The 105,078-nt window shown below is 58.3% G+C and overlaps 10 protein-coding genes across 10 annotated transcripts; 6 read left to right on the top strand and 4 right to left on the bottom strand.

Moving 5' to 3' along the window:
* Positions 1 to 454: 454 nt before the first annotated feature.
* RTN4RL2 (reticulon 4 receptor like 2) lies at positions 455 to 4,175 on the bottom strand. Its single transcript, XM_032188735.1, has 3 exons — positions 3,958 to 4,175; positions 1,674 to 2,158; positions 455 to 1,195 (listed from the first exon to the last, which is right to left on the bottom strand). Exons 1-3 carry the CDS (start codon positions 3,989 to 3,991, stop codon positions 455 to 457), a joined length of 1,260 nt encoding a protein of 419 aa, XP_032044626.1. The 5' UTR covers positions 3,992 to 4,175.
* A 1,635-nt stretch (positions 4,176 to 5,810) lies between these two features.
* On the top strand, positions 5,811 to 11,858 carry SLC43A3 (solute carrier family 43 member 3). Its single transcript, XM_032188736.1, has 13 exons — positions 5,811 to 5,855; positions 7,844 to 8,073; positions 8,410 to 8,539; positions 8,998 to 9,044; positions 9,136 to 9,212; positions 9,289 to 9,381; positions 9,501 to 9,640; positions 9,801 to 9,907; positions 10,255 to 10,410; positions 10,498 to 10,611; positions 10,770 to 10,956; positions 11,091 to 11,214; positions 11,642 to 11,858. Exons 2-13 carry the CDS (start codon positions 7,872 to 7,874, stop codon positions 11,795 to 11,797), a joined length of 1,533 nt encoding a protein of 510 aa, XP_032044627.1. The 5' UTR covers positions 5,811 to 5,855; positions 7,844 to 7,871; the 3' UTR covers positions 11,798 to 11,858.
* A 6,693-nt stretch (positions 11,859 to 18,551) lies between these two features.
* Positions 18,552 to 21,635, bottom strand: P2RX3 (purinergic receptor P2X 3). The gene is made up of 12 exons (XM_032188406.1): positions 21,442 to 21,635; positions 21,068 to 21,203; positions 20,823 to 20,894; positions 20,663 to 20,729; positions 20,487 to 20,580; positions 20,312 to 20,389; positions 20,066 to 20,207; positions 19,641 to 19,777; positions 19,462 to 19,555; positions 19,312 to 19,377; positions 19,140 to 19,217; positions 18,552 to 18,981 (listed from the first exon to the last, which is right to left on the bottom strand). Exons 1-12 carry the CDS (start codon positions 21,579 to 21,581, stop codon positions 18,859 to 18,861), a joined length of 1,227 nt encoding a protein of 408 aa, XP_032044297.1. The 5' UTR covers positions 21,582 to 21,635; the 3' UTR covers positions 18,552 to 18,858.
* Positions 21,636 to 23,219: 1,584 nt separating this feature from the next.
* On the top strand, positions 23,220 to 28,771 carry SSRP1 (structure specific recognition protein 1). The gene is made up of 16 exons (XM_032189033.1): positions 23,220 to 23,330; positions 23,573 to 23,758; positions 23,954 to 24,059; positions 24,556 to 24,746; positions 24,833 to 25,063; positions 25,158 to 25,261; positions 25,355 to 25,483; positions 25,575 to 25,796; positions 25,874 to 25,946; positions 26,423 to 26,561; positions 26,713 to 26,758; positions 27,177 to 27,300; positions 27,513 to 27,683; positions 27,888 to 27,979; positions 28,110 to 28,293; positions 28,381 to 28,771. Exons 1-16 carry the CDS (start codon positions 23,277 to 23,279, stop codon positions 28,447 to 28,449), a joined length of 2,121 nt encoding a protein of 706 aa, XP_032044924.1. The 5' UTR covers positions 23,220 to 23,276; the 3' UTR covers positions 28,450 to 28,771.
* Positions 28,772 to 29,801: 1,030 nt separating this feature from the next.
* Positions 29,802 to 39,280, top strand: TNKS1BP1 (tankyrase 1 binding protein 1). Its single transcript, XM_032188068.1, is given in 13 exon segments — positions 29,802 to 29,920; positions 30,531 to 30,658; positions 30,844 to 31,148; positions 31,150 to 31,490; positions 32,240 to 32,312; positions 33,078 to 34,343; positions 34,776 to 36,592; positions 37,004 to 37,340; positions 37,543 to 37,675; positions 37,767 to 37,906; positions 38,076 to 38,242; positions 38,699 to 38,773; positions 38,926 to 39,280. Coding segments are annotated over 11 exon segments (4,725 nt in total). The 5' UTR covers positions 29,802 to 29,920; positions 30,531 to 30,573; the 3' UTR covers positions 38,760 to 38,773; positions 38,926 to 39,280.
* Positions 39,281 to 42,321: 3,041 nt separating this feature from the next.
* Positions 42,322 to 43,483, top strand: APLNR (apelin receptor). Its single transcript, XM_032188065.1, has one exon. The coding sequence runs from the start codon at positions 42,371 to 42,373 to the stop codon at positions 43,481 to 43,483; it is 1,113 nt and encodes a 370-aa protein (XP_032043956.1). The 5' UTR covers positions 42,322 to 42,370.
* Positions 43,484 to 47,920: 4,437 nt separating this feature from the next.
* On the bottom strand, positions 47,921 to 50,285 carry LRRC55 (leucine rich repeat containing 55). Its single transcript, XM_032188639.1, has 3 exons — positions 49,542 to 50,285; positions 49,220 to 49,455; positions 47,921 to 48,705 (listed from the first exon to the last, which is right to left on the bottom strand). Exons 1-2 carry the CDS (start codon positions 50,188 to 50,190, stop codon positions 49,220 to 49,222), a joined length of 885 nt encoding a protein of 294 aa, XP_032044530.1. The 5' UTR covers positions 50,191 to 50,285; the 3' UTR covers positions 47,921 to 48,705.
* Positions 50,286 to 57,154: 6,869 nt separating this feature from the next.
* Positions 57,155 to 75,862, bottom strand: LOC116489608 (inner centromere protein-like). Its single transcript, XM_032188064.1, has 19 exons — positions 75,780 to 75,862; positions 75,175 to 75,312; positions 74,974 to 75,084; positions 71,966 to 72,690; positions 70,772 to 70,823; positions 70,010 to 70,043; positions 68,738 to 68,834; positions 68,212 to 68,302; positions 67,014 to 67,143; positions 66,804 to 66,938; positions 66,241 to 66,252; positions 65,534 to 65,643; positions 65,038 to 65,149; positions 63,673 to 63,783; positions 63,199 to 63,329; positions 62,903 to 62,981; positions 61,529 to 61,636; positions 57,936 to 58,092; positions 57,155 to 57,381 (listed from the first exon to the last, which is right to left on the bottom strand). The coding sequence occupies exons 1-19, from the start codon at positions 75,860 to 75,862 to the stop codon at positions 57,176 to 57,178; spliced, it is 2,622 nt and encodes an 873-aa protein (XP_032043955.1). The 3' UTR covers positions 57,155 to 57,175.
* On the top strand, positions 75,861 to 95,759 carry INCENP (inner centromere protein). The gene is made up of 16 exons (XM_032188063.1): positions 75,861 to 75,988; positions 76,072 to 76,176; positions 77,321 to 78,117; positions 80,282 to 80,333; positions 80,522 to 80,555; positions 82,706 to 82,784; positions 83,345 to 83,396; positions 83,726 to 83,843; positions 83,930 to 84,064; positions 87,444 to 87,553; positions 88,388 to 88,508; positions 89,237 to 89,359; positions 89,774 to 89,946; positions 90,226 to 90,316; positions 94,420 to 94,579; positions 95,342 to 95,759. The coding sequence occupies exons 1-16, from the start codon at positions 75,861 to 75,863 to the stop codon at positions 95,554 to 95,556; spliced, it is 2,493 nt and encodes an 830-aa protein (XP_032043954.1). The 3' UTR covers positions 95,557 to 95,759.
* A 2,092-nt stretch (positions 95,760 to 97,851) lies between these two features.
* Positions 97,852 to 103,461, top strand: LOC116489605 (outer dense fiber protein 3-like). Its single transcript, XM_032188062.1, has 5 exons — positions 97,852 to 97,918; positions 102,254 to 102,355; positions 102,534 to 102,664; positions 103,064 to 103,204; positions 103,378 to 103,461. The coding sequence occupies exons 1-5, from the start codon at positions 97,852 to 97,854 to the stop codon at positions 103,459 to 103,461; spliced, it is 525 nt and encodes a 174-aa protein (XP_032043953.1).
* The last annotated feature ends 1,617 nt before the right edge of the window (positions 103,462 to 105,078 follow it).

Here is a 105,078-nt window from a genome sequence, read left to right as displayed (position 1 = left end):
GACAAGAAACCGGGAGAGAAAACCCCCGGAGAAGAACCCTGGCCCTGAGAGACCCCAGAAGAGGGGCGGCCAGTCCCGACCCCGTCCGTCTGTCCGTCCGTGCCGTGCCGCAGCGAGCCGTGCGTGCGCCGTGGCGCCCTGCGGGCCGGCGGCGGTGCCGGGGCCATCAATATTTCACGAGCAGAGAGCGCGCCGTGACCTGGAAAGGCAGCGCCGCAGCCAGCCGGGCCCCAGGCTCCCAAAATAAGACCATTTTTAATAAATAATTCCCAACCGCTCGCTGCCTGCGGGGGGGGTTTTGTTCAGGGTGGGTGGAGGGCCGAGTCCTGGGGACCCCCCCCCTGCTCCAGGTGCCCCCAGCAGCTCGGGGAAACCCAGGGGGACCCCCCCGGGGACGAGGAGGGGTCCGGGTGCCCCCCAAATGGGGCCGAGCCCCCCCCCCCAGAGGGTGGGCTCAGAGGGTGGGCAGGAGCAGGGCCAGCAGGGGCAGGAGGGCAGGGGCCAGGCGCGGGGCCGCAGCCAAGGGGACGTCGTCCTCGGGGGGGCCGCGGGAGTCACGGGACGGGGGGGGCGGCCGGGGCTGGGACCCCCGCAGGTCGTGAGGGGGCAGCCCGTCGCGATAGAAGGCGGAGGGCGGCGCGGCGGGCAGGGTGCCGGGGCGGCCCAGCGCCCGCCCGGGGGTGCCCACTACGGCCACCGCACCGCCGCCACCACCACCGCCACCCTCGTCCTTCTCCTCCTCCTCCTCCTCCTCCTCCTCGTCCTCGTCCTCCTCGGGGCAGCCGTCGAAGTCTTGCGGCCGCAGGTGGCGCAGGTCGGTGCCGCGGCGCTGCGGGGGGCTGGCGCAGGGCACGGGCGAGCTGGAGACGCGGGTGCGGCGGAACCAGGCCCAGAGCGGGCGCGCGCGGCAGTCGCAGGCCCAGGGGTTGGCGTTGAGGCGCAGGAACTGCAGGGCGGGCAGGGCGGCCAGCGGGTCCCCGGGCAGCGCCGCCAGGCTGTTGTTGAACAGGTAGAGGATGGTGAGGCGCGACAGCCCGCGGAAGGCGCGGCGGTGCACGGCGGCCAGGCGGTTGGCGTGCAGCAGCAGGCGGTCCAGGCTGGGCAGCCCCCGAAAAACGCCCTCCGACAGCGCCCGCACACGGTTCCCGTGCAGGAAGAGGTGGCTCAGGTTGGCCAGGTCGGCGAAGAGGTCATCCTGCGGGGCGGGGAGAAAGGGCGTGGGTGCCGGGGGCGTTTTTGGGGACCTGTCCCGGCCCCACGGGCACCATGCATCGCCTTGACCCCCTCCCATCCATGCTCCATGGGCATCCCTCATCTCCCTGCCCCAGTTCCTGATCCATGGACATCAGACACCCCTCATCTCCATGTCCCTGCCCCGTGGGCATCCCTCATCTTTGTCCTACATCCCCATCCTTCAGCCCCCTCCCCATCCTCACTCCATGGGCACCACCAAGACTTCCACATCCCGTTGGTGCCCCACCTCACACCCCATCCCTGCACCCCCATCCCCACCCATCACCCTGCCCGGTGGGCATCCAGCAGAAGGCCCCGTGCCCCACCAGCTTCCCCAAACCCTGCTCCAACGCCCGCCCCACAGCCACCCCCTTCCCCCCAGCCCCACGGGGCCACCTCCGGCGGCGCTGCCCCGGGTCCCTGCCCGAGCGCAGGCGGACCTGGAGGTAGAGCAGCCCGTTCTCCTGCAGGTAGAGGTACTGGAGGCTGTGGAGGCCACGGAAGATGCCGCTGGGCAGGCTGGCCAGCTGGCACCGGTAGAGGTGCAGGGCCTGGAGGCGCCGGAGGCCGTGGAAGGTGTCGGGCGCCAGGACGCGGAGGTGAGGGTTGTCACCCAGGTCGAGCTCCTCGAGGGCGGGCAGGTGGCGGAAGGTGCCCGGCTGGATGGAGGAGATGTTGTTGGAGTAGAGCCAGAGGGTGACGGTGCTGGGCCCGAAGGTGCCCGCCCGCAGCGCCCTGATGACGTTGTTCTGCAGGAAGAGGCGGCGGGCGCTGGGCGGGAGCCCCGCGGGCACCGAGGAGAAGTTGTTGGCCTGGCAGCTGACGGTGGGCGGCGAGACGTAGCACGTGCAGAGCGCAGGGCAGGCGGGTGCCCCGCCGGGCACCCACGCCAGCACCACCAGCAGCAGGGCCGCCAGGCGCCCGCCTGCGGGCACAGTGGGGCATCAGCCCGGGGGCACGGCCCGGGGCAGCGCCCCGAAGCCCCCAGCCCAGCCCCGCACACCCGCTGCCCCGCACGGCGCCCGGAGCACCCCGCGGCACCCCGGGGAGAGCACCCCCAGGAGCACCCCAGGGCGCGGGCTGCCTCCGGGCTCTCTCTCTGGCCCCAGGAGCTCCATGGGGCTGTGCCCACCCCGCATGGCCGTGCTCATCCCAAATGGCCAAGCTCATCCCATATGGCTGTGCCCACCCCATATGGCCGTGCCCACCCTTGGGTCACGCACCCAAGGCGCTCTCCATGGCCATGCCCACACTCCCCTAGGAGCCCTGTGGGGCCGTGCCCATCCCATAGGGCCAAGATCCCCTAGGAGCCCCTGGGGCCGTGCCCACGACCATTTTATAGGCCCACACACCCCAAGAGCTCCACACCCACCCCGCACAACCCCGCTGCCCCAGGAGCTCCTCGGGCCATACCCAGGCTCACGATCCCATCAGAACCTCTGTGCGCACCCCACACCCCGGGGCACCCCAAGGAGCCCTCGGTGCGCCCCTCACCGTCCTCACACCCCCATTCCCGTGGGGTCCGGCCCCCCCTCGGGGGGGTGATGCCCCCCATGCGCGCCCCCGGCGGCAGGGCGGCGCCACGTGCACGCGTGCCGCGGCCACGTGCGGGGCAAGGCACGCGTGGGCGCGGGCTGACGCGCGCACCGGTGACACGCGTCGCCGCCGCTCCGGGTGCGTTTGCGCCCCCGTGTCCCCCCCCCCTCTCCGTTTCCTCGTCCCCCATATCGGTCCCCCCCCCTCGGGTGCAACCCGAGAGCCTCATCCATAATTCAGCCCCGCGGCCTGGCCCCGGGCCCGGAGAGGTGGAGATGGGGAGGGGGGGGGGGGGGGAGAGTTTTTCTTTTTTTCTTTTTTTTTTTTTTTTTTTTTTTAAGGGGAAGGGGGGAAGCGCGGAGCTGCCTCCACCGGGGGATGGGAGGCGGCTCTGTGTGTGTGTGTGTGTGTGCGTGTGCGTGTGCCCCCCCCCGGTACACGGAGAAGGGGGGGACGACGACGAGGAGGCGTCCGGCGCAGCTGCTCGGCGCCGCCCCCCTCCTCCGGCGCCCCGTGCCGGCGTGCGCCCCCCCGGCGCCCCCCTCCCGCGCCCCATCTGTCACTCCCCCTCGCCGCGGGCTGACTCAGTTTAGCGCTGAAGTCACCGGCTCCCGGGCACCGCTCCCCGTGCCAAACGCTCCCCCCCCACCCCCCAAACCCACCCCCCCGTCCCGCTTCCCTTCCCCGAGCGCTGCGCCCCCCCCCCGGGCACCCACCCGCGGGGTACCCGAGCCCCCGAGGTGCCGCGGGGGGGTTGTGGGGTCTCAGGACTCCGGCTGGCCCCGCGCCCTAAATGCGCCCCGCGCCCTTATCGGGGTGCCCCCGGCCCCCCCCGGCTCCCCCTGAGGGCTCCCCCCCGAGGGGGCGCACCCCGGGGTGCTCCTGGCACCCACAGCGCGCACCCCGGGGGTGGGGGGGGGGGCGCACGGCACCCGCAGCGCACCCCGGGCACCCTTGGGTGCCCCCGGGCTCCCCGCTCACCCCGGGCCCCCCCGCCCCGAGCCGTGCGCTCGGGGCTCACCCCGAGAACCTCGGGGTCCCCCAAAATCCTGAGCTGCGCCCCCTCGACGTCCCCGCGGCCACCGGGAGGAGGGGAGGGGGGGGGGCGGGGGTCCCGGGGCACCCCTGAGCCGGGCCGTGCGCCCCCCCCCGCGGCGGGTCCCTGCCCCCGGCCCGCCCCACGCCTACCTTGGGGCAGGTCCCGAGCCGTCGGGGGCAGCATGGTGGGGGCGGCCGGGACCGGGAGCGGGCGCTCAGGCACTGCCCGGTGCACGGGAGCTCATGGCCGGGACCGGGGGGGGGGCTGCGGGCCCCCCCTTACCCCCCGTTACGCCGCCGGCAGCGCCCACCGCCCCCAGCGCCGCCGCCGCCCCGGGGCATGGCACGGCTGGGCACGGGTGGGCACGGCTGGGCTCGGTTCTCCCCGCGGCTCCCGGAGGGGCTGAGCCGTGCCCGGTGCCGCGCCTTATCCCGGGGCGGCCCCGCTCCGCCCCCCTCGGTTTAACCCTTCCCCGGCCGGGCCGGGCCGTCCCGTTAAGCCTCGGGGGGGGGGGACACGCCACGGGGGGCGCGCACACCCACGCGGGACGCGCCCACCCGCGGGGGGCAAAAGGGGGACACGCGGGGACAAGGGGAGGCGCAGAGGGTGGGCGGTGCCCGCTGGGGGTGCGGGACACGGGGGGGCCCCACTCGGGACGCGGGGACTCGCGAGTGGGTGCGGCGAGAGTGGGCGCGGGGGGGGGCGCACGGCGGAGGAGCCTCCCCGGGGTTTGGGGACTCGCCGCGGGGGTCCTGGGGAGGTCGGAGGGGACGTCCCGAGCGCGGGACACCGGGGGACAGCCGGGAGGGGGGGCTCGGGAGGTGGCCTCGCTCCGTCCCCACGGCCACGCGGGACCGTGGCGCTGTCCGCGGTGCCGGAGCGGGCGCTGTCCGCGGTGCCAGCCTGGGCGTTGGGTGGCTCCTGCGCCACCGGGGTGTCCCGTGTGTGTGTGTGTCCCCCTCCCTCCCTCCCTCCTTCCCGGCGTGGGGTGCCAGCGGCCCCACGGGTGGGGAGGGGCACGCGTGGCCGTGCCAGGCTGCGGCGGCACAATCTGGCACCCGCCGTGTTTGCGGTGCCGTCTCCGGCGCGGCTCCCGGCGAGCGAAATATCACAAGCTGGAGAGACAGACGCTGGCGGGGAGCGGTGGGCGTCGCGGGCGGCACGGGGCTGACTCAGGGGCTGCCATCCGCTCGCTGTCCCCCCCCCCTAATTGGGTGTCCCCCCTCCCTAATTGTGTCCCCCTCCCCAAAGTCCCCAGCGCGGCCCCCACGGTCTCTCCCGTCCCGCAGGGAGCCGGGCACCCCGTTGTGCCAAGGGCTGTCCCCGTCCTATAGGCCTGTAGGGTGCCTGTAGGGTGCCTGTAGGGTGCTGGGGGTGTGTGGGGTGTGGTGGGGGCACCCACCCGCGGGGGCATGGCGTGGGGACACGGGGACAGGCCCCTGGTGACCCTATAAGGCCTAGGGACGGGGATAGGGTGGCAATGGGGTGGCGAGCGGGTAGGGATGGTCAATGAGGGATTGGGGTGGAGGCCGGACAGACGGACGGGTGGGGAGGGGAGGGCAGGCAGGAGGTGCTGGGGGGGTCGGGGAGGGCGCAGTGACATCGGGGGGTGGCTGAGCAGCGGGACAGATGTCGGGGTGAATGGGTGGCTGGACGGACAGACAGGGGGGGCCAGGTGGTGCTGGCCGGACAGACGGACGGCTGGGTGCTGAGCAGCTGAATGGAGCCGCGGGGGGGGGCGCGGGGGGGGTTTGAATGGCCGGGTGAGGGATGAATGGAGCTGGGGGGGGCGCACACACACACACACACACACACACATTTTGGGGGGGGGCACACCGCGGCAGGGCGCAGCCGGGGGGGGCGCGGGGGCGTCGGTCAGGGGCTGGCGGAGCCGGGGAGGGGGGGGGGGGGGCCGGGGACACACCCAGGGGGAGGTGACCCCCGGAGGTCGCCCCCCAGCCTCCGCCACGCCCGGGGGGAGGCTCCGGGCCTCGGCGGTCCGGCCCCCCCCGGCGCGGAGGACGGGCGAGCGCTGCCGGGGCCGGGGGTGAGTGCGGAGTCCCGGGAGCATCCGAGCCGGGCCCGAGCCCGAACCGAGCCGTGCCGGGCCGGGCAGAGCCGTGCCGAAGCGGGGCGGAGCCGCGGCGGTGCCATCCCCGGAGGGATGCGGGAGGGCGCCGCGGAGCCGAGCCGGGCAGGGCCGGGAGATGGGGCGCGGGGCCGGGCCGGGCCGGGGAGGGGCTCAGGAGGATCGGGGGGCGCAGGTTTTGGGGATGGGGAGCCGGGGAGGGGGGGAACTGGGGGGCTGCGGGGTGCTTGTGGCGCTGCCGGGGGGGCTGCGGGGCTGATCGGGCGTGGGGAGCCCCCCGCTGCCACCCCAGGGCTCTGTAGGGTGCTTGGGGATGGGGGGAGATCTGGGGGGCCGTGGGGCAGCGCCCCGCATCCCAGCCCCACAGCAGCCTCTGGAGAAGCCACGCCTGCCCCCTCGGGGACCCTTCTCCGCAGGGTGCCCCCCGCCCCCCGCCCTCTGCCCCCCGGGGGAGTAATTCGCCTTCATCCACATTAATCATTAAAAGGAGCTGTCCTGGAGGAGCTGCAGCCAGGCCAGACCCGGCCTCCCGCATCCCTTGCTGCTGGGGGGGGGCGTCCCCACCTGCCTCATGTCACAGCCAGAGGTGGCACGGGGTGACAGAGGGGACATCACCCCCCCACTGACAATGACCTGGTCACCCCATGTTTTTTTTGGGGTGTCCTGTGCTGACACGCCAGCACCAGGCAGCCAACGTCCCCTTCTGTGCCATGCTGGGACCGGTGGCCGCGGCCACCCTGTGCCACCCCTGCCCCAGCCCCAGCCCCACAAAGTCCCCGTGGGGTGGCTGGAGGCAGCGCAGCTCCGGGGACACATCTGTCGCCATCTGGCCACGGGGCCTGGGTTAATCTTTAGCCGCTCTGCCCATCTCCATCCAGCAGTAATGAAGCCTCATTAGCAGCCATTACGCGGGGCCGCAAGACAGCTGAGCCAGCGCTGGGGACAGCGTGGGGACGCGGTGACACCGAGGGGCAGGGTGGGTGCTGAGCGGAGGGGGGGCACGGAGCACCCAGGCCAGGGGATGGGAGCCTGGTGCTTGAGGCAGCCGGCTGGTGACACTGGTGACAGCGGTGGGACCGGGTTGTTGTGGGTATGGTGGGCCCCAAACAGGGGGACGGGGTCCCTAAGATGTAATGTTGTCCCCAGAGGACGTGCTGGGATCCCTCAGGGGGAGCTTTATGGGGTTCCTGGGGGTGTGCCAGCTTTCCAGGGCAGTGACAGGGGGTTCCCAGCAGGGTCCCGGTGTCCCCAGGGGCTGTGATTGGGGTTCCCCAGGCACCCAAGGGTGTGGCAGAGCCCCTACAAGTGGTGCCAGTGTCCCTAGAAGGGTGTGCCAGCATCCCTGAGGGGGTGCCAGCGCGCCTGTCACGGTGCCATTGTCCCCAGGGAGTGTGACAGCTTCCCAGGGGCTGTGCCAGTGTCCCCACAGTTCGTGCCAGGGTGCCTACCAGCGTGCCAGGCCCCCGGGGCAGGGTGTGCGTGTCATTGTCCCCAGGTGCTCAGCAGCATGCCAATGTCCCCGGGGGCTGTGCCAGGCCCCCAGGGGAGGTGGCAGCTCCCTGGGACTGGGTGCTGCGGGGAGATAAGGAGAGGGGGTGGCGGAGGGGGGGCGGTGCTGCGGAGAGGCAACCAGCGCCTATCGGTGCCGGCAGCCCCGGGGGGCCCACGGGTGCCCCCGTCAGATTACGGCGGGTGCGCGCGGGGCGGCCGTGCGTGCGCAGCGGGGTCCGGCCCCGGGTCCAAACTCCGCGGCGGTGGCACGAGGTCCGGCCGCAGGCAGGTGGGTGTGCGGGGGCACGCGTGCGCACGGGGGGTGCCGGTGCACGGGGAGGGTACCGGGGGACAAGGGGCAGTTTGGCCACGCGCCCTGCGGGGTGCTGCCCACCCCACGTCCCCGTCGGGGTGCCACCACGCCGGGCTGTGACCCCCCCGTTTGTCACCCGCAGGCGCAGCGGGAGCCCCGTGCCCGGCAGCATGGCGGGAGGGGGCGCGGGGCGGGCCAAGCGGCTGGGCACGCTGCTCTCGGGGCTGCTGGAGTGCGGGGCCTTCTGCGGCATCATCTTCGGCTGGGCCTCCCTTGTCTACGTCCTCAAGGACCTGGAGTACTTCGGGGAGCTGTGCCAGGCCTCGCCCAGCCCCAGCCCCAGCCCCAGCCCCAACAGGACGCTGCTGCACGGTATGGCCCCGGGGACACCGTCCCCATCCCTCCTGGTCCCCTGGCCCCATATCCGCTCCCTGCGCGTCCTCCTTGCTCGTTGTCCCTCTGCCTCGTGTCCCCAGTGTCTGGTGCCCCGTGTTCCTGCGGTCCCCATCCCTACATCCCCATTGTCACGGTGCCAGGGGACGCCAGCTTCCCCAGTGCCCCGTGTCCCCGCTCTCCTGGTGCACCACGTCCCTGCCCGCTGTCCCCCTGCCTGGTGCCCTGGGTGCTGCTTCTCCTGTCCCCATGCCCTTGTCCCCGCCGTGCCGGTGCCCACGTCCCCGCTGTCCCCGTGTCCCCGCTGCCTTGCAGACTGCAGCAGGCAGGACGAGCAGTTCTCCCTCGTCTTCACCATCGGCTCCTTCATGAACAACTTCATGACGCTGCCCATGGGCTACGTCTTTGACCGCTTCGGCACCGCCGTGGCCCGCCTCATTGCCATGTGAGTGGCTGCGTCGGGGGGCAGGGACACGGCACCCGTGGGTGCCCCGGGACCGGGGGCTCGTTAGCAGGGTGCTGGCGCCGGGGAGGCGTGAGGGGGGCGTTATCGGGACTGGGGCGGTTATCGGGGAGCCCAGGCAGGGTGGGGCTGGCAGGGCCCTGCCTGCACAGGGGAGGCGCGGGTGGCAGCCCCAGGACACCGGGACAGCCACCAAATGTCCCTGGAGTGCCCCATGTTGCCCACAGTCCCGGGACACCCCCAGACCCACAGATGTCCCCCTCGATGTCCCCAGAGCACGCCTGCTTTGTCCCCATGTCCCCCAGCCCTGCAGGTGTCCCGTGAGGCAGTGGTGGGGCGCCCAGGAGACATCGGGGTGCCAGGTGCCACGCGGGCACAGGGCTGCCAACTCTCCCCCGGTGCCCTGTGCCCACTTTGTCCCCGCTGTCCCCACGTTTCAGCTCCCTCTACACTGGCGGGACCCTGCTGGTTGCCTTCTCCACGCGAGGTGAGACCCCGCGGTGGCCGGGTGCCGCTGCCCCCGTGGGGGCTGGGGGGCCACCCGTGTCTCCAAGCCCCGCTGACACCGGTGTCCCCAGATCTGGCCGTGCTGCTCTTCCCGGCCATGTCCATGCTGTCGGTGGGTGGGATCCTCCTCATCCTCACCAACATGCAGGTGAGCTTTGGGACACCCGGGGCACCCCGCCTGGCGCTGGGGACGCCGGTGTCATGGGGGGGGGTCTCTCCGCCAGGTGGGCAACCTCTTCGGGAAGTACCGCTCCATCGTTATCACCCTCTACAACGGGGCCTTCGACTCCTCCTCTGCCATCTTCCTCATCATAAAGGTGGGCGCGGGGCGCTGCGGGAGAACGGTGCACGGCTGGGGCACAGCCACGGCCACGGGGACAGCTGGGACACAGCTGGGGACACGGCCGGGGCGGTGACAGCGTGTGCGTGTCCCCAGGTGCTGTACGAGCGCGGGCTGCCCCTGCAGGCCATGTTCTTCTTCATGGCAGCCTGCAGCGCCTGGCACCTGCTGCGCACCCTCTTCCTCATGCCCCGCACGCGCATCCCCTACCCGCTGCCCCCAGCCTACAACTACGGGTAAGGAGGTCCTGTGGCGTCCCGATGGGGGGGCGAATCCCGTCCCCGGGTGGGGCTGTGCCGTTCTGGTGGCACTGCCTGTCCTGGGGGTGCTTGGGGGTGCCCATCCCGTGGCGGAGGTGGCGCAGCGGGTGGGGTGACGGGGTGAGCGTTCCTGCAGGCTGCAGTGCCCGGGGCGGTCGCAGTCCTACCGCACCTACGAGGAGAAGCGCCCGCCGGGGGGTGAGGGCCCCGAGGAGGTGCCCCTGGAGCCCAGCGCCCCAAAAGGTGACGGGGGGACCGGGGGGGCAGGGGGCGTCTGCGGGGGTGGGCAGGGCCATGGTTGGGACTGAGCATGCTGGGGGTGGGTGTGCCCAAATGATATGCATATCATATGCAGATGAAGGGGGCGTGGCTTAGGGTTGGGCGTGGTCAGGCAGATGGTGGGGTGTGGCCACATCAGTAGGGGGTCCTCAATGGGGGGCATGGCCATTGGGCCACATGGGGGTGGGTGTGGCCATTTGGGAGGTGTGTCCCGATGGGTGGGCGTGTCCTCGGAGGGCGTGGTCTATAAATATGGGCTTTGTGACTATGATCATGGGATGTGTGTGATTATGGGGTTGGTGCCCGCGCAGGCGGCGCGGCGCCGGTGCCCTTCCGCCCCTGCGTGCTGTCGTGGCTCTTCTTCTGGCACGTGGTGTGGCTCTCGGTCATGCAGCTGCGCCACTACCTCTTCATCGGCACCCTCAACCCGCTGCTCGACCACCTGGCCCGCGGCGACGACAGCCTGGGTAGGGCCCGGCGGCCGCGCCGGGGGTCCCGGTGACCCCGGGGGAACTGGGTACCGCGGCCCCCTCGCTGACCCTGCCTCCCCACAGTGAGCACCTACACCAACGCCTTCGCCTTCACCCAGCTCTGCGGGGTGCTCTGCGCCCCCTGGAACGGCCTCATCCTCGACCGGCACAAGCGGGGCAAGGCGCACCACCCGGAGGGTAACCGCCCCCGTCCCCGCGAGCCCACCCTGGGGACTCTGCACGGCGCATGTCCCTGCTGTGCCCATGTGGCTGGGGGGGCCACCGTGCCAGTGCCCTGGCCCCTGTGCTCCTTGGGGACACATCCCCAGCGTGCCCTGACCTTGCCGTGCCCGCAGGAGCCCGGGGGGCGCTGGCCGACCTGCAGGCGTCGGTGCTGTCGCTGGTGGTGACGGTGACGCAGTGCGTGCTGTTCTCCGTCTGCGCGGCCGTGCCCGTGCTGCCCGTGCAGCTGGCCACCTTCGTGCTCCAGGTGATCAGCCGCTCCTTCCTCTACGGGGGCAACGCCGCCTTCCTGGCCATCGCGTGAGTCCTGCGCCCCGGGAGAGTGCCGGTGCCAGGGGACAGGGGTGGTGGCGAGGGACGCGGCACTGGGGGACAGGGTGGAGGGGGCAGAAAATGGTGTGGGGGTGGTAGTGACGTGCGGGGTGTCCCCGCAGGTTCCCCCCGCAGCACTTCGGGAAGCTGTACGGGCTGGCCATGGCGCTGTCGGCGCTGGTGGCCCTGCTGCAGTACCCCTGCATCGCCCTGGTGAACGGCGTGCTCAATGGGGACCCCTTCTACGTGAGTGCTCTCCGCAGCCCCTGGGGGTCCTACAGCCCGTGGGGGGCTGCCCCATGGGGGTATAGGGCTCCTGTTCTACAGAGGGGGGGTGGTAAGGGTCCGTGGATGGGTGGAGGTCCTGGTCTGGGGCTGGGGGGGGTTCCTGCCCCAAGAGGGGAAGGAGGGACTGGCCTATGGTGAGAGGGAGGTCCCAGCACGTTGTAGGGTGGGGCTCATGCCCTATGGTGGGATGGAGGGCTCGGAGTAAGTCTGGATGGGGGTGCTGCCCCATGAAGGGTTGGGAAGTCCTGCAGCATGGTAAAATGGGCTGTGGGGTGCTGCCTCTGGCACACGCAGCCTCGGGGAGGCCGAGGAGCTGGAGCAGAGGCTCCTCGCCCGGGTGGGGTCACCCCTGCCCCGTATGCCCAACGCCCCTCGCCCCGCACAGGTGAATGTGGGGCTCATTGCCGTGGTGCTGGTGGCCTACGTCAGCCCCGTGGTGGTGGCCCGAGAGTGCCGGCGGCGTGCCAAGGACCTGGAGGCTGTCAGCAGCCCCCTGGATGCCCCCCCCAGCGCCGAGACTCCTGCCCAGACACCGCACTGAGCCCCGCAGCCGGCACCCAGCGCCTGCCGCAGCCATTTTCTACTGGACTTTGGGGGAGGGATGGACCTGTGCCAGGGGGCACAGTGGGAGATGGGGTGTGTTTTGGGGGGGAATAAATATTAACAACCACTGTGTGCTGCTCCCTGTGGTGTCCCCAGCGGCTGCTGTGGGTTTGGGACCCCCTCTGCCTCACGGGGCTGGGGGAACAGCCCTTCCACATCCCAAAAACACATGGACACACAGCGCCAGGACTCTCATTTATTGGGACAGCGCCCTCAGTACTCGCAGATGAAGGGCAGCCTCACCCGGCACCTCGTGCTCCTCCAGCGCCCATCTGGGGACAGGAGCTGGGGTCAGACCGCGCACCCTGCAGCCCCCCAGCCCCCCCGTGCTCCCCCCCACGCACACCCGGGTTCAGCCCCACAGCCCCCTACCCTCTCCTGCCACAACACCCCCCGGCATCCTCCCGTCCCGCCAGCCCAGCGCTTCTCAGGGCCTCAGCACCCAACACAGCCCCCCGAGCCCCTCTGAGCCCCCCCGAGACCCCCCGGGCCCCCCTAAGCCCCCCGAGCCCCCCGGGCACTGACTTGCGGTGCAGAGGGTGGTGCAGAAGCGCCCCGTGAGCAGGGGGTAGCCGTGCAGCCAGAAGGCGAAGTTCCAGCCGCTGCGGTCAGACCAGTGGCAGAACACGCTGCCGCCCTGCGGGGTCACCGGCGTCACCCCCGGGGACACCCTGGGGACACCCCCGGGGACACCCCTGGGGACACCCACAGGGCTGAGGTGTCCAGGGGTACTGGGGTGGGGGGTTCCGGACTCGCAGGCAGGACTGGGACCCCGCGACGGGGACCCCACTGCGGACACGTGCCCGCGGCCCCTTACCACGGGCCGGGTGATGGCCCCGATCCAGATGCGCCGGTTGTTGACGCGGGCGCGAGCCCTGCACTGCAGCAGGACGTTGGTGCGGTAGCTGTGGATGGAGGCCAGGCGGCCGCGGTAGCAGCGGGAGCACACGCGCTGTGGGGGGACGGCGCCGGTTACGGGGCCGCGCCGGGGACGGGCGGCAGCGGGACCCCCGGCGCGGTCCCCCAGCCCTGCCCACCTGCGCGGTGTGGAAGTTCTGGCAGCGCCGCACGATGATGTAGCGGAAGGTGCGGGCGCTCTGCGGCTCCGTGATGTTCAGCGCCTCCGTCTCGGCCTCCAGCGGGCACTCCTCGGCCTCGGCCTCCAGCTCCGGCTCTGGCTCCAGCTCCAGGTCCGGCTCCTCCAGCTTGGCCACCTCGGAGGGGCCGGCGGCTGGGGACGGTGCTGGGCGTCACTGCGGTGTCCCCACGGCACCCTCGGGCGTCCCTGCGGCTCCCCGGGGGCACTCACCCAGGTGGCGGGCAGAGGCCGTGCCCAGCAGGGCCAGGGCGAGGAGCAGGCAGGGCCGCATGGTGCTGGGGGCTGCGGGGACACGGAGGGCCTGGGGGGACCCCCTTGGCCTGGGGCCGTCTGGCCCCAGGGGACGGCCCCAGAGACCGGGGACCCTCGGCCAGCCACGGTGCCACCCCACAAACCCAGTGCCCAGAGCCACCCCCACAACCCCAATCCCCAGTGCTACCCCCACAGCCCCAGTCCCCATCACCACCCCGTCCCTCGCCCCCAGCCCTTTGTCCCTCTGACACCCCCACAGCCCTGGCCCCACCACCCCTGGGGACACCCCATTCCCGTGTCCCCATGCCCCCGCTGCCACCCCTTACCCCTCAGCCACCATCCCCACCCCCCAGTTCCCTTGTGCCCTGCTGCCCCCCTGTCCCTGCTTCCCCACTGCCACCCCCGGCCCCGTGCTGCCCGTGCCCCCACGTCCCCCCGCCACTTCCATGGGGCACTGCAGAGCCCCCGTGCCTGCCCCAGGGCTGCAGCCCCCAGCCCCAGCCCGTTGCTCAGGGCTGCAGCCCCCCCTCGCCGTCCCCGTCCCCGTCCCTGTCCCCGTTCCTCACCTGGGGGCTGGGGGAGCTCTGCCCGCCGTGGCCCTTATAGGGGTGCCGGGGCCACGTGTCCCCTGCAGCCTTGCGCCACCCCGGCCCGGCCCCAAGCCACCAACCGCCAGCGGCTCTGCCCCGAGGGGACACTGGGGGGGACCAGGGGGGCCGCGGACACGTTGGCCACTTGCCCGAGGCCGCTTCCTCCCCCGGTGGCCGCGGGGCCCCACAGTGGCCGGTGCCAGCCGTTGGCCACAGGACCACCACCCTCCGGGGCACCCCGAGCCCCCTGCCCACGGGGTCCCCGCTCAGAGCCAGCGTGTTCCCAAGGGAAGGTCCTGCTGCACACACTCGGTCTCCTTTTGGGACACAGTCGCCCACCCAGCTGGTGCAGTGTTTCTGGATCCCGGCAAGCCTTTCCCTACGTTTCTCGCAGCATCCTGCTGGACAAAATGCCCCGCGGGCAGCTGGGCACAGCACAATGCAGGGTGGGCAGCTGCCTGGCGGGTGGGCTAAAGGGGCTCACATCTGGTGGCCGGTCACCAGTGGGGTTCCCCGGGGCTCCATTTTAGGGCCACTTCTCTTCAGTGTTTTCCTCAATGACTGGGGTTGCTCAGCCCCGAGCAGAGCAGGCTGAGGGGAGGCCTGATGGCGGCCTGCAGCTCCCTCACGAGGGGAGCGGAGGGGCAGGCGCTGAGCTCTGCTCTCTGGGGACAGCGACAGGACCCGAGGGGACGGCATGGAGCTGGGACAGGGGAGGGTCAGGCTGGGGGTTAGGGAAAGGGTCTGCACCCAGAGCATTAAAGAGAAGGCTGGGATATACACACTGCAGTCAGGCTCTGCCTGTTGCTGTCTGACCGGGAGGAACAAGCAGGCAGTGTTTTCTCCCTGGCCGTGCCATGATGGCCCTTCACCCTGTGACAGCGATGGTGGCAGGGGACAGGCTGCTGCTGGTGGTGTCTGGGTTGCAGGGGACGGGGCAGTGGTATCGGGGGATGGCGGCGGGCAATAGGTGGTGGTGTAACGCTCACAGGGCTGCCCGGAGGCTGATGGCCGTTGGGGTCAACAGCCCGCACCAGCAGCTTTGGGGCCCCGTGTCCGCAGGGAGGGGAAGTGGCCTTGGGCATGGGGCCAAACTGTCCCCTGCCACACTGGGGTCCCCCCATCAGCAGCACCCTGTCCCCCAGCATTGCCTAACACCGCCCAGGACAGCAGCAGCTGCCTTAGCAGCAAGGGCACGTGCTGGCTCACGGACATCTTGTGCCCACCAGGACGCCCAGGTTCTTCTGCAGAGCCCCTCTCCAGCTGGGTGAGCCCCAGCGCGTTGTGGTGCCTGGGGATGTTCCCCCCAGGGGCACGGCAGGACACTTAGAGCACCCTGAGCTGGAAGGGTGCCACAAGGAGCATTGAGACCAACCCCTGGTTCCTCAAAAGAGCACCCAAAAAAACAGACCCTGACTCTGAGAGCTTTGTTCAAATGCTTCTACAACTCTGCCAGGCTCAGTGCTGTGCCCACTGCCCTGGGCAGCCTGTCCCAGTGCTTGACCACCCTCTGGGTGCAGACCCTTTCCCTAACCCCCAGCCTGCCCCTCCCCTGTCCCAGCTCCATGCCGTCCCCTCGGGTCCTGTCGCTGTCCCCAGAGAGCAGAGCTCAGCGCCTGCCCCTCCGCTCCCCTCGTGAGGGAGCTGCAGGCCGCCATCAGGCCTCCCCTCAGCCTGCTCTGCTCGGGGCTGAGCAACCCCAGTCATTGAGGAAAACACTGAAGAGAAGTGGCCCTAAAATGGAGCCCCGGGGAACCCCACTGGTGACCGGCCACCAGATGTGAGCCCCTTTAGCCCACCCGCCAGGCAGCTGCCCACCCCGCATTGTGCTGTGCCCAGCTGCCCGCGGGGCATTTTGTCCAGCAGGATGCTTGAGAAACGTAGGGAAAGCCTTGCTGGGATCCAGACAGACTGCACCAGCTGGGTGGGTGACCGTGTCCCAAAAGGAGACCGAGTGTGTGCAGCAGGACCTTCCCTTGGGAACACGCTGGCTCTGAGCGGGGACCCCGTGGGCAGGGGGCTCGGGGTGCCCCGGAGGGTGGTGGTCCTGTGGCCAACGGCTGGCACCGGCCACTGCGGGGCCCCGCGGCCACCGGGGGAGGAAGCGGCCTCGGGCAAGTGGCCAACGTGTCCGCGGCCCCCCCGGTCCCCCCCAGTGTCCCCTCGGGGCAGAGCCGCTGGCGGTTGGTGGCTTGGGGCCGGGCCGGGGTGGCGCAAGGCTGCAGGGGACACGTGGCCCCGGCACCCCTATAAGGGCCACGGCGGGCAGAGCTCCCCCAGCCCCCAGGTGAGGAACGGGGACGGGGACGGGGACGGGGACGGCGAGGGGGGGCTGCAGCCCTGAGCAACGGGCTGGGGCTGGGGGCTGCAGCCCTGGGGCAGGCACGGGGGCTCTGCAGTGCCCCATGGAAGTGGCGGGGGGACGTGGGGGCACGGGCAGCACGGGGCCGGGGGTGGCAGTGGGGAAGCAGGGACAGGGGGGCAGCAGGGCACAAGGGAACTGGGGGGTGGGGATGGTGGCTGAGGGGTAAGGGGTGGCAGCGGGGGCATGGGGACACGGGAATGGGGTGTCCCCAGGGGTGGTGGGGCCAGGGCTGTGGGGGTGTCAGAGGGACAAAGGGCTGGGGGCAAGGGACAGGGGTGGTGATGGGGACTGGGGCTGTGGGGGTGGCACTGGGGATGGGAGCTGTGGGGGTGGCACTGGGACTGGGTTTGTGGGGTGGCACCGTGGCTGGCCGAGGGTCCCCGGTCTCTGGGGCCGTCCCCCGGGGCCAGACGGCCCCAGGCCAAGGGGGTCCCCCCAGGCCCTCCGTGTCCCCGCAGCCCCCAGCACCATGCGGCCCTGCCTGCTCCTCGCCCTGGCCCTGCTGGGCACGGCCTCTGCCCGCCACCTGGGTGAGTGCCCCCGGGGAGCCGCAGGGACGCCCGAGGGTGCCGTGGGGACACCGCAGTGACGCCCAGCACCGTCCCCAGCCGCCGGCCCCTCCGAGGTGGCCAAGCTGGAGGAGCCGGACCTGGAGCTGGAGCCAGAGCCGGAGCTGGAGGCCGAGGCCGAGGAGTGCCCGCTGGAGGCCGAGACGGAGGCGCTGAACATCACGGAGCCGCAGAGCGCCCGCACCTTCCGCTACATCATCGTGCGGCGCTGCCAGAACTTCCACACCGCGCAGGTGGGCAGGGCTGGGGGACCGCGCCGGGGGTCCCGCTGCCGCCCGGCCCCGGCGCGGCCCCGTAACCGGCGCCGTCCCCCCACAGCGCGTGTGCTCCCGCTGCTACCGCGGCCGCCTGGCCTCCATCCACAGCTACCGCACCAACGTCCTGCTGCAGTGCAGGGCTCGCGCCCGCGTCAACAACCGGCGCATCTGGATCGGGGCCATCACCCGGCCCGTGGTAAGGGGCCGCGGGCACGTGTCCGCAGTGGGGTCCCCGTCGCGGGGTCCCAGTCCTGCCTGCGAGTCCGGAACCCCCCACCCCAGTACCCGTGGACACCTCAGCCCTGTGGGTGTCCCCAGGGGTGTCCCCGGGGGTGTCCCCAGGGTGTCCCCGGGGTGTCCCCGGGGGTGACGCCGGTGACCCCGCAGGGCGGCAGCGTGTTCTGCCACTGGTCTGACCGCAGCGGCTGGAACTTCGCCTTCTGGCTGCACGGCTACCCCCTGCTCACGGGGCGCTTCTGCACCACCCTCTGCACCGCAAGTCAGTGCCCGGGGGGCTCGGGGGGCTTAGGGGGGCCCGGGGGGTCTCGGGGGGGCTCAGAGGGGCTCGGGGGGCTGTGTTGGGTGCTGAGGCCCTGAGAAGCGCTGGGCTGGCGGGACGGGAGGATGCCGGGGGGTGTTGTGGCAGGAGAGGGTAGGGGGCTGTGGGGCTGAACCCGGGTGTGCGTGGGGGGGAGCACAGGGGGGCTGGGGGGCTGCAGGGTGCGCGGCCTGAACCCAGCTCCTGTCCCCAGATGGGCGCTGGAGGAGCACGAGGTGCCGGGTGAGGCTGCCCTTCATCTGCGAGTACTGAGGGCGCTGCCCCAATAAACGAGAGTCCTGGAGCCGTCGCATGGACGCCCCCCGGCTCAGTGCCCCGCCGGGCACCCCCTGCCCGCCCCACAGCACGGGCTGCTTGCCCAGCACAGCTCCCAGTAAAGACTCAGCTGCTGGCACCACTGCTCACGCCTGGGCTCTGTTTTGGGGGGGGGACATGGCGTGGCTCTGGTGTAGGGCCATGGGTGGGGGGTCCCGGGCTGCGATGGGGACAGAGAGCAGAGCGGGGTGTTGAGAACGAGGTCCCTCTGTGACCTGCAGTGGGCACAGGTCCCCTCCCTGTGGGGGCACCCGGCCACGGCCACCCCAGTTCAGCAGCACTGCTCTGACAGCCCCGTCCTCTCACCCCATAGCCCCCACAGCCAACTCATGGCCCTCTCACTCTCCCCACACAGAGGGAACAGACAGGGGCTGTGTGACGGAGGTTTATTGGGGTCAGGGGGCTCTGCATCCCCTCGGCTGCTCCTGACCCAGTCCCCAGCGCCACTCCGTGTCCCTCGCCACCCCCAGCATCCCCAGCACCACCCCTGTCCCTCGTCCCCAGCCCTTGGCCCCCTCTGACACCCCCACGGCCCTGGCTCCCACCACCTGGGGACACCCCATTCCCCGTGTCCCCATGCCCCCGCTGCCACCCGTTACCCCTCAGCCCCCCCACGACCCCACAATTCCCTTGTGCCCTGCTGCCACCCCTGTGGCCACCCTGGCCCCATGTCCCCACACCCCCCCGCCACTTCCATGGGGCACTGCAGAGCCCCCGTGCCTGCCTCAGGGCTGCAGCCCCCCCTTGCAGTCCCTGTCCCCATCCCCACTCCTCACCTGGGGGCTGGGGTCCTGCCGTGCCCCTTATAGGATTGCCTGTGCCATGTGTGCCCCACAGCCCCTCCATGCCCCGTGTCCCCCTGCGTCCCCCCGTCCCTGTCCCGTTGGCAGCGTGGGGAAGGGGTTGGTGCCGTGGCGCGGGGCTGGGGGGCTCTGGAGGGGAGGGAGAGGGGGAATTGATTGCAAAGGGGGGGCTGCCCCACAGCACCCAGGGCTAGAGGCCGAGCGAGGAGGTGCCCGAGTCGGTGGACTGCTTCTCCCGGCCCTGGTCCCCCATGGCCCGGGGGGCACCCGCCGTGGGGCTGCTGGGGGCGGGGGGCACGCTGGCCTCTGGCACCTGGGGGGCAGGGCACAGGCACCTCGTCAGCCCCTGCCCCACAAAAGTGGCACCCGGGGGGCTCTGCGTGTAACGCCCAACCCCACGCCCCCACCCTTTTAGGGCCTGCCCCCCCAGCACGGCCCCAGCCCCCGAAATGTCCCGGCCTCGCCGCTCACCTCCTCGAACTTGCGGGCCTTGTAGTGCTCAGCGCCCTTCAGGAAGTTGAGCAGGATGATATCGCACAGCACCGTGCCCTACGGGGCGGCACCGTTGGGGCTGGGGGCTGCCCGGGGGGGTCCCCACAACGCTGTAGGGCACCGGTGTGCCCCCCGCCCCGGGCTGACTCACCACGCCGATGGAGGTGAAGGCGGCCACGGTGTTGATGAGCGTGGGGACGATGCCGAATTTCCCAGCCTGCGGGGAGCCGGCGTGGTGTGAGCGTGCGGGGTTGGCCCTACAGCCCCTATAGGTCCGCGGGGCGCCGCACCCCATACGTACGTTGCCGTACACCAGGACATCGAAGCGGATGCCGAAGGCCTTGGTGAGGGTGCGCAGCTCGGTGCCGTTGTGCCCGCGGTAGTAGCGGGCGTGCCTGCGGGGAACGCGGCCCCATGGCCCCATGGCACCCCGCTGTCCCCAGCCTGCTGTCCCCATGCCGGGCGGTGACCCGGCCCTACCTGAAGTTGTACCCGGGGGAGCTGGGGCTGTGCCGGGTGACGCCGTCCAGGCGGGTGAAGGAGTAGCGGGGCAGGCACAGCTCCCACGAGCGGTCCAGGTCGCACACCCAGCCGATCTTGATGCCCAGCACCCCCCCCTGCCCAGCCGGGAGGGCGAGATGCACCCCGTGCCCCCCGTCCCCGTGTCCCCACAGCCCCATTTTCCCATGTCCCACACCCCCCAGCCCTAAACCCACGTGTCCCACGCTGCCACGTCCCCACACCCCATGCCCCACGCTCCCGTGCCCCTATATTCCACACCCCCATGTCCCCACATCCAGCACCCATGCACTCCACTCCCCTCGCTGCTGTGTCCCCGTGTCCCCACGCCCCCCGCGCCCCCCGTGAGCGTGTCCCCGTGCCCCCCCCGTGTCCCCCTGGCTCACGGTGGTGGCCAGGGCGGCGAAGTCCTGCCCGGCGAAGCGTGCCACGTCGCCCAGCCGCAGGATGGGGCAGAGCGGCTGCCGCTCGGGGTGGAAGCGGCAGCGCCGCAGCTCCTCCGCGCTGGCCTGGGGGGGCAGATTGGCCCTGGGGGGGGGACAGGGGACAAAAGGGGACATGGCAGGGGACATACAGGGCCGTGAGGTGCCAGCAGGGGATACCCTGTCCCCTGTCCCTGCGGTGCCACTCACTTCTCGAAGCCGAAGAGCGGGAAGCGGACGCTGTTCTTGATGAAGAGGGTGAAGTTCTCGGCCTCCAGCATCACCGGGCTGCGGGGCGAGGAGCCGGGGGGGTGCCTGAAGGGGAGGGGGCCGCAGACCCGCTGCCCCCCTCCCCTGTTTTATTCCCCCCCCGCCCAGGACTCACACGCTGACGGTGTCCACCTCGGGCGGGCACCAGCCGCGGATCTCGCAGGTGCGCAGGGTGTCGTTGTAGGGCACGCAGCGCCCCGTCAGCACCCCTGGGAGCAGCGGTCAGCACCGGGGGGGGCTCATCCCATAGGATTTTTGGGGATACCCCCCCCAAATAACCCCCAAACTCACCGCTGCCTGTGGTGAGGCTCTTCCCCCGGCAGTCGCGGTCCGTGGCGCAGCGGTAGGTGGCTTCGCTCTGCAGGGAGGGGGGATAATTTGGGATTTTTGGGGGGGCACACACACATGCACACACACACTGGTGCCCCCCGTGTCCCCCCCGGCCCCTTACCTCGGGGCAGACGCCCTGCGCCTGGTTCTCCGTCAGGATCTGCCTGGTGACCACCACGAACACCGAGGTGCCCTGGGGCGAGGGGGACGGGGTGGGGGTCACCACCACCCCACAGCATTTTGGGAGGGCACGGGGGGTTATTTGGGGCAGGACCGCCCGCGGGGAGGATGTGCCCGGTGTCCCGTATGGGATCGCGGGCACGGCACGCAGGGACCGACCCCAAACCCCCCTGGGGGTGCCGTTACCTGCGGGGGGGTGACGTAGTCGGCGGTGTCCAGGACGCGGTCCCCATACCGCCCCACGCCCTTGACCTTGGTGACCACGGAGGACTCGAGGGTGGTGTCCCGCACCTGGTACGCCTTCTCGTGCAGGAACACCCAGCTGCCGGCACCCCAAACCCCACGGGGGTGAGCGGGGGGAGCGGCAGGGACCCCCCCACACGCCCCCACCACGGCCACTTGTGTGTGTGCCCCCCCTGCTCCTCCCCGTGCCACCCCTTAGGGTCACGGGCGCCCGCTGGCACCCGACTGTGGCACCTCGTGTCCCCGAGGACCTGGGGGAGGCGAGGGGGGTCCCGGGGGGGTGTGTGGGGGTGTGGGGGGGCCGGGGGGGGTCTCACCCGATGAAGTAGGAGAGGATGAGGAGCTGCACGGCGCGGTTGACGGCGCCCACCACCCAGCTCTTCACCACCACCGACTTGGGGGTCTCGTAGGCGAAGAAGTCGGAGAGGCAGGAGGGCTGGGGGCGCGGGGGGGGCATGGGGGGCCGGGGGGGGGCTGCTGGGGGGCTGCCGGGGATCTGCCGGGGATCTGGCGGGGATCTGGCGGGGATCTGGTGGGGATCTGGTGAGGGGCTGGCAGGGAGCTGGGCAGCTGGGGTGGTGCAGAGGCAGGGGGGGGGGCGGGGGAGGGAGGGGGAGGGCGTGGGCGTGGGGAGGGAGGGGGAGGGAAGGGGCAGGGGGTGGGGGGGAGATAGGGGGGGTGGGGGGGTGGGGTGGGGATATGGGGGGTGTGGGGGGAGGTGTGGGGGTGCAGGGGGCATGGAGAGGTTTTGGGGGCGCAGAGGGGACAGCAAGGGGCTGGGCAGAGGGCTGGGGGCTCGGGGGGGTGGGGCAGGGCTGGGGGGCCCCCTGTGTGGGGTGGCCTTTGTGTGGGGTGAGCCTTGTGTGGGGTGCCCCTAGTTTGGGGTGCCCCTAGTTTGGGGTGCCCCTTGTATAGGGTGCCCCTTGTATAGGGTGCCCCTTGTTTGGGGTCCCCTTTGTTTGGGGTGACCCTTATATAGGGTGCCCCTTGTTGGGGTGCTCCTTGCTTGGGGCACCCCTTGGTGCCTCTTCTTTGGGGTTCCCTGTTTGGGGTGTCCTCGTAGGGCTTTGGGGGTGCCCCTTATATGGGGTGCCCCTTGTTTGGGGTCCCCCTTTTTTGGGGTCCCCCATTTATGGGGCGCCCATGCAGGGCTTCGGGGCACCCCATACACCTTTCGGGGCCCCCCCCGGCCTTTAGGGGTCCCCCCCGTGCCCCCCATCCCTTTTTGGGGGCGCTGCGCCCCCCGCTGCCCTCAGGCTTCCCCCCCCCCGCATCTCTATGATCCCCGCGGGGCCCCCCCGGATTATTTTTGGGGGGGGGGGGGTGCCGCTCTAGTCCTCCACGGCGCGGCGCCCTCTCTATGGCGGAAGCGGGGGCGGGTTCCGGCGGGGGGGGGGGAAGAGGAGGAGGAGGAGGAGGAGGAGGAGGAGGAAGGCCGGGGGGGGAGGTGCGTGTTGCGCAGGCGGGAAAAGTGGCCGCGGTGCGGGGGGGGGGGGAGTGAATTTTGGGGGGGGGGGACCCCCAAGGGTGGGGGGTGAGGTTTAGTTTTGGGGGAGGGGGGGGAGGTTTTGGGGTGGGGGCGGGATTTTTTTTGGGGGGGGGGGCGTTTTTTGGGGTGGGGGGCGGGTTTATGGGGCCGGGGGGGGGTGGGGTAAGGGGGTGGTGGATGTGGGGAGGGCCCTGGGATGGGGGGGAGCTGGGGGGGGTTATGGGGCCGGGGGGGGGGATATGGGGTTGTAGGGGGACAGATGGGGCCGTATGGGGCCACGGGGGGGCCGTATGGGGCCACAGGGGACTGCATGGGGTCGTGGGGGGGCTGTATGGGGCCATGAGGGTGCTGTAGGGCCACGGGGGGGCTGTAGGGCCACGGGGTGCTGTATGGGGACACGAGGTGCTGTATGGGGACATGGTGGTGCTGTATGGGGCCATGGGGTGCTGTAGGGCCACGCGGTGCCGCCGGGGCGCCTCCTCCTTGCTGTGCTCACCCCTGTGGTTTCTCCCCCCCCCAGCAGCTCCTCAGTGCTCAGCGTCCCCGCGCCAGGGCATGCCGGCCCCCCCGGGGGGGATCTGAGCAGAGCCTGGCCCGGGCCCCCTCCTCCTCCCCCCAAAAAGCCCCCGGGGCCGCCGCCGGCTCCCCCCGGCCCCGTTGGCCATGGCCGACACGCTGGAGTTCAACGAGATCTACCAGGAGGTGAAGGGCTCTATGGTGAGCAGCGGGGGGGGCCCCATCCCACCCCAATCCCACCCCAATCCCACCCCAATCCCACCCTGTCCATCCCGCCTGGGGGTCTTTTGGGCCACCCAAACCCCAAACGAGGGTGGTCAGGGGCGTGTGGAGAACAAAACCTGCCGGGATTTGGGGAGGTCGCCCCGTGGGGGGGGCTCCGTGCCCAGCGGGGCAGCCCCCGGGGGTGTCGGGGGGGAGCCTGACGCCCGTTCCCCCCCCAGAACGACGGCCGGCTGCGGCTGAGCCGCCAGGGCGTGATCTTCAAGAACAGCAAGACGGGGAAGGTGGACAACATCCAGGCCTCGGAGCTGGCCGAGGGCGTGTGGCGCCGCGTGGCCCTCGGCCACGGCCTCAAGCTGCTCACCAAGAACGGCCACGTCTACAAATACGATGGGTTCCGGGAATCGGTGAGCCCCCGGCGCCGTTTGCTCCCGGCCTTCCTCCTCTGCGTGTCCGGGCATCGCCCTACAACACCCCCTTCCCCCCCAGCGAGAGCTGACCCCCGTCTTTCTCCCCGTTTGCCTCGTTTCTGGGGGCTCTGTCCCCTGTGGGGGCTCCGGACGGTGCCCGCGGGGCTCTCTGACAGCGTTCCCTGTTGGCAGGAGTTCGACAAGCTGTCGGATTTCTTCAAGGCCCACTATCGCCTGGAGCTGGCGGAGAAGGACCTGTGTGTGAAGGGCTGGAACTGGGGCACGGTGAGGTTCGGAGGTGAGTCGCGGTAATTGGGGCAGGGGCTGCCTCCAGGCGGTGGGGCCGGGGGGGTCCCATCCCACCCCGTGCTTGTTCCTGCAGCTCCCAGCTTCAGGGGGCTCCTCCGGACAGCTGTCCCCTTCCTAGCCCTGGTTTTGGGCATCTTCCATCCCAGGAGAGCAGGAGATGTCCACGCAAATCCCAAATTCTCTGGGGGAAGGTTTTATAGGCAGAGGATGAGCAGCGTGAAGGAGAAGCCTGCATGGGAGCTGTGTCTGGCAGAGGGGGCTGCTGGGTGCTCCTCCCTGCTCTGAGAGCGGGCAAAATGGGAAAAAAAACATCCCTCCTTTTTATCTCTGGTCAATGCCATCCTCCAGAGCCATAGCTGGGAGGAGAAAGCCTGGGGATGGTGGTGGAAAGCGTGGAAATGCGAAGGGGAGAGGCACTGCTGGGTCTGGGAGGAGAGCGGCCTCGCGGGGTGGGCCTCGGGTTCTCACCCCCCGGCCCCGTGCAGGGCAGCTCCTCTCCTTCGACATCGGGGAGCAGCCGGTGTTCGAGATCCCCCTCAGCAACGTCTCGCAGTGCACCACGGGCAAGAACGAGGTGACGCTGGAGTTCCACCAGAACGACGACGCCGAGGTCTCGCTCATGGAGGTGCGCTTCTACGTGCCCCCCACCCAGGAGGACGGCGTGGACCCCGTGGAGGTGAGCTGGGGGCTGGGGGACAGAGGGGGCACCCCGGGGGTCTCCGCGTGGCCGGATCCGTGCCCGAGGCTCCCTTTTCCTCGCAGGCCTTCGCGCAGAACGTCCTGTCCAAGGCGGACGTGATCCAGGCCACGGGCGATGCCATCTGCATCTTCCGGGAGCTGCAGTGCCTGACGCCCCGCGGGCGCTACGACATCCGCATCTACCCCACCTTCCTGCACCTGCACGGCAAGACCTTCGACTACAAGATCCCCTACACCACCGTGCTGCGCCTCTTCCTGCTGCCACACAAGGACCAGCGGCAGATGTTCTTCGTGGTGAGGAGGGAGGGGCAGGGCCGGCGGGTCCTCCCTCGGGGAAGGGTGATGGCTTTTGGGGTTTCGTGGTCCTCAGCTCCTCGTGTCCTTTCAGATCAGCCTGGATCCCCCCATAAAGCAGGGCCAGACCCGCTACCACTTCCTCATCCTGCTCTTCTCCAAGGACGAGGACATCTCGCTGACCCTCAACATGAACGAGTGAGCTCCCCTCCTGCTTATGGGGGCCGCGGGGGCAGGCGAGGAACCCCCCGGCCCCAAATCCTCAGCCTCCTCCTCCTTTTTTCCACGCAGGGAGGAGGTGGAGAAGCGCTTCGAGGGCCGGCTGACCAAGAACATGTCCGGCTCCCTCTACGAGATGGTCAGCCGCGTCATGAAGGCACTGGTCAACCGCAAGATCACCGTGCCTGGCAACTTCCAGGGGTGAGGGCACGCCGCGGCCTCGGGCGGGCGGGGAAATTTTGGGTGTTCGCCCCCCAAAGCGCTGCGACGTGGCCGCGTTTGCCCCCCCCAGGCACTCGGGAGCGCAGTGCATCACCTGCTCCTACAAGGCCAGCTCGGGGCTGCTGTACCCGCTGGAGCGCGGCTTCATCTACGTGCACAAGCCGCCCGTGCACATCCGCTTCGACGAGATCTCCTTCGTCAACTTCGCCCGCGGCACCACCACCACCCGCTCCTTCGACTTCGAGATCGAGACCAAGCAGGGCACGCAGTACACCTTCAGCAGCATCGAGAGGTGGGCACAGGGCCGGCTCAGCCCCTCCTCGGCCCCTCGCGCCGGGCGGTTTCCCAAGGGCTGTCTGTGTCCCGCAGGGAGGAGTACGGGAAGCTCTTCGACTTCGTCAACGCCAAGAAGCTGAACATCAAGAACCGGGGCCTGAAGGAGGTACCCACCCACCCACCCGCTCCTCTGCGCCCTGCTGGCCGGGCTGGGACAGGGCCGCGGCCTTTTTCTCCGAGATTCTGCTGCTTTTTTTTTTTTTTTCCTCCTCTTTTTCCCCTTTTTTTTCACCTCTCTTTTCTTTCCTTGCCCTTGTAGAGGAAAAAGGTCCGTGCGATTCCCCTTCCTCTCTCTCCTCTTCCTCCTCCTGGTGCAGGTTTCCTCTGCATGGCCGTGGTGCTCCCTGACTAAACCCAGTAACGCCAGCATGGGTTGCGAGAGGGGCCCCCTAACCCCGATAACACTCCTGGGGGACCTTGGCTGTCCCCATCCCTGGCTCCCTGACGGGGAGGGGACACGGGGGGTGTCCGTGCATGCGTGTGGGGCCTGCCCGGAGCACCCCAGCGGTTTTGGCTTCCAGAGGTGGCGTGTGTGCAGCCGTGGGGGGCGCGGGGAGCGCTCTGACTCCGTCCCTCCCGCAGGGAATGAAGCAGAGCTACGACGAGTACGCCGACTCCGACGAGGACCAGCACGATGCCTACCTGGAGAGGATGAAGGAGGAGGGCAAGATCCGCGAGGAGAACGCCAACGACAGCAGCGACGGCTCCGGGGAGGAGACGGGTGGGTGCAGGGGCCGGGGGTGTGCGAGGGGCCACCCTGGGGGGCTGTCCCCAGGCCTCTTCCCCCTCTGGTTACGTCCTGCCCCGCTCCTGGGCAGGGTCTGAGCCCTGAGAGGTCCCATCCTGACCTGCCCCCCGTGCTCTCCTTCCAGATGAGTCCTTCAACCCTGTCGAAGAGGACGATGACGTGGCTGAAGAGTGAGTAGGGGCAGGGCAGGGGTCTCCAGGGCTCGCTTTTGGAAGGGATTTGTGTCGGGGCAGTGGTGGGACGGGGCTGGGGGAGCGCCAGGTCCGGGTAGGATTGTTATAAATCCCCGGCCCTGAATTCTGGAGCCGTGGGCACACTTCTGGGCTGACCCCTGGGCTGACAGGCGCTCGGGGGCACCGCCTGCCCTGTTGGGAGGGGAGGGGTTGATCTGAGCGGCGTTGATGCCCAAAGTTTACGGGAACTCAGGAAAGCATCAGCCACGTTCGTGTAAAGGAAAACCCCCGGAGGGCTGCTGAGTGCCAGCACAACAGCTTCAGCTCGGCCTGCAGGCTGCTGGGGGCTGGGAGGATTCGGGGCATATCTTGCCGCGTGCTTGGGCTGTTCCCAAATCCGTGTTTTCTTGCACAGGTTTGACAGCAATGCCTCGGCCAGCTCCTCCAGCGGCGACGGCGACAGCGACCGGGATGAGAAGAAGCCGGCCAAGAAGGCCAAGATCGTCAAGGACCGCAAGCCCCGCAAGAAGCAGGTGGAGGTGAGAGGGGGTGGCTGGAGGGGTTGCAGGGCGGGACCCGCTTCCCCTGAGCGTGGATCGCTGATCCTTTGAGGGACCCAGCTCTGAGCTGCTTGTCCAAGCCCACGCTCTGCCTCCTTTGGGCTCGTACTCACCCTGCAGATGAGGCAAGGTCGAGTGCTTGGGGTCTTGGGAGGCTCTCACGCTGGTTCTCTCCACTCCCTGCCGCCCAGAGCAAGAAGGGGAAAGACCCCAACGCCCCCAAGAGGCCCATGTCCGCCTACATGCTCTGGCTGAACGCCAACCGCGAGAAGATCAAGTCCGACCACCCCGGCATCAGCATCACGGACCTGTCCAAGAAGGCTGGGGAGCTCTGGAAAGCCATGTCCAAGGAGAAGAAAGAGGTGGGTCGCTTGGAAAAAGAAGCAAGGGGTGAGAATGGCTGCTCGAGGAGGGGAAGAGTGGACTCCAGGAGCCCTGCTTGGCTCTTCCTTGGCCTCAGGACCCTTGATCTCAGCAGCGGGGAGGTGTAACAACAGTGGGGTGGGGACTGGTGGGGCTGAGCGTGGTCAGGAGAAGGCCCTGCTGACCTCGTGCGCTTGCTGCAGGAGTGGGATCGCAAGGCAGAAGATGCCAGGAGGGACTACGAGAAGGCCATGAAGGAGTACAGCGTGGGCAGCAGGTCCGAGAGCTCCAAGACGTGAGTGTGCTGAGCAGGCAGGAGGGCGGTGGCCGGGCTTCGTGCCTCTGGGATCCAGTTCTGCTGCCTTCACGGTGGCCGGGCCTCTCTCTCGGCAAGGTTAGGCTCATATCCCTTCTGCCCGTCACAGGGAGAGGTCTAAAAAGAAGAAGAAGAAGCAGGAGAAGCAGATGAAGGGGAAAGCGGAGAAGAAGGGCGCTGCCTCCAGGTCTTCGTCCTCCACCAAGTCCTCTGCCAAGAGCCTGAGCGAGAGCTTCAAGAGCAAGGAATTCGTCTCCAGCGACGAGAGCTCCTCCGCGGAGAGCAAGAAGGAGGTAGGGCCCCGCAGCGGGGTGGGGGAGAGCCCGGCACCCGCGGGGTGCTCCGCTCGCCCCCCTGACGCCCCCTTCTTGTTCCCGCAGGACTCGGAGGAGGAGGGAGGCGCCAGCCCCCCCGCCAGCTCGGAGGATTCCGCCTCGGGCTCGGATTAGCGCTGTCCCCGCTGGCTCCAGGCTGGTTCCCAGATCAGCGGGAGGACCGAGGGGCTGGGCTGCGGGGCTGCAGCGGGCGCCTGCCCCTCCCGGCCTCCGCTCAGGGGCAGGGGCAGGGCAGGGCAGGAGGGCGCCCACCCAGCCCCGTGCCCTCAGTGCCTGGCCGGGGCGGGAGGCGGGAGCGCGGAGCCTCAGCCCCGCTCCTCACCCAGTGATGATTTTTTTTTTAACCGCTCGGGTTTGGTTTGCTCTCTCTCTTTTTGTTGGTTCCGTTTTGTATCTTGGGTCCATTCGCCTTGAATAAAAAAAAAAAACAAACAGCGGCCGGGGCCCTGCGTCTGGCTGTGGCGGGGGGCGGGAGGCCGGGCGCTGCGGCCTGAGGCGCGGGGAGGCCTCCGCGGGCCCCGGCCTCGCTTCCTGGCCTCGCGCCTCCGTTTCTCGGCCTCGCCTCCCAGCCTCCACCCGAGGCTCCCCGGGGAGGGCCCGTTGCAGCCGTTATCAGCTACCGCCAAACGCCAATTTACGGGCACTGGGCGGCGCGCTGGAGGCCCTGAGGGAGGCTCGGAGGACCGCGCGGCCTCAACATGGCGCCGTCCCCCCCCACCCCCTTTCCCTCCCCCCTTAGTCTCTATGGTAGCGCGTCTCTATGGTCCCGCCCCTTTGGCCCCGCCCCCCGGCGCTCCCCGCCACGCGGCGCTGGGACCGCACCCCGCGGGGAGGAGTGGGCGTGGTCTCTGTGTGGGCGTGGCCGAGCTCATGAATATTCATCAGCGGGGGGCTCCGGGGAGGGTCGCTATGGCAACGGGGGGGGGCGCGTTGCTATGGCGACGGCCCGAGGCCTGCCCGCGTTGCCATGGCGACGGGAGCGGGGCCCGGGGGATGGGGGAAGGGGGAAGAAGGGGGGGGGGGGGGCGCCCCTTGCCCTCCTCTTCCTCCCCTCCTCTTCCTCCCCTCCCCTCCTCCTCCCCCCCCGGCCCTTCCTCTCCGCCCTCCGGCCTCGCCACCGGGAGCTGGGCCCGGGGCTGCCGCCGGGTGGGGAAGGGAAGGGGGCACGGGGGGGGGGAGGGAAGAAGGGGGGGGGGGAAGATGGCGGAGGGAGGAGGGCTGGGGAGGGGCTGGGGCTGGGGCTGGGGCTGGGGCTGGGGGGGGAGATGTCTTCCAGATGTGGGCTCCGCAGCGCCGGCTGGGCCCCAGGGGGAGGGCGGGGGGAGATGGGGGGCTAAAAGGGGCGGGGGGGGGGATGGGGGGGTGTGGGGTGAATGGGGGGGTGAGGAAGAGGAGGAGGAGGAGGAGGAGGAGGAGGAGGAGGAGGGATGGGGGGGGGGGAGGCAGGGCAGGGCCGGGAGGAGCGGAGGAGGAGGCAGGGAGCGAGTTTTTCCTGTCCCCACAGCGCACCCTGAGTCACGGCAGCGGCCCGAGCCCCAGGAGCCCCCGCGCCCCCCGGCCCGGACATGAGGCCGCAGAGGGGAAGGTGAGGGGGGCACCCCCTGCCCCATGGGCACCCCCTGCCCCATGGGCACCCCCGCCATGGGGCACCCCTTAACCCGCCTCCGTGCCAGCGGCGCCCGGCGGAGCCCACGGCACGGGGTCGGGGCGCTGGGGGGCTCGGCGCGGGTGCCGGGGGGCTGGCGGCAGGCCTGCGGTGTCGGGGAGGGGGCTGGGGGCCGGCACGCTGCCCCCACGCTGCTGCTTTGGGGCTGGGACGGGCGCCTCGCGGTGTGACGTACCCCACAGGGCCTGCCCAAAGGGTTTGGGGGCAGTGGGGGAGAAAACGGGGTGGCGCGAGCAGGTGGGGGTGTTGTAGGGCGAACAGGGGGACCTGTGGGGACCCGGTGGTGATTTGGGGCGTGGGGAGCGGCTGCCGGGGTGCCCCGGCTGTGCCAAGGGCGGGCACGGGGCCGGGCAGCGCGATAGCAGGCTGGCACGCGGCGTGGGCGCTGCTGCAGGTGCCCGGCGGGGCTGGCGTGGTGCCGGGGCAGGATCCGGGAGGTTTTAGGGGCCGTGAGCCCCGGCGGATAGCCCAGGCGCTGTTTTTTTTTCCCCCACCCCCTGTAACGCTTCTCCCTTTTCTCTTCCCCCAGGGGCTGACCGCGCGCTGAGATCTGCCCGGCCCCAGCCACCGCCATGGCCTCCCAGCCCCAGCCCCTGCACCCCCCCTTGCCCTGCGCCTCGGGGGGGGCAGGACTGGCGGCCGGCAGCCCCGAGAAAGGTGAGAGCCCCTCGGGCACCGGCCCGGCCCCTTACCCACACCCGCTCACACCTGGGTTGTGCTGCCCTCAGCCTGGAGCAGGGCATCTCTCGGGGCTGTAGGGTTTCTGTCAGCGCTTTAGGGCCTTTCTCGGGGCTGTAGGGTTTCTGTAACGTGCCGTCTCTCTCCGTGTCTCCCTCCCGCAGGCACCGCTCGCCCCAAACCTCCCATCCGGCCCAAGCCCCGCGTGCTGCCCAAGCCGTCCGTGCCCGCCAAGCCTCACCCGCCGCCGGCCCCGCGGCACCCTCGCCCCGAGCTGCCCTCGGCCGAGAAGATGAACCGCCTGGCGGGGCCCCAGCCCTACGGCGGGGGCAGCTCCGGGGGGGCCCTCAGGCGCCCCTCCTTCACCCTCAAGTCTCCCGAGACCCCCAACGGGAAGGGGCTCCCCTCCCCGCCGCCCTCGGCCCCCGAAGACCCGGGCGCGAGCCCTGCCAGCGAGGCGCCTGCGGCCCCCCCCGACGCCTTCCCGCAAGGGCCCGGCTCCCTTTAAGGTGACCCCGGTGCCCGTGGCGGCCAAGCCGGAGCGCTTCCCGGGCACCACGGTGGAGGAGATCCTGGCCAAAATGGACAGCAAGGAGGGCCCGGGAAGCCCCGAGCGGGCCCGGCTCTCTCCCTTCTGCCCCGACGCCGCCTCTCCAAGCCGCTTCGGCTCCAAGCCCTTCGCCGCCGTCTTCAGGAGGCGCCCCGGCGGGGAGGCGGAGGGAGCCCCCCCCGGTGAAGCCCTGCAGCCCCCTCAGCACGCCGGGGGGGAGCCGGGGACGGGGGGCGAGAGGAGTTCAGTGGCTGAAATGAGGTGAGGGGCGCGGGGCCGCTCCCTGGGGACGAGGGGCCGTGGGGCCGTGGGCTGGGGGCGGCGCCGCACGCGATGGGAAGGGAATAACGGGGCTGGGAGGGAGCTGAGGTCTGGGCTCCGGCACGAGGCCGGGGTTCCTCCTAACCAACAGTGCCTTGAGCTGCCTTCGTGGGAAGGCTGGGTCACCCGCGACAGCCCCGGTGGTTTGTGGAAACCGCAGGAACGGGCTGGCCCGGTTAAGGAACCGTGCTCGCAGCCCTCTGCCGGCTGGGAGAGCTGCCAGCCCGCCCTGCCGCTGCCCGAGCAGGGCATTTCGGGGGCTCGCTGCCCCTGGGAAACACTCCCTTTTTTCCCTTTTTCCCACCCTCGTTGTTTTTTTTTTCCTGCTGGTCCACGCCGGGGCAGAGGCGCCGGATCTGTGGGACTCCTGGCTGCGGGACGGGCTGGTGGCGAGCCAGCCCTTGGCCGTGCTCCCGCAAGCCGGGCACCTCTGGGAGCAGGGCAGGGGCTATTTTCATCCAGAGTGTGAGAAACTCGCTCTGTGAAGGATGAAAAACTTCCCAGCGAGGGCTTTGCAGCCCGTTCTCCCCCCTCCCTTCTGCAATCGACCCCCTGACTGAACCCAGCAGGGAGTGAGGGGTGGCTGCAGCTCGCCCCGCGGGGATGGGTTGGGGCCGGTGGGGCTGGTGGTGGGAGAGGAGAGCGGGGTGCCCGTGGCATTCACCCACCCTCCCGTCTCCCCGCAGCAGCGGCTCCTCCCCAGCCGGCCTGAGCTGTGCCGGGGACCCCCGCCGACTCTGGAGGCCGCCGTCCCCCCCTGACGTGAGTTCTCGCCGCCCCCTCCTGTGCCGCGGCTGCTCCGCTCCTGGGCTCTCTCCTTTGGGGCTCTCCTGTCTCCTCCGGGGCTCCCTCTCTGCGGGGTGCGTGTCTCTCCTTCCTCCTTTCTGGTGCTCAGCCCCCTCCCTCCCTCCCTCCCCGCATCCCTCGGGGGAAGGCGGGTTCCCCCCTGCTCCCCCCTGTGCTCGGGGTGCCAGGCTCCTGGGGCGGGCTCGGCAGGTGCCAGCCCCGCCGCGGTGCCGAGGTGGGGACGAGGAGCAGCCGTGAGTCACCAGCCAGGATTTTGGGTGGTGGCGGGGACACCGAGCGGCGTGCCGGGGCCGGGGGGGAGGAGAAGGAACCCCGCCGGCCGCGGGCAGGGCCGGGCCCTCGGTGCCAGGGCGCTGCTGGCGTGCCCCGGGGGGTGCGGGTTGGGGCTGGGGGCGTTTCTGTTTCCTCTCGCTTCGGGTCTTCCTCTCCGTGTCTCTCTGCACGCCTCTGGCGGGGGGCTGGGGCAGGGAAAGGGGCTCTGGGGGGGCTCTGGGTGCTGCCTGGCCCTGCCCACGGGGCACGGAGCGGGGCCGGGGCCCACGGGGAGCAGCCGAGGCTGAGTCAGGCAGGAAGCGGCCCCGGAGCTGGCAGGAAGCGTGGGCGCCTCCTGCCCCGGGATTTGGAGGGGACGGGGTTTTGGGAACGGGGCGAGATGCCCGGGGGGTTCCTCCTGAGTGACTGTGCCCCCTCCCCGTGCCCCCCACCCCGTTCTTTCCGCAGCTCTCCTCTCTCCAGCTGGGCACCCCCGGACCCCCCGGCTCCCCGAGACCCCCCTCCTGCCCGCCTCCAGCCCCGGGCGCCCCTTTCCAGCCCGCCGAGCCCTCCGCCTTGGCCCCCGGCTCTCCCGAAGCCCCCCCGGAGCTGCTGCCCCCCGGCTCCCCCACCCTGGCCCCCGGCTCCCCCAGTTCCCCCGCTCAGCCCCCAGCCCAGGATCTCCCCGCTGCCTCCATCCAGGCTCCGGGCGCCCCGGCCGAAGCCCAGCCCGCTGCCTCCCGCTCCCCCGGCTCCCCGCACACCCCCAGTGAAGGGTCCCCCGCCACCTCCAGCCCCCCAACACCGGGCACCCCCCAGCTGCCCCCCCGAGCCACCTACCCCCCCGGCTCCCCCGAGGCTGCCGCCGAGCCCCCGTCCCCCCCCAGCCCCTCCCCAGAGCCCCCTTCCAGAGCCTCTCGTCCCCCGGGCTCCCCGGAGGGACCCGATGACTCCCCTACATCCCTGCGGTCCCCCGAGGGTCCCGATTTCAGCCTCCCTCCCCCCAGCAGGGACTCGGGGCTCCGACGTTGCTCCGAGGGGGTCCTGCGGCCCCCCCCCAGCGAAGGGCAGGGCATGGGGGAGCTGGGGGCCTCGCTGAGCGCCCTGCCCCAGCCCGGGGAGCCGGCGGCACAGCGCTCGCTGGGCAGCGAGTCCAGCTGGAGCCTCTCGCACTCCTTCGAGTGGACGTTCCCCTCCCGGGGGGGCAGGGGGCTGCCGTCCCCCCCCAGCTCCCCCATCCGGGAGGCGGCCGACTCGGGGCTCTCCGAAGAGGACAACGGGTCGGACGGGGAGGCTGCGGGCTCCCGAGGGGACGGTGGATCCCACGGGGCTGGCGGCTGGCTGGAGGAGGGGGATCCGTGCCCGGGGGGGCCCGTAGCCAAGCTGGAGGCTGAAGGCTCGGCAGAGGAAGAGGAGGAGGAGGAGGAGGAGGAGGCAGAGTGGAACAGCACTGTGCTGCACGTCACAGAGCCCGAGCAGGACCCCGCTGAGCCCCAGCCCTCTGTGGAGGCCACCCGGGCGGATGCAGCCTCTCCGGAGGCCGAATCCTGCTGGGAGCCGGGGTCAGCGGGCGGCTCTGCCTCCAACCTGCAGGGCCCCGGCGGGCCGGGCCGGGAGGAAGGCTCCTCCAGGGCTCCCGACACCCACCCCGACCCGGGCTGGCTGACCGAGCTGCTGGCATCGCCGGGGGCTCAGGCAGCGGGACGCGGCTCAGCACAGGCCGACGGCTCGGAGGTGAGGACTCAAGGGAAGGAGGCGAGGCAGCAAGGGTTAAAACCCGGCTGCGTGCTTCTGCTTTTTTTTTTTTCTTCTTCTTTTTTTTTTTTTTTCCCTGCGTCGGAGCCGTCCAACGGGTTGGGTGGAGGCTGAGCAGGGAGAGCCGGGGTGGGGCCGGGCGCCGGGAGCCCCGCCGCGTGCGCCGGCACGGAGAGCCATGGCCGAGCCGGGCACCGCGGCCGTGCTGCGCAGGCTGCTGGCCAACCTGCGGCTGCGGGACGAGCTGGGGAGGGCTCGGAGCACACAGGGCTCAGAGGAGCCCTGGGTGGGTGCAGCGGCTGTGGGTGGTGGGCGCTGGGCTCGCTCCGGGAGGGGGGCTGAGGGTGGCCGCTCGCCCCCCGCGGTGTTTCTCTGACGCTCTCTCTGCTTTTCTGGCTCCCTTTCCCCCAGGACCTGCTGGGCTGGTCGCGGAAGGACCTGTGCAGCGAATTCGGCATCGGGAGGTCCCAGCGGGCTGCTGCTTTTGACTGGAGCCACGAGGCTGTGGCCAGGGACAGGGACTGGCCCGGCGAGGTGGGGACCAAATCCAGCTGGGACACCGGGCACAGCGTGGGGGACGTGGAGCGGCAGGACAGGGCCTTCGGCGCCGCCGAGAGGGACTGGAGCAGCAGTTACAAAGGGACAGAGCTGCTGGGGGACGCGGGGCTGGGCTGTGGCACCTGGCCCAAACCCCACGGCCTGGGGGAAAGCTGCCTGCAGGACCAAGATTTTGGCAAAGCCAGCTGGGGCGCCGGCTACGGCTTGGACGGCGCTGGCGGCAGAGAGGAGGCGAGCTCTGGGAAGACCGAGTGGAGCAGGAGCTACGGCGTGGGCCAGCAGGAGGACAAAGAGCTGAGCTCCAGGCAGCCCAGCTGGGCTGGCAGGTACGGCTCTGGGGACCTGGAGAGCCCGGCCGGGGAGCTCGCACCCGTGTGGGCCGGCGAGTACGGCACCGGCGACGCCGAGATGAAGGACAGGGAGCTGGGCGCAGACTGGGCCAGCAAATACAGCAGCAGGGACGCTGAGAGCAAGGACGAGGACTTGACGCTGGGCTGGGCTGGCAGATCCAGCACCGGGGACGCCGGCAGCCTGGAGAAGGAGTTTTGCCCCAGCAGGTCGGCCTGGGACAGCAAATACAGCAGCAGTGCCATGGAGAGCCAGGACAGGGAGTTCAGCCCCAGCAGGCCCGCCTGGTCTGGCGAATACAGCACCCAAGACATGGAGAGCCAGGACAGGGAGTTCAGCCCCAGCAGGCCGGCTGAAGGCAGCGACTACAGCACGAGGGCCATGGAGAGCCAGGACAGGGAGTTCAGCCCCAGCAGGCCCGCCTGGGACAGCGAGTACAGCAGCAGGGCCATGGAGAGCCAGGACAGGGAGTTCAGCCCCAGCAGGCCGGCTGAAGGCAGCGGCTACGGCGCCGCAGAGGAGGAGACCCAGGAGAGGGAGTTCAGCCCCAGCAGGCCGGCCTGGGACGATGAGTACAGCAGCAGGGCCATGGAGAGCCAGGACAGGGAGTTCGGCCCCGGCAGGCCAGTGTGGGCCAGCGAGTTCGGCTCCATGGCCACCAGGAAGGAAGAATTCGGCCCCAGCCGGCTGAGCTGGGCTGGAGAACGCGGCACAGCCCAGACAGAAGCGGGCAGTGCCTTTGGGGTCAGAACAGAAGAGCTGCCCGGCTCCTCTGCCCCCGGGCACCCGGCCCCGGAGCCGGGCTGGGGCAGCAGCGAGCAGCAGGAGAGCGGCGCCGTGGGCTGGATGGAGGAGCTGTGCCGCGGGGCAGCTGAGCACCGTAACCAGTTCGGTGCCATTGGGATGGAGCAGGGGCCCGACCCCGCCAGCACTACAGCGCCAGAAGGAGGCCCCATGTCCTGGAGCGCCGAAATGAGCCCTGGGGACCTGCAGGAGCGCGGGGAGCCCCCGGGAGGCTGGCACGGCGACCTCCCCTCGGCTCCTACCGCTGGTACCGGTGATGGTGGACCGGGACAGATGGCCTGGGATGAGGACGGGGCAGCCCCGGGCAGCTCCGCACAGCCCCAGGAGGATGAGGAGGAGGAGGAGGAAGCAGGCTGGAGGCAGCCCCAGGAGGCAGGCGGATGGAGCACGGAGCTGAGCGAGGCTGAGGCCAGGCGCCAGGAGTGGGCCAGCGCCTTCGACGCCCGCTGCGCCGCACGCAGCCGGGACTTCGGTGCCGGGGAGCCGAGCCCAGGAGACCACGGGGCTTCGGCACCAGGGTAAGGAGGGAGCTGGCGGGGGGGGATCTGGAGGATCTGGCAGAGTTTAGCTCCGTGCCCTCGTATGGCCAAGCTGAGGGAACCTCGCAGCCTCATCTCGGCCAGGCTGAAGGCGAGGATCGGGAGGATCCTCTGGGGATCACTGTCTCCTCTGCCCCTCTCCACCACATCCCTGGGCTGTTTTGCCAGGCAGGAGGGCTGTGAGCAGCCCCCATCCTCCTCCTCCTGCCCCTCGGTCACCTTTGCCTGGGACTGTGAGAGCGCAGGGGGGGTCTGACCCCTTTCTCTGCACCCCTGCCCCCATAAAACCCGGTGGGGAGCGGTGACCTGAGTCCCCTGCGAGTCGGGGACCCTCCTTGCCTTCCTCCTTGCAGCTGGGGGAACTGCAGGCTCTCCTCTCGTCTCCCCCAGCAGGACCCCCATGGACGCCCACCTCTTGGACCCCAGCCCACCCTTGGGTGCCGATGCTGAGCCCACGGGGCCGAGCTCCCAGCCCCCAGCCTCAGAGCCCCCCCGGGATGAGGATGAGGACGAGGATGAGGCTGAGCCCAGCCCCACAGAAGATGGAGACGTGGCTGCAGCCCCCCTGCTGCCAGAGGCTGGCGGTGGGACCCCCCCAGAAGCGGGGAGCCAGGAGGAGACCCCCTGGGAGCACCCGGATGGGAAGAGACTGCAGAGCAGCGAGGAAAAACCCGCTCAGCCCGAGGGACCCGCAGAGCTCTCCGGGCAGGAATTCACCTTTTTGGAGGTGAGTGGGTGGGGGGAAGCTGCTGACCCCCCCCTCGTGGCAGCCCCGATCCCAATGCGCTGCAGGCACCGGGCTGCCCTGCGCTGTAGGGTCACTGCTGCCCTGGGGGGGCCATAAAGCCCCGTGGGATGGACTGGGGGGGCTGTTGGGGCCCTGGGACCCCCTGTGCTGGGTGCTGACCTTCCCCCCGTGGGTTGTGCAGGACACGGAGGTCCTGGACAGCACGGTGTACCGCAGCAAAGCCAGCCTGGGCCGCAAGCGGAGGCACCGGGCGCCCGCCCTCCGCCCCGGGGCCACCTCCGAGGGGGACAGCTGGATCTTCCAGGACTCCACAGGTCAGATCCCTGCGGCTGGGGACGGCGGGGCAGGGACAGCGGGGTGCTGTGGCTTTGGCAGAGGTGCCTCACGGCCGTGCTGTCCCCACAGAGCCCCGTCCAGCCCGCGCGGCCGCGTCCTCCGACGAGGAGGCAGCAGAGGAGCCCAAGAGCCGGCGGGTGCGAGCGTCCCCGTCGGGAAAAGGCGTCAAGGTGCCGCTCTTCCCCGGCCTCAACACGTCTGCCCTCAAGGTACGGGCCCGGCAGGACCCCAGGGACGTGTCCCAGCCGGGAGGAGGGGACCCGATACCTCCACGGAGGCAGCGTGTGGATATTGGGGTGGCTGGGGAGGGAAAAGGGTGCGACGGGGGGCCCTGGGGGCGGCGGGGAGCACCCCTCTGACTGCACCCCTCACGCACAGGCCAAGCTGAGGGGCCGAAACCGCTCTGCCGAGGAGGGGGCGCTGCCAGCAGACAGCAAGGCAGCCCCCCCGAAGGACCCCCACGTGCAGCGCTCCAAGTCCTGCAAGATCCCCGGGCTGGGGGGGAAGCCCCTGGTGCTGCCCCCCAAGCCGGACAAGTCCTCAGGGTGAGTGCCGGGGGTCCTGGGGGGGAAAGGGGTGTGAAATCCCCCCCGTGGGCACAATGGGGACCTGTGGGGTGCGGGGTGGACGTGCCAAGGTGCCTGTGGGGCTGTGCTGGAGTCCCACGGCCCCGAGGAACCCGGTGCCCCGGGCTGGTGTTTCTGCTGCTGGCAGCCGGCCTCGGGGCTGGAGCTGGAGCGGGGAGGGAGGCTTGCTGGGACCGGCATTCCCAAGGCCCCGTTGCCTGGGAGAGTTGAGCTGCTCCACCCTAAACAGTGCTTGGGACGAAGCCCTTAAAGCCACAGCTTGGAGGCTGCCTCCGCAGCTGGCCGCAGCCCGGCTCCCTGCCTGCCCGGCCCCTCTGGGGAGTGGGACCGGGTCCCCCCAGGGCTTTGGGAGAAGCCCCCAGGGCTTTGGGTGCGTTTCGGGGGGATTTTGGTGATGCAGCTCCATCCTCCCAGGTCGGACGGCTCCCCGCCACACTGGCTGCAAGCGCTGAAGCTGAAGAAGAAGAAATCATGAGCTGATCCTGTGGGGTGAGTACTGGCATGGCACGGGGGTGACACTGCGGGGACGGCTGGGACGAGGGCCAGAGGGGACGTCCCTCCGGCTCCGGGTCCCCCCAGGGGCTGGGGCTCCCTGCCTGCCTCCTGACCGTGTCTCCCCCCTCCCCGTGTCTCTTTTTTAGGCTCGCTCTCCTGCCAGCGTGGCCCCCGGGAGGCTCCCGGCCAGCTCCCCCCGGAGCAGCTTGCCCCCTCCCCGAGGCAGGACACACACACACACATCTATGCACTTTGTATGATGCTCGCAGGGTCCCTCCCCACTCACCTCCCGCCCCCCTCCGAGGCCCGAGGGACTCCCCGGGGGTCTCTCTTCCTCTGCCCACCCCCTCAGCCCCCCACATTTCCCGGGGGCTGGGGGCGGCGGTGGAAACCCCAAGCCCCATTCCCTCCCCGTCACCCTCCTACCACCCTCCAGACCAAGAGCAGCAGGTCATTATTTTGGTGCCACTTTTCAGGACAATAAAACTTTGTTGGTTGGTTCTCGGGGTGTCCTTCCTTCTTCTGCGGGCTCCCTGGGGCTCGGGGAAGGGGGTGTCCCTGTCCCCATGCTGCGGGGACAGCCACCAGGAGGAGCTCTCTTCCCTCGCATGCCTGCAGCCGGCGTGGGGAGCTCAGCGCCGTGTGTGGGGGGTGCCTGGGGACACCTCCACTGTCCCCAAGTCCCTGCAGCCTGCCTGGAGGGACAGTCCTGGCCCCAAACCTTCCTGAGAAACCCAACAACCCAGCCTCCATCTGTGAGTCCAGCCACAATCCCAGCCGAGCTGCCCGTGCCTGTGTTCCTGCTGGGATTTCTTTCCTCGTGCAATCCCAGGGAAGACTGGAGGAGTTTGTGAGTCTCCCCGGGCACCTTCTCCTGCAAAATGCAATCCCTGCTCCCCTTCCAGAGCTGGCTGTGCCCCGGGCCCTGTCCCCTCCCCACCATGAGGAACCCCAAGCGGTTTCTTCCCGGCAGAGCCTAGCGGAAAGGGGGAGAGACAGATGGAGAGATGGAGCCAAGGAGCTGTTGCTTCCCTGGTAGGATATGAGTAACTCCAAGCAACTTCGGAGGAAGTCACCAAATCCCGTGCCGGGGTACAGTCCAGCTCTGCTCTTCCTGGCACGCCGTTTGGGTGTGTGGGGAGCTCGGCCCCATGGCACCGCTGAGTGCCCCCCTGGAGCTGCACAGGGCACTGCCAGCCTGGCTCCGGGGCCCTCTGCCACGCACATGCAAGGTTTTTGTGCGGGCTGGGACAAACATCACACGGGGACAGCACCCTGGTCCGAGCCAGAGGGAGGTTTTTGGGTACTGGGTGGCTATTAATGGGTTCTACGTCCCCACGGGTGCCCTGACCCACGGCATGCCTTGGGACAGCTTTCTGCCGTTAGCAGAGCTGAGGTCTCCTCGCCCCTGGTGCCGCTGAGCCCTCAGCTTTATCAGGGGCTTGGGGCCGGCAGATGCTCCGGCTCCTGCTGAATTGCAGAGGAATCTCAGCTGCTTATCTCTGATTGCGTCCAGTTGTCACTGCCCCCTCCGAGCCTCCCGGTGCTGCCACAGGGATGTGGGATTTGCTCCAGCACTTCAGCTCCGGCTACGGGGCCTCGCGAATTAGGGGGACTAAGAGCAAGGTTACCTGATGGGCTCGCAGATGGGGCTGCAGGCGTCTGAGCCCAGCACCCAGCAGGAGAAAACCGCTCCTCGCACAGCCCCTCACCGTGGGCTCAGCTCCTCCTGCTTCCCCTTCCCCCCGGGGCCCCTCTGCACATTCCTGCTGTCCCCCGGTGGGATGGAGCAGCGGGGGCACTGCTCAGCCCCCTCCCTCCCCATCCACTGCTTTTCGGCCAGGCATCGCCTTCGCCAGGCTGCAAAGGGTTACCTGTTCTCCTGCGCTACCCACAGAAGACAAAAATAGTGGGGATTGTTATTAATAGTGATCTTCATTACCCGGGCTGGAACATCTCCCTTTGTAGCAGTTTCTGGCAATACCAAGGGTCTAATTAGCATTTTTTTTATTTCCCTCTTTTATTCAATTCATTAGCTGTCTTAAGTAACGGCTTCATCAGTCTTGGGGTTTTGTGTGGTTCTGTCTCCTCTTCTTTTTTTTTTTTTAAAAAAAAAACACAAAAAAACTTGCAATATGAAGTTAGCAGCCCTCACATTTAGGCACTGAATTTTAACAGCTTTTTCTCTAATTCTTCCACGAAATGCTGACCTTTGCAGCTCCTTACAGGGTTAACGTTTGGCTCTCCCAGTTGACCCTGTCCCAGGTAATCAGAATATTTTATTATTCATCACCCCCCTCCCAAGCCTAGCGAAGCCCCCCATTTGTTCTCATGGGGCTGAGAGCTGCTTCAGATTTGGGGCTTCTCCTCCCCCAGCCTTATTTCGGAGCCCCCTTAGGGCTGCCCTGTATTTCAGCAACCCAATTACCTCGCCACCAGCTCTTTTTTTTTTGGTTTTAACACTGGTTTGAGGGGCCGGCCGTGCTGGCAGGGCGGTGGTGGTGTCACCGCTGTGCCTGGCTCGGCGTCCGCGCTGCTGCTGTCCCCAGCGTGCCTTCGCTTCGCTCTGAATCCCTCCGACTGGTGATTTATCGATTTTTAATGGCAAAAGGCACCTCTCGTCTCCGTGCTGTGGGCAGCCGAGCCCCGTGCTTGTCTCAGCCTCTGCAGAGGCTCGTGGCTTTATCAGGCTGCGTTTTGCAAACACTCAGCTTGTCAAAGGGCTCTGCCCAAAGCCGCAGCTGCGAGAGCTGAGCCTCGGTGGGACAGCGTCCTGCGCCTCAGCCCTGCTCCCTCCAGCGTTTCTGGGTTTGGAGGTGATTTCTCATCAAGGCAGGGCTGCTTTCTGCTCCTTCGCCTTACAAAAATAGTCAGCACAGGATCAACACACAGTGAGGTCCCTGGGGGCTCTGTGTTACACCGTACTGATGCAGAAGATGCCTTAAAATGTTCCTTCGCTAACCCAAGCGGCCACTTCCCCGCTCCAGATTTTGGCTAAATGCATAAATGGCTCCCGCAGCGCTCAGAAGAGGGCCCGGGCACTTTGGGATGCCAAATGTAAAACCCCAAGTGCCAAACGCCCGCTGTGAGGTCCCAGCTGCGAAGCCCCAAGCTGCAAAATGCCCAAACCCTGGGGTGCGACGCCCCAGCTGCCGAAGGCGCCCTCTGAGATGTGAAATCCAATTCCCACGTCCCTGGGGGGTGCCTGCCCGTGCCCCCCCCCAGGAGCTGGTTCTCCGTGTCCCTGCACCCAGCCTGGGCGCTGGGGTGGCCGCGGTGGGGGGCAGCGGGGTTATCTCGCGGGCTGACGCTTTGACACTTGGGTGAGAGCCTGGTAAAACCCCTCGGAGGGGGCCGGGGCAGCCAGATGGGAGGTGTGTGTGTGTGGGGAGGGGAGCTGTGAAATTTCCCACGGGGGCTCCCCATCCTGTCCCGTCCCACTGAGGAGGAGGAGGAGGAGGAGGAGGAGGGCGGAGGGCGGGTAGGAAGGGGAGGTAACGAGGTGGGATTCGTTGGGCTGGGCTCAGAGGGCCGGAGGAGGTCGGTGCTGAGCCCAGGGTGCCGGGGATGAGCTGAGCTGAGCCCGGCAGCATGGAGGAGCTGGCAGAGAGCTATGCCTACGGGGACAACGAGACAGAGTGCGAGTATGAGGAGTGGGGCCCCTCGCTGTCCCTGCTGCCCACCATCTACCTGCTGGTCTTCCTGCTGGGCACGGCGGGCAACGGGCTGGTCCTCTGGACCATCTTCAAGGGCGGCCGCGAGCGGCGGCGCTCCGCCGACACCTTCATCGCCAACCTGGCCGCCGCCGACCTCACCTTCGTGGCCACCCTGCCGCTGTGGGCCGCCTACGCCTGGCTGGGCTACCACTGGCCCTTCGGCACGGCCGCCTGCAAGGTGAGCAGCTACCTGGTCTTCGTCAACATGTACGCCAGCGTCTTCTGCCTGACGGGGCTGAGCTTCGACCGCTACCTGGCCATCGTGCGGCCCCTGGCCACGGCCAAGCTGCGCTCGCGGGTCAGCGGGCTGCTGGCCACCGTGGCCCTGTGGGTGCTGGCCGCCCTGCTGGCCCTGCCCGCCCTGGTGCTGCGGCGGGCGGCGGCGCTGGGGGGGGACGCCAAGGTGACCTGCTACATGGACTACGGGGACCTGGCCGCGCCGGGCACCGAGAGCGCCTGGGAGGTGGGGTTGGGGCTGTCGTCCACCGCCCTGGGCTTCGTGGCCCCCTTCGCCATCATGCTGACCTGCTACTTCTTCATCGCCCGCACCGTGGCCAGCCACTTTCGTCGGGAGCGGGCCGAGGGGCCCCGCAAGCGCAAGCGCCTGCTGACCATCATCGCCGTGCTGGTGGCCGCCTTCGGGGGCTGCTGGCTGCCCTTCCACCTGGTCAAGACCCTCTACGTCCTGATGGACCTGGAGGTGCTGCCCTGGTCCTGCGGCCTCCACGCCTTCCTCAACAACCTCCACCCCTACTGCACCGGCATCGCCTACATCAACAGCTGCCTCAACCCCTTCCTCTACGCCTTCTTCGACCCTCGCTTCCGACGGGCCTGTGCTGCCCTCCTCTGCTGCCGCCCCCCCGGCCCCGGGGCCGAGCGCTCGGGCAGCTTCTCCTCGGGGCACAGCCACCCCCCGGGGGGCAAAGCGGGGCCGCCCGGGGGGGGCAAGCTGGACCCCGCCACCCAGGAGACGCTCTTCCGCGCCTGAGCCCCCCCATCCCGACCCCAGCACCCCCCCTGAGCTGGTCTCCTCGGGGAGAGGCCCCTGTGTTTTTTTTGGGGGACCCCCCCCTCCTGTTTTCTCAGCGCCCCAGAGCCTGGCTTGCTTTGGGGAGCCTCTGCTTGTGGGATACTTTTGTGGGGGGGGGGGATACCAAAGCATGGGTGGGTGGGTTGGGCAGGGGCAGCGGCCGCGAGATTTGTGACAAATAAATGAATTTTGGTTACAAAAACAAAGGAGCGGAGTATGCGAGTCCCTCTGGGGTGATGGAGGGGGTGTGGGGGGGCTGCATGGGTTGGGGGGGGATTTGTTGTGTGTGTGTGTGCCCCCTCCCACGCCCCCCACATTTTGGGTGCACGCTGTGCATCCCCACACGCTTTGGGAAGTGCAAAAATTCCCACCCCTGAGCGCCGCTTTGCCGCACCGCAGCACGGTGAGACCGGAGTGAAAACCAGAAAAAGAACCTCCCCCCCCCAAAAAAAATAAAAATCCTCTGGTGCACGGGGTGGGAGCTCAGCCCGCCCCAGTGGGAGGCTCTGATTGCATCAGGCAGCTGTCCCCTTCTCCCAAATCCCCGTTTGAGGTTTTTATCCTCCTTATCTCAGGCCAGATACACCCTGAGTGGTTCCCCCCTGGGGCCGTGGATGCCATCAAGCAGCCAGGGACCGCTGCCCGCGCCCCAGGCCAGCACCGAGGGCACCCCCGTGGTGTGGGCTCGGGGCCAGTTTGGGGCTGGACGGCGTTTTGGGGACCCCATCCCCTTCCCCATCCTCCCGTGGCGCCAGCAGGACAATGGCCTGCGCTAGCCGGGGATTTTGATGACCCACCAAAACGCTCTTCTCCCGTTTCCATCTCCAGCCCCAGCCGCTTCCTGAGGCTTCGCTCTAAATAAATCTTCCCCCTATTTGCTATTTACATCCTTCATTTACTCGCGATTAACTATCCTGTCTCCTTGGCCTTTGTTCCCACTTGGAAAGGATGCGGGATCATTACTTGGTTCCTCGCGGAGCTTCCCGTTGTTTCGAGGGGGGGAGGAGGGCTGGGGCGACCTTGCTGCCTGCCCCGTCCTCGATTTGGGACCAGCTGAGCCTCGCTCATCACCCCTTAGGGACAGCCCTTTGTCTCGATGCAGTAAATCAGGAAGGTGGCCGGGGAGAAGACTTGGTTTGGGTAACAGCAAAGGGGGTGCAGCCGTGGAGGTGAGCCTACTGGGGCTCTTTGCACCCTGGCTGGGGCTTTTTTGGGGTTTCCCCATGGTTTCTGGCTTGGGCTAAGAGCCAGGGGGTTGGGATGCTGGAAATGCTGCATCCGAGACCATGGCCCAAAGGGAAATTTGGGGTGTGTAGAGTCAAGGTGCCCTGCTGGAAAACGCAAGGAAAAGAGCTCCTGGCTCCTGCTTATCCACTCGGCCCCCCTCTCCATCCTCCTGGCCACCACCCCTAAATAAGCTGGCCCCAAAGGGGGGCAGAGGGAGCCCTGATTTGTGTTTTTTTTTTAGGAGCCCAGGCATGGGCAGCTTCCTCCCAGGCACGGATATAGGCACGGGGCACCTCGCCAGCGGCGGCGGGAGCTGTGGACTTTCTATCCGGCTGCTGGAGATTTCCCTTTTCCCTCGGAGGAGGGAAATGCTGAGCCGAGGAGTCTCAGGGGGGAAATGCAGGGACACTTCAGAAAAACAAGGCCGGAGAGAGGGGGGGAAGGGGCAGCGGGTCCGGACCAACGGTCGGAAGGAGATAAGGAAGGTGTTGCCTTCCTGCGGCAGCGCGGGGGGAAAGGCGGCTGCGGAAAGATGAGGAGGGAAGATAGAGGGGATGGAGGGGGGTGGGGAGCCCTGCCGAATCCCTGCCACGGCCGGGAGCATCCTCGGAAAAAAAATAATGGGGAACTGGGGGTGAATTTGGGTGCGATGGGATCCTTGAGGAGCGACGCCGTGCCTTGCTGCGGGGCCTGGCTGGCTGCAGGGCTCCAGCGTGGCGTGGGTGGCCCCAGTGGGGACACGGGCACAGTGGGGACGTGGCACTGGGACAAGGGCAGTCTGCACAGGGAGATGGGGGCAGTGGAGAAGCCAGCACGGATGGGGATAGGACCCTCAGGAGCCTCCCAGCCCAGGATGGGAGGCTCAGCCCCCAGCTCCCAGCTCCCAGCTCCCAGCTCCCAGCTCCCAGCTCTGCGTCCCACCGGAGGTGCAAAAATAATGTCATGGCGTGCTGAGCCCGGCTGATGTCCCCAGGTGTCCCGTGAGGCCAGCTTGCCTTTGAAGTCACCTCCTTGTTTACACTTTCACGCTTTCCTCCCCAAAGCAAACGGTGGCAGGGAGGGGACCCCACGTCACCCTCAGTCCCTGCTGGAGGGGCTGCGGTGCCGTGGCGAGGTGGGGCACGGCCCCAATTCGTGCTGGGAACACCTGAATTTGTCCAAACTTGGCTTACTCATTGGGCAGAGGAGGTTTCGCCAGACCTCGCAGCTCAGAAATAACTGAGAAAATAATTATGGGGTGAGAAACGTCTGCTTTCCTCTGCTCAGCCCCCAGGGAGAGGGCAAGGGGGGAGATTTCAGTCCTTCGCTGCCCTGTTGTGTCCCCAGCACACGAGTCCCTGGGCCACCCATCCAAAATCTGTCCCCGTGGTGGGCAGTGAGCCCTGGGCCCTTCACCAGGTGGTGTGTGTTAGGAGGAGAGAGAGCTTCAGGAGTTGGTGGAAAGCTCCGTGGACCTTGGAAAGGCAGAGTTTAGGCGATAAATAATGAGGGGATGGGCTTAAAGGGGTTAAAATGGCTTGAAATGGAAGGAGACTTTTTTTTTTTTTTTTTCATGTTTCCAGCAGCCCATGTGCCTTCAGCCAGCTGAGGGGTGAAAGGCTTGGAGGGTCCGGCTGGCCCCACAGCTCCTGGGGAGGGCAGGAGATGGAGGGAGGGAGGACGGGGAGGGAAAGAGGGGTTGGAGACGGATGGGTGGAATGAAAACGGGGGTGCTGGGGCGAGGCTTGGGTGTCCCCAGGGCCACGCGTGCCGGCAGGACACGACACAGCTGCTGCCCGACCTCTGGGCCCCAGCCCGAAGGAGCAGCCCCCGGCCGCCCCGGGGAGCCGGGTGACACCGCAGTGACCCGGCCGCCAGCAGCTGGGCCCCGCCGCGCCGGGAGGTGCTGCTGGAGGAATAACAGGAAGCTCAGGAGGGGAAAACACGGCTGATGCCTTCTGCAGGTTGTTTTCCACCTCCTTCCCAGCCGGTCCCGCGTGTCCCCGCCGCCACCACTGCATGCCCGTGGCCCTGGGACCGCGCTCACGCGCCCCCCGCCCCAGCCCCGAGACAGGCTGCACTGGTGTTCTTTATTGTTGAGGTTCAGCTCTGAAAAAGTGCTCACTGTTACAAAAGTACACGTTTATAAAATGTGCTCCGTACAAAGACCGGGTTGTGGGGTCGAACTTGGCGCTTCCCACTTCGCCTTCCCCATCCAGCAGCGCTTGGTGTAGCGTGGGGAAGGGGGAAAGAAAGGGGGAAAGGAGGAAAGAGGGAGAGAGAAAGGAAGGAAGAGAAGGGAAGAGAAAAGAGAAGGGAAGAGAAGGGAAGAGAAGGGAAGAGAAGGGAAGAGAAGGGAAGAGAAGAGAAGAGAAGAGAAGAGAAGAGAAGAGAAGAGAAGAGAAGAGAAGAGAAGAGAAGAGAAGAGAAGAGAAGAGAAGAAGAAAGGAAAGGAAAGGAAAGGAAAGGAAAGGAAAGGAAAGGAAAGGAAAGGAAAGGAAAGGAAAGGAAAGGAAAGGAAAGGAAAGGAAAGGAAAGGAAAGGAAAGGAAAGGAAAGGAAAGGAAAGGAAAGGAAAGGAAAGGAAAAAGAAAAGAGGATGAGGGTATGGCTGAGGGAAGGAGAGGACAACAGGAGGGCAGGGCAGCTGCCTCCACGCCCGGGCGCTCCCCAGCTCGCTGCAGGACTGGCCGTGGCTGTGGTGTGGGGGCTGGCACCCTCAGGCAGGTCCCTGCCCTCCCCATGCAGGGCAGCGAAGCGTGAGGGAAGGCCCTTTTGCTTCAGAAAGGCAGAAAATTGCTCTGGATGAATTCAGGGATGCTGGGGAGCTTTGAATTCGCACTTTCTCCTCCGTCACCCAATAACAGGGTCAGAAACTGCTGGGGAAAACACATATTTGGTCCTTGGTATCCAGAGGCTGTTTTGGTGGGGCAGGGGCAGACACCGAAAAGAAAAAAGAGACCCCCCCAGTGCCTCTATCCCCGGAGGCAACATCGCTGGGCTCTGCTCTCCTGCGGGCCTGGGGGGCTCTGCCACGGGGCCCGCAGTGATTTGCACCCAGCCTTCTGCCCTCACGCTGCTACCAGCCCCGGGAGAGACTCGGTGCTGGGGGTGGAGTCATCAAGCCAGCACATTGCCTTATTTTTCCCCGTTTTTCTTTTTTTTTTTTTTTTTCTTTTTTTTCTTTTTTTTTTTTTTTGGTTGGTTGATTTGTTTCTAAACTGTGCATCTACACTCCAGCTACAGGCATGGAAACACGGTAAGAAAATAAAACAACTCACGGGAGGCCCCTCCTCGGGATGCATCCGGCAGGCAAGCAGCCCCAGGGAAGGGGCAAGGGGGGTGGGGGGGGCTTTCCCCAAGCAAAACCCACCCCGGGAGGCCGAGGATGGGAGCAAATGCTTCTTGGCAGCAAAGTGCTATGTGGCCACAGGGGTTTTACAGCTGGGGTGGAGGCGGTAGTCCTCGGCCCTGCATGCTGCAGGAACGGCCACAAAGACGGTGGAAAACGCACGTGGGAGCAGCGGCCACCCTGGCTGGGCAGAGGGGCTGTTGGCTTTATTTTTTTCTTCCTTTTTTTTTTTTTATTCCTTTGGAGTTCCTTCTGCCTCCTAATGACGAGATCAGGACGGGTTCCCCAAGCCATCTGGCACCTGGAATGGCCCCGAACCTGTGCAAAACTTCGGAGGAGGAGGGAAAGGAGCAAAAAGGTGGCTGGTGAACGCCGTGCCCGGGAGCTGCTCGTGGGGCTTCGACTCTTGTCCCAGCGCCAGGAACGACGGCCCTGGGGCTGTCTGTGAGTCCGAGCGGCGGCCAGGGTCACCAGCGAGGCGCAGGTCTGTCCCCCAGCGGGCGGTGGCACTGAGCCGGGTGGCAGTGCCATGTCCTGGGCTTGGCCCCCACATTTTGGCAAGGTCGCAGAGCACGGGCAGGGTTCAGGGAGCTGGAGGCTGCCGGGCTCTTGCTCCACCGGTGCTGTTTACGGGGTGAAAGTGAGGATTTCCATGTTTTTCCCCCCAAGGCAGTGGGTGCGGGCATCCCTCAAGGCACACGCTGCTTTCGGGGGGTCTCTCTCCCAAATGGAGGTCCCTTTCCCCCCCAGCTGCAGCCCCTGCTCCGTCTCCCACTGACTGGCACCGCGTGGAGGCTCCTGGCCCCAGGACCCCCCTGTGAGCCCCCTGTGCCACCGCCTCCACCGGCCCCAGGAGCTGGGGAGGGGGGGCTCCAAACTCCGCTGGGGTTCATGGCAGTGGTATTGGTGTTGATCCTGGGGTGAAAATTCCCCATTTCTGGGCAAAAGAAGAGGGGAACCGTCCCCCGGTCTCCCCAGGACGGCCAGGCACGGGGGGGGGACAGCGGGAGGGGACAAGGACAAGGCACAGTCCGGTGTCCCCACCAGGCGGTGGGGGCCGGGGTGGGGAGCGGGGGAGGCTGGGGGTGGCTGGGGGCAACGGGGGCGAGCCCCGCGTCCCAGCCTCCCCGGCCGTACCTAAACCTCCTCGTCCTCGCTGGCTTTGCTCCAGCGGTGGCAACAGTTGGCCGTGATGCCCAGCAGGAAGTTGGTGGCCACCGAGGCGATGGAGACCACGAAGCCCACGAAGGCGATGAAGAGATAGTCGTCCAGGGTCAGGGTGAGGTGGCAGGCCTTGAAGCTCTCCTCCGTCAGGGAGAAGAGGGGGACCCCTTTCACCTCCAGGGGGGCCTGGCACTTGGCCAGCTGTGAATCTGGCAAGGGGAGCGGCGTCAGGATGCCGCAAATTTGGGGTTGGGGGATAGGAGGGGATGCGGTGGGGAACAGAGGGCCGCCTTACCTGAGGCGCAGAGCTGGATGCGGCTCTTCAGCCATTTGAGGAAGGGCTCCATGGCGCAGCCGCACACCCAGGGGTTGCCGCCGATGCGCAGGGTCACCAGCCCCGTCAGCCCCTCCAGGGCATCGAGGCTGAGCGCCGACAGCCCCCCGTAGCTGAGGTCCAGCTCCCGCAGCTGCGCCAGCCCCCGGAACGCCTTGGGGTGCACCTTGCACAGCCAGGGGTTGTGGCTCAGGTCGAGGCGCAGCAGCTCGCTGGCCTCCAGGAACATGTCGGCCGTCACCAGGCTGAAGTTGTTGTAGCTCAGGTCCAGGTGGGTGAGGCGCCGGGCGCCGAGGAACAGCCTGGTGGGCAGGGTCTCCAGCGAGTTGTTGCGGAGGTCGAGGACGCGCAGCTGGGCGTAGCAGGCCAGGTAGCCCAGCGGGATGCTGGCGATGCGGTTGTGGGCCAGGCTGAGGTTGCCGGTGTCCAGCGGCAGCTCGGCGGGCACCGAGAAGAGCCGCTGCCCGCTGCAGTCCACCGCCTGCCCGCGGCACGTGCACAGCACCGGGCAGCCCGCCCCGGCGCCCGCCGCCGCCACCACCGCCACCACCGCCGCCACCACCCAGGGGCCCAGCAGCATGGCGGGCCGGCGGCCAGCCCCCGGGCCCATCTCAGAGCCCGGCGAGTGCCATGCCGCGGGGAACGGGGCGGCCAGCCGGCCTCAGCGCGGGGACAGCCCGCCGGCCGCACCGCAGCGGCATCCTCTGCCCGTCACAGCCCGGCGGGGACCATGCTTGGAGGGGGGGGTGTCACCCCTCCGCTCACACCGAGGGCTGCTGGCGGTTGCTGAGGAAGATTTGGGGAGCGGAGGTGGGCTCCGAGCTAGCCAAGCAGTGCTTGGGGTGTCCCGGAGACATTCGGGGGGCTCAGCGAGTCCCCCCCCGGCACAGGGCTGCCGTCAGGCCGTTCTCAGCCGCCTGTGGAGAAGAGGGGTGAGAGAAACCCAAGCTAGCGGTACGCCCTGCTGAGGGGGGGGGCTGTGGCTCACGGGGTATCCACGCCACCCCCAGCCCTCACCGTGCCTCCGCCAGCAGAGCACAAAGAGGGCCCCGAGCCCACCGGCTGGGCTCGGCTCATCCTGGCAGGCGGTGGGCAGAGCCAGGGGCGTAGCAGCCGCCGCCGTCAGCTCTGCCCGCGGCCGGGGACACCCTCCTGGCCTGGCCCCCGCAGAGAGAACCTCATCCCCACGCCCGGCCCTCCCTCCGCCACAGCATCCCTCGCCCAGGCGGCCCCGCTGCCTGGCCATCTTTGCTCCTTCCTCCCTCGCCCCGTGCCCTCCCCACATCTCCATCTTTTCCCCACCTCAGCCGGTTTTTGCCGGGGGAATTGCTGCCCCAGCCGCCCCCCCAGCCCTTCCCCGCCATGGTTGCCGATCCCTCCGGTGGCGCCGGGGGGACGTGGGGGTCCCCGGGATACTCACGCTGCCCGGGGGACGAAGCAGGGCTCGGCTCCCCGCCGCCGCGAGGCCTGGGTGGCCAGGCAGGGGTCCTCAGGTGGCCACCAAGTTGGGCAAGTGGCTCCTGCAGCCGCAGCCAAGGCTGCTGCCGAGCCTGGCAATCGGAGCAGGTCTTTCCCCACCTCCTTCCTCCCCTCCTCCTCCTCGTCCTCCCTTGTCTCTCTCTTTCTCTGTCTCTCGTTTTTTTTTTTTTTTTTCCCTTTTTTTTTTTTTCCTTGAGGGCCAGATACTGACGTTTCGGTGTCTCTTAGCAACTGCCTCCACATCTCTGAGCAACAGGAGAGCGGGATGTGGAGCCGCCAGAGCGATGGAGACGGTGGAGGAGAGCAATGCCCCCGCTCCGGGGACACCCCACCCGGGGGGACGGAGCGGGACGAGGGGCAGCGGGTGGCATCCCACCACCCACGGGGGGCTCGGCTGCTCCCCAGCCCACCGGCTGCCCTCAGCGCACCCCCTGGCCCCAGGGAGCACCCCCGTGGGATGGGGTGAAGCAGGGTTTGCCGGGCTCTGCAAACAGAAACCGAATACGTGCCAGCAGGAGGGGAAAACGAGGTGCTCCAGAGCAAGCCAGGAGCGACTGCACCCAGCTGAAATGTTGGCTTGGTTTTGTTTCTTTTCCCTTTTTATTTATTTATTTATTTTGTATTTATTTGTTTGCAGACCTGGGAAACGCCTCGAGCCGCAGCTGGTTGTTTTTGCTCCACGTGAAGCAATCATTTCTGGTTCTCCGCTCATTTCATACGGGGAGGGGGCAAAGCCATCTTTAGTGCCCCCCCCCCCCCCCTTGCAGCTGGCTTCTTTAAATGCAAATGAAGCTTTTGGAACAAAAGGCTGCTCTGGCAACACTGGAAACATTGCGATAACACGGGCATGACATTTGGGAAAGGAGGCACTTTCAAAACCGAGCCTGCCTGTATTCCCTTCCCTTTCTTTTCCAGCCTTCTCCCGCTGTTTTGGCGGAGTTGCCTCCATCCCAGCGGAAAACGCCAGCCCGATCGACCCAGTTTTTTCCCTATTTCGGCCTGGTGGCATCTCCCAGATGCTGGGGGCTCTTTGTTCCCCGTGGGACAGCTCCTCCTAGCCACGGCAGCCCGCAGCCAGACGGCGCGTGGCCGCGGCTGCCTCTCCCCGGGGTGGGTATTAATTGGCGCTGCTCGTCGCCCAGGGTCCCAGCGGGCTTCAAGAGGAGCTCCAGGAACCAAATACACCCAGACGTCCCTGGAGCCAGATGCAGCTCAGCCAGACACGTAATTAGAGATAAGACCCATGCCTGGCTGCAAATCTCTTCCAGAGGATCTATTAGTACACCATTTATGGCTGCATTTGCAGCAAATAAATGAGCAAATAAGCCCCACCAGGGCTCATTTCTAATGGCTCTCAAGGCCAAGCGTCAGAGCTTGGCTTGTGGCCGCCCTCACCAACCATCTCCCTCCCCAAATGAAGGGGTGTTAGCAGCCCAGCAGCCTGCTGGAGACGTCATGAAGGTGCTGTGGACTACCGAGATGGTTATGAGCACCCCCAAAGGAGATGCAAACTGCTCTCCTGGAGCTGGGGGTCGATGTGCTCACCTCCTCCCTCTCCTCTGGGGCTAGGAAACACCTGGGGCTGCCCTCCTGCTCTTTACCAGCTCACCCACAGGTGGCCAGAGCACCTCTGCGATGTCCAGCCCCATAAAAAGAGCATTTCTGGTACAAAACCACAGGCAGAAGGCTGCTGATTTTTCAGATGACTGCTCCAGATGATGCTTTTCTCCCTCCCTACATTTTTTGGGGAGGCAGCAGCAGCAAGGCAGCAGCGTGGGCTGCCCCTTGCATCCAGTTCTGCACAGCCACTGGCCAGGCTCACCCCAGTCCCTTAGATCCTGAGGTGGCTTTGGGCAGCCCAGCTCAGTAAATTTGCCTCATATTCAGATTGGGCTTTATCACTCACATGGGAGCCACCGGATCTCAGCTCCCTCGCTGCTCACAGGATGTGCCCAGCTCTTGAGCTGTGGGTATTTAAGCAATAAAATCAGCGTGGAGTGCAGCTGACCTCCAGTTTCCTCGGCACCATTCTCGATATAGCAGACCGATCCTTAATAATTACTTTTTAACCACTCTGCAGCCATTAACGTGCTTACACTAAGTCAACCCGGCCTGAGTGCTGTCACGGTAGGACTGGTAAGGCTCAGGAAGATCGGAGCCGTGCCAGGATCCTGGCAGCAGCACTTACAAAGGGCTTTATTTGACTTTGTTTTGGGTCTCTTTCCATCCAAGATACATTTTTAGTTTGGCTGACACTCTTTGTAATTACCAGCTGGTGGCAGAGAGCCAAAACCCAAATCTGCTTTCTGAGCCGAACGCGGCACATTCGTGCCAAGGTAGGGTTTTACAACTTCCAAACGCTTTGTAATCGGTTAAGCAGGTTTCGCTCTCGTGGGATTTGTCTCCAAGCTGCAAGGGACGTGGCTTCTGTAAGGATGTGTATGGTTTTCCTCCATGGGCTGCCCTTGCCTACTTCCTTCCCATGCCGACAAAACAGCACGGCTATTGCTCATTGCTGGGAGCGTGCAAACTGCTCGGAGGAGATTGCAGCCTGGGTTTAGCCCAAATTTCAGCCCCCTGGGGCTGCTCCTCACCCTACCCCACCACCCGGCAGCAGCTGGGCAGATCCTGCTGCACCACAGCTCTGTCACCCTGAGGCTACCTGGGCTTTTGAAGCTTTTTTTTGTTTGACCAAAAGCTTTAATGTCAGCAAAGGCCATCCTAACAGCACCTCCACCTGGCCCAGCCGCAGCTGTTTTGGTCCCACAGGGGCTGAAGCAGCCTTGCTGGCTGCGATCTCCACGGGCCATTACGCTTCTGGTGGGGACATGGATGTCCTCATGGGGATGTGGTGCTCCTGCTGGGGACAGTGCTGGCGTGGTGGGGACAGGAACTATCAGCATGGCTTCAAAACAGCCGAAAAGTGGCCTTAGCTCTTCTGATGTAGGAAACCACAGCAGCTTGTGAGCTGGAGGTCTGCACTGGAGGGCTTCTGCCAGCCCCCCGAGGGCAGTCCTTTGGCTGGAGGGGGAGGGATGGTCGGCACTGTAAGCCCCAACGTGTGCTGTGGGGGACAGATGCTGGTGGGTCCAGGTGGACAAGCGGTGGCACCTGGGTGAGAATGACCTGGGAGACAGCACACAGCTGCCCTGCGGGATGCTCGGGCACCCCGCCTGCCTCCTGCAGAGGCTGTGGTGAAGGATGTTGTGAAGCAGAGGCTGCCTTGGCCCAGAGCCTCAAGTCTCCCTGCGCTCTGATTGCTAGAATAGAAAGAGATGGATAACAGGCCAGACAACACCAGGAAAACAAACAAACAAACAAAAACCAGGAAAAAAAAACTCACTTTTTTTTTTTTTTTTGGTGTCTCTGGCTCCACAATGGCACAGCCAACTGTGAACAGCTTGGGTAGATTAAACCTCTTTCCTTCTCAAAAGCTGAAGAAATCCAGATTAAGTGGAGACGTTCCAGATGCTGGCTGCTCTGAAAGAAGGAAAACACAATGTGGATACAGGATGTGTCTGACAAGCAGGACTCCTCAGTGAGGGGCTCTGGAGCTTGCACACGTATCAAGAGATGACAGGTACAGGAGATGCTTTCTCCTTTTAGGAGATATTTTCTCCTTTTAATGATGAAAGGACCTTCTAACGTGCATGGCCAGATGTGGGTTGTGCAGACTCAGTGCCCGTGGCCTGGCCTCTCCCATTACTGCGAGCACTACTATGGAGCCAAGCAGAGAGCTTAGATTAATTAAGCACAAATCTGCTTCAGCTTCCTGGTTACTCTGGGCCCAGCACAGCTCTCGTCATGGAAAACATACGTTTTTCCCCTCCATAACTCAGTTCTGACTCTCAGCTCATATCCTGAGCTCCAGAGCCCTGCATCTGCTGAGATGACACCGGGGACTGTGCTCTGGTCAATTACTCAGCAGTCAGCCTGGAAAAAATAAAACCAGATTGCTTTCGAGGGCCTGTTGTGGCCAGGCTAGCGTTGTCTGTGAGGGACTTTGACCCAGCCTCAGGCCAGCAGCACCAGCCTGATGCCCAAGCTGGGGCTGTTCAGGGAACCAGATGCCCCAAGGACCCCTCACAGCCTGGCAGGGCTCTGAAATGGCTTCGTGCTTTTTATTGATTATCCATCCTGGACTGGAAATGCTCTGACAGCAGCTGTGGTTTTGGCAAGGGGCCTCCTGTGAACTTTCTACTCATTACCAGAACATCAAGGCTGCCGCTCGATGGGTACTGCTTGCTCTGGCACAGGGTTTGGGCTCAAACAAAACCAGTTCGACCCCAAACACGATGTTAAATCCAAGAAAACCCATGAGGGACAGAGGCCAGCTGGCAGGGGACAGCCTGGATCTGTGCCCAACAGAGCCTAGGGAACATGAGAGTCCCAGATGGGCTGTGGAGAACAAGAAAGCTCAGGGACACCACAGAGACCCTGAAGGCACCTCAGAAAGCCCCCAGGCTGGCCAGAAAGGCAAGACTCAGTGCAAGACCCACAGGCACTGAGAGTGACACAGAGAGCCTGAGAGGAACCAGAAAAGCTGGGGGAATCCAGAGGTCCTGGGGCAGCCTAGAAGCCAGGATAGAGCTCTGAGCTCCTGGTGAGCAGCTTTGAACATTTGAACAGCCTTTAACCACTACAAAGCTTTGCTCGCTCGCTCTTGTGAGTCTCAACCACTTGTCTCACCCACAAGCAAGAGCTCCACAGAGCTCAAAACCAGAGCTTTTGACAGATCTCTAACCACCTGTAATCCTATTCTATTACACCACTTGAAAACTCTCCTGAGCTGATCGAAACCACCCCACACCTGCTACAGAGCTCCTCAAAACCACACTGACCAGCTCAAAACCTCCTTCAAACACTTGTAGGCAGGCCTAAACAGCTCTCAACTCATCTGTGGCCACATTTCTGTATTCATCCTCAGGCACCTGCCCCGTGGGGTCAGTGGCACCAGTCTGGTGCTGGAACAGTGCAGGGCTGTACTGGTAAGCTGGTAAGGGTTGGGGACACACAACCCTGGTCATTTGGGGAAAGGAAGCCCAGCTCTGTACCTGCTAGCCTGATGCAGAAGGGATCCCAAAGCAACACAACATATTACTTAATTACAGAGGCTCTGGTGCTCATAAACACAGCCCAAGAGGGGAAGAACCGAGGAAAGGGGAAGGAGTGGTTATTATGGCCTTTGTGGGACTTAGGTATAAGTCAGGGGCTTTCCCTTTTCACCCAAGCATCTTCCTTATTGCTACACTCAGTAAAGGTCGAACTTCTACCTGAACTGATTTCTGAACACAATTGAGGACAAGCCCTGCAGGGGCAGCTGAGATCACGGCATGGAGCCACAGCTGGCCCCACACAGCACTGCAGGACCTCAGGATGCTCTGCAGCTGCCCCAGCACACTGCAGCAGTCCCTAGGCAACCACTTCCCAGGGCCTCTGGCTGCACTGCAGGCAGCCTGCCACCACCGAGCACAGCCCAGGGCATGCACAGGCAGGGGGCACCAAACAGGTGCTATGAATGCAGTCCTGAGGAAATCATTTTGCTGCTTACCCTTTTCTAAGTGAGAGCTGCAAAACACATCTACCTCCTGCCCAAGCAAGACTGTACCCTCACCCCTCCTAGAAAAACAGCACCAAGAACTTAGCTGAGGCTCTATTTTTCCTTGAGAAGGAAAAAAGAATGCAGGATCAAAAGATACCTGCTGATAGAAACATTGTTAAATACATAAGTATTTTACCAAATGAGTTACAAAACTCCTGATTCTCCTGTGTTGATTTAAAATTTTTGATCTTCCCTACAGCAATTCCATAGCTTTCTTGGGTAAGATTCTGCAAGTAAGCTGAGGAAATGGGTAAGAGAACAGGATGTCTCCAAATACGTGCACAAACCACAGCCATCAACCTCAAAGACCTCAGAGTACACTGGCTACAGCCACCAGCTACAAGGCAGCACCATCCTCCCATAGTGAGGGAGAAAAGAGAGAAGCACTGACAGAATATTTAATGCAACAGAACTTTAATATTTTTATACAAAAAAGGTTTAAAATTGGAAATATGTCTGTTAAAAACACATAACCTGATATATCCCACTCAAGAAAATGTTTCTTCGCATTTTCTCAGTTCTTGAAGTTGCAGGTGGGGCCACAAGCAAATTTGGTCCCGGGTGGGGAATGCCAAACTGCTGAGCTTGTGCGTTTGAAGTATCGAGGCTTGCTCTTGCCAAAAATGTCCTCCAGCTTGGGGCTTGCAATTAACCCGAAGAGCTCATCAACATCCACTGGGTGATAGTATTGGTGGATAATAGCTTGATTAAGCTGAGACCCTAAATAAAATAAAATACAGAAGCAGACTTATGAACAGGTTTTCAGTGCTCTGCTTATGGTATCCCTTCTGTCAGGGCCAACAGGATAGTCACTCTTCTCCATCCATACCTGAAAAAACCTGTTGCAACCCATACAGTGAGTATGATTAACAGCTTTCCTGTTCATTGCAGAGCTCTGAATTCCAAACCCATCTTCAGGTTGCCAACAGTACTTGTTTTAAGTCACTCTTCACCACACTAAAAATATCCCAAACCTACCACATCTTGGTTTCCCCTCAGGAGGATGGGCTGCTCCATCAGCAGTGAGCTCCCACCATTCTTTCACCCCCCCTCCCCAAATCCAAACACACACACAGGACTCTGGTTTAACTCCAACACAACAGCACTTGCAAGAAAACAGATCCAGCCACCCCCCCCAGCCAGCAGCTGCCAGCACTGCAGTCTCACACACTCCTGAACCGCACTTTAGGGAAGCTGAGATGACACTGAGCAAGTCCAGAAAGCTCCAGCTTCCCAAGGAAGGAATTAGAGCCCAAACAACACTTGGCACCTACCGTCAGCCCAGGCAGGGACAGGCTTCCGAGGCGCACTCTCATCATCTGTGGAATCATCGCTGTTCAGATCCATCCCGTAGTTATTTTCGCTTACCTTGGGGGACCTGAATATCTTCATGCTCTTCGGGGGCTTTAAGCAGGATGTGGAGATAGATTTCTGAAAGCACAGAGAAGGCACTTACTAGGGCAGGAAGCAGACCTTGCAGCCTGACAGAAGAGGTTGCTTTGCTAGGACAGGCTACCCAGACCCGTGCAGCCTGACCCCCTGCAGGCACCTCAAAGCTCCGGCGTTAAGGAGGCCAACAGACTGCACCAAGATCCCAGATGAGATCCCACAGCAATATAGCATTAAGATACCTAGGCAGTACCCTCACACTGACCATAAGCCAAAAGTTAAAAGGTACCTTGGCAATGCCCAATGTTGGGCAAGGAATTTTGCAGTAAAGGGAAGGTAGCCAGAAAGAGAGCAGGCTTCCAAAGCAGATTTCACATTCATTTTCATCCTTAGTTCAAAGTAACGAGACCATAAAGGTTATTCAACTGTGTATGAGATACCTTTGACACATTATCTGTAATATTCTTACTTACAGGTAACTTGGGTGGAGATTTCCTGTAACATCCAGAAGTGCTCACAACCCTCCCTCTTCTGTCTGATCTGTTTTGAAACCTTATCTTGCTGGAAGCCAAGCTAGAGCCCAGGACTGCACACTGCAGCAGGCAATGCCAACTGCTTGCTCAACCTGCAGCCCCCAAGCTGTGATGTAGGGCTTCCCAGTACCTGGCCAGAACAAAAGCTAGGGCTCCATTTCATTTTGAAGCTGCAGGCTGGAACAGCACAAGTCAAAGCTTGAAGGGACCCCCTGGCTTTGTGCTGAGGAACAGAAGATGACCAGGAGACCTGACAGCTGTATGTAGCACAGAACTGACAGAGGAACCAAGAAGGCATCATTACAGAGAAATCCTCCCCAAACTTTAAGAGCTCAACATGCTGGGGGACCTCTCTGAAGTGCCTGCATCCTAATGCATGCAGTACAGGACACAAGCCTGATGAAAGAGGTGTTACAGGACTACAGCATTGTTGGGATCATGGAGATGTGGTAGGATGGCTCCCTTGGCTGGAGAGCTGCAGCGGAAGGCTACAGGCTCCTTGGGAAGGACAGGCTATGAGAAGATGGAAAAGAACTCGCCCCTTATATGAAAGAGGGGCTAAAGAGTGCACAGAGCTCTGCCTGGGATGGGTAGACAAGGAGCTAACTGAGAGTTTTTGGGTGAGGATTAAAGAGGGCAGGGATACACCTTCTGGTGGGGGTCTGCTGCAGCCTGCCTGACCAGGAAGAACAATCTGATGCCTTCTGACAACCAGATGGGGGGCTTAAGACCCCAATACCTGCTGGAGGCACAACACAGCAGGATATAAGCAATCCAGGAGGTTACCGAACTATAGTGAGGGCAGCTTCCAAGAGGCAGAGGAACCAAGGAGGAGAGGTACTCTGCTGGACCTCACATTCACCACCAGGCAGTGGCTTGTTGGGAATGTGAAGGTCACAGCCTTGGGGGCAGCACGCAGGAGATGGTGACATTCAGGTTCCTGAGGGGAGCAAGGTGGGCACGCAGCAAACTGACAGCCCCACACTTCAGCAGAGTGGGCTTCAGCCTCTCCAAGGGTCTGCTTAGAACAGTCTCATAGCACAAGGCCCTGGAGGGAAGAGGAGCCCAAGAAAGCTGGTTAATATTCAAGGATCACCTCCTCCAGACTCAGGATTGGTGCATCCTAACAAAGAAATCAAGCAATGATGCCAGGAGGCCTGCGTGGCTGAACAAGGCACTCCTGGCCAAACACACACAGGATGGAAGCGTACAGAGGGCAGAAGCAAGGACAGGTAACCCGAGAGGAATGCAGAGACTGTCTGAGCATCCAGGAAACTGAAACCTAAATGAAATTGGATCTGGCTAAGGATGTACAGGACAAGAAGGGCACCTCTAAATACATCAGTGATGAAGAGAAGGCTGTGGAAAACATGGGCCCATTGCTGAGCAGGATGGGGTACCTAGTTACACAGGACAATGAGAGGCTGAGGTAGTGACTGCCTTCTTTGCCTCAGTTTTCACCAGCAAGCTTGGCCTCCAGACAGCCCAGGTCCCAGAGACCAAGGAGAAAGGGGGTGAATGGTACAAAGTCTAGCTGGAGGCCAGTAACCTGCGGTGTGCCCCATGGGGCCAATGCTTGGGGCAATCTCATTCAAGATCTTCATTAACAGTGTAAAAGATGTGTCAGAGCTCACCCTCAGTGAGTTTACAGATGACTCCAAACCAGAAGAAACCTGGACAGGCTGGAGAGAAGGGCCACAGAGATGAAGGAACTGGAACCTCTCCCCCTGAAGAATGGCCAAAAGAGTCAGGACTTTTCAAGTCAAGAGTGTTTGAAAGCTCAAAGTGGCAATCTTATCCACATATACAAATACCTGAAGGGAAAATGCAAAGAAGATGGAAGCAGGCTCTCTAGTGGTGCCCAGTGGGCATGAACTAAAATCCAGAAGGTTCTATCTGAGCATCAGGAATTACTTCTTTGCTATGAGGATGACTGAGTGCTGAACAGGCTGTCCAGAGAGATGGCAGTCTCCCTCCTTGGAGGGATTCAAAAGCTGTCTGAAAACAGTCCCAGGCTAACCGCTCCAGGTGGCTCTGCTTGAGCAGGGGAGTTAGACCAGAAAACCTCCAGACATCCCATCCTACCTTCACCACTCTGGAATTCTACGAGCCCTAAATCTGCACAGTAATTGGATTGAATGTAAAACAAGAATAAGAGGACGTAGAAGTATACATCTGTAGAAATACAAGCAGCATCACTGTACTTTGACTTAATCACTCTTTTTAGGAGTTTTCCTCCCCTGGTTTTGTAGAAAAGCCCCAGAAGAACATACCACATACCTTCAAGTACTTGACTTTTGTACACATGGGCCTACCACTCACTCATTTCATGGTAGATCTAGTTTCTATTCTTTAAAACTCTCAAATTAGTCACAGAAGAAAGAAGTCCAGCAAGATGAAGAGGTACCGGTCAGACACGGGACAAGAGAGCCTAGGAAGGGGAGTTTACTGGGAGAGGCTGTACTCAAGGCAGTTTGGCTCTTTGAGCACTGTTCTCTGCACCCTTACAGATTTTAGGTCTAAGCAGCTCCAATTCAAACTCCTGGACACTTAAACAGATGACAGCAAGACTTTACAGGCAGGTCTGAATGTGTTTTGCTATAGTGCAGCTAAATGCTCTGCACACTGAACTGACACCTCATGATGTGCTGCCATCATGTGGTCATTCCCAACAGCTGTTCAAAGATAAGATTTGCTTTGCCTTCAGGTTCTCCTGTGCTGAGCTCTTGGCCAAGCACCAGAGAAGAAAGGCTTCCTGGTCCTCACTCTGCACAAACTCCAGTTAACCCCCTACAACATACATTAAATGATTTCACCTCCTGCTCACCTCTCTTCACCTCACTGCTTCACTACTGCTGAAGCAATTTGCAAGCTGATTCCAAACCACTGAATTCAATTAGATATGATAGACCCATTTCAAGGGCTCCACTAGAACCTAAGCTCACCTTTACGGTTTTGCTCAAACACATGTTGGAGGCAGGAGAGGATGATTCTGGTTGCTTGATTTTTTTCTCCTCTGCCAGCTGCTGCCAGGGCTCCTCCAGATCTTCTTCCTGTTAAGATGTAAGAATTCAGTCATTCATTCACTGAAACAAAACAACCAGACTCTCTGGAATTTAGCCATATTTTCTGGGGCCCTTGATAAAATCCTCCGTCCCTGTCTTCTTCTGCAGGGACAAAAAAGAATCAAAAATGATGCAGATGAACTGAGAACTGGCTTTGGTCAGTGAGATCAAATAAATCTTGCATTCAGATCAGCAATGTCTCTAGAGCCCATACTCACCTTTATCACCTTTACCATGCTCACCCAGGTATCAGGAGTCATTGAAATGGACTCTGGTTGCCTGACTCTCTCCTCCTGCCCAAGCAGCTGGTACAGCTCTTTTGGGCTCTCTCTGGCCTAATAAAGAAGAAAGCCTTTCACTGCTAAAGCTCCCTTTCAGCCCGAAGAACTTTATCCAGAAGCTTCTCCTGCCACTCTCCTTAGCAGGGAAGAACAACACATAGCTAACAAAGGCAGGAACTGTAGCCACTTCAAATTAGATTCAGCTTCTCCCTTTCTGGAGGAGTTTTGCTGTGTCTCACTCCAGCCCAGTTGCTGGTTATACATAAATAATTCAGACCTTCATTAAAATTATATAGGAAAAAATACAAGTTTGGAAGTCATTAGCCTAGTGAATAAGGGCAGCAAGAGCAAAAAGGAAAGGAAGAATTTATCCTTAAGAGTAGCAGCATTTGGTACTTTTATTTTTTTTAAACCAATGAACAAGGCAGAAGAAAGTGACATTAACTTAAGAGTGGAAAGAAAATGTTACTGTGATATTTTGAGACAAGCAGACTAAGCCATGATATTCTTTGTGCAAGTGAAGTTACATGAAGCTATATGATACCTGAAGCTTGTTACGGAGATCAATCTCCAAACAGAGGAAAGGAATATGTATATTTTTAGAAGCATCTCTTACTAATTTCCATGTTCATTTAAATATCAGTGAACATGATTTGGAGATGCTCCTCATAGTGTGGTTGTAGGTCATAAATCTTCCGCAACAGTAATGTTAGGAGGCTGACAATGCTCATCTGTTGACCAGAAAGTGACCTTGTAGCAGAACTAACTTATTCTTGTACAAACAAAGTATTTAGAAGAATATCATGCCTGACTCAGTTTTACTGTCTGTTTCCTCTAAATAAAGTTGTAACAAATTAGAAAACTTCAAGTAGTAACACAGAACTTGGAAAGCAAGCCTGATCTTTGAACGTCTACTTATTCCAGGCCTTACTGCTTTACAACAGAATTTGTCACAAGACCTCTCACTCCCCACCTTTATGCATTTTTCAGTAAACACCACTGGCTCCAGCTGAGGTTGTGGGGACTTCTCTCCCCTCTGCTGTTTGAGAACCCTGGGGAACAAAGCCACAGTTTAGTTATACAGGAAAGCATGTTCCATCCCTCCCTGCTAGCATTCTTATAGCCTCTTGCTTTAGCACCCCATACCTTTGGGACATCACATCACATGGCTGACTCACATCAGCCTCCCAGTTCCAGCAATACTGTTTATATTTACTGCTTCACCATGCCTGTTGCTAAGTCCCCTTCTCCAGAATAGAAACAGGATACCTCTCCTTTACTTGCTCCACCTGTCGCTGCTCTACAGGACTTCTCAGTTCCAAAGCTTTCTTTCCTTTTTCTTTCACTCTATCTTCTCTCCTTTTCTGCAGTAGTTCATGCTGCTCAAATTCATCTTCCTCCTGAGGAAAAAGAACCCTTGTAACCCTCCAGCTCACACATGGAAAGATTGGATACGAAGTGACTGCTTTGAGACAACCCATTCTCATTATATCCCATTCTTACCTTCCACAGCCTGCCCACCTGTTGAACAGTATTTCCCTTCTGTCTCCACAAGTTCCCTCACGCTCAAACTCAACATCAACTGTCTAGACAGAAGTCTTGCAGCACAGATGCTTCTGTTTCCCCAAATCTCTGCAGATCCTGGCAGTAATTTCTCCCTGTTCCACCAGGCAGACCAATACACAGGTTCCCTGCTACTCCTTTCCTTTTCTACACACAGAAGGAACCTGAAGTTGCTCTTACCACCTTCAGCGTTTTCTGTTTCCGTGCATCAGTTTCTCCAGGTTTCTTTAACAGTTTTTTCTTGCTCCATTCCTCTGACACTCTCTCTTCCCGCACTTGTGAGAGGTGCACCTGAGAAAGACATGTGTCTGCTCCACTGCCCCGAGGATGCACACCACAGCCTTTCCCAAATAGAGGATGAGGAGAGCCTCTAAGTCTGATACTTCAGGTCTGAGACTTCAAGACTGAGAACTCAGCATCCAGCAAGAAGCAAATGTGCCCTGAAGTTAGCACCAACCTTGTGCACCAAGTCCAACACTTACTACAGGTCATGTGAAGAGACACCCACCACCTGGAGAGTCTGGAAAAAAGAACAGACAGTTACCCAACTCCAAAATACAGGCTTTCATCCTGTGTGAGATTCTCTGCAGAACAAGGTTCCAGTTTATATTTTGCCTGCAGTGCTGCTGGCAACTGAACTGCAAATTGGGGATCTGAGAGCTGACTGAGCCCCAGACACTGTTCCTTCACCTGAGCTGTCTATCCCAATAAAAGCACTGACACGTGCACAGCAGGAGACTAGCCAGGGCTACAAGTAATTTTGGCTGCTCAGGTTTTGGGAAAAGCTGAAAGGAGCACAATTCCTCTTCTTCCAGGGCTGACTCTTCCAAAGCTCACCTTAGCCCACCACCCAAAAGGCTGGTCCACTCAACCATCCCTTTCCCTGGAGCTCTACCCAGGTCAGCCAGGCACAGCGTCCCTCAGCCCTGCAGAACCTGCACTGCTGTACAGAAGCAGCAGCACCACCTGCACACAGCCATCAACAGCTGATCCTGGCATACAACTTATACAGATCCTCAAAAAAAGGGTAAGGGCAAAGCTTTAAAAGCAGGGACTACAAAAACACACACAGCCGCCACCACATCTACTAGTCACGAGCATTCCTTGCTTATTTGGTAGCTATTCTTCCTGCCATGCTTCTGCAGCCCCCTACAACCACCATGGCTTTGCTGTCTGCAATGCTGTGCAAACAACTGAGTGCACTGTAAGCCCAGTAACAGTCTCACCTGCAGGGCCTTTTCACAAGACAGTCAAGGGATGCTACCACATTCCTTGAATGCAGAGCACCGTAAATGCTGCATGTCAGAACAGGAACGGTTAGAATCACTACAGAGGTATGGAGAACAAAGTCCTCCCCTTGTTAGACAGAGAATTTCAAAGTCTATTTTAGTTGCAGACTTACCTACCACCTGATTAGTCACCATCAGCACCAACCCAGTGCTTGCACACATCGTGCCAGTGGCCTGTCTGCACCCGCTCCATCTCACAACTCCCTAACATAACACCATTGTTCTGAGTGGCCCAAAGCTTGGCCAGGCTTCTTACCTTCTCATCATTCTGTAAAGTCTTCTGCTGCATTCGCTTCTTCTTCTCTTCTTCCAGTTGTTCCACCCGCTCTCGAGCCTGAAGTGCCTTCCTCAGACGCTCTTCCCTCTTTCTGGAGAGGGTGTGCAAGAGGGGCCTGTTAGCTTGGTTTTGTCCTCTAACACAGAGGACAATGGGGACAAGGACTTGTGGCTCATTTTCTGGCAGAGCAGCCTGCCACAGATCATGCAAAGAGTTATTTTGCTTTGGTTGAGGTTAACCTCAACACGTATCTGCATTAGGTCCACCAGAAATGAGCATGTGCTTTGCACCGATCCAGTTCTTACTGCAGTGAGCCATGAGCAGCACTGCTCAGGGTGCACAGGAACATGCTAAGTGTCCCTTCCAAGTGGGAAAGACAAAGCACAGTACAGCAGTGCTGCCTGTCTCACAGGAAAAGCCTTCAAGGCAATTCTGTGCTGAGCCTGGGAAGAAGCAGGTAAGGGATCCAACTCACTGCTTCATTTCTGCCTGCCGCCGTCTCTTTTCCTCCTCCACTTTCTTTCTCCTTTGTTCCTCAGCCTCCTGCTTCTTCCTCAGGCTTTCCAGTCTCTGTCGCTCCTTCTTCTGAAAAGGAGATGATTTCAGACTGTAATAATTGCTGGGACCTGTTTCTGCCCTCAGGCTGCTTGTGCACATGCAGCTAGAGGCTAGGCAGCCTGCTAAACAAAGAAGTCACTGTCAGAGTCATATTCACCCACACACAGGGATGGGAAGTGAGTAGTAGGGAAGAAACAATGCAGCACTTATTCAGGTGCACCATCTTCCTAGAGCAGAAGAGTCATTGGGGTGGGATAGAAACACTTCAGTCCTTCATCTGTACAGAGTGTGCTCAGGCAAGAAAGTTAGCTGGCACGCTGCTGCTGTGGGTGGCCACCTGCAGCAAACACTGCTGGCCTGGGACAGGGCTACCTACACCAGCAGCTGGGAGAACATGCAGAATGCAAGTAGTCATGTTTAGAGGCCAAAAGATTTCTTAGCAGTTCCCTTCCCCAGCAGAACACACCTACAGAGATCCTGGCACGGCCAGTTTACAGTTTTGGACAGAGAACAGGAGAGCTGTGTGGATGCCAGTGTGAGGGGAAAGAGCTGTCAGTGCTTGTGAGGCAAGAAGCACAGCCCTTACAGTCCTCTAACCCCACAGTTGAAGGTGTTGTTACTTACAACAAAGTCTCCCTGTAAAAAAAAAAAGACAAATTATTAAGCATTTGGATGAAGCACTAGAACTCCCACTGCACACTAACCCTATTCCCAGCTGCAGTTCCTTGTGAGTAAGGTGGTAGGAACACACTGCCTGACCCAATACTACTCATTTCTCAGCTCTACAGCAGCCAACTGTGCAATACACAAGGGCAGAGCCCCATTGCAAAGAGAAAAGCTTCCCATTTTCCCCACCATCCTAGAATATAAAGTGTTTTGCTAAGTATAGACAGAGCAGCTGAAAACTCTCTGCATCTGAGGACAGTTTGAGGATTGGTGCTAAAAACCCCAGGCTGATAACAGTGTTTGTGGACAGGTGATGCTAGCTAGGCAAGACCATTTTCCCTTCCCCTGGGAAAATGGTAGAATCACGAGGACAACTTGTTTGTTAGGACCTACATTGGCCCATGGGAGCCAACGAAACAAGGAATACATTCATGCTTTTCTATGCAAGCAGTTGTCTTGCCACTCCCCTATACGTGATCCTGTCCTTCACCCCTGTGAGGGGAGGTGGGACTCTGACACACCTTCGGATCAGGTCGGGTGGGAGTGTTGTGTTTGATGAAGTTCTTTATCACACTCCCACGTCCTGTAGGCCCAGGGCTTGCGAGTAGCTGGCTTCTCTGCACTGCCTGCAGGAAGTTTTTCAGTGGTCTGACAACCTAAGAGGGAAAGACAGAGGGAAGTAAGTACTTGCCAGGGAAAGGGAGACAAAGACTACAGTGGGACCCACTCACCTTACTAGCTGGAGAGGCAGAATGCGGAGCCTGGTTGGTAGAATTGATGTGCTTGTCTTCCAGAGGGGCACGACCTCCTGGCTGCTGCCCATTCCGTACAATGCCCATTCTTTGTTTACAGCTCCGTGTCCTGTTGGCACCAGGAAGAGCATTAGCTGACCATCACACTTCCTTAGTCTTAGAGTTGACTTGCTGTTACACAGCTCCCTCTGCCTGCTTGCTGCCACCAGAGGAACCGGGCCTCCTAGGAAGCCAGCCAGCCCTGGAGCAGGAGGAGCACCAGAAATGAGGACAGGGGACACACAGCAGCTTAGAAGGGGAATATGCAAGTTCCAGACCATAAATACACAACATCACTCCCACTCTCATTCAATACTCTGATCCCCAGCAAGCAAGGTATCTGTCACTGCTGGTATTACCACCAGCACAAGATGGATGTAATTCACATGTTTCCAACTAGCCAGTCTAGTCCGCCTCACTGGCAGAGTTTTATTTGCTTTATAAATACCTTGGACTCTCACAGATTTACCTAAGTCAGAAATGCCTTTATGTGTACCCCCTAATTCCAAGCAGGAAACAAGGGGGCTACCTCACTTTGTGACCCAGCCCAGCAGTTCCAAGGAAGGCTGCAGCTCCTGAGACATCATTAACTAACCACATGAGAACAGAGGATACTGCTGCTCCCCCTTCCCACCCACTACCCACAGTAAATTCACCCCAGCAAAACAGGGATGGCAGACAGGCTGAGGACAAAGCTAAAAACAGCTGAAATCTCACATGAAACACCAATAATATAATCAGTGAGGAAACAAGTCAGACATTCCAGACACTTGCACAAGATAAAAATAAATAGGTCGGTCACCTGCTCATGTTGCCTTCTGAAACTACTCCCAGGCCACCCCTTTATGAACCACTCAGAGTCACATCTAAGCTGTGAGATAACAGCACTATCTTAGTCATCTGCACTGGTCTGTGCATGAACTAATGTGTCTGGGACCCAAGCCTGGCCTGGGAAGCAAAGAAGGCTCAAGTCACAAGGAACTTCCACAGGCAAATGGTCAAAGGAGATTTCAAAACTTCACTGCAGGGCAGGGAAGGAAAAACACCCAAAGGTTTTAAACAAGTTACTTAAAATGCCAAGCCTAACTCCTCCCATGCCACTGGTTCATTCCTCTTCCCCCTTGCAAGCGTCTCGTACCAGATGCATGAAGGACTCCCCTGGGACTTGGCACCATGGGCTTGTTCCTGGTTCGTGTTCTGGGGTTCACTTGTTGGATTTACACAGCTGCCTGTGAAGAAATCTGTAGTCAGCACCATGTGCAAGGCATCCTGCAGGGCTTACCTGTCTGCAGCTCGTGTGCTCTGAGCCCCACAGCATGTAACCAACCCACAGAAGCCTGGGTTTCTACCTCAAGTATCAGTGTTGTACATGTACATCATGAAGCGTGCCTCTTGTAGAGAGGCTTCTGCACAGGCACAACCTCCCCACCAAAAGGACTCCAGGTCCTCTTACTTCCACTCCAGCTAGAGCTGCTTATGGGATCCTACAGCTGTCACAGGGGACAGACAAAAAGCCTGGATGTCCCCTTGCTTTGAGGCACAGTAAAGAAGTGTGACATATCCTCATGTAACATCAACCCAAAGAGGAAAGGGATGTTGAGGCCCTTTAACACATGGGAGACTCCAAGCCCATGAGCATTCTTTCAAGAGTAATTCAACGTTACCTTCTTTATTCCCTGTCTGTTGTTCAGGAGATGAGCACTGTGCAGGAGGGCTGGCAGCTTTTCCATCTTCGCTTGAAGTGATTAAATTTTCAGGAACCTATAGGAAAAGGAAACAAAGTGTTATCTCAGCACAGTTCCTTCAAAGGAGCAAGGCTGTCACGCACCCGCTGCCCTAAAAAAAGCTCCCAGACACAACCCTACTGCTAGCCCAGGGACTCTTCCTCTCAGCTGGAGCCATGCTGTATATACAGCAACTGACTCACTGCAGTGACAGGGGGTCTGCTCAAGAAACACCAGCCCCTGCAGGTAAAACAACAGCTACCCAGTATTTCTCATCCAGAGCAGGACACTTCATTGAACCTGGATGATGAAGTCTAATCCAAGTGCCTCAGGAGGGACAGGCAGCTTCTATACACTTTGAAGAGACATTTCAAGCTACAAATATCTAGTCTGCACTGATATTTTTGTCCTTCAAATTCTAGATATTCTAGAGAGATAAATCCCTTTTAAAGCATCTCAGGTTATGGTATCCCTGTGCACTTCAAATGCCATTATGGTACATTCACATGAGGATAAACCACAGAAGTCACTGAAGCACAGCACCCAGGGTGCCTGCACACACACCCAGGACAGGCTTTCCCCTACCTGTTAAGCCACTACCAGCTACACCACCACCACCCACAGCAGCATTCCCACTGCTGCTGCTTCCCAGTGGCACCAGTGAACTGCTCCGAGGCAGGCAGCCCCTCTCTGCTAGGCCAGTTTTCACACAAGCTGGTTCACAGCACAATCATACAAGGTGTTTTTGCCAGCTCAGAGGATGGGATGGGTTTCTTTATCTTACTAGCACTGCAGAATTACACAAGCTGGTAGCATACATAACTTTACTGGTAAAGCATAGTAAGTTGAACCGCCCTTCTGACTTCTGTAGCTCAAAGCAGCCAGGCAATAGAGACAAGCCAAGAATACACACAATTACCACGCCCAGATGACAGGCAAAAGCTTGCTGACTTTTCGGAACCTGCCCAAACAGCTCTGAAAACTCCATCCTAGAGTTATCAAGGGTCAAAAGGTCTCTGTCTCCCAGGAGCCAGTGAGCCAACAGGCGTAACCAGCTGCCTAGGTGCCTGAATGGCCATGGTGTCCACCTCAGCAGCTCCTTTGCTGAGCTTGAAGTTGTGTGTGAATAACACCTCGGCCACATTCCCTGCTTCCATTCATAATGCTTCTTTTGGTGAGCAGTTGGAAGATAGTTCGTTCCTTAGGACTCACCTGGTCACTTTGGGAGTTCAGTTCTGGTCCAGATCTGTAAAAAGAAAGTCTATTTTAATTTTGTCAATTCCCTGTGAAATAAAAGAAACACTACTTTGTTCTTGGGGCATCTCTACCAGGACAGCATTCAGAAGTGTGAGTTACAGGCAATAAAAATACAGACCTAGCCTACAGGACCAAGGAAAGTACAGGAAATTTAAGTACATCCAGACAGAGGCACAAGCCTGTTTGAGCCAGGCCACACAGTGACAGAGATGTAAATTCTTCTGATGTGAAGTGAATTCTGATGAATTCACACTGCTGAACATAATGAACTTTGTCCTCCCCTTTGTCTGCAGAACTTCTACACTGCAGGTCAAAAGGAAATGCTGTGAACCTTTTGAAGACCAAGTGCTACCCGTTCACCTGTCAGACAGGCAGAGTAACCTCCAGCGCCACCAGGCTCCCAGAGGCTGGTTACAGCCAGAAATCCAGGACATTATTCAGGTGATGGCAGCCAACACCAGGCGGAGCAACTGCTAGCAGGCTCTCAGGGCTTGTGGCACAGGGACAGATCCTGCACTCACACAGCCATCAGCCTCACTGTACCCTGACGAGGCTTCTGAAAAGGAGGGGCTGCATCTGAACAGCACAAACATCAGAATATCAGAGCCCAAGTGACACCACCACCTAAAATAGTCATCTGTAATAGGGAAGCAACTTGTATAGCTTCCTTGTGTGCTTTGTGTTTTTTTTCCTGCCTGCTTCATGTGCCATGCTCACCTCACATCACTGGGCCCATCTCCTTCCACAAAAACCTCCAAGGAGCTTTGACCTGAAGGAGAAAAACAGAAGCCAGCATAAGATAAACTAGCTTGGGGATCTCAGTCTGAGGCTTCTCAACAGTGGCAGTGCGTGCGTGGTAGAGCTCTGGTCTCTGTACAGGCTTCTCCCAGGGAACACGCTGATTGCTCATCTCAGCTTTCCACACCAGCACCACCACCTCCTTCGAGTGTCACTGAGGAGCTGAGGTAGGCTGGGGAGGCAGGGAACCAAAGCAGCAGATCCTCCTGGCTGCAGGCTGCTCCAGCTGCACAAACATGCTCACGCCTGTGTCACTGCGATAGCATTTCCCCATCAATAGACTTCAGCTTCTGCCTCCCTGCGGTTTTATGCGGAGATTTGGTGAATTTTCACCGACTCTGTTCCCCCCCCTCCACAACACCTCTTGGATGGAAGTGTTTTTAACAAATGCCTAGATACGGCATGACTCAAAGCTGACAAAACTAAATACCAAAAGGCATTAGTGCTTTATTAGAAGCTAGTCTGACTCCAGAAGCGATGATTTTAAAAAGCTCTAATTTGAAAGCCTTCCCAGGAACAGCAAAAACAAGGGACATGAGGAGTTCAGTGCTACCTGGAGCAGTCTGGATTTCTGGATCTCGTTTCCTCGGATGACTGTGCTATTTAGTTCTCTATTCGTCTATGCTATCTTCACCCAAAAAGCATTCAAGATCCTCTGCCAACTTCAGCCAAAGTTCAGGAAGCAGAGACACATAGTTCCTGGGGACTTTTTGAGGAGCTGGCAGAAGATACTCGAGTTAAAGCCCCTCCCCAGGCAATGCAATAGCCTCATCTGATCAACCCACTGAGCAGCCAAGCCATAGCTAGCAGCAGGCAGGCTGCATTTTCCATTCCACTTTTAAAAACCCATCTGCAACCTGTGCAACCCTGCCTCCAGTCCCTGCACCTCAGACATTCCCTTCATCTGCTGTGGCAACGCACGCAGCAAAGCCTGAGACACAGCGATGAGGAGCTGGAGCATGCACTCTAAGTGATGGAAGCCACGAAACTGATTGCTGAGGAGACTAGGAGGAGCTGGAGTTAACGTGGATGAGCAACTCCACAGCTACTTACTGCAAAGCTGAGAAGCTGATTTAGCAAAATGAACATGCTCGGTAACAGAAAGAAACTTACAGCTCACTCTGCTGGAGGCAGAGGATGATTCTCGTGCTGCTGCTGCCTTCTTTGAGATGGCCCTGCTGATGGACTTCTGAATCATGTTCTCTCTTCTGCTGGCCAGGGAATATTTTTCTGACAAGGAAGTCCTACGGTTCTTGTGGAGGCCACCCACAAAGCTTTGGCGTCCAGAGCAGCGGCGTGTTTTGGATTTTGTTGTAGTCCTCTTGTTGTCAGGGTCCTGGAAAAGCACCTTTTCAAGATCTGGAGGAGACAGGTCTCCTTGGAGCATGGCAGAATCTCTTTTTCTAGCAGCCTCTGTTGTGGGGGTACTTGATCTTCTTTGGGAGGCCTCTTCACCCTCCCTTGCTGTCTGCTCACCAGGGATCACAGCAGATGCATCATGCTGCTCAGCAGCTGCATCCCCCTCGGGCACTTGCTCCCTGGTGAGAGTTTTAAAGGCTGCACCACCACCATCAGCACCATCTCCCTTTGGGGATAGCTCAGCCTGAGGATCACCATCACACCCCTCTTTTGCCACAGGACCTTGTGCTTCTGCAGGCTGTTTCCCAGGCGGTGCTGGAAGTTCAGTTTCAACATTGAGCTGAGGCTTTGCTGCACAGTCTGGTGCAGAGACTGCTTCTTCCTGCCCACTGGGGTCCTGGGGCTGCTCTTTGCTGTGGCATCTTTGGGAAGCCGGCCTGGAAGGTGCTAGTTTGACACTGCTTCTCCTTCTGGACAACCTGAGATAAAAAACAACCTGCAGTGAAGTGACACAGGTCTCCTGCTCCCAAGTGATCTCAGAACAAGCAGCAGAGAAGCTTTGAAGCGAACCTACAGGATACTTCCCTCCACCTGTTCCCTCTCACAACCCACCTTTTATCACTGGCTAAACACCGGAGCTGAACCTTGGAAGCTCTCACATGTGTTTTGGCAGAACTTGTTGGAATAATTTAGGAGTTACTCCTTATTGCTCTTCACTGCCCTCAAGATTACTTTTTTCTGAATGTTGTCACTCTGCAGCAAGTGAAAAATGAAAATTTCACTCTGCAGAGTGAAAAATGCTAGGTTCAGGGAGCATCTCTATCTCCGCTGCTTCAGTTAATCCCCACCAACTCCACAGAGGCTTGGGGAAGGTCCCCAGTGAAATTCAACACTGAAATCCTCTCCTCTGCATCAGCTATTTTGACACAAGAGGATGAAGCCTTATACTTTATCAGCAAGTCAAGGAGATGAGCTGGACAAAGCCCAAAAACAACCTCAGCACTCCACAGAAATGAAGCCTCCATCACCAAAGTGACCTGGAAGTAGCTCAAGGGTGGGGATTGGAAACAAAGACAAAAGAGAATCAGTGTGGAAATGCACAGCAGCTGAAACACAGCTAAGAAAACCCACTGCCCCATAAACCACTTAAGTGGGTGATGGCTTACAATCCCTGGGGAAAGCCTACCAGCAGCTATTTGTCTTACTGCCAATAATCAAGTAATACCCTTTGCTCTCCTTCCAGGTTTGTTCTCTTCATTTCTCATTCTGACCCCTAGCAAGAAGGCAGACTTTTTGCTCAAGTTAGCAAAAATGAACTATTCATTGGGAGATCTGTAACAATATGCTAAGAGATCGGTTCTAAAATACATACTGAGGGAAAACAGGGCAAGGGAAACAGCAATAGCACAACCCTGCAGGACAGATGTGCTAGGCTTCAGCATGGACTTCCCGTTGACAAATGACCACCTAACCTTCCAGCCTTTTTGTCACATCAGCAGCTCTTTCTCAAAACTAAGTTTAAATGAAGACAAATGCACGAGATTCATCTCCTTTAGGGAAGCAGCCAAGCTGACATCCAGCTGCTACCTGAAAGCTAGCAGTATGTCCTCAGAGCTCTCCCTGTTTAGATCCACAGCATTTTCTTCCCCTGCCCTCCCTCACCACTCACACGCTCACCAGCTTCCCACGCTTCCTTACTATTCTTGCTGTTCTCTCCATCCTCCATTTCTAGTTTGTGTCTTTCAGTTCTAACTTCCTGTCCAACTTCTGTGTTTTTTCACCACGGTTATCAAAATATAAGGTAAAAACCACTGCTTATTACCCTGTGTTCAGTTCCTAGGTTTGGGTCACACTACAGCAATTACTTGCACATCTACCCTTAGAGCTTAACAAATGTTTCTCCAAAGGAAAGGTTCTTGCAACCACCTTGCCACTCATCTTAGGGTTAGAGTGGATACAGTCAGCTACCATGAAGATACAGCACCAAGGAAATTAAGTAGCATCATGCCCAATGCCATCATGCACCAGCATCCATTTGCAAATGTTGTCAAGAGTTTCCCCATAAACCTTCCCAAAATAAGCAGGTCTTCTATGTAATGAGTCCTGGCTTGCTTTCAGGTGAATCTGTGACTGATAGAGAAGAGGGAAAAAAGAAAAGAAAGTTTGGCTGCTTGACATTACCGCTGCTGTTCCTGCCTTCTTTTGCTAAAAAGGAAACAGCCCACAAAAAACCTTCATGGTCACAAGATGCAGACACTTCCCCTGATAGTTTTAACATTTTTATCTAATTAGGGCTAGTTTTAGAGGCCTCTAGCATGAGTGTTTATAAGCAAGTCACTTGGCACTTCCACTTCAGCTCCACTCCTAATCCCTTTGAGCCTTTCTGCCTGTTCACTTAAGCTGTGACAACAGACGCGACGCTTTTGCATGTTACTGGTGGCAAGCTGCATTCTCAGGCGAGCAAACACCAGGAACAACATCAGGCTTAAATGTGTGCTGAAAAAAATAATAAAGCAAACAAAAAGAAAATTCAAACAAAAGAGAATATTTTGGTTTCCAACCAAAAGAAGTTATCATGAACATGAAGGACAATAACCAACTGCATTCCAAACTTTCACAAGAATCAGCGTTGAATAGTTTTGACGTACCCTTTTGAAATCAGTGTTTGCTGACTCAAAGAGTGGCTACTTCACCTGTGTACATGCTTAAATGGTTAAATTCTTATTTCTCCCTGCAGCCCCAGCACAAGGCACCTCACCCACCTCCTCCTGGTCAGCTCGCTCTCCTCTCTCAGGGATGAGGACTGCCGCTTCCTCAGGCGTCTCCGCTGGGACGGCTTCTTGGGCATTAACCCAGGCTCAGCCTGGAAGTTGCTGTTGAGGAGACAAATACAGAAAACAGAGGTTGAGCCCCAGCATTCCCATATTATGGGTGACCCGAGAGGTGTCCCAGAGCCCCCCTACCTCTCCAGCAGCCTCCTGCCCTGCTCCTCCACCTCCCGCAGCCAGGCCAGGTGCTTGTGCTGGGCACTGTGGAGGAACTGGGAGAACCTCTGCTCGCACACCTCCAGCAGGCGCCAGGGACCCTCCTCCATAGCTGCCCTGAAACACAGGAGGGGAGGTGAGGGGGGGACAACGCCGCCTCCCTGAGATAGGGGAGAGCTCCCCAAGGAGGTTTAGACCTAGGAGAGGAGATGAGGACCCCCCAAGGGAGAATAAAATAAGGGAAGGGTGCTGAGAGTCCCCCGCAGGAGGCTGCCCCCCAGGACCTGTGAGGGGACATAGGAGCCCCACCTCACAACCTCGAGGCTCAGCCTCACCCTCACGCCACCCGCTCCCTCCCCGCTTTAAATACTCTCCCCTCCACCAATCACAGCGCGCCCCCACCGCTCCCTGCCTTCTCACTGGCTGCCCTCCACGTCCATCACGCCCCCCGAACCCCGCCTCCCCACCACAAAGACCTCCCCGCCTTCCACCACCTCTCGGCCAATAGGAGCGTGCGCGCGGCGGCGAGCGCGGCGCCGATAGGCTGAGGGCGCCGCGTCGCCGAGGCGGGGGGCGGGCGTTGCGTTTGAATTCTCGGCGGCCCGGGAGCGGTTGGCGCTGAGGCGATGGCGGCCATGACGGCTGCGCTGGGCCCCTTCGCCGCCATGCCGGGCCCTGAGCAGCTCCCCGCGGCCTGCGGCCGGCTGCTGGCCAACTTCCTGCGGCAGGTGGACGACACCGAGCTGCTGTGGCTGCGGGAGATCCGCGACGAGGCGGCGCGCATGTTCGGCAGGTAACGGCTGCGCTGCCGCCCCCTCACAGCGGCCCGCCCGCGGCTCCCCCTCACCTCACCTCTCCCCTCGCCTCTCCCCGCAGCCACTACAGCGACGAGCCGGAGCTGCTGCCCAAGACGCCGTCGCAGAAGAGCCGGCAGAGGAAGAAGAGGGCCTCGGTGCTGCAGGGGGATGGCGGCAGGAGGAGGTGGGCAGCGCCCGGGCCGCTGAAGGCTCCTCTAAGGGCTGAGGGGGGAATCTCGGAGATAACGGGCTGCCAAGGGGGCTATCGGCCTGCATCGCCTGCGTGTAGTGTTAAAGGGCCGGGTGCGTGTCGTGTTTTGCAGCCCGTGGGCTGAGTGTGCTGCAGCAGCCGGTGTTCGGCTGGGGGTGGGCCATTATCGCTCATCGGGGTCCCAGTTGTGTGCCCCGTTTCTCTCTTCTCCCACCTTTCATGTCTCCCGATTTTGTCTCCCTCACCCGCATTCCTTTCATGCATCCTGTTTGTTCTTTCCCTCACCCGGGCCCCTTCTGTGTCTCCCACTTCTTCCTTCTCTCACTAATACAATCGTGTCATTTTAGTTCCTTTCTGCAGCTCCGTATATGTCAAACCTGCTTTTACCTTTGTTTCTCTGCACGTTCCTGTCTGTGCATGGAAGCATGAGACAAATCTCAGTTATTTTCTTCAGACGGGACCTTCTGTGAAGCTATTTTATTTGGGATTGCAGTGGCGGGCATCCTGCCAAATAGGAGCACGTTATAGTGAACATATCATAACCTTCTGTTCTCTATTACCCGACACCTGATCACCTCCCCTCGTTCCTCATTGGCTGAGTACTGCAGGTTCACAAGCTACTCGACACTCCTCTATACCATATATGTACTTTTTTTTCTTCAACCCTTTGTTTTCTTCTTTTTCTTTTTTTTTTTTTTTTCTTCCTTTCTTATGTTTTGAGAAGTTGTGATCTTTGTTCTCACACTGCTCATCCTGTTTCTCTCAGTCTCCTACCTTATTCTGGAACAGTGAGGCCTTCTACTGTCCGCTTGCCTCCTTAGCGTTTCTCCTTCTTATGCCTACACAACTACCTTTGAATACGGAAGGTTAGCTTTCTACTGCAAAACCACAACTTAGCTTCTCACAGAAGGGCTTTCAGACACACGAAGCCTCCAACACAAACATAACCTAACTGTAATCAGCAACCTTACAAATAGAGACACAGGCAAGCTATCTGTACTTATTGCTGCTTCAGTCTGGGAACAGTACGCTCTGACTTGCAAAGGGACTGTTGTGATAGGAGTTCTGGTCTGCTCCTGTGCCCAGTCCCGCTCTAACATGCTGTCTCTGTTGTTAGATTATCTAGAAGGAGGACTAGCAGTCTCAAACTGGTACCCTCCAAGCGATCTTCCCAGCAACTCCAAAACAAAGAAAACGTGGAACCGCTCAGCACTGAGGTCAAAGAAGCCTCGCGCTTGTCTTCAGCTCAAACTGTCTCCCAGCAGCTGACGAGCTCCAAGGCTGCAGCACCCGCTAAGTGCTCAGAGTTACTTCCTGACCGTCTGAGTGCAGGGATGATTCCCGTAGTAGAAATTGGCCTCAGCGATCGTAACAGTGCTGAGCTGTGCATCCAGAAGAGTGCCTCTAAACCAGCAGAGAAGCCCTCTGCAAGCATCCTGTTGAGCCCTGATGCTGATCATCCGGAGGAGAGCAGTGTTCCCCAGCCACAGCCTGGGCCAGCATCGCCTGAGCTGGTGGTCCCTCCCACCCCCGAGGCAAAAGATGCAGGAAAAAGCGAGACTGTGTGGAAGGGGGAGACAGCAAAAGCAGCTGATGCTTCAGCTGATGCTTCGATCATTTTAAGTGAAGAGCCCAGGCTGGAGGAGATGGATGTCTCTGCTCACGAAGAGGCTGACAAAGAACCTGCCCAGTGTGTGAGGGACAGCCCAGAGACTCCTAAAGGCTCTCGGAAGAGCCGGCGCTCTGTGCGCAGAAGCCTGCTGGGTAAAACTTCCCTGACTTCCAGAACCTCGCTGGCAGAGAAATACTCACGAGCCTGGAAGAGGGAAAGTCAGATCCGGAAATCCAGTGCCAGGACAGCGGTCAAGAGCAGGGCACCTCAGAAGCTGTCCGTGTCCTCCAGTGGCATGAACGGTAAGTTTGGATGTCACCAAATAAGTTTGTTTTGCACTGTTCCCGCTCGTTTTGTTGACGTACTGCTTTCCAGTTGTGTGGAGCCATAGCTCCAGGGCTTGTTAGTTGTGAGAATCCACACAGTAGCCAGCAGATGAAGCACAACGTATTGTCCCTCCAGACAGCCCCAAAAGCTGTAGGGAAAGTCCCAAGAGTCTTGCCAGGAGCAGGGGAACAGCCAGGCACTGCAGAACATTGCCCAGTGGTTGAGGCTTGCTCCTGCTTCAGGAGGCAGCAGTTTTCTGCTAACAGTTCTTGCATATTCACATCCTGGTCATGGCAGGCAGCCGAATGGGGGCGCTTTTACAGCAACCACCCTGCGTGATTGGGTTCTATGGCTGGGAAAGTTACATTCCTACACAGGGGTGAGCTTAAAGAACTGGGAATCAAGTTTGTGGCTTGCCAGTTCAGCCTTTTAAATCGTGTGAGAGAACGGTCTTAACATCTGTTTCTGTGGTGATAGCTGATGAAGTTGAGGAGAAAGCTGGCAAACGGGGTTTGTTGCTTTTTGTAGCTCTCTAAGAGCAGTATGGGCCATGTCCTGCCTGTTTTCTGGGAAATAAGGTAGCTGTTGTGTGTGTATTCACTGCTTTTTACAAATAACCTGCTTCCTCCAGAGCCTCCCTTTTGAGAAAGAAATTTGGAGACCGAGCTTCTCAAATTTCTTAAAACAGTTTTTCACACTTAGTCTGTAATAGAGGCAGGTTTCTGCGAGGGGCCACTCGGTGGTTTAAGCGTTGCTCTGTGCTGCTGGAATGCAAGCGTTGGTTTTGGCGCAGGAGAACAAAGTGCTGGATGTAACCTCTCCTTTTTGCAAGCTCAGTGAAGTGGCTAGTAACTGGTGGGCTAGTAAATGGCTCCTGAAATGCAAGCGAGATGAGAGAAGTTCAGGGTGTTAGAATTCGAGGCAAGGTTGGCTCTTCTGCAAAACTGATTGTTTGCTTGGTGGGAGAACTGGGACAGCTGAAATAATGCTACAGTGACGTGTTCATCGGTCGTGTTACAGCCGCGTGGTGTTTGTATTGTCTAAAACAGACTTCGTGTGAATTACACAGTTTAGCTGGGGAAGGATGTATCTGGACAAGGGGTTTTCCTCCACTTCAGCTTAACTGCTCTAGTTAAATGTTTTTGCAGAATCAGAGTGCTGCAGTTCCTGTAGGATTTCCTGTACAGTTAACCAGGCAGTGTGGAGTTCTGGCCAAGTTTCTAGCTCTGTGTCGAGGGCCCCCTCTGTAAAAATGAAGCTGTAGGGAACTGTTCTTACCAGTAACTTTTGAAGAGACACCCAAATAACATTTTCTGCACAGATTAAATATCGATCTGTGTTGTCCAAGTCTGGATTGTCTGGGAGGCTTAAGGAAGGCATTATGTCTTCCCTCAGCACTGCTTGACATGACTGATCTCTTGCTCAGTCAAACTTTTGGGGTTTAAGGAGAGGAAATTAGGTGCTTCAGACAGCTCCAGGCGAGCTTCTTAATGTCTGAAAGCCCAAAGCAAATGGCTAATTGCGTAGGTGTTAATCAACAACATGATGCCTGCTGCATCTCTATGCATAAGTTCTTGCACTGGCTATGTGAACAGCCCCTGGGCTTGGGTTTCCTTCAGTACCAGCAGTGAAGGATGTTGCGGAGCAGACTCCTGACTTTCCCTTTCCGTGAGATGTCTGGCCGTGTTTACTCCTCTCAGTCTGGAGCTGCATATCTGCCTTAATTATTAACAGCATTTCCCAGCCTGTGTTGGTACTGGAAAGCCGGCTACCGCTGCGCCAGCTGGAGTGCTTAGCAGGGAGCAGCACTCTGCAAATAATGCTGGTTTTACTGCTGCTGATATCTGGACACGGCCATGCAAAACGAGTCGGAGCCCAAACCTGGCCACTCCTAATGTCAGCGCTTTGAATATCGCTTTGAACTCACCTGTAATTGAAAATATATTAAAATCGCAGGCAACTTTTTTTTTTTTTCTTCCCTCCTACTACTTTGTATTAAGCTGCCCTTGCTTGAAGTGGCGTGCATTTGAATTGCAGGCAGTAACTCAGGAGGCAGAGCAGACACCAGTCCTGAGTGAACCTTGCAGAGTGCCCTGGCCTGTACGTTATAACTTTGGCACCCTTTTTTCTTTTCTCTAGGCTCCAGCTCTGAAGAGGTACCAGAGGATGAAGAAACAGTTGTCAAAACTGGGTGAGTGCTTCAAGACTTTTTTTTAACCATCAATATCATTCTTGTGGAGGGTTTTTTGTTTGCTTTTGTTTTCTTTCCAGCAGTAACTCTTAATATAAAATGCATGGCTTGTGTCTACCATGCCTCTTCCCAGTTTTCTCAATGTTATTAACCATAGCTACCTCCTTTTTTTTTTTTTTTTATTCTAGACCTCCTCCTGGACCTTCTACCCCCTCAAAGTTGGTAAGTTTTGCGCAGAGGTTAAAAGCGTTCTTGTTTGCACTGGTTTGTGAGCAGGATGTGTTGAGTACATCCCTAATTCATCACTGAGGGACTGGGGAGCTCTGACGAGAGGCAGCCAGGCTCAGCCAACTTCGTGCACAGCACTTGAATAAAGCAAGCGCAGAGCACTGAGTTCAGATACAGGCGTGAGCCTATCCATAGCACACCCGGTTCTGATCAACAGACTAAAGAGAAGTCTGATGCTGTCAGGTCTGTTTTAATCACAGTGTTCAAAATTATCAGAATAAAAACCAGTCAAGTTTTACTTCAGAAAATGAGCGCACCTGACACGAGGCTTATTTTGGATGCAGGCAAAGGTAGGCATCCTGTATGGTGTTACAATCTCTAATATTTCAAAGCTAAGGCAAATTTCAAAAATAACATCCCTATCTTTTATAAATATATTTAAATGTGTGCATTTTAGTGATGTAAATGATTGCATACAAGCACTAAATTCAGTCCTTGGTATTGTTGGCATTCTAAGTAGAGGCCTGCTTTCTGTTGGCTGTTTCTTATCCATTTGCTAGAGATATATTGTATGAAAATTTAGTCCTGAATTCATACGTAGACGGTTAAACAATCTCCTTATAATTTAATATTTTTTTTGAGTTGGGCAGAGTTGGTACGCTGTTGCTGTTTCTCTAAGGTTTCTGTGTTTTTAAAGCTCCTTTGACCTTTTCACGAGTCCTGCAGATTGCTGAAAGGTTGTCAGCTTGTCTTTGACAACCACAGAAATCTGTAAATCTCATTCAGGTCAAAACATATCCCTCCAGAATTGTCACTGCCTTCATGAGGAAGGATTCCCAGGATTTTGTCAGTGTACTGCCGAGAATAATTTTCAATAAAAGACTGAATTAATGGAGTTGAGCTCTGTGGCCTTCGAACTTCTGTAAGCAAGGACAGGCTTATATGTACTTGTATGGCTGTCCTTCTCAGCAGATCTGCACAAGTTCAAATAAATTCATTTCTTCTAGTGCTTGTGGACCTTACGTGCCTGAATTTCAGGTGTGGAAAAGCTTAAAGTGCAAATGTGGAGAGGAAAAAAATGAACCCACAGTTTTGCAGACTGCGAGAAGAGGATCTTTATCTTGTGTTTCTGTACCTTGATCTATCTATTGGCAATTTTCAGAGCAAACCAACTGTGGTTTGGTTCCCTCCAGAAGCTTCCTTTGTGAGCTGTGAGCAGCAGGAAAATGTGGCTACTCAGCAGCCTTTTCAAAACCGAAAATGTCTTTATGCGTTCCTATAGACAAAGATGATACCTTTATGCATGCTGTTACTAAAAGGTCAGGTTTTTGTTAGGCCTGACATCAAATTAACCAGATCTATGTGATTCTGTTGGCCAGCAAGATGCTTCCTATACCTAGCCTTAGGATGTGATGCTAAAAAAAAGAACAAAAAATGCGGAGGATGAAATATTCATCCTTCTTTTTTTCCTTGCGTACCCAAATCCTTTATGGCTGCCAGCCCACCTGCTGACCAAGGTGGGTTTGGGGATTTATGGGAATTTTATTTGGGAATTTTATTTGGGAATTAATGCTTGCACTGCAAGCAGAGTGCAGATTTCAAAGGGCGTTGACAGCTCTTCTGTCAAAGAAGTAACTTTGTTTTTGTGTAAGTGCAAAGGCGGCAAGCAGCAGCGCATATCTCATTAATAATAGAAATAGATAAACCCAGGAAATGAGCTGTTTGTTGTGGCTGTCTTGTTTGTTCATCATTGCGAAGTAAAATGGGCATTGCCTGGTTCTTTGCCAGAAGACCAGCGAACATAAACAGGTTTCCATCTAGGAATGCTTTTGTCCTCAGTAGTCTGAGTTCATCCATTCAGTTTGAGCAGTCAATCCCTCGTTGCAGATGCTCATGCTCTGTGTTAACGTCTGTGCTTCTGCTGATGACGTGACATCAAGGGATTTGCTAGGATGGTGTCCCAAGATATTTTTCATAGCTGGAGGTCAAGGCGTCACTCTGGGTGCTGGTTCTAATACTTTCTGGTATCTTTGTATCCTCTGATAATATTACAGCATCTGTGCCAGCGTGACGACATGATTTGAAGCAGTAATTGCCTGTTTCTGTGCGAGAGTTGGGTTGAAACTCATTTGTTTTTCCTACAGGACTTTGAAGGTCCACGAATGTCGCTTCGTTCTCGGACTGTCAACAGAAATGAACAGCCGCAGGAGATGAACAACAACGGTAACTGCCAGAGGCTTTTTGTGGCAGAATTTTAAATAGTCATGACTTTGGGAGACTGGAAATTTGAAAGGCTTGCTAGTCAATTTGAAAGCCCAATTTGAAAAACTAATCAAATATTTGAAACATGTTTTGTTTGAAGAGATAAGCAGCTAGGAACCTGTGCTGGACTTGCCATTTTCCACTCTGGGAAATGTATGGAAACAGGCTGGGATGTCATGAAGATGAAGGGTTACATGTGCTCAGGTCATGGGAGACCTAGCTGCATCCTGTTTCTGAAGCAAGCTGTTGCACTGTATCTGTGCAAAACTCAATAGTGTATTGGTGCAAACTGTGTACTGTACGTAACTCCAGACAGCTTTGCTTTATTGTGTATTTCTAGGTTCATATGATACTGTATGGTTACTTCTGAAAGCAAGCAACAAGATCCTGCTGTGCATATTGCATGGCGGCCTTTTTTTTCCTTATTTTGCTAGCTTCTAAATCTGTTGTTTGCTTTCAAAGCAGTGTTAGAAGGGATTTTGGGGGGGACTAGAACTAACTGTTGAACTGTTTTCTTTCAGAAAGCAACGTAAATAAGAATGGGGAGACCCAGGAACCACCCCAAAGTGCCAGGTATACTCACAGAATTGCTCAGGTTGGAAGGTACCTGTGGAGGTCTGTAATCCAGTCTCCTGTTCAAAACAGGTTCAACACTGAACCACTGTTAAAGGGCTTCAGTGATTTGTGACTATGGAACTCTTGCAATAAGTTTTCTCTGCCTCTGTGAAAAGATGATTTAATTTGTATCTTCTATCACGTTGGAAATTTTGTTAGATAACTACTTAAGTATACACAATGAAGTACCTTTAAAGATAGGGTAGTTTTATGATCTTTGTTTAAAACCTGAACTTGAGACAATCGGGAGAATTTGTGGTGTACCATAGATTGTATTTTCCTTGCAGGAGAAAAACAAGTTACAAAAGAGCTGTGGATCACCGCTATGACAATCAGCAAGCAGAAGATGGAGGGCTTTCTCCTCCCAGAAGAAAGACCCCATCCCCTACCTGTCCAGCCAGCAAAGTAAGATCCTTACAACCCTGCTGTACTTCCCCAAGAATTGTTTCCTACTGACACCTGAACATTGTTTTTTGCCATTCTTCTCTTAGGTTGTACGTCCTTTCAAAACGTTTTTGCACACTGTGCAGAAGAACCAGCTCCTAATGACCCCAAGTTCTGTGGGGAGAAACGGAGTAATCAAGTCTTTCATCAGGCACAACGCTCCTCTCCAAATTGATCCCAAGGTAAGTAAAGACTGTTGTAAGCTGGTAGGTGATGGTCTAAAGAGTGTCTAAGGTAAAGCACAGATGCAAAACAACCTTTCCCACCCATATTAAACTAAGCAGCAACTTCAAGCTCTCTGTTTACATTTACATAAATTAAGTAAACTAGTTACTATTCAGCTTTCTAAAGATTTCTGATTCAGACTCTAAGCTTTATTTCTCTGGCATTCCCCTGTGGTACTGGCAACTAACAAGGGAAGGAAAACTGGAAATAACTGGGAAATGAAAACAAAGAGGATTTTGAATACTGCAGTTTGGGTGTATAGCTCAAGTCTCCATGTCCAAAGACTCCTAGAAAGGACTTTTTTTTAACGAGTGAGAACTTAGCAAATGCCTTTTAAATCCATGCTCCTGATGTTCTGTCAGTCTCACTTCAGTGCCTGGTAAAACTATGGAGAGGATTATTTTGGGAGTTATTGAAAAGCACCTGAAGAACAATGCAGCCAACATGGCTTCACAAGGGGAAGGTCATGTTTAACAAACTTAATTTCCTTTTATGACAAGATCACCCATCTAGGTTGACCAAAGGAAGCCAGCTGATGTGATCTTTCTGGGTTTCAGTAAAGCTTTTTATACTGTCTGTCATAGTATCCTTCTGGACAAAAGGACCAGAATGCAGTCAGATAAAAACATAATAAGATGGGTGAACAATTGGCTGATGGGTCAGGCCCAGAGGGTTCTTGTAAATGGGGTTACATCAGGCTGGCAACCTGTCACTAGTGGAGTTCCCCAGAGCTCTGTTTTAGGACCAGTCCTCTTTGATGTTTTCATAAATGATTTGGATGAAGGGCTTTAAGGTTTCTGAGCTAGTTCACAGATGATACCAAATTGGGCGGAGCTGTTGACCCTATTGAGGGTGGAGAGGCCTTGCCTCTGGACAAACTGGAGAGCTGGGCAATCCCCCAGTGATATGAAGTTTAACAAGAACAAGTACCTGATTCTGCACCTGGGAAGGAGCAACCCTGACTATCTGTACAGACTGGGGGATGAGATGCTGGAGAACAGCCCTGCAGAAAGGGATCTAGGGCTTTTGGTTGACAGCAAGTTGAACGTGAGCAAGCAGCATGTCCTGGCAGCCAAGAGAGCTAACCGTATCCTGGGGTGCATCAAGAAGGGCATTGCTTGCTGGTCAGTTGTCCCACTGTGCTGTGCGAAACAGCATGGAGCTGTGACAGGGGCAGTTCAGGCTGGAAATCAGGAAAAGGTTCGTCACCCAGAAGGTGGTTGGGCACTGGGACAGGCTCCCCAGGGCAGTGGTCACAGCACCGAGCTGCTGGAGTTTAAGCAGCTTTTGGACAGTGCTCTCAGACGTGGTCTGATTTTTTTTATTTGTATTTTTTCGGGGTGGTCCTTTGGGAACCTAGGAGTTGGACTCCGTGATCCTGGTGGGTCCCTTCCAACTCGGGATGTTCTAGGATTCTGAGGTTTATCAGACTTATCAGACTTTTGGAGGCTCTTACAGAAAGAAACATGAGCTTGTCTAATAGGAGACTGCTGTGTCAATGAGACAGGCATTTGAGTCCCCAAATCTAATAAGCACCACTGTCAAGGGGGAGTGTACTTGTTGCAGCCAGCTCTTAGTGAAGACGGGTGGCCTGCCTTTGTGTCTGCAGGCAGATGCCTCTACCTAGGTGTTACTACAGTGAAGTTTACAGCATCACAAGAACCCAAGCAGAGTGTTTTTTGGGGTGTATGAGGTTCTATATTTGCAAAAGGAGTTGTTCCATGCAATCAGAACACAGAGAAAAACAATTTTGTCATAAGTAATGTCCATTTAATTGCATAGGCTGGACTTACAGTAGGAATATGCCTGCACCAGGTGGGCACCCCTCTCCTATACCAGCTCTAGATTTAGATTTGCTGTTTGACTTGGAAGAGAAGTCAGTGTTTGTGAAAAGCCGGTTTCAATCAGCGTGCTGTAGTGTTTGTTCCAGAATACAGCTCTGACAGTGTAATGCTGGGACAGGGGTGTAGCTTCACTGATGTACCTAGGGATGCACTAGAAACTAGCGTGCTGAGCATAGATTGCTCGTACTTCTCATACCCAACAACTTGCCTGCAAAATAAGGTAGACCTAGGGCTTGTTTTCACTTGCAAGAAAGCTGGGAAGGGAGAGGAGGGAACACTGCTGAAGCTTTTTCCTGCGTCTAGCTTATATCTTGGGAATCTAATATCTGAACTTGTATTGCTTAAAGCTGTCATGGTTGCACTGCTCGGAGTCTTGCTGTACTCCAGCAGCTAAGAGAAGCCTATCATTAAGAGGTAGTGAAGTATTCAACCTCTAATCTCAGTGGTATTCCTGCTGACGTTACTGTCTCTATTGGCAAAGGAGCTGGTGTGATAAGAAAAGTCTCTCTGCTCTGTGGATCCTTTGCTGTGATTGCATTGAAAATTATATCTTAGGTTTTGTTCCACTGTGGGCAACCTTCCCCTTAAGACTTTTTCCATTTGGGGGCTAACATAATTAAGAAAAATGAGAGCAGAAAGATATAATTAATAGCTCTAACTTAGTTTGGATATTAGTTACCAATCATTTACAACATGAAGCTCAGCATAAGGTAATTAGTCTGAGTATTTCCCTCTGCTTATCAATGGCTTTGCTTGCAATGAGACTAGAGTTGTCATAACGAGGCATTTGCAGTGTGCAGTCTGGCATTAAATTACTTTATCTTAATGTGTTTGCCATGACTGTAATGATGGTTGGATCTTGCTCTTCTAATTGACAGCAGGCTTCGGCTGAGTTAGCTGGATTGTTTGGGGAAATGAGAAAAACGCCCTGCATTTCTGTGTAGATGATATATGGGGCCAACTGTGTGCTTGAAACAAGCTGCAAGCACTCTGTCTAAATGGTGGTGGTTTACCACGAGATAAATCTTTGTGGGAAGCAAAGAAGACTGTGAGAGCTCTGAGCTGAAGCAAGCAATGTGTTTCCTAGAGCACCATCTGTCCTCTTCGCTCTCTGCAGGATGTTAGTGTTATTGCCAAGCATTAGCACTGCTTTTTTAGTTCTTTTTACCAACATAAATCACGGTGTTTTCTGTCCGCAATCTGTGGAAGCTGCCTGAACTTTAGGAGCTGATGCTTTGGTTCCAACAACTCAGCTTCTTTTCTTGCTTTCAAGGATTAATACCACTTCCTCATTGTCCATCATATCGGTTCCCAGACATCCGTGACCACATCACAGGTTACCTGAGCTCTATTTCAGGCTTCTTACCATCCCTTGGTTGTGGCTGCAGCTGCAGTTCCATGGTGTTATCTCTGGGTCCTTAATTAATCTGAGCAGGCTGAGGTAGAAAGAAGCCCTGTCAGCTGAGTATAATCATGTTTCAATCCATCTCAGGAAAAGGAGAGACAGAAGCTAGAGACTCTGAGGAAAAAGCAAGAGGCCGAACAGCTGAGAAAACAAAAAGTGGAGGAAGAAAGGAAACGGCGACTAGAAGAGGCAAAGATGTGAGTATAAGCCTTCTGCCTTCTCTGAACTGCTCTCTCTGGTCCTGCAGGGCCCTGTATCTAGGCTATTTGTCTTGCAAATTCCAGATGCGCAGCAAAAATTCTTGTCTGCGTACACTGTGAAGACAGTATTTGTTTGCATAGTGTTTAAGATGCTACTAAAAAGTTAACTTTTGTAGTTGACTGCTTTTGCAGCTTTCTGCCTCAAGTCCTGTATTTCAGATGGAGCTTAAAGATACTGCCAATGTTTAAACAGCTTACCCGGTTGTTGCGCTTTAACCTGGCCGGCAGCTAAGCACCACGTGATGATAACGATAACAGTACTACTACTAATAATGTGTACAAACAAGTGATGCACAACGCAATTGTTCACCACCCGCTGACCGATGCCCAACCTAACCCCGAGCAGCCGGCCCCCCACCCCGGCTAGCCACCCCTATCTATTGTTCAGCATGACCCTAGATGGGATGGAATACCCCTTTGGCCACTTTGGGTCAGCTGTCCTGGGTCTGTCCCCTCCCAGCTCCTGCTGCACCCCCAGCCTGCCTGCTGGCAGGACAGAGCAAGAAGACGAAAAGTCCTTGGCTTGGTGTAAGCACTGCTCTGCAGCAATTAAAACATCAGGGTGTCATTTTTATCCTAAATCCAGAACATAGCACCCTACCAGCTACTAGGAGGAAAATTAACTCTATCCTAGCCAAAACCAGGGCACCGGTACATTGAATATTGTGCTGCCCAAGAACTGTCTCTGTTGCCTTATATTTGAGTTACAAACTCTACATAAGAAACTCATCCAGCTAGCTGACACCGCTAATGTTGGGCTGTGTCCTACAGGAAGCGTGAAGAGCGCCTCCGTAAAGTGCTGCAAGCTCGGGAACGGGCAGAGCAAATGGAGGAGGAGAGGAAAAGGCGCATTGAGCAGAAGCTGGCTCTGCTTGATGAGAAGACTGAGAAGGTAAGGACCGTTCTGCTTGAACAGTGATGCGATGTCAGTGTGCCTTCCAGAAAGAGGAATTGAGGCTGCTGAAATTCAGAGAATGAACTGGAGAACATTTGAATGAAGACACTTCCAGAAACATAGCGCTTAGTGATTCTGAGCTTTCTCTTGGTTACAGCAAATGGCAGGTGAAAACCTTTATTTTCTAGAGTTATGAAGTTAAGTGGGCTGTGCTAGGGCTTTACTAGTCATGTAGGGAAACAACTTCAAATAGATAAAACCATTAGTCTGGCTTTATCTACTTAAAGTCGTTCTCTTATTTGACTACTGGATGAAGATGTGAAAATAAACATACTTCCTCCAGACCTTATCTTGTGCCTGAGATTTTCAGACAATTTGCAGATGTGGCTGCAGCAATCATTTGTTTTGCTTTCAGTATTTCCATCTGCTTTATTTATTTTGTGCTTCTTACAATACGTCCTCGTGACTTGTGATATTAGACGTATAAGTACCAGAATAGTAGTCGTAGATTCCTGTGAAGATGTAAAAGAAGGTAATTTCCCTAAATGTTCCCTTTTTAAAATAAAGCACAGCTCCCATTGATTCCTCGTGGCTAAAAAATATATTTTCACTTCATAAGAGGATGGGAGCTTTGCATCTTTAAGCCTTACTGCCATGGTAATTCACGTTCACAGAGCACTGTCCCATCTGAGACTTAAGTATTCAGCTAGCTGTGTGTGTTTTAGGTGCGGGAAGAAAGGCTGGCAGAAGAGAAGATCAAAAAGAAAGCAGCTGCCAAGAAAATGGAAGAAGCGGAGGCCCGGCGCAGGCAGGATGAAGAGGCCAGGAAACAAAAAGCACTGCTGCAGGTTTGTGCTGGAGCCCATCCCGTTGTCCTGCGTGCAGTTAGAATGGCTGTGGTCTGCCGTGGTCTTTGTGAGCAAGGAATCTGGCTAGGAGTACTAACGACCCAAATGAGTAAAAATTAGGGTAGCGGAGAAGCTCTTTGTCCTCAAAGCTGTCTGCAGTGTTGTGCTTCCTCTTGCGCTATCCTGTGAGCTGTTAGTGGTGTTTGTGACCTGCATTTCTTCCACAGTTCCGTACAGATTCTTACTGAAGGCCTTATGTTAGGAATCAGCGAGTGTTAAATTTCTCAGTTAACCCTGTGTCTCAAAGATGAAGAACATGGTGGTGGCTACTGGTCAGATAAGGTGGTCCTGATTCTTTGTTCTGGAGCCTGTTCCAGTACAGTGGGGTGTAAGTAGTTCCCTTCTGCTTACCAGGAGGAGGAGGACCGTCGGCACAAAGAGCTAATGCAGAAGAAGAAGGAAGAGGAGCAGGAACGTGCCAGGAAGATTGCTGAGCAGAGGCAGGCAGAACAGGAGAGAGAGAAACAGCTGGCTGCCGAGAGAGAGCTGGAGAAGAGGAAGGAACAGGAGAGGATCCAGGCAGAAAAGTAAGCTAATAGCCACTTACGCATTAAATTCTGTGCTGGGACTTTGAAAAGAAGCAGGAACAGAGGGCATTAGTGAAAGGTCTGAGCACCAAAGAGCTGTTTTGTACCAGGTGCTTCTGGACTGTTGGGGGTACTGAGCTGCCAAGAAGTAGTTCAGAGCTCAGGGCAGAAAGTATGATGGGGAGCGCCTTGAAAAGCTGGGGTTTGCAGCAAGCTCTGTGGATGGCAGGGTACCCCTGTACAATGTTGAGCGTAACGGTCCGTTGCTTTGGTTCTCAGGCAACGTGAACAGCAAGAGAAGGCAGCTCGCCTCCAGAAGGAAGTACTGGCTGCTAAAGAACAGCTCCAGAAGGAAACGGAGAAGAAAAAAGTAAGTAGACATGCCTCTGGCTTCAGTGGCCTCTTGTTTGAAGCAGCTGAGCTCTGAAGCTGCTAAGAACCCTGATGAGCGAGCGATTGCACTTCTGAACTAGAGCCAGCTAAAGCACTTCTGTCAAGTGTGTCCTCGGTTTGTTTTGGAATGGACAGCAGCTGTGCTTGCTGTCTAGATGGCAGCAGAGCAAGAAGAAAAGACAGATAATGCACCTGTTGAATTGAAGGCTTTGGCTTTTCTCTTTGTGCCTGGGTGTATCTGTACTTCTCTGATGTCAAAAAACAATTCCAGATTTTTCAGAAGCAACATCCCAATTTTATGTTTATACCACTTTTGGCAGAAACACAAGTACAGGCTGTAGACTTTATAAGGTTATTTTCTGCACTGGTCATTCTGGCGTAGATTAACTAAACAGGGATGGGGCATCCACAGCTTCCCTGAGCAGCCTGTGCCAGTGCCTTACCACACTCTGAGTGAACAATTTCCTCCTAACCTCTAATCTAAATCTCCCCTTTTAGTTTAAAACCATTCCCCCTTGTCCTACCATCATCCGACTGAGCAAAAAGGTGCTCTCCATTTTTATAAGCCCCCTTTAAGTATTGAAAAGCTGCAATGAGGTCTCCCTGGAGCCTTCTTCAGGCTGAACGTTCCCATCTTTCTCAGCCTTTCTCCATAGGAGAGGTGCTCCAGCCCTCTGAGCATCTTTGTGGCTCCTCTGGGCTCACTCTTACAGCCCCACATCCTTGTGCTGGAGCCCCAGACCAGGACGCAGGGCTCCAGGTGGGGCCTCAGGAGGGCAAAGCAGAGGGGCACAATCGCCCCCCTGCCCTGCTGCCACCCCTCTGCTGATGTAGCCCAGGATGTAGGGCTGCCTGGGCTGCAGGCACACGCTGCTGGCTCCTGCCGAGCTTTTTATCCACCTAAACCCCCAGGTCCTTCTCTGCAGGGCTGCTCTCAGTGAGTTCTTCTCCCAGCCTGTGCTCCTGTCTGGGATTGCCCCGACCCAGGTGCAGCACCTTGCACTTGGCCTTGTTGAACCTCGTTAGGCTCACAGGGGCCCTCTTCTCAGGCTCATCCGGATCCCTTTGGGTGGCACCCCTTCCTTCTGGTGTGTTGGCTGCACCACTCAGCTTGAGGTCATCTGCAAACTTGCTGAGGGTGCACCTAATCCCATTGCCTATGTCACTGACAAAGATATTAAACAGCACTGGTCCCAAAACAGGCCCCTGAGGGACACCACTCATCACTGGCCTGCACCTGGACATGGAGCCGTTGACCACCGCTCTCTGGGTGCAGCCACCCAGTCTGTTCCTTACCCACTGAGCAGTCTGCCCTTCAAATGCCCTTGGTGAAGCTGTGCTGGCTGTCTCGGATCACCTCCTTTTCTTGCATGTGCCTTACCATTGCCTCCAGGAGCATCTGTTCCATGATCTCCCCAGGCACAGGTGTGAGGCTCACTGGTCTGTAGTTCACCAGGTCCTCCTTTCTACCCTGTTTAAAAATGGCAGTGATTTCCCGTTTTCCAGTCACCAGGACTTCACCTGACTGCCAGGACTTCTCAAATATGATGGAGAGAGGCTTGGCAACTGTATTAGCTGACTCCTTCGTGACCCTAGGACGCATGGCATCAGGCCCCACAGATTTGTACCTGTTCAGTTCCATCAGGTGGCCTCCAACCCGCTCTTTGCTTACAGTGGGGGGAACTTTGCTCCCCGAGCCCTCATCTGTGGGTTTAGGGAAATGAGATGTGGGAAGCCTGGCTGGCAGTGAAGGCTAAGGCAAAGAAGTTGAGTCCCTCGGCCTTCTCTGTGTCTGTTACCAGTTCTCCCTTCTCATTTATCGGGGGGGGGGCAATCTCCTTGGCCTATGTCTTCTGGCCAGTGAAACCTCTCCTGTGACTCTTCCCAGGCCACATGTCCCTGCTTCTGCTGCTTGTGCATCTCCTTCTGCCTCAGTCTGACCTGCAGGTCCTTGCTCAGCCATCCTGGTTTTCTGCCCTCCTGCCTGCTTTTTTACACAGCGGGGTGGAGAGTTCTTGTGCTCTAAGGAAAACACCCTTAAAGTTGCCAGCTCTGTTCAGCTCCTTTGTCCCTAAGGACAGTGTTCCAGGGGGTCTCGTCCACTAGGTCTTTACTTGGCAGAGCTGTGGTGTTAGCACACTGACAGCAGGTGCCCGACCCGTGTATAACTTGTCCTGCTGCTAAGACTGGGTGGGATTTATCAACTTCAGATGTGTGCCATTTGCCTTAGCAGTCTCTTGGTTTATTTGCATCCAGAGGGAAAGAGTAAGCATGCCTAGGGGCAGATTCTTTTGGCTTGTTCTGGATGGTTGCTGTAGAATAGGATGACTTGGGCTCTACAAATACTGTATTTGTACGTTTATTAGTCTGAAGAGAGGCTAAGATATAGTAAGTCAGTAGCACGGACTTGCCCATCTCAGAGGTCAGCTGGTACCTGATGTGTGTGTCCTGAAGAAGCCAGCAGCAAGTTTTTCAAGGCAGGAGGTCATCACGTTATCGTGTTCTTAAATAGGAAGGTCAGGTTGTGCCACTTGGTGAGGAAAGCTCAAAGCGTTGCATCAGCATTGTTTAGTGTCTGCGCTGCGTTCAGACTGCTCCTTATAGAAAGCACCACTAGCAACGAAAACTTGTAATTAGATGTTTAGATTTCTTTTGTGTATAAAAAAATGTTAAACCCTGGATTAACAGCATAGTTTAGTTTGTAAGGTAAACTTAATTCATTTGTGACATCGGCTTGCCAGCAGGAGGAGCAGTTGCTAGCAGAGACGAAGAGGCAGGAGCAAGAACAGAAGAAACTACCAGAGGAACAAAAGGCTAAAGATGTAGCCCAAACACAGCACCCAGAAAAAAAAGAGGTAACTCTGCTCCCTCTGGTGAAATTTCTTCAAGAGATTACATCGGAGAACTTTGATTCCAGCACTGGCGTGCTGTAATAACTGTGGGCAGTATTACCGTCTGCTTTTTTATTCCCTTTCAGTAAAAAAGGGATTCTGTAATTTTATTTTTTTTTCCCACGGGTATCTGAAGTTGACTCCTGGTGGTCTGGAGTACTTAAATGATTTCTGGGGAGTGAAAAGAAGGGAAAGGAAACAGCAAGTATTTGTCAGTGTTTTCTAGTTGTCAGGATAAGGCAGTGGTTAAAGTCAAAGTTGCCTTGCCCCCTCTGAACTCCACCTGTGTAAATAGTGAGCGAACCTTGCTGGCAGCAGGTACGCTGAAACAGTGGTATTGAAACTCAAAGTTGGAAGCAGCCACGGGGTGGCAGCAGTCTGGTATAAACAGGATTGCAGCTGTGCTGCACAGCTGATGGAATTTAAGATGATGCTGGAGGTGAATGTAGTGCTTGAATATCAAAGACAAATATATGAATCTTTATCTCCCTGTAAAGCTACATATTTCAATCTTTAAATGCAAAACCAGCAAACTATGAGATAACTTTAATGTGTACGACGCCATGACAAAAGCAAAACTGTTCTCAACTCTTCAGAGGTACTTGTCCCTCTAATTAAGGACTGACTTACACCTTATGGTTGGTGAAATCTGCAGTTTTAAGTTTTTCTTTGTTTGTTTGTTTTCCCTCATGACTTGCATTTTAAGCGGTCTTATTGTTCACATCAAAATTACAGTGCAGTTTGTTCTATGTGCGTTTTCTCTGCAAGGTAATATTCAGTTTAAAATTATTAAATAACCCTAGGAGCTTGGTTGCAAAATATTTAAAGGGCATTACTCAGCACCAGCTTTGAGGATGTAACAAATCTATTTAAGGCGTGCTTATAACGAATGGAAGTGCTGAATCTACATTAGGTACGCGTACTGCTGGTTTGTCTGTGTCATCCATAGCTGATTAAGCAGCCTAAGCAAACAGGAGAAGACAGTGCAAAGTTCTATTTGGGTCAGAACTGTAGAACTTGGGTCAAGTTCTTTGACCAAAGCTTGAAAAGCACCAAATGTTAAGTTTTGCAACTGTGAGACAGCAAGAGGTGGAATACTGAGGTATTCTAATCTGTAAGTGTCATGGAACAACTTGGAAGCGTAACAGTGCTATTGCATCTAACACGTGCTAATATGTTCATCTTCTAGAATTCACCTGTCTGCAATTCATACCAGATGACTCCGCAGTTCCAGAAAGATCCAAAGCCCCCCAAGATAAATCCCAACAATTATGGCATGGATCTGAACAGCGATGACTCTACTGATGACGAAAGCCAGCCTCGCAAGCCCATCCCTGCCTGGGCCAGTGGTATGTGTAGTGGGTTAAAATATCCTCCGTGCCCCCAGCCTATCCCTCCTGCAGCTTTGTTCTGATGCATAATAAGACCTGGTGTAAGATTCTGCCCGACTTCTCCTACACGCACCTTGTACAGTTAAAAATCCTAACCAGTGCAGTGACGTGGCTGGAGTGTGGAGTCGAGGGCTCTTTTACCAGCTGGGAGCTTCATGGGACAACACTGGGGAAAAACACTTTTTAAAACTTTTTAAAACCACCCTAACTGCTCCAAGTGTCATTTTGCCATTGGGAATGGAGGAATTCTGAACTAGGCCTCAAAGTGTGCTCGACAACCATTGGCTTAAAAAAATAAATAATAAAAATATCGCCAGATGTTATAGGCCAGGTTGCAGCAGGCTATTGTCCTGGTTCTGAAGTACTCGCTTCCATTATTGTTTCATATTCCACCTACCCAAGGGGAGCTAAAAGTTTGTGTTGAAACTAATTTTACCTGTAGGAAGAGAAGCAGAGAAACCTCGCTTCTCGCAAATATATTCTAGTTCCTGGGCAGAATTCAGTTCGTGCAATACTTACCCACCAAGGAAGGGATCTATGCTGAAGCTCTAAGCATTAATAGGGAGCTTTAAAATGTCATAGAACTACAAGAGTTTCTCCTGTTGCAATATTTGTGTAATTAGAGATGAAGGGAGCCAGCGCGTGCTGCATACAACCAGCCTGCACAGCAATTTCAGTTAAAAATAAATAAATAAAGAGCGCTAACTTTTGTTTCTCCAGGGAATCAGCTTAACCAAGCAGTAATCCGGCAGTACTACAACCCTCCCAACATCGATGCGCTCTTCGGGAGAATTGTAAGCCCCAAGTTGGAGGACATCTTTTACAAAAGCAAACCACGCTACTTCAAGCGCACGAGCTCGGCTGTGTGGAATTCCCCGCCCTTCACAGGTTCCAAATCGGTTCTCGGTCTGCCATATAGCCTGAAAAAGTACTGAGGTGAGCAGTGGCTGTCTCCTGTGGAGCAATGGGCATAGGTTTCTGCCTCTCTAGGTGAGAGGTAGTATTCAGTATCCTGAAATCTTTAGGTATTATCTTTGGATTAAATGTCAGCTCTTACTGGGTCTCTTGCATTTTCCATTTTTGGGGTTTATTTTTTCACTATTGAGCAAAGTTGCAGACTTTTGGGAGGCCTTGCTTCTGAAAGATGCTTTTTTTTTTTTTTTTTTTTTTTTACTCTTAGCTTTAAGTTGGCAAAGATTTAGACCTATACATCAGGAGGATGCATCATCTAAAGCAACGTGAGGCTCCTCTTTTCTGGCGAGCGCGCCACAGTATGCAACCACTGCTGCACATAGTGAACAAAAGTTGTATGGCAGGATGACCTCTGCATGCATCTTGAGAAAAGTCCAAATACGCACTACTGATGTTCTCAAGAATAAAGATATTAGCAGGTGTGGGCTTCGTTGCCTGCAAATTGCAAAATAATTTGGGTATTTCAGTTCTCAGTAGCACGCTTTATTCCAACACGAGTGCACTTCTGTGCATAAGCGATATTGATGGTGATGTTACTGCAGCTGGGATGGAAACATCCTGAGGACTTGATCGACCTTTTTTCAGTTGTTGGACATAGATGTGACCCTAGTGTTAATCACGTCTCTAGGAATACCCAGAGTAGCATAAGCAGGCTTTATAGTTCTAGGCTTCCTTCAGGTAAATTATACAAAGGTTCTGATATAATTTTGTTTGTCTAATTTAATTACCATGTTTGTGGCAGAGACTGGATTGAAAGGATGGTGGTTTTTTTAATCCTTGTCTTGCTCCTTTCTCCCTTTGGTTATTTCATTTATTCAGCATTCAAGCTGGTTTTATTTTTAGGCTATTGTTTTACACTTCAGGTTCAGTAACAGGTTCAACAGGACTTATTAAAAATTTCCTCACAAGAAAGAATATCAGTTCAGAACTTCAGCTCCAAGATCACTTTCTGGTTTAGGATTTCTACACCTAATTCACAAATGGCACAGGCATTTGTGTTTTCTCTGTAACAAGCTCCCGTATAGGGAGAATAGAGGTCTTCGTAGAGCAGCACTTGTTAGAAAAAACTTCAAGGAAAACTTCAAGGCAACAGTTACATTAGTTTCTGCAGGTAGCTGTGAAAGTCTGTCTTCTGTAAAGAAGGTGACCTATATGGTTCTTACCTCAGAATCATCTTTTTCTTGGAGCTTGATGTGTTTTAAACATAGGTGAGTGTTCATGGCTGCGGTTTCACTCAGCAGACTGAGGAACACAGTGTACATACTTCTCGGCAATTTAAAAAAAACGTGTGGCGACTGTACAGCGTCTAAGGAGAATTGCACCTTTCCTCGTGCACGTACTTAACTTTTTTCAAGCAAATGTATTTTGAAATGATGTGGGTTTTTATACTGAAACACATCAATTGCAGATGTTATGCTCTTGATCGGCGTTATGTATGTGAGATGATTGTACTTGGTAGATGCTCTGTAGTTTTGTACTATTATCTTAGATGAAAGGGCTTGCTGAAATGGCAAAAACACTGATGTTGAATGCTGTCTGAATGCTTGCTAATTTGATAAAAGTGAGTTAAATCATCTCTGGATTTTCCTCTGGACTCATCGTAGCTTTTTATTAAATAAAGAAGTACGGTATTTTGGAACCTGCCCTCACGGGTCACATTTTACACTGTTTCCTTAAGCCAGAAGTGTTTTGTCTATGAAGAAATTCCTCATGTGGTAAAAAATACTCATGCTTTGGTAGGCCTGCAGAACTTGCCAACTAGTTTGCTGTTCTTTTGTTCCCAGAAACTGGTAAAGAGACATTCTGCATGATGATGTGTTCCCATAAACCTTTCCTAAGGAATACCTGACTTGAGTGCATCTTGAACTGACCTACATCCCTGTAATTCACTTATATCGCTGTATAACTTAAAAATATTCACAATAGCTACTACCAGATGGAGCAGGAACTTCAGCCACAGTATACAGAGTGCTAAAAACAAAAAACACAAGCAGAAATTCAAGAGAAACAACCTCAAGATTTCAAGAAAGCTATTTTGGCTCTGGATTTTCATTTTTCTTGGTTACAACTCCTGATTACCCAGGCACCCTTCCCTGAGCTCTAAGCACCTGTGTTTTCTGGTACAGTCTGACTCTAGGCTCACACCTGACCCTGAGCTGGGCCTCCCTTGTGAGTGTCCTGGTTGTGGTCTAAATTTCAGTAAATAAGTGTTTCTTGATGAGAACGCTAAGGGGTGTGTTGTTCTTGCTTTTGGCTCAATGAGCAAAACTTTTGCACCTGAGGCTTTTCAGACACCACCTGTGCAGAAGGCCTGCGTTGCCACAGGTACCTGTAGGTTGGGAGCCAGCGGTAATCCAGCGGTGGTGCCTTTTCCAGCACACTGCTCTGGCTCAGAGCACTCGAGAAGAGCAGGATTGGAAAGACAGCAGAGCTCTGCAGGTCTGTACAAACACAGGACCTCCAAGAACTATTACCAGTGGGTACCAAGAAATTATTCTGGCTCTAACAACCAGGCTGCTGTGCCAATCCCTCTGGCTTCAGGATACTCACTTAACATATTCGGGAAGCAATGGCCCACACTGAACAGTCTTCTCTGAGCAGCTGCTGACAAACAGCAGGTAGGTAACTTCATCAGAGGCTTGCACAGGTGTAATGCAGGAAGAGCAAGTGGTGCTCTCCACCACAGAACTGAGGGACAGGCGATGACAGCCTAAAACTCCTAGGGCTTAAGCACTGTAAGTATTCTTGAGATACTGGAATCTTTCCCAGTACCAACCACTTTGCTGATAGCTACTGACAAGACCCCAACGGGCTGGGTGGGGTGGGTGTTAATGGTCTCTTAAACATATCTAACACTAATTGGGGTTAGTGAACAAGGAATACTGGCACTTCGAAAAGCCAAAAAAGAGGTTGAGAAGGTGCATTCTTGACAAAGAAATGTAATTTCCAATTATGTTGCTGAGCAACAATGGGTAAAAATCCAAAACTGACTTTTGCCATCATTATCTTTGCAATGACGAGACAGATTCTGACCTTAACAAGACCCAATGCAAACACTCCTAGGACTATTCTTGATCCATTTTTATTCATATGCCACCAATTTCAACAAAAATACCTGAGATTTTTGCTTAAGACTCATCCTTTAAGGTAGGCAGAGTGGGACTACTTCCATGTTTCAAGTACAGAGAAAAAGCAGACACCTCCTCTGAGATAAGCTGTTGCGGTTCAGCTCTGCTTAGAATAACTGGGGGGACGTTGAAGAGGAGAGGGCCTCTGCTATTTCTTACCAGGGCTCAGTAGTACATGACACATGAACCAGGGCTTTTCAACAGCTTTTCAGGATCACTGAAAAAGCATGCTGCTGGGTTGCAGATCTCAGGGATCTCTGGCACTAGTACAGCCAACAGCCAGCTTCAGGCCGCAAAGGGAGTTGCTCTACAAGTCTATCTTCCGCTCACACTCCCTGATATCCCTCAACCTCTCAACCTCCTCCTTGAGTTCTGCCACGAGGTGGACCAAGTCGTCCACCTGCTCACACCTCGCATACACAGTCTCTGCCCCCGCAGGTGGTAGCAACAGGCTCAGGCACTCTCTGCACCCAGAGACCTGAAGTGATGCAGTTTTGAGCAGGCAGTCAGTATGGGTGTGTACAGACTTCCTGGAGCAGCTTTTGAACAGCCTGGGAGGGGGCGCTGCTGGCTCGGCCTACGCCTCCTTCTTGCCTCGTTCACCTCCCTCATGAGGGCTGCTAGGTCCTGGTGGCTCCCTCAAGTGGGCTCAGTGCTGGAAAAATCAGCCCTGCCTGTCCAATCCCCCGCTCCACTGCAGAACACATCTGCCCCGGTACCGATCGCCTTGGCAAGTGGCATCCTCACTGTCAGGGCAGCATAAGAAGCAGACAAGTCCTTGGCTCGAGATAAGCACCGCTCTGAAAACAACTAAAACCATTGGTGTAGTCTCACCACTATTTTCATTAAAAGTGGAAAAAAAAAAAAAAAAGCATCATATGAGGCTCTACAAAGGCAATTAACCCAAGCTCAGCCAAAAGTATGACAGTGCGCTACAGGTTTTTACTAGCTGGGGGGCATGATCCATATATTTCAGAGACCACAGCTCCAGACCAAGACAAGGAGGTAACAGCCCAGATGCTGTCCCCCAGGCTCCCAAAGCCTCTATGCTGTCATAATACATTTCCATGGCGATGCCATGACCCCTACAAAAGCTGGCAGCTAACCCCTCCAGTCAGTGTCTGTCACGAGCTCTGCCTGCCCGCAGAAGCTCTCTGTGCCCTGTGACTGTGAGCAGCCGCAGCAGAATCAGACAAACTCATCCTCATTGAATTTTCCTTCCAAGGCTAAGAAAGGTGAAGTCGGGCTCCTCCCGCAGGGGGAGGCAGCTTTCAGAGCTGGATTTTGGGACTGGAGATTCAGATGTGGGAGTGCTGGTGAAAGAAGCAGCAGTAGCTGTGTTTCCTCTGAAGTACCGAGGCACAGAGGAGACGGTTGAGAAGTGGGGCTGCGTTTCAGTCCTGTGCACCAAGTGGAGCTTCAGCAGCAGAAAGCGAGGGGCAGAGCTGAACTCCAGGCTCTGTCAGGGCAGCCCATCCATAACTCTTCTGCTCTTCTGCCTTTAGGCTTTGGAGACACCTGCCAGCATGGACGGAGCCTTTGTGGGGACGTGGAGACCTCATCGCCCATGGGGCCCGATCATGGCCCAGTTCACCAGCCCTGGGCATCTCCCCAGGCTGAGGCCAGACACACGGCCGCTGCTGCTCTGCCTCATCTCTTGTCATGGCTGTGCCTCAGTGCCACAGTTCTGACAGTTCTGGAAAGTTCCTCTGGAGTCGGAGCTGGAGGGCTGCCCCCTGCCCCTCTCAGCTCCCTGCCCTGTCCCTGGGCTCTCCAGGAGCCACAGAGCCCAGCCTTGGCACGGGTTCCTCCCCAGGGTGTGGGGGGCCGCCCCCTTCCCTCAGCTCGCCTCAGCCCGCGCCCTGCTCTGGCCTGGCCGTTAGCAGCCGCCATGGCAGCAGCAGCGCCTGGGAGCATTGGGAAGCCGGCTGGAACCGGCTGGAACCAGCTGGAACCAGCTGGAACCGGCTGCAACCATCACCAGGCTGCCCGGCTGCGTCCTCCATCTTGTCTCGCTCTGTGCCCAGTGCCCGGGCGTTGTGCTTGTCACCGCTCACAGCCTTCGCTGCTTTGGCTCGCCTGTCCTCCTGTGCCCTCGGCAGGACTGAGGCATTCCCCCTCGGCTTTCACAGCCTCCTCCTGCCCAACACGCCCGTGCTGGCAAGAGATTTCCTGAGGTCTTGTCCTGGAATCACTCAGAGATTCCCGTGCCCTTGGGCTCAGCCGGGTCCAGATCTGGAAACGGGGGGTGGTGGCCTTTGTCCAGCTGTGCCAAAATGCCAGCCGAGTGCTCCTGGGACTAGTTTGGGGGGTTATTTGTCAAGTTTGAGGAAGAACGTGCGGGGAAGAAGAGCGGGAATGGCGGCACCAAGGACTTTGGTTCTTCAGCTGCTTCTCTGTTAAAGGTGGCAGCTCCCAGCAGTGTCTCTGTGTGGAAGAACGATGGGGGAACTGACAGACTGCTTTGAGTTCAGAAGTGGACGACTTCTGATGAAAGGCCACTGGAACATCCTGGTCTTCATGAGGGTGGCCATCTCAGTTTGCCTTAGCTGATGTAAATAAAGACTGTGTTTTATAGTTCTTTTATGAATTTTTATTTATTTATTTATTTATTTTTGTGCATATGCTATCATGGTTAAATCCCAAGATGAATTCAGTCTGTTGTTCTCTTTAAACTCGAGAGAACCTGCTGCCTCAGAGCCCAATTTCCCTATTTTCCGGAGAAACGGTGCTTCTTCCATGAACTGAAATACAGGGATGTGAGCAGAGCTGTCCGAGCTCCAAAGCTGTAGATCAGTCATTGCGCTGCACAGAGGTTTCAGAAGAGGACTTGTCTCTCCAGTATTCTCAGAACAAAAATTTGCATTACACGGAATCATAAAGTCATTCGGGACAGGAAAAGACCTTTTACTCCCACCTTTAAGCAAGTCCTGACAGGTTCACCACTAAACCATGCTACTGAGTTCTGCTAGGCCTTCCCTACTCTCTCACAACCCACAGCACAGCAGCCTGGAGACAGAGACAGAGCCCAGCTCCACACCCTCCTCTGGGGGGCACAGGGTTGGCATCTCCCCAGGCTGAGGCCAGAAACATGGCCGCTGCTGCTCTGCCTCATCTCTTGTCATGGCTGTGCCTAAATACCACAGCCAACACCCCAAATGGCAGACAACTCCAGAAGAAGCAGCAGGAATTCCAGTGGGACGAGGCCAGAGGCAGTGAGGTACAAAGGCCTTGGCCTGCTTGGCACAGAACGGTTCTCCAGCTCTTCATCCCAACAAGACGCCAACACCTCACTGTGGCCCTGTTCTAGCTGGAGAACAAGAGTGAAGCAAGGCAGGAGAAAGATGCGGGGTGCAGGAAATTCCCCGTTGGTGCTGCCTGTGCCCTCCAGCACAGCGCAGGAGGAGCCGCCAGAGAGCCAGGAATTTTGTAGCCCTGCTGTAGAGCCCAGCCCCTTCACGGGATATTGCCTCTGTGGCTGCAGAAAAAGACCGGCACTTGATTGATTTTCTTCTCTCCCCCTTGGCCCCAGGCGATTACCACACCGAGGCATCCAACAAGCACGTCTTTAAGTGCGCGCTTGTGCAGTCCATGGCCTTCTGGCACGAGGCCTTCAGAGCAGACCACCCTCCAGGCAAGGCAACCCTGAGCAAGGCAAATAATTGCAGCCTGAGCGAGCTCCAGGGACAGCCTGCTGCTCGGCCTTGGCAAGGGGCCTGCTTCCAAAGCCTCCCCGTGACCTGTGCTGCCAGAAGCAGCAGCTTCTCACTCGGGACTCCATCGCCCACCCTCTCTTCCAACTCCTCGTGCAGGCCCTGGCACCTACACCTTACCCAGGCTGATGGGACCCAACACAGCCTACACAAATGCCAGCCCGTGCTACTCCATGAAACGGAAGAGCAAGAACGAGCGCTTCGACGCGGACCTCTCAAAGGAGAGTGATGCTTCCCTTCTTTTCCACACTGCCTAGTGAACCTCAGCTGCCTTCCCCACACCAGGAGCAAAGCCAGAGTATCCATGGCTATGCTCGTGGGGCCACAGAGCTCTCCCAGTGCTCCAGCAGGAGAAGGGAGCGCAGGGAGGCTCTGCCCACACCTGCAAGTGCCTCGTGTTCCTGCTCTGGCAGGTTGGATGAACAAGAGCTCATCAGACCTAATGGTCACCTGCCTGCCACTCTGGAAAATGCCCCTCTTTGGAGGGGAACAGACTGGGCCACCGCTGACGTTGCCCCAGGCCTCCCGCACCCCTTCTCTGTTGAGCCACTGGCGTGTAGCCCTCGAGGGGACTCGGGAAGGAGCAATCTGCAGATTTGTGCCCAACACGGTCCCTGTCTCTCTCGCAGACTCCAGGTCCCGCCGCATTCCCAAAGATCGAGGTGGATACCTACAAAAGAAGGGCTCCCATCTACACCACGGGAGCCCAAACCAAACTTGGAGGGGACAGAACTGTCAAGCCTGGGCCCGCGGACTACCGCACAGGCAAGGTAGGGCAGCCTGCTCGCCTCTCCTGCCCTGTTTTGCAACAAGCAGCCCTCAAGCATCTCCCCCTGCAGCTGGGGCTTTGCAGAACAAGCAGGCTTCTCGCTGCGGATGAGAAATGCCAAGCACCCTTAATGAAACTCCTTTTCTTTTTTTCCTTAATCTTTTCCCCTTCCAGGTGACGCTGATCAAGCCCCAGGCACCCGAAACCACTTTTGGAATCCGGCACTCCATCTACACCACCCCGCTCATAGTGGAATAAAAAAAGATTCCCCCAAAGACCCTGTTTGTTCTTGAGCTGTGAGGAGGGGAACAGGAAGGAAGGGAAGAGGGGTGTGAATGAAGAATGTTCCTTTTCTCTCTGTAAGGTTAAAGCCACAGCAAAAGAATCGCCAAAGGAGAGCCCTGCAATGCAGAGGGCACGTCTGTCAGCTGTCCGGCTGTCTAGCCAGCTCTGCCAGCACCTTGTCACCTGCTTGCCTTCAACCCAATGGGGCTTGCATCCCGATTGCTCCCTTCACCCTGCCCCAGGAGCATGCCTCAGCTGCAGGCTACGGAGCTCCTGGCTGAGGAGGGATGCCAGCCCCACAAAGAGCCATCAGAGCTCAACGCTGCACCATGACAGCACTCAGGGCCTTCCCTACCCACTCGCACCCCACAGCAGAGCAGCCTGGAGACGGAGACCTGTCCCCAAGAGCTGTCCCCCTTCTGGGGGGCACAACGTTGGCATCTCCCCAGGCTGAGGCCAGAAACATGGCTGTTGCTGCTCCGAATGTGCCTAAATATCTAAATAAATATATGCTCTAAATGCCTAAATGCCGCAGCCAAGACCCCAAATTAATGAAAACTCCAGAAAAAGAAGCAGGAATTCCAGCTGGGCAAGGCGCGAGGAGGGAACAGCCCACATGCCATCCCCCAGGCTCCCAAAGCCTCTATGCTGTCATAATACGTTTCCATGATGATGCCGTGCCCCCCCATAAAAGCTGGCAGCTGCCCCTCTGGAGTCAGTGTCTGTCATGAGCTCTGCCTGCCCACAGCAGCTCTCTGTGCCCTGTGACTGTGAGCAGCCGCCACAGCAGCAAAGCTCATCCTCATTGAACTTTCCTTCCAAGGCTAAGAAAGGTGAAGTCGGGCTCCTCCCGCAGGGGGAGGCAGCTTTCAGAGCTGCAGGGCCAGATTTGAGGATCAAGGATTAGTTCCTGGGTGCCCGAGGGGCCTTTCGGCGCTAGGCTGGAAGGACTTTGTGGAGCAGGAGAAAGGATTTACCGCCCTTCATCCTTAGGAGCTGCAACCCCTGTGGCAGTTGGCCTGCTCCGATCTCCCCCTGTGGCCAAGGAAAAGCAGCGTACAGGGTATCAGAAAAATTGAAAGGTTTTATTGATTTACAGGAAATAGTATGAATACTATATTTATTGGAAATTTATTCAGTGCTTCCAAATGTGTATTACCCCTGTGGCGTGAACAATTTGGCACACACACTAGATGGAGCGATCCGCTGTGCACACAGTGCCGCAAATAAAGAATGCCTGCCTTCGAAAACTCCAAATTGAGACTTAGTGAGTTTCTTTGACTGACTTTCACGCTATCACCCAAGGACAGGGCCCAGCTCCACACCCCCTCTGGGGGACACAGGGTTGGCATCTCCCCAGGCTGAGGCCAGAAACACGGCCGCTGCTGCTCTGCCTCATCTATTGTCATGGCTGTGCCTCAGTGCCACAGCCCAGGCTGCAGCATGCTGACAGTTCCGGAAAGTTCCCCCGGAGTCAGGGCTGGAGGGCTGCCCCCTGCCCCTCTCAGCTCCCTGCCCTGTCCCTGAGCTCTCCAGGAGCCACGGACCCCAGCCTTGGCGCAGGTTCCTCCCCAGGGCGCGGGGGGCCGC

The sequence above is a fragment of the Aythya fuligula genome, chromosome 5 (genome assembly GCF_009819795.1).
Source record: "Aythya fuligula isolate bAytFul2 chromosome 5, bAytFul2.pri, whole genome shotgun sequence".
In the NCBI taxonomy this organism is placed as follows: Eukaryota; Metazoa; Chordata; class Aves; order Anseriformes; family Anatidae; genus Aythya; species Aythya fuligula.
This window is presented reverse-complemented; position numbering and strand designations above follow the sequence as displayed.

Bases quoted from the DNA above. Each gene is read 5' to 3' on its own strand.
- RTN4RL2 (XM_032188735.1), bottom strand. From the start codon at position 3,991: ATGCTGCCCCCGACGGCTCGGGACCTGCCCCAAG. The intron at 2,159-3,957 runs GTAGGCGTGGGG...CTGTGCCCGCAG, and splicing joins GGCTCGGGACCTGCCCCAAG to GCGGGCGCCTGGCGGCCCTG. The intron at 1,196-1,673 runs GTCCGCCTGCGC...CCCGCCCCGCAG, and splicing joins ACGGGCTGCTCTACCTCCAG to GATGACCTCTTCGCCGACCT.
- SLC43A3 (XM_032188736.1), top strand. From the start codon at position 7,872: ATGGCGGGAGGGGGCGCGGGGCGGGCCAAGCGGCTGGGCACGCTGCTC. The intron at 9,382-9,500 runs GTGGGCGCGGGG...GCGTGTCCCCAG, and splicing joins CCATCTTCCTCATCATAAAG to GTGCTGTACGAGCGCGGGCT. The intron at 10,411-10,497 runs GTAGGGCCCGGC...GCCTCCCCACAG, and splicing joins CCGCGGCGACGACAGCCTGG to TGAGCACCTACACCAACGCC.
- P2RX3 (XM_032188406.1), bottom strand. From the start codon at position 21,581: ATGCCCCCCCCGCGCCCCCAGCCCTCCTGCCTCTCCGACTTCTTCGCC. The intron at 20,581-20,662 runs GTGAGTTTGGGG...CGCTGCTCCCAG, and splicing joins GAGCCTCACCACAGGCAGCG to GGGTGCTGACGGGGCGCTGC. The intron at 19,218-19,311 runs GTGAGTCAGCCC...GCCGCCCCGTAG, and splicing joins CCTTCACCTCCATCGGCGTG to GGCACGGTGCTGTGCGATAT.
- SSRP1 (XM_032189033.1), top strand. From the start codon at position 23,277: ATGGCCGACACGCTGGAGTTCAACGAGATCTACCAGGAGGTGAAGGGC. The intron at 25,064-25,157 runs GTGAGGAGGGAG...GTGTCCTTTCAG, and splicing joins AGCGGCAGATGTTCTTCGTG to ATCAGCCTGGATCCCCCCAT. The intron at 25,797-25,873 runs GTGGGCACAGGG...TGTGTCCCGCAG, and splicing joins ACCTTCAGCAGCATCGAGAG to GGAGGAGTACGGGAAGCTCT.
- APLNR (XM_032188065.1), top strand. From the start codon at position 42,371: ATGGAGGAGCTGGCAGAGAGCTATGCCTACGGGGACAACGAGACAGAG.
- LRRC55 (XM_032188639.1), bottom strand. From the start codon at position 50,190: ATGGGCCCGGGGGCTGGCCGCCGGCCCGCCATGCTGCTGGGCCCCTGG. The intron at 49,456-49,541 runs GTAAGGCGGCCC...TCCCCTTGCCAG, and splicing joins CATCCAGCTCTGCGCCTCAG to ATTCACAGCTGGCCAAGTGC.
- INCENP (XM_032188063.1), top strand. From the start codon at position 75,861: ATGCCGGGCCCTGAGCAGCTCCCCGCGGCCTGCGGCCGGCTGCTGGCC. The intron at 83,844-83,929 runs GTAAGATCCTTA...TTCTTCTCTTAG, and splicing joins CTACCTGTCCAGCCAGCAAA to GTTGTACGTCCTTTCAAAAC. The intron at 90,317-94,419 runs GTAAGTAGACAT...TTCATCTTCTAG, and splicing joins AGGAAACGGAGAAGAAAAAA to AATTCACCTGTCTGCAATTC.
- LOC116489608 (XM_032188064.1), bottom strand. From the start codon at position 75,862: ATGGCGGCGAAGGGGCCCAGCGCAGCCGTCATGGCCGCCATCGCCTCA. The intron at 68,835-70,009 runs GTGAGTCCTAAG...CTTTTCCTATAG, and splicing joins TGAACTCCCAAAGTGACCAG to GTTCCTGAAAATTTAATCAC. The intron at 62,982-63,198 runs GTATCCTGTTTC...TTTGTTCCCCAG, and splicing joins GTGGAGCAAGTAAAGGAGAG to GGTTCTCAAACAGCAGAGGG.
- LOC116489605 (XM_032188062.1), top strand. From the start codon at position 97,852: ATGAGCAAAACTTTTGCACCTGAGGCTTTTCAGACACCACCTGTGCAG. The intron at 97,919-102,253 runs GTACCTGTAGGT...CCTTGGCCCCAG, and splicing joins GAAGGCCTGCGTTGCCACAG to GCGATTACCACACCGAGGCA. The intron at 103,205-103,377 runs GTAGGGCAGCCT...TTCCCCTTCCAG, and splicing joins CGGACTACCGCACAGGCAAG to GTGACGCTGATCAAGCCCCA.